The sequence below is a fragment of the Podarcis vaucheri genome, assembly GCF_965113315.1.
Source record: "Podarcis vaucheri genome assembly, chromosome: 13".
In the NCBI taxonomy this organism is placed as follows: domain Eukaryota; kingdom Metazoa; phylum Chordata; class Lepidosauria; order Squamata; family Lacertidae; genus Podarcis; species Podarcis vaucheri.
This window is the reverse complement of record NC_138751.1, coordinates 16,495,336-16,611,789: the sequence shown is the minus strand read 5'-3', so window position 1 is coordinate 16,611,789 and position 116,454 is coordinate 16,495,336. Positions and strand designations below refer to the sequence as shown.

At 44.3% G+C, this 116,454-nt stretch overlaps 5 protein-coding genes, 1 long non-coding RNA gene and 1 pseudogene across 15 annotated transcripts; 4 read left to right on the top strand and 3 right to left on the bottom strand.

Annotated features, from left to right (window-relative positions):
- Nucleotides 1-516: 516 nt before the first annotated feature.
- Nucleotides 517-34,229, top strand: LOC309516643 (integrin alpha-X-like). Of its 7 annotated transcripts, none has more exons than XM_082195406.1 (31): nt 3,646-3,811; nt 5,161-5,266; nt 6,657-6,760; nt 7,517-7,581; nt 7,777-7,891; nt 8,819-8,949; nt 11,975-12,108; nt 13,855-14,005; nt 15,077-15,227; nt 17,010-17,083; nt 17,922-18,054; nt 18,736-18,884; nt 19,174-19,308; nt 19,408-19,614; nt 21,230-21,360; nt 21,957-22,114; nt 23,093-23,241; nt 24,294-24,425; nt 25,191-25,264; nt 26,126-26,267; nt 26,396-26,509; nt 27,599-27,678; nt 27,927-28,010; nt 28,183-28,261; nt 28,973-29,080; nt 29,293-29,367; nt 29,938-30,051; nt 30,213-30,305; nt 30,990-31,100; nt 32,262-32,439; nt 34,008-34,229. In XM_082195406.1, exons 1-30 carry the CDS (start codon nt 3,775-3,777, stop codon nt 32,394-32,396), a joined length of 3,471 nt encoding a protein of 1,156 aa, XP_082051532.1. In that variant the 5' UTR covers nt 3,646-3,774; the 3' UTR covers nt 32,397-32,439; nt 34,008-34,229. The 7 variants fall into 7 exon arrangements, 2 of the variants coding, with proteins under 2 accessions (XP_082051532.1, XP_082051531.1); XR_014212950.1 differs by having other exon boundaries at nt 3,647-3,811; nt 32,262-33,144; nt 33,641-34,229; XM_082195405.1 differs by having other exon boundaries at nt 3,647-3,811; nt 33,985-34,229.
- LOC309516649 lies at nt 33,580-35,358 on the bottom strand. Its single transcript, XR_014212954.1, has 2 exons — nt 34,566-35,358; nt 33,580-34,366 (listed from the first exon to the last, which is right to left on the bottom strand). It is a non-coding gene; the product is annotated as an uncharacterized lncRNA (long non-coding RNA).
- A 139-nt stretch (nt 35,359-35,497) lies between these two features.
- Nucleotides 35,498-37,007, top strand: COX6A2 (cytochrome c oxidase subunit 6A2). Its single transcript, XM_082195411.1, has 3 exons — nt 35,498-35,717; nt 36,324-36,466; nt 36,799-37,007. The coding sequence occupies exons 1-3, from the start codon at nt 35,624-35,626 to the stop codon at nt 36,889-36,891; spliced, it is 330 nt and encodes a 109-aa protein (XP_082051537.1). The 5' UTR covers nt 35,498-35,623; the 3' UTR covers nt 36,892-37,007.
- A 319-nt stretch (nt 37,008-37,326) lies between these two features.
- LOC309516642 (integrin alpha-X-like) lies at nt 37,327-77,101 on the bottom strand. Of its 2 annotated transcripts, XM_082195403.1 has the most exons (30): nt 76,929-77,101; nt 71,096-71,210; nt 70,868-70,980; nt 68,160-68,224; nt 66,314-66,428; nt 65,475-65,605; nt 62,302-62,447; nt 61,250-61,403; nt 59,838-59,988; nt 58,217-58,299; nt 57,527-57,656; nt 54,670-54,812; nt 52,832-52,975; nt 51,236-51,442; nt 50,616-50,746; nt 49,743-49,900; nt 48,851-49,011; nt 48,158-48,289; nt 46,907-46,980; nt 46,121-46,262; nt 45,899-46,012; nt 45,675-45,754; nt 44,569-44,652; nt 42,842-42,920; nt 41,661-41,768; nt 40,363-40,449; nt 40,107-40,220; nt 39,671-39,763; nt 39,370-39,480; nt 37,327-39,111 (listed from the first exon to the last, which is right to left on the bottom strand). In XM_082195403.1, exons 1-30 carry the CDS (start codon nt 76,966-76,968, stop codon nt 38,995-38,997), a joined length of 3,522 nt encoding a protein of 1,173 aa, XP_082051529.1. In that variant the 5' UTR covers nt 76,969-77,101; the 3' UTR covers nt 37,327-38,994. The 2 variants fall into 2 exon arrangements, with proteins under 2 accessions (XP_082051529.1, XP_082051530.1); XM_082195404.1 differs by lacking the exons at nt 70,868-70,980; nt 71,096-71,210; nt 76,929-77,101 and adding an exon at nt 68,613-68,766.
- On the top strand, nt 41,990-56,138 carry LOC309516647 (high mobility group protein B2 pseudogene; annotated as a pseudogene). The gene is made up of 3 exons (XR_014224606.1): nt 41,990-42,527; nt 47,409-47,621; nt 55,075-56,138. The product of XR_014224606.1 is annotated as a high mobility group protein B2 pseudogene (transcript).
- A 6,231-nt stretch (nt 77,102-83,332) lies between the features above and the next one.
- On the bottom strand, nt 83,333-92,391 carry TRIM72 (tripartite motif containing 72). Its single transcript, XM_082195274.1, has 5 exons — nt 92,233-92,391; nt 88,562-88,989; nt 87,258-87,299; nt 85,351-85,469; nt 83,333-84,492 (listed from the first exon to the last, which is right to left on the bottom strand). The coding sequence occupies exons 2-5, from the start codon at nt 88,966-88,968 to the stop codon at nt 83,921-83,923; spliced, it is 1,140 nt and encodes a 379-aa protein (XP_082051400.1). The 5' UTR covers nt 88,969-88,989; nt 92,233-92,391; the 3' UTR covers nt 83,333-83,920.
- Nucleotides 92,392-103,421: 11,030 nt separating this feature from the next.
- LOC309516646 (apoptosis-associated speck-like protein containing a CARD) lies at nt 103,422-107,378 on the top strand. 2 transcript variants are annotated; one of them, XM_082195409.1, is made up of 3 exons: nt 103,446-104,099; nt 105,317-105,376; nt 106,891-107,271. In XM_082195409.1, exons 1-3 carry the CDS (start codon nt 103,823-103,825, stop codon nt 107,169-107,171), a joined length of 618 nt encoding a protein of 205 aa, XP_082051535.1. In that variant the 5' UTR covers nt 103,446-103,822; the 3' UTR covers nt 107,172-107,271. The 2 variants fall into 2 exon arrangements, with proteins under 2 accessions (XP_082051536.1, XP_082051535.1); XM_082195410.1 differs by lacking the exon at nt 105,317-105,376 and having other exon boundaries at nt 103,422-104,099; nt 106,891-107,378.
- Nucleotides 107,379-116,454: the final 9,076 nt, after the last annotated feature.

The following is a 116,454-nucleotide window of genomic DNA, read 5'->3' as shown; positions in this document are numbered from 1 at the left end:
ATCAGCCCCAGCTTGCATGGCCAATAACCAGGGATGATGGGAGTTGCTGTTGAGCAACATCTGGAGGGCCATAGGTTTCCCTGACTTGCTACTTAGTGATGCAACTCAGCTATGGTTTGTTTGATTGATGTGAACCATTATATGAAATGGCTGACCTGGGAAGAAATGTACGCAGGAAGTCACTTATATTGGTAGAAGCCAATGGAGAATAAAGCCAGGTTGCTGGGACAGCACTTTGCCCTTCACAGAGGTACAATTCCCAGAGTTCCCTGGGAAGAGGGATTGACTGTTAAACCATTCTGGGAATTGCAGCTGTACAAGAGCAACAGAGGTCTGTGAGGTTCTAGTATATAATATTGTGTGTAACAGTAGTGTAACTGGGGTAAATGTAAAGGGAAGCCTGTTGGAAGAATTAAGGTGAAGCAAGGTGGGGGGGGGAGTGAGTTTGGAATGTTGGTGGTGCATGCTGATTGGATGGGAGTTTTGAAAAGGAATTTGAATGCTGGCAGTTGAGAGTCAGTTGAGCAGAATGAGGGTGGGAGGAGAGTTGGCAGTGGGTGTGAAGCAGAGCTGGTTAGTTAGTAGAGGAACCAGACATGGCCCACCCCTGAGGTGGGGTGAAGCAATGCCAGAGGCGACAGGGCAGGCTGTGTGGCATGGCGGCAGGGCAGGGCGGCACTTCCCATTTCGCCTCAAGTGGCAAAATGGGATGCGCCGGCCCTGACAGGAACAGTAATATAGAAGCCAGTGCTGCATACGAAACAAAGCAACGAAAAAGAGAAAGAGGAATTGAAACCATATGCTTATGTACACCAAGTGATTATATAAGCATTGTTTATCATTTATGTTTAAGAAATTAATTGCATGACACTGCCTACTTCTCATTTGGCTAGGCTAGAGGTGGAGTATTCAGATATATGTTATGCGTGGTGGCAGCAGGAATAAAGGGGGATTCGTGAACTGCCAGCTCATAGGTGTACATCTTATTAAGAGAGGGAAGGTGGTGCAGAGGGTTGCAGGGACTGCCAGAGCATCTCATCGCACAGATGGGGGCTGGTGGCACAACAGGGTCTTCTAGCTACTCTTAGCAACTTTAACAAACGACAGTTCCCCAGATTCTTTGGAGGAAGCTGTTAATGTAGAATGCTGCTTTACTACTTTAAATGTGTGAGGCAAATGTGGCCTAAGGACAGGTCAATGTTCCATTCTGGGTAGGGGGTCGTGGGCTGAGGAGTTCCAGCCCCAGTGGTGTGTGGCTGTGAAAAAGATAATGAGTATACAAAATAATATCCTGGAAGTCCAATTTCAGTCTAGGAAGTAAGACTGGGCCAACTGGGGGTCAGGTACTAGGAGTGCAAAGTCAATAAGCAGAGAGGTCCAGTGGAACAAGGTCAGGCTGAGCTCCAATGAGACTATTCAGTGAGTCAGAGCGCAGAGTTCACAGAAAATTCAGGGAAAGAATGCATCAAATTTAGAGAAGGCAAAAGAAGCAAAGAAGGTAACATCTTGGACAGCTCAGAATGTAAGTGAAGCCTATGTTTAGAAGAACCCAGCCAGTTTCAGGAGCTATTGACTCCAGTGGCATTGGGGGCATAGGCGCCGACTCCATGGGGCCTGAGGGGGCCCGAGCCCCCTCAAAAATTCGTTTGGGGGGCTCCACCCCCCAATAATCTCGGGCGCCCCTCCAGCAGAGCGCCACCGCCGCCCCTCCCCCAGCCCAAAATGCACAGGGTCGGGCTGCATGCCTCCTGCCCTCCCTCCCGAGCAAAAGCTCCACCCAATTTCCTTCGGAGCTGATTAATAGGCGCAGCACGCTCTCCCCTATTCGCTCACGAGGAGACGGTGCCACTTTATCTGCATATTCATGAGCTTATTTATTATTCATGAGCTTTCGCGGGCTCCCCCAATGTTTTTTATAAGTCGGCGCCCCTGATTGGGGGTGAAAGGGGTGCCTACTGGAGGGCCCAAGTAAGCCCCCCCAGTCAATTACATGACGCAGTGCATGCGACTATTTGAATGGCAATGCCCACCAACTCTTGGGGGGGGGGCAGCCCTCTCAAGTATTTTATTGCGGGGGGAAGGGACCTTGTCTTCTAGAATTTGGCTCCCATGGCCGGGGCGGGGGTTCTGTACTTTTGCTGAGGGCTTTGAGTCAGTGAGACCTCAGCCACACCCACACCTTAAAACCTATTCAGTGCACAATTAAAGCAAATAGCTTTCTCCAAAGGCTCCTGGGAACTGTAGTTTACTCACCACAGAACTACAACTCCCACCACATTTCACAAACAACAGTTCTCAGGGTTCTTTAGCAAAAAAAGCCATGTGCTTTAAAAGTATGGCGTGGATGTGGCCCCCTGAGCTGAAGATGCACTGACAACACAGATTCTACTAGTGCTGGAGATTCGAAGAAGGTTTTTGAAGGCAACTCCTCTTCCCAGTCACCTCTTGCACATGCACATGCCTCCAACTTCTCCTCTTGACCTTTCTCTTACACAGCCACTTGTCCAGATGCTGGCTGCTTGCAGAGGCACACACCTCCAACTTCTCCTCTTGACCTTTTTCTTCATATGGAGTGAAGAAATCTATCAGCAGCAACTCTCACCTCTCACCTCAAGCCTGTAGTTCAGCCTTCTCTGAGACACTTTTTCCCTCCTCAAGCTCTCCCATGTCTCCTCCGCTGGCTGGCTTCTGAACAATCAAAGGCTCTTTCTACTGCACTGCTGACTGCAATTTTTACAAGTTCTCCAGCTGCCCATCTGCTCATGCAGTGTCCCCTGGAAAGAGGGGTTGATTGTTAAACCACTCTTTTTGGGGGGGGGACAAGGGTCTCCTAACAATTCTCAGCACCCTTAAAAAGCTACTGTTCCCAGGATTCCTTGGGGAAAGATATAAAGTGTTTAAAGTGGTATGCTATCTAGGGCTTACTGATCAGAAGGTTGGTGGTTTGAATCCCCATGATGAGGTGAGCTCCCGTTGCTCGGTCCCTGCACCTGCCAACCTAGCAGTTTGAAAGTATGCAGTGCAAGTAGATAAATAGGTACCGCTCCGGCGAAAAGGTAAACGGCATTTCCGTGCACTGCTCTGATTCGCCAGAAGCGGCTTAGTCATGCTAGCTATATGACCCAGAAGCTGTACACCGGCACCCTCAGCCAGAAAAGCGAGATGAGCTCCACAACCCCAGAGTCGTCCACGACTGGACCTAACGGTCAGGGGTCCCTTTACCTTTACCTTACTGCTTTAAATGTACAGTGCAAATGGGGCTTAGTATGTTTAAACTGAGATGGATGTCATTATATTTTTAATGTGAGCTTTTGATGTTTTCTTTTTCTTTCAATTTTTTTGTTAAACTTCCTGTATAAAACACAACAACTAGTTGCATGTGTGTGAGAGAATTCAACAAGCAGGTCCAATTTTTCTCATCCCAGTGTAAGCTGCCGGTGGTTTTAAAAAGCCTCCTTTTATTAACACGGCAGTTCAGGGCCCTCTCTTCTTTGGCCTCTGATCTTGCTGGCTTTCCATTTCGCTCATTTTCCCACCCCCTTCCAGTAGCCACACTTTCTGACTCACACAATCTGTTCTAGTCCGCCCCCCTCCCCTTGAGGGCTGGGCTTTCTTCTCAGACTCTGTATCAGATAAAGTTACACTTCTGTACTTTATGTATTCAGCTGTTTAGCTGCCAGTTACCTTCAAAGCAGCTCCATCGCCTGCTGGGCTCCCTGCTTTTCTACTCTTTTCTCCACTGGTCATTTCATCCCAGTCTAAATAACACTAGGCATGGATCTCCCAGCACTTCTTTTTTACCTGGGCACAGGTAAGTGATAACAGCAAGGGAGTCTGAGGGTGTGAACTGGGGTGGGTGGGTGCTCATCCAAATCTTTTAAAAAGCAACCTGCTCGGTCCAAATTGAGATAAGAAAAAAACAAAGTGTATCTATTTCTTGTGAAACCTAGTTGCAAAACAATAATCCTGTATGGTAGTCAAAGTTATTGTCTCTTTGCATTCTACGGAAGCAGCATTAAAAAAAAGAAGCAGCTTCCTGCTACTTCTTTTCACCTGCTTGAAACGTCTTCATTGTTTGAAATAAATTTGCTCTAGCCTCACTTGCTCCACAAACACACAATTCACGCAATGACCGTGCTGCAGAGTAGGGGCAACTCTGACCTTAACTCTGTCCTTGTGTGTTCTCTCCATCCAAGAGAGAAGCTATGCACAATCAAATGAATAGAATGTGAGAAAAACTGGGCAATTTTGATGAGAACTGGAAAGTTTTTTAAAAAAATAAATAAAAAAATGGCCCTGTTTGTAGCAACCTTTTGAGATTCCTGTAGGAATGTAAATTTGAATTACTGTAAATAATTTCCTTCAGCATGCATTCCCCAGACCAATTGCTTTCAGCTCCATGAGGACTTGCCTTTGACTTTAGTATTTCATTACATGCTCCAGGGATAACCAATGTGGTGCCCTCCATAGGTTGTTGGGCTCCAACTCCCATCAGTCCCAGGTAGCATCATCCCATGGATGATGGGAGTTGTTGTCCAGCAAAATCTGGAGGGCCAACCATGCTGTTAACTGCCCTGCCTTAACACATTGTCTTCAGACTAGATTGAAGTCTGGATCTGAGCCTTGACTCAATTCCAATGCTGAGCAACAATAGTAATTGTTCTGGGTTAATTAACCTGGAGGGGTTGATTCAGATGCCTCAGACTTTTCCATAAGGACTTTATTATTCGTCTCATGACTGTTGCACCACAGCATACTATAACCAACTACTGGTATTCCTTGGATACAGATTTGAGGCTTGGCTGGAAAAACTTTGGGACTTGATTTTCATGGGCAAATTGACAAATGTTCGTTTGTTACAGATGCCTTTTATCCAACTTGATTTATCTTTATTTCTTACATATCTCAAAATGAGCATGAATAGAGGCCTCCAGCATCTCATGGAGATCTATAGAAATAAACCTTCAACTAGTATGTGTAATGATGACCTATCTAAACACCTTACAGCAGTAACTTTGATGTACCCTCTTGTGCGGTATGGGTCCTCACTTTTCTTGTTGTATCTGGAAAAGACAAAATATTTTTTTACAAAAATCAATCTGGAATGGGTTGTGTGTGTGTGTGTAAGTGGTGTACTGAGAGTCCCTTTAACTCTTGCAGTGCTGGTGTCGTGGTGTTGCGGATTTAGCGTGGATGTGGCTACACCAACCATCTTTCAGATAAGAACTCAGAGTTTTGGGAGCAGCGTGGCACAGACCAGGAATGAGTAAGAGGAAGCTGATTTAGTGTCAGGAACAGGGTTACTGGGAACATAGGAGGAGGGCTCGGAAGGAAGATGAAAAAATGGCAAATGGCACTGGGGAACAAAAACAGCAAGGCAACACTTTTTGTATGCATTGTGACATTTTCAGTGGCCTGACCTGACCCCTAACTTTCTAGGCTTTCCTTCCCTACTTGCAACCTATATTTCTTCAGCTCCACCACCCACAGTTGCTTCATGTTTTTCCTTTTCTCCTGAATGACTGTTAAGATTCTTTCGTGCTATTCTGTCTATAGGGATGGATGAATCTGTTCATTTCAATTTCTGTTTCTCATTTCTCCAATCTTAAATTCTGTAGCAGTCTACATCTCTCTCTCTCTCTCTCTCTCTCTCTCTCTCTCTCTCTCTCTCTCTCTCTTTCTTCAACACTATGGTGCAAAGTTCTAATAATCACATTTCCCCATGCAGCTTTGACTAATACTAGGAAACATGAAGTGCATTTGAACTGCATTTTCATGAATGTGTGGCTTTTTATGCACACTTCCCCCTTTTATATGCATTATTTTGCATGATGGGATAGATTCAACTAAATAGTTGCACTGGTGGGAGTCAGTGCAACAAGTCCTGATAGTGTGATGGTTCTTTCCCCTCTCTTCCTCCATACCCCCCCCCCCACATTGGCTCAGAGATGGGGTTGGAAAACCCCCAGAACAGTGTGTGGAGTGAGGCGGGGGGAGATTGTTCCATCAGGCAAGCAAAAATGCTCGCACTGATGGAGTTATTTCCTTAGTGCTACTTTGAATTCTACCCATTACTTTAATGGAGGACTGCATTGTGAAATTTTGAGACATGTGAATTGTGAAGGATAGCTGCATTTCAGTCCATGTATTGGTTCAAGAAATGTGAATTAGGTCATTTCTTATTAAAATGCAAATTGAATGTAATTTCGCTCGCACCCCTACCTGTATGCATGGAATCCCCCCCCACCCATACTTCCCTCTCCCTCCCAAGCCCACCTTGTCTGAGCAGCTTTTGGCCTGATGCCTTAGTGCTGTTTCTCAGCTGAAGCAAAGTAACTGGTTTGGCTCAAGTTCATTCTTTGTTTTCTTGGCTGGCCACTCCCTTCTCTCCCTTCTCTCTTTGTTGTCTCGTGAGCTCCTTTTGGCAGAGCACTGTCTTTTCTTTCTTTGCTTAGGGCAGGACTGGGGAGCCCATGGCCTTCCAGATGCTGCTGAACTACAACTCTCAACAGCCTCCAGCAAACATGACCAATGATCAGTGGTGATGGGAGTTGTGGAAACATCTGAAGGGCCAAAGGTTCCCCACACCTGGCTCAGGTTACATCATAGTCACTGTGTAGATACTAATCACCTGCCTATTGCCCCCCTCACCTCAGGGTGCTTGTCGGTGCCCCACTTCAGCATGGACGAGTGAACGAAATTGGTAAACTTTACCGGTGCACCTACAGTTCAAGTGCCTGTACGGAGATTAGCATCCAACGTAGGTAACTTCTAAGTTTCAAATGAAGCTGGTCCTATCTGGGAAAAGCCAAATGGTGGTCCAGGTTCTCTCAGAGAGAGGGGAGAGGGAGGTATGGGGTCAGGGTAGCCTGGGCTTGTGGTCGCTGTTGCAGGAGTGAGTAAGTTTTTTTTTTTTTTTTACAGAATTTGGGACTGTATTGTCTGAGAGAGGTAGGATGTCTGAGTTTCAGTTCAAGAAAAGTGAGTGGGAAGCGACAAAGAGGAGGAAGTGAGAATAGTTTCTAAATTGTAAGGCTATAGTAGCCTGAGGTCAGAGCGAGGCTTCCCTACAGATCTGAGATTGCTATAAAGCTGCCTTTGCCAACCTGATGACCACCAGATGTTGTTGGACTCCAATGCCCATCAGTCCCAATCAGAATGGTCAGTGGCCAGGGATGACAGGACTTGCTGCCCAACAGCATCCGGAAGGTACCAGGTTGTCTCCCCCTGTTTATCTCTGTTTCCATTTCCTCATGCCCTCTGTTGTTTCCCTGCACCTGTTTTTAGATTGTAAGCCCCTTAGGGCAAGGACCTATCAATCTACCTCAGTACTGTCTGGTAGCTGCTGTACAGGGTTTCAGAGAAGGTTCTTTCCTAGCCCTACCTGGAGATGCTGGGGATTGAACCTGATACCTTCTGAGTGCAAAGCAAATGCTCTGCCACTGAGTTAATATGGTTGTTCTTCTCCCTTCTTAATGATTAATAATCTCAGCATGATTACTATTATTTCTTTCAGGGCCTATAGATGCTGTCAATATGTCCCTTGGTCTGTCCTTGGCTGCCAGGGATTCTCAAATCTTGGTAAATTCTTCTCTCTCTCTCTCTCTCTCTCTCTCTCTCTCTCTCTCTCTTGGCACTCTGGTGGGAAATCGGCATTGTTGGAGGGAAATAATTGAGTTTGAATGGGCCCAGATTAAAATCTTCTCCTCCTAGTCAAATAGCATACTCAGCAAATTTGAACATATCATGAAAACTCCCTCTTTGTTCACTTGGAAGGTGTGCGGCCCCACAGTACACAGGGCCTGTGGAACAAACATGTATCTGAACGGCTACTGTTTCCTTCTGGATCAAAAGCTCCAAAAGTTCCAGCAATTTCCAGAGATCTTACCAGGTGAGACCTTGGGATGAGTGAATCTGTCAATTGCTCTTGGACTCTCAATTTGCAAATTTCAAGTTGAGTTCTCCTTATTGCCATAGTGCGCTCTCTCTCTCTCTCTCTCTCTCTCTCTGTGTGTGTGTGTGTTTGTGTGTTTCAAAGTCCTAATTTCAGCATTTTAGCGTGGATTTCTCCTAATATACAGTGGTACCTCGGGTTAAGTACTTAATTCATTCTGGAGGTCCGTACTTAATCTGAAACTGTTCTTAACCTGAAGCACCACTTTAGCTAATGGGGCCTCCTGCTGCCGCTGCGCCGCCGGAGCCCGATTTCTGTTCTTAACCTGAAGCAAAGTTCTTAACCTGAAGCACTATTTCTAGGTTAGTGGAGTGTGTAACCTGAAGCGTATGTAACCTGAAGCGTATGTAACCCGAGGTACCACTGTACACATTTTTGCAAGCAATTTTACCTATTTAATGCATTTTACATGCTATTTTCATTCATATATGTATTTTTATGCACACTTTCCCCTAATATACACATTTATGTACACATTGCTTGGTTGGAGAACTGCACTGCAAAATTTGGAGAAGTGCAAGTTTAGAAGGATGGCATGTTTTGGTTTGCAATTGTTTCAGGAAGTGAAAATTAAGTTGGTTTGCTTAATAGTGATCACTCCTAGGAAACTGTGCATAGGATTGAAGTTGTGCTGATCCTAATGAATTGGGTATTAAGCTATGTATTGTTGAACTTTGGTGTGCGCATGTGTGTGTGTAAGAATGGATCAACTCAGCTGCCTGCATTTTTGGACTCTCCTTTGGGGAGTTCATAAACTCTCTTTGGTGGTGTGGCTGTGGGGGGCTGTCATGATGAGCTTTCAGAATTTACCACCACACCACTGCATATAAGGTAGATTGAAATGTTCCTTTATGTATCCCCCAGAATGCACTACCCACCCAACAGATATTGTGTTCTTGATTGATGGCTCAGGCAGCGTGAGTAACCAGGACTTCGAAAGAATGAAGTGGTTTGTCTCTGAGGTCATCAAGAGGTTGTCTGGCAGGAACACACGGGTAATGGACACAAGGGGGGTGCTGGAGGGCACCATTATGTAATCTTATTGTGTTTTGGGAGGCCATTCCTTTCCTGGGGGGAGGAAGACCAGCACTGGCCCCATGCAGGCACCTTCTGTTAGCTGTGGGTATTGGCAACACTTCAGTTCCTCATATAAAACCTACATTCCTGGCTCCACCAACTAGTAGGAGGGCTTTTGCAAGTGTACTAAATGCATTATTTTAAGCATGAGAGTTTTTTTGTGAGTGCAAAGCACTCACCCACAGATAACGCTGCCTGCTGCATCTTTGCATAAATCTTCATTTTATTCTTGCCTCCTTCCAAAGGTTTTTCCATTGCACCATTGGCTGGCTGTAGTTACATCCACCAGTCAGTCCCAGTGCAGAGGCACAGCAAATCTCTCTCCTTGGAGAAGGCTATCTCTTGCATACCTGCATGAGTTGCTAGTTTGAGTTTGTGGTTTTTAGGTGGGTTGAGGAGTTGTTAGCCAGAATAGTGACATGTAGAAACATATTGGCGGTGGGCTCTTTTGAGAGCAGACAGTTTGTTTCCTTACTCTAAATGTAATCCTTTTGGGGTGTTAGAGTGAAACTGTGTCTCCAATTTTATACAGAAAACAAACTAGGTTTGGGACGTGCCTGCTGTGTGCAGACACATAACTTAAAAAGTGGTTTAGAGAATTCAGAATGTGCTTTGAACTCTGGGTGAGATCCAGTTAATCATGCTCAGAGTAGACTCATTAAAATCAAAGGATCTAAGTAGCATGCATGGCATTGCATTGCATTCTCTTTTTAATGTTCATGTGGCTGTCATATGTTATCAGTGAATTGAAAGCTAGAGCTGCATGCCAGATGATCTGTCACTGCCTCATCTTTACCCCCGCAATTCTCATGTTTGGGTTTCTTCCATCTTGATAGATTGAATGGGACCAGCATACAGAATTACTGGCTTCCTGATGTGACACTGAAATGTGTCTGCAGTGGCAAAACATCCCAGAGTTTCCTTGGCAAAGTTCATGTACATTCAAGTTAGGGTTCTTCCAGATAGGGACATAATATTGCAAACAGATTGTTAATATATTGCAGATGGATTGATAGCAACAAGTTTGTTTTTAATTTAATTTATTTTCTATGGAAAGAGTAAATCCTGATTAAATGGCGGTGGGGATATGGACTTCATGTTGCACAGATATTATGAAAAACTTGCATGCATGAAGAGCACCCTCTGTGATACAGCAGAAGCCACAGGTGGGATTTTTCCTAAGCCTAGCTCCCTCTGTATGTTATTGGACAAAACTGCAAGGAGCCTTTAAAGCCATAGTGAGGAAATCCATGATTGCAACTTTCATCATCCCATGCTAGCTAGGACTGATGGCCATGTGAGTCCAACAACACCTACTTAAAAATTAAACTCCCTCCCTGCAATCAGAAAGCCAGCATAGCATTCAAAGGGCTAGGCTAGAATCTTTCTTCCAGCTGTGCTCATATTTTGTTTGCTGGGTGCTCTGTGTTTGTGTTCACAATCAAAAGTGGAATCCCCAAATTTGTAGCCTGAAAGTGGTACAATCCATTTTGCCACCTCATTCCACTTCCAAGTATAGAAGCAGCTCAACATTACCTTTTTCTCTGTGCAATGCAGTGGCGGAGGAAGCCGTTCGGGCGCCGTTCGGGCGCCTGGGGCGGCTCGCCCAGGGGCAGGGTGCGCCGCCCATAGGGGTGGGGTGCACCGTGGGGCCTCCAGAGTCTGCCTGCCTCCTCCTACTCAGCTGCCCACAGCTGGGGGGGGAAGGCAGTGGGCGGACTGTTTGGACAGTGCAGAGCCTGCATGCGCGCAAGCCACCACATCTCTCCTAGGAGAGATGCATGGTTTGGGCGCACTGCAGGCCCCGCAGTGAGTGCCACCCAGCATTTTGTCACCCCCCTCAGTGGTGGCACCTAGGGCAGCCTGCACCCATCTCACCCCCCTTCCTCCACCCCTGGTGCAATGCCACCACAGAAAATCACTTTTTGGGTAGGCTACAATGTCAATTAGCAGGACACTCTGTTAACCAGCCCTCTGTCACTTGTGAATGCAAGAGGGAAAGGGGTGTTTTTGCTGTTGATGAAAGTAACTGGTTTCCCGCCCAGCTGTGAACCCTGTGCAGGAAACTGCACTAATACCACATGTTAATTGTAAAGTTTGACAATCCTGCAAGTGTTGCTTGTGGCGCATGCAAGGCCCTCTGTCAGTGGTGGGGCAGCAGGCTTTGCATGCAGAAATTTCCAGCTTCTATTCTCTGGTTAAAAGGACTGGTTATGAGGTCATGTGACGGAGCGCTGCCCGAGGACCTGGAGGTGTGGGGACCTTTAGTCCTCCAGATGTTGCTGAACTATAACTCCCACCACCCCCAGGCATTGGTTATGCTTGCTGGTGCTGTTCGGAGTTGTAGTTTAGCAACATCTGAGGTGCCAAAGGTTTCCCATACCTCCCCTGAAGAGTCAACCTCAGAGCTTATCCACACTTACCTTTGCTCTGTGCTTTCTAGGCACAGGTTCAGGCTTTCCAGATCTGTGTCCAAGCACTTTTTTGTGTGTCCCTGCACCTTCCCTGGGGAAACCCATGTTTTACTGCTGAATCAGAGCAAATGTTTAAAAGCCAAACACTTCCTTAGATTCAGTGGCAAACAGCGGGTTTTCTGGTGGGAAACTGGTGGGACAAAACAAAAACCCACACAAAAAAACCCACTCATACCTGTGCCTACAAATCACGGACCTGTGCCTAGAACCTGTGGCACAAATGGAAGTGTGGACAAGACCTTAACCTATCACACTCCGAGGGGCTTGGCCTGCTACTTCAGCCAGCTCCCAGGTTTCACTCACTAAGGGTCTCTTACAATGCAATCTACTATGTTCTAATCAGAAGTAATTGTCTTGTTGAGTTCAGTGGGGCTTCTTCCCAGGTAAGAGGGTATAGGCTTGCTTCTTGGACCTCTGGAGAATAGGTAGCCCTATTCATTAACTCCCTTTTTTGTCTTTCTCTTGTTAGTTTGCCCTGGCACAGTATTCCACTGGCTTCACAGAACACTTTGATTTCAATGCTCCAGATCCTTCTAATAATGTCTTGGGTATCACACAAAATCGCGGCATGACCTATACAGCCACTGCCATCAGAAGAGTTGTGTATGTTCAAGAACCTTATTTCTCTGCAGAAACAGCTTGCTCCATCTCTTCCCCTTTTAGGCACAAACTAGGCATGAGTAATGGTTCAGTTCTGTTATCAGAATGAATTGCTAGGTTAGAGACCTGTGAAGAGTTTTTAAGATGTTCCAACATCATTGTGGTCCAATATCAAACAAAAAAAAATAAATAAATTCAAAAGGTGTCCCAACAGTTCATTAATATTACAGGCTGGGAGAAGAACTAGAAGCTTGCTGTTTAGGGCTCATCCTCTTCACTCTCAGCTTCATCACTATCTCCCACTCCCTCTCTATCTCTTTCCAAACTTTAGCTCTCAGCTCAGTTCAGTTAGCTTAGATCCACAGAAAAACTTTGCTCCCTAGACACAGCAAGCAAAACAAATTCATGCTCAGTCGATGCAAGCAACAATGACTATGCCTGGCTTCCATGGTGAGAGACAGTATGCTTCTGAATGCCAGTTGCTGGGAATCACAAGTGGAGAGTGTACTGTTGCATTCAGGCCCTGTATGCAGGCTTCCCATAGGCATCTGGCTGGCCACTGTGAGAACAGGATGCTGGACTAGATGGGCCACTGGCCTGATCCAGCAGGCTGTTCTTATGTTCTTAAGATTGTGCAGTTGGTTGCTAAGTCCTAGTAAACCGGCTGTACATCTCCCATTACCAATCAGCTTTTACCTGATCATCCCTGGGATGGTGGCTCAGGCCCCCAACCAATATTGGGAGGGGCTCTTTTGTGGTCCCTCTAGCAGCCACAATCCCTTCTGGGCAGTCTTTCAGGGGCCACATGCTAGTGATGGACAGGGCCAGAGGCAAAAGTGCTTTTTGCTTGCCTGGGTAGAGGACAGAGAGGGGTGTGTGGGTGTACATAGAAAGTAGCCTACTGTACTGTACTGTACTGTGATGTTTACATTATCACCCCCACTTTTGTTCCTGGCTCTATCCACCACTAGCATGTGGATGTTGGAAGGTTTCTCAGAAAACAATTTGGCCCTCAGTCTGCAAAAGGTTTCACACTTCTGATGTAATGAACGTGTGCTGAGCTCTCATAGGATCTTCTTCGCACTATGTCGCTGCCCATGTCTAAACTCTGCCTTTTTAGAGAGGATAAGAATAGCACTAAAGGCATTTACACTTGTGGAAATTCTGCTATTTTTCCCTTCTGGGAAAGCTACTTTTAGGAAAAGTCAGACTTTCTGTTGTCTACAGAAAACTGGAAGAACTGCGGGGAAAATACTAGATGGCAATGACTGGATTAGGCAATGTGTGGATGCACCACAAAAAGTGAGTGGATGAAGAATGGCAATTCCACACTATATGTCTGCTGGGAAAGCACTTTAAGTTAATGCCTGATCAGTGTGCACATGGGAGAGAAAACTCAGGAAACATTTGAACATCATCAATTAGGCTTTCACATTTGTATTAGGAAGCAATTTTTGATACAGTAAGACCCCCCCCCCCTTTAAGTTCAATGCATGAAGCCTGTTTTTAAAGAGGTTGCCCTCAGAGATGGGCACTCTGTGGTCCTCCGTATGTTGCTGGACATTAGCCCCAGCCAACATGGCCAATGGTGATGAATGAGGAGAGCTATAAGCTAGCAACATCTGGAGGGAAACAGGTTCTCTTCCCCGGCGTTACATCTTTATTCTATCCCCTCTTGTTTTCTCCTCTAGGCTGCTTTAGGGAAATGCAAACAATGAAGTCCTTATCCAGTTCTCTTCTCTTTCCAAGGAAGGAGATTTTTATCCCAAGGAAAGGCTGCAGAAATGGATCTACCAAGATTCTTGTGGTGATAACAGATGGTCAAAAGAATGATCAACTTCAGTATTGGAATGTGGTGCCAGAGGCTGAACAAGCAGGGATTATCCGTTATGCTATTGGGGTGAGGATTTTGCAAGGAGTCTTCTAGGTTTACTAAACAGTAAATGGACCAAAGGTCTGAACACACTTTGTGTTTGTGAATTTCCACAAAATCAGTTTATTTTTTGCTTATTTAATTGCTTTTATTTGGATGTTTATAGCCTTTCTTGTTGGCAGTGCTACCCAGCAAAATGGGTAGAGAGAGAATTTCACATTTCCCGAGCTTTTAGCTCATTATGCTTTATAGTTGGGGCTGTGCCCCTGCGCACATTGCTTACCAACCCCCCCTTCCCCCCCTGTTGAAGGAAGAGCAGTGAAATTGCAGCTAAGAAGCTCAAATCATATTAATGACTGACTAATACCCTTCTTTGGAAATTAAGCCAATGAGTGACTAATACCCTTCTTTGGAAATTAAGCCAATGAGTGACTAATACCCTTCTTTGGAAATTAAGCCAATGTCCAGACTTTCACTGAAAATTTCGGGGGTGCTCTGGCCCCCCGCCCCTCCCTACTTGGCATTGGTGCTCCACCCACTTGTTCAGACTTCTAGGACTTCCTCGTGAAATTGGTCTAAGGGCAGATCCACACCATATGTTTATAGCACATTCAACATCTATTTAATGCTCATGACCTCTGCCAAAGAATTCTGGGAACTATGGTTATCTTCTCACAGAGCTACAGCTTCCAGCACCCATAACAAACTACATTTACCAGAATTCATTGGTGGAAGCCATGGTGTTTGAATGTACTTTAAATGTACCGTATTTTTCGCTCTATAACACGCACCCGACCATAACACGCACGTAGTTTTTAGAGGAGGAAAATCCGTAGGCATGCCACCCGTAGGCATTTCCTCCATAACACGCACAGACATTTCCCCTTACATTCTAGGAGGAAAAAAGTGAGTGTTATGGTGCAAAAAATACGGTATGTTGTAGATCTACCCTAAGTCTGAAGTACAGCTATACCCTTAGAACATAAAATTCATAGAGATGGAGGGTGCTAGTTCAGTTACCTGCCCTCCTGCCAAGTGGATTGCTCACCTGCATAGGGACCAAATGCTCACATCTTTTCTCTCTTCTGTCTGATGAAGGTTGGCAATGCTTTCTCAACTCAACGTGCCAGGGAAGAGCTGAATGCCATTGCTTCTGAACCTGACAACGAGCATGTATTTGCAGTGCACAATTTTGATGCCCTGAAAGGCATCCAGGATCAGCTACAGGATAAGATCTTTGCCATAGAAGGTAATAATAACAGGAACCTTAGCATGCAGAGGAGGCATTGAAGTCCCTTTCGCCAGTCCTTGTCTGGAACTGTGTATCACTGAGAATGGTTTATTCCATGATCATATGACATTTCTAATTTGCAAAGGGGTTTGTGGTCTTTACTTTGTTTGGCCTCGCAACCACTTTATACAGCAAGTCAGTATTATTCCCATTTTACAGATGAAGACGTGTGACTGAGATAAATGAGCTATTTGTTGTAGAGGTGTAACTTGAACATAGATCTCCTAGGGTTAAAAGCCTGCACCTGGAATGCTACCTCTCAATATGTGATACAAAAGGAAAGTCCTCTAAGCTTCAGATGGGAAACCTGGGTTCTCCAGATGTTGTTGGACGCTTGGCCTTATGGGAGTTAAGAACATAAGAAGAGCCCTGCTGGATCATACCATAGTCCCATATTCTGTTCTCATAGTGCCTAACCATTTGCCTAGAGCTGCGGTTCTCAACCTGTGGGTCCCCAGATGTTGTTGGACTACAACTCCCATCATCCCTGAGCTCTGGCCTTGCTAGCTAGGGGTGATGGGAGTTGTAGTTCAACAACATCTGGGGACCCACAGGTTGAGAAAGGCTGGCCTAGAGGAAGCCCACAAGCAGGACCTGGAATACAACAGCATATATGGAGGTCCACGTGTTCCTGTTGCTTGCTATAGCGCCATCTGGTGTGTCTGCTGCTAAAACAGGGAACAGCTTTGGCCTCTAACTGTGTGGGATGCTATATATTGTTATAGGATTGGGGGATTAGTCTAAAAGTCATCCTTCCAAGACTGGTGTTTGTATATATTTTAATGTAGGAAAAGTGACTTCCAACAAGGTCAAGCCAGTCTCTTTATTAACTTAATGATTCTAGCCAGGTTTCTTAGGTATCACTTTGCTTAACTAAGGAATCCAAGAGACTGGTTGATACAGAAACTACTAGCTGGAGATGCTTTCAGAAAGTGGGCTGAAGAGGGCAGTTCCCCTCACCCTGTCTGGAGGTGGTGCTGTCATTAGGTGTAGGAAAACAATAAACCTGGGGGGCAATCTCATATTCAAGTGGCTGAGAAAGAGCCACAGAGGCTTGAATTCTCTTTGTGTTGAATCCAAAGCCATGGCTTTGCCCTGCCCAAAAATCTAATAGGGGAGCAAGATCAACTGGAGTGTTAATGCCATTAGCTTGTTTACCTTATACTTAGCCTGTAGTGTAAATAAAACCATGTCACCAAGACATCACCACTTCCACAGTGAAAACTGTGGTTTCTTTATGATATGTGGTTTATTTACACATATATGCAACCTGAGCCTACACTAGAGGGGCTTACAGCGTTACTCTTGACAGGCGCAGATTTACAGAAGATCTCTGCATTGCAGGGGGTTGGACTAGATGACTCTCGTGGTCCCTTCCAAATTTACAATTCTATGATTCCAGTGAGTTTCATTCTAGGGAAACCAAACCTGAGTTGTGCATTGGCACCCCTGAAACCTCCCACAGTTTGGAGATTGTGGACTGTACTATACAGCTACAAATAAAATGTTTTAAATGTGTTGTAAAGTGCAATATGCAAATGTGACACTAGATGGTGACAGTGAGCTATGCCAAATTCAATGTATTTTTCAAAAAAACCCACACATTTTCACAGCGTTTTTTTTATATCTGTGTAGATTCCACCTGGGTGGAATTTGGCAATACAAATACAGGGGTTTCTTATAACCTCTCCTATGTGCTCTTCCTGTTTTTCTGTGTCCTGTTCCCACCCTTCCTTGCAGGTACCCAATTCCAGAGCAGCAGTTCCTTCCAGATGGAAATGTCCCAGGAAGGATTCAGTGCCTTACTGACTCGGGTGAGTCTGGCCCCCAGAGTAGGGTGTGTGGAATCTTTGTTCTTCCAGATCTTGCTGAACTACAGATTCCATCTGCCCCAGTCAGCATGGCCAATGGCCAGGGATGGTGGCAGTTATACTTCAGCAACCTCAGGAGGAAGAAAATTGCCTGCAGGAAGAATCCAGGAGTGTCCTAAATGGCTGCAAGCAGAATGATTTTTGTTAATGAAGAATTTATTCATAGATTAACTGCACGATCCCGTTTCTATTACTGTATTCAGTTGTTCCATCAGCATGGACCTATTTTCCTCAATGAAGGGAAATACAAAGTTGGAGATGGTATGCTGGTATTCAGAGAGTGCTCTGGTGCTCAGGTCTTGCTTACATGCTTTCCATAGACATGTGGCTGGCTACTGTGAGAACAGAATGCTGGATTAGATGGGCCAGCAGCGCTCATCTTATAGCCTGATGTTCTTGTCTTAAAGAATAATGGAGGGAGGACATGGCCGCAAGAGATATTTCTGTACTCTTACTTGCAACCTTGAGAGTCAGAAACTTGCTTATAAAATTGAAAGTGAATATTCACAGGATGCTGAATTCAATCCCAGTTAGCAACAAGCTTAAAAATGATTGAAATTTGCATTACTGCTTTAGGCTCACACAACCATGCTGGTGAGCCAAAGGGAGAAAAGATGGCTGGCTCAGCAGTGGTAGTGCTACTTACTGTAATGTTCAATTGCAGCTGTAGGGATTTTTTTTCAGTTTTTCATCTTTCCCTAATCCTCCTTTTTACTTTTTACCTCCTGTTGATGTTGATTTGTGGACAACTCTTCCTGCTGTGCTGCCTGCTGTGATTTAGGATGGTCCTGTCTTGGGAGCAGTAGGAGCATTTGACTGGTCTGGAGGCCTATTTCTGTATCAGAACAGTAACAGAGACTCAAGCTTTCTTAATGCCTCCAGCACCACTGAGGAGATGAAGAATGCTTATCTTGGTAAGTATTAAAACAAAACTCTCCAGCTAGTGGTGGTTGGTGCCCATGGGGGGGGGGCTGTTGGGGCAGAACGCAGGGAGAGCAGCAGTAGGTGGGGCCAGACCCAATGACAGAGTCACCCCCTGACTGGTTGGAAATAAGAAAGCAGGCAGATTGGGGGCTGGCTGAGGTTAGACTGAGGTTGGTGGGGCAGTGCCCCATTCACCCTAATGGACCAGCTTCTGCTGCCTTCCCCCCCACCCCAAGTTTACCATGTTTTACTGTGGTACATTTCCACCCCAGAGGCAGCTGCATCTTGGCAGATGCTACCCTTTCTCCATTCAGGAGCACAGATAGAAATTACCATCTAGATACTCTTAGCACCACACATTTCCCCCCTGTCTCCACTCTTCAGATTCCTACATCAAATAATTCATTATAAGAATTCTATGTAAACAACTGCACTAGCTGTATGCTATACTGAGAGACAGTGTGGTATAGTGGTTAAAGCATCACGCTAGGGCTGGGGAAATTGCGGCTGAGATCCCAGTCAGCCATGAAGTGACCTTGGGCCCCTTGCTATCTAGGTGGGGAAAAGTTGTTTTGATCTGCTACTGGGTAGTTGAGAGGGAGAGACCCTTGCAAAGCAGCCAGAGATGTTCCAGGAGATCCCAATCAACCTTTTGCACACCCCTGCTCTAGGCTATTCTTCCCAAGCTGTCCTGCTTAATGGGAGAAGTGGCCTTGTAGTGGGAGCCCCCCGCTATGACTACGTGGGCAAAGTGGTTCTCTTTGAGAAAGCCGCCAGGAGTGGGAAGTGGCAACTAACAGCTGAGGCTGTTGGAGAACAGGTATGAACTGAGCTGGGCTAGGGCAAAGGAGACTGGTGGTGGAATGGAGAGACTGTTGAGAAAGCTTCTGAACCTGGAATGGAGGTGAGGAAGCTATGGTGTCAACAATGAGATATGATGAAAATGGCTCCAAAATAGAAGCCAGAAGTGGAGACCTTTTTTTGTTGCTGTTAAGGGCTGGATTACACAGCTGAGGGCCATGTGCTGGCTGTGTAGTCATAAGCGGCAGACAGGTCTGGGAATGGAAAGTAGAAGCGAAACTCAAGGGGACATTTGTCTGATGCCACAGGTTGGTTCCTATTTTGGAGCGGCGCTGTGCTCTGTGGACCTTGATCAAGACACTGATACGGACTTGGTGCTGGTTGGAGCCCCCATGTACTATGATGCTATTACAGGTGGAAGGGTTTATGTCTGTCATTTTAAGGTAAGGGAGAAGATGGGGAGAGTACATTAGATTGAGACCTTGAGGTGGGGTTGCTTGCTTGGAAATGTTTCAAGTGTTTTATTTGACTACTCTGTATAGCAAGGAAGACTTCACTGCACCATGACTTTGAAAGGAGAAGCAGGGCACATTTTCAGTCGCTTTGGTGCCAGCATGGCAGAAACAGGTGACATCACCGGGGATAGATGGATGGATGTGGCGATTGGGGCACCCATGGAGAATGAGAATGTAGGAGCCTTATATATATTTGGGGGGAAACGAACATCTATCAACCCCAAGTACCTCCAGGTGAGCTCAATACCAGTTCCAGCCTACAAAGGACCTCCCTTGCTTGTGCTGCCTCCCAAGAGGCCCTTGCTCAATGCAACTGCCTCCTTTTTCCTATTCTTTGTGCACTTAGAGGTACATCTAGAGTTGCTATACTGGTCCTTTTCTCTGAAATTTCTCTGAAATCATTTTTATAGAGATTCCAGTCAGTGTTGTTTATTTGATGCAATCCAGTGTTTAACACTGGGTGGATTGGTTGGGGGGGGAATAAAATACTTTTGCAGCACGAACCTTTCCAGTGTTGGCAAAGTGCTATGGAGGCTTTTCATGGTTCCTCTGACTTTAATTTAAATTTTTCATCTTGGAAGGTCTGTTTATTTTATTTCTTCATGCTGATTGCACTTAAAGGATAACCTCTTAAATTTGTAACTTGAATGGCTTCTCTTAGGGTGATTCCAGATGGTAACTGTTTTGCAGGTCAGGTTCAATCACATATTGACATTTGACATTATTACAAAGCAAGCCCACTTCTTGTGATGTCATGTAACCTACCCTCAAACAAATTAGGATAAATTCTCAATAAACATGTGATCTAAAAGCAACTTTGGTTGGTCCTAGGTCAGTTTCTGTTCCCACGGGAGGTAGGCTTTAATTTCTCTATGGGTTAGATCTAGGCTTATTCAGACTTAGAACTGATCCAATGAAGTTTCGTTAATTTCAGTACTTTTAGAATGACTGCATCTGGAGCAAGCCTATTATCTAACTCTCTATCTATATCTATCTATCATCTATCATCTATCTATCTATCTATCTATCTATCTATCTATCTATCTATCTATCTATCTATCTATCTCTATCATTGCATTAATTAATTAATTTAACTGCTTTTTTATATTTTTGAGTTTTTATGTCTTTCTAATTATGTAATTGCATTTTATTATAAATTCTTACTGTGAAGCATCCTGGGTATGGAGGGTAATATGCAAATATTTTCAACAAATAATTTTATTGTGAAAAATAACATGAAAGAAACTAGTAATTCTACATCCCTTTTAGGAATGGAAAAAGACATAGGGGCAATTCAGAGGCTATTAATTACTAGCCCTCCACCTGCTTTCATTAGAAATAAATTAACTGGACTGAACTGGAAAAATGTTTTGATTAATGTGACTTTGATTATTGTGAATTTAAGAGAATGAGAACTACTCCAAAGTAAACACTGTAGAAGATTCTTGAGCAGGGGGAAAGGCATTGCTGAATAATATAGTACTGTGTGGAGGACCTCTTGAATTCCACACTTTCAGCTAAGTGTGGAAAAACAATGCCTCAGTATCACTCAAGGGCTCTAATGTGAAAGCAACCTAAGAGAGAAATTCTCAAGACGATTTGTACTCACTTGAAATGTTTGTGTCTGTTTTTACACCATTCCATACTAGAACGCTGCTAGGTTTTGATATTCTTTAAAAAGAAAAGCATAGTATAATATTTTGATGGGCTGTCTTTCAGTTGGGAATATGTACAGATCTTTTGATGCCTCATTTGTTGTTAACCTTGTTTTGTGAGGATCACAGAGTCTTTCTGTCTGGCCTTGAGGCCACCCTCCTTCCATTTTGCATTCTTCATTTTTTGTTTGCAGCGCATTGAAGGGCTGAAGTTTTCTGGAGGGTTTTTGTACTTTGGTCAAGCTGTCAGTGGAGGAACAGACCTTACAGGGGATGGCCTGAAGGATATTGCTGTTGGACAAAAAGGAAGGGTCCTGTTATTGAGGTGAGAATGAGGAGCGGGGAAAGCCTTTCTCTCCCCTCCCTGTTCTTATTCTGTTTCCTCTGAACAGGAGAAAAGTCATTTCCATGGATGCCCCAGTAAAGAGGTAAATGTTATACACAGAAGTACATATTCTCCTTTATTTCCTTGTTTAAATTTAGTCCCTATCTTAATAAAGAGGCTCAGCACAGCTTACAGTTTTCAGTACACACAAAAGCTATCAAATGGCAGTGCAAAAACTGTGCAAATGGCTGTAGGAATAATAATTTTAAAAATATTCTTAAATACAGCTAGATGAATGCTGTGATTGCAGTGGGTACCAAATTCAACACCTGCAAAATTCAAATGGTTGTTGCCAGTGCTAGTCCTACTTAGAGTAGACCCATTGAGGTTAATGGGCATGTCTAACACTTTCCCCCAATGTTACAGTTTTCCCCAACATTATTTGGTTGGAGAACCGCATCACAAAATTCAGAGAAGTGCTGCATTTTGAAGGATAGCTATGTTTTTCTTCCTGTACTGTTTTGGAAGGCATGAATTAAGTAAGTTGGTATTAAAATCCTAACCAAACTGATCTTTTCCCCTATCCCTACTGACAGGACACGTCCTGTTCTGCATGTGTCGGTCTCCATTGAGTTCTTCCCACCTTTAATCCCCACCTCAAACTTCCAGTGTCAGGAACAGGAATCTCTCAAGGCTGAAGCCAGCATGGCAAAAGTGTGCTTTACCATTGCTAAAGCTATTCAGGATAAACTAGGTGAGGCCACATGCTTGCTCTGGCATAAGCCTATGTGGGACATGGAGTGGGGTTGGGAAGTGGTATAGCTCTCTTTGCATAACCTGAACCATCTTGGGTAAAGTCCTCTCCCTCGTGTACTTATGTGTGATGGGAGTTTTTGTCATGAGATGAATTCAAGCATCCCACCACATTCATCCAGAGGACTGTGCCACATGCCTCTCTACACATTGAAAAGGTTAAGAGATGCCCATCTCAGATGTGCCTTTTCTCTGTCTCGGCATAGCGTAGAATTCTGGGTCTCATCTTCCCCTGCTGGAAAGATTCAAGAAAGAGTCTGACACCAACTCTAGGTATTCCTCACCAGCCCCACTTTCAAGGTAGCTGCTCCTTGGCCTTCACAGTCAAGTCAGTTGGTGCTGAGTCCATCCTTACCTGGATGTCCTTATCTGTATGAAGATCTAGGGTTGCCAGTGGCAGGATGGGAATTCTTGTCCTCTCCTCCCAATGGGCAGAATCTGTGCCTTTAAGACAGAAATCAATGTGAAGCTTTTCCCAGCATGGAATTTTAGTGCTGGGGAAAATTTTAATGCTGACTTCTACTTGCTTTTTAAATATACAAAACCTCTGTCCAAAAAAAAAAAAGGGGGGGGGAGCTGCATTCCTCTGTAATCTGCCCTTCCCCAGATTCCTTGACATGGGAAGAGACTTGTATCCCGTACCTTGAGTGGGCGGCTGAGTGGGAGGAGGCAGGCAGACTCTAGAGGCACTGTGGTGCGCCGCGCCCCTGGGCACGCCGCCCCAGACGCCCAAGCGGCTTCCTCCGCCACTGCTAGTGAGAGGTTGTAGCTTGTGATATTCCAAGGGCCAGATACAGAGGTGTGGAGGGCCACATTCTGCCCTCAGATCTGAGCTTCACTGTTCCTGCCCTCCCAACTTCTCCCTTGTTTCTTTTCTCATGCCAACCACAATCCCTACCCTCTTATTTCTCTTTCTCAGGTGAAATCTCTAGTGACCTGTACTACACTTTGGCCCTAGACCACGAGAGAACAAAGATTCGAGCCACCTTCAGCTCTAAATCAGTCCTGACTACAAACATTCAGATAGGCCTTGAGAATAAATGCCAGAACCACCCAATTGAGTTGCCTGTAAGTTTGGCCTTATGCGCAGCGTTAATTCCCTTAAATATCTGAGGTGCAATATTGGGGGGGGGGGTTCAGACCATCTGCTATTTTGCAGGTGGGATTCAGGTGCACCCTGGCAAATTCAAGTTGCGCAGTTAAAGTGGATTTGGCACCCTTACACAACAGACCCGCTTGTTAAAAAAGGGGTAGTAATGGGAAAATGTGATGGAAAGTGTGGAATAACACTTGTTTGATGTGACTTCATACAATCTCCCTGCAAACAAGTTGGAATGGATTATCCATAAACAGCCAACGTCATATAATCTTACCACAGACTTTGTGCAAACCAATGAGGATGAATGCTCAATAAACAGGTTGTCTGGAGAAAGTGTCTTAAATTTGAGAGGCTCTGTCTTTCATCTCCAATCTATGTGGGAATTGTGAGTAGGGAGAGCACTGTTGTACATGGGTCCTGCTTGTGAGCTTCCCATAGTCATTTGATTGGCCCCTGTGAGAAGTTGGACTAGATGAACCTGATACAGCAGTTCTTCTGATTTGTTTCACCACTAGATGGTGAACAGAGCATAGCATTGTAAATGTGGCCAAGAGCATCCTATACAGTCATTCCTTATTTCTTGGCAGACTCTGATGGCTTGTATCCATTACTATATAAGCACATATCAGTGCAGTACTGGAATTGCATGTTTACTTTCTGCTAGGGAGGCACACACTTTATAAGTGCATTGCTGGTGCAGTGTTCTGCTGGCTTGCAGGAAAGCCACACAGAAAAGTAAAAATTTGAGAAATCCAAAGCCACCAAGTTATTTTCAGTTCTGTTTCTTTTTCAGAGGGGAAAAGGGCTGGTGGGGAAATTGAAATATTTGTAGCATCCCTTTGACTATCTCAGATACATCTTTTTGGTTCAGAAGCAATATGTAAAGTAGACCTTCCCTGATATTATCATGCAATGAAAAGAGAAACTTAATTTTTGGCATGCAGAAACTCTATTTTTGTGCAGAGTGTATACATTCAGTATGCATTCTAAGGAAGTCTCTTTCTGTGCTCCAATCTTTTAGATCTGCATTGAGGATACTCTGACGCCTGTCACCTTGCGGCTCAATTTCAGTCTCGTAGGGAAGCCCATTGCTAAAGCCCCCACACTACAGCCCATCCTGAGCAAAGACTCAGAAAAGAACCACACAGCACTGGTGAGTAATTCAGTCCCAAGTCTTTTTATTACAATATGAGAGTCAGCAACATTATAGCAGGATTCCTAGTTAAGGATGGGGAAGAAATTCAGTTCTGTTTGCATTGAAAGGCAAATCTGCCTAATTCACACTTTCTGAAACAATTCATGAATGGAAACATAGTCATCCTTCAAAACTCCACACTTCTCCAGATTTTCCATGTAGTTCTCCAGCCATATTCCCCCCCCCCCGAAAAATGCAAATACTTGGGTAAAGGAATAATAAAAATTCATACATTTGTGAAAATAACATACAAACCTGTGTTATATTAGGCAAAATTGTTTGCATTAATTTGTATATTAGGATAAATTCACACTAACTGCTGATGAGGCAGGCAAACTGAAGTGGAAATATGAAGAACTGAACTTTTGACTGGAAAAATGAGAAACTGAAAGACCAATTTGCATATCCCTGCTCCTTGTTGAGTGAGCCCACTGAATTATGGTCCTCATGGCGCCTTCCCCCAGCTTACTGCTCCTAGGTGCCACTGACACCTAGGAGACAACCTTGTGGCCTTGAGCTATTGTGTAAGCACAGGGGGGGGGGTGGATATGGTTTGTCATGTGTAAATGAACAATGTAAAAGAGGTGGTGATTGTGGGAGTGAAACACAGGAATCCACCAAGGAACTGGGTTCCATCATTGGTTTTTGGTGCTTAATTCTTCTCTCCACTAAAAATTTCTGTGCCTACAAAAGTAAAATGTTGTGACCTGCATGCTTTTACAGCTCCACTTTGAGAAAAATTGTGGCACGGATGGGAAATGTGAAGACCGTTTAGAAGCTTCATTTAATTTCTCAAGGTAGGAAAATATTTGCTCTCTCTATTTCTGTTTTGCCTCTCCATTATCTTCAATATATCTACTGTAGTTTTCTGGGCATCAGGACTCAAAAAAATTAATTTCTCTGTCTCATGGTTTTGTTACTGTGATAGGGATATTCCCCCCCCCCAATAGTTCCAGGATACACAGACCTGCCATTTCTCACCTACGAGTGAGTTATTTCTCCAGTCAGTCACTAGATTTATATTCTGCCTTACCATTACCAGGTTGATTTTAACACAACTTTCACACCCACCTGTCACATTGGTAACTGGCGGCCTTGTACCCAGTATTGCTCAGAAATTCTAAGAAAATAAATCAGTGCCCATGAAGTGGGATGAGATGAAACATTTAGTATGTTTGCTCAATATTCGGTGTTTGCAAACATTAATGCATGCCCTCTTATTGTATTGGTTTTATTTTTGTTTTTCAAATCAAGTGGACTACATAGGGGAATTGCCTCCAGACTGTCAGTATTTTGTGGGAGGAGTTCAAGCACATACTGCATAGAAATTGAGATTGGTGCAATTAATGTCAATTAAAATGCTCTGGTGCAACAAATCTACTTAACATCTCCCCCCCCCAAAAAAAACCCCCCACAACCTTATGCAGTCAGGAAGGAAATGGGGAAATGCATTATTAAAGTGTGGGTAAAACGAATTATTAGTGGGAAGACAAATAAGTCAGGGATGAATTCAGAATCAGTGCTCATTATTGTATAACCTCCCTACAAACACTGGGTTTTCAGGGTCGTTAGGAGGAGTCTAAATCTCTTGGATATTTGAAAATCTCTATGTATCTGAGACCTCTAATCCTGCACACATCCCTCTTTTCTACACACAGCTTGGACATTGTAGTTGTAGGTCTGACTGGTGAATTCAATGTAACAGCTTCCATCCAGAATCATGGAGAGGACTCTTACAGCACCACACTGGGCTTTTTCTACCCTGCAGGGTTATCCTACCGCAAGGTCACTTTACCACAGGTGAGCAAAGCAGTAGGGATGCAGGCATGGGGAAGAGCAGGGACAGTGAGCAGGTGGAGGGATGGGGGCTGCTTGGGAATTATTGTCTGGATCCATTCATAAATGATGAATGCCCCACCCTCTCTCAGCTCAGTAGGAGGGTCGTGAGTGTTAAGTGCCATTCAGTTACTGCGTCTGAAGAAGATGTCAGCAGGAACACCACCTGCAATGTCAATCACCCAATTTTCTACAGTAAAGCAAAGGTATATTATATTCTTTGAATTCAATGCCACAAGATGTGTTCATAAGCGCTACCTTAAGGCTAACTGTCACATTGAGAGAAACAAACAAAAACAAAACAGCTGTCCTTCTGGAATTGTAGCATGTCAGAGGACATTGCATGATTAAATGCTCCCTCTAAGTCTAAGCTCAACTGCCTGTGGAAAGTTAGCATGTTAAGGGAAAGGGTTGTTGCCTAACCACCTGTCAGTGGACAAATGCTGACTCCCTCAGCCTGAAAGCGGAGTTAAGCGCCACACCTCATAGTCGAATTTGACTGGGCTTAACCACCCTGGGGTCCTTTACCGTTACCTGATGCACTAGTCTATGTGCAGGGAGTTGTTGTTTTTTGTTCAGTGTGGAAATAACGGCCTGATTCTCTTAAAAGAGAGATTGAAATGTCATTGAAGATGATTTTAATAATTGCCCCCCAAAAAAGGAAAAAAGAAGTATTTTTAACTCAATATTGCTACCCCTCCGACAAACCCTCCAACCTGAAAATCAGATCCAATAAATAAAACTTACTGCTGCTTTGCAAAAAAGTAGAGGCAAACGAAGGTCATAGAACAGCATGAGTGGTACACTGAGTCATAGGTTCAATCTTCAGGATATATATTTATTATTGTTGTTGTGGTGATGGTTGTTATCAGTATATTCCACCTTTTGTCTCCAAAGAGGTCATGGTGCCATGTACACTTCTCCCCTTCTCGATTTTATCTTTACAACAATCCTGTGAAATACCGTAGTTTAGGCTGGAAGAGCAGTGATTGGCCAGTGGGTTTCATGGCTGAGTGGGGATTTGACCCCTGGTCTGACAGGTCCTAGTCCAGCACTTTAACCACTACACCATGCTGGCAGCAGGATAGGGTGAATAAATCTCCCCCTCAGAAGCTGCTGCCAGCTAGAGTAGGCAAGATTAGCCTAGATGTGTCGGTGGTCTCACTCAAAGTATTGCAGGTTCATGTGTTAAGGGCAGTCCAGGTATAGACTACCTTCTCTAAGGAAAGCCCTCCATACATATAAACCTTCACATGTAGAAATAAGAAATCATAACATATGTTGGTGTATTGCAGGTTATCTTCATTGCCACATTTGACGTCTCCCCAGATGCTGATCTAGGGGACACTCTGCGGATCATGGCCAGTGCCAACAGGTGATGCTCACAGTTTTGCAGCTTTATGTGGCCTAATGTGGACCCCATGTTTCTTACAATGTAAGGGGCACGTTGGGTTTGGAGGGGAGAGAGTGTGAAACAGATCTGGCTGCATTGTGACAGGGCAGTGGTGCTCGATGTAGTACATGATGGAAACACTAATATGAAGCAGAGCATGATGAAATAGTGCATGATGTTCAAGTCCTTAAACAAAAAACTAACATATCTGTTGTCTTCCACTTGCCCAGTGACAACGGTGGCAACATCACCAAGGATATGGTTCACGAAGCGGAGTTGCCTGTCAAATATGCTGTGTATATCATTGTCACAGTGTAAGTAACTATGGATGTTTCGGGGGTAAAGCGGTGCTTGTAGAGTGCCCTCTAATAGAGCTAACCCTGATTCCTACTCACAAGGATATTACCTCTGAGATATCCCTTTCCCATCACCATCCTAGCCTGGTCCCTTTTCTCATGGATGTTCATTTCTCTTTCATCTTCACAGCATTGAGGAGTCAACCAAGTACATTAACTTCACAGCTGGCCAAGAGGATGCAAGCAAGAACGTGGAACATCGATATGAGGTGAAGGGCAAAGGGGATGGCAAAGGGTGGCTGGTGGTTGGTAGGAAGAGGAAAATGGTACAGGCAAGGAGAGAATTATAAGGGAATGATGGGCAGGAATGAGGTGTCAACAAAAGCTTTAAAAGTGAGGTTACTTGAAACCAGGATTTCTGTAGACTTATATTAGTTTTATATTCGTTTAGCTTGCCATAATAATCCAGGGCATTGTAGTTTGAGGTGCTTCTGGTCTGTCACTATTTTTGAGTGAGATTCAGTCATATACTGGCAAATTCAAGTTGCTTAATGAAAGTTGATTTGGGGTTCTTGTGCAACAAACCTGCTTCTTCCCCAAATCAGACTTGGTGCAAACCAGTCAGGACGAATGCTAAATAAACAGACTACCTGGAAATGACTTTGGTTGGGGTACTGAGAATTCCCTGCAGAAGAAGCTGCTTGGAAAAGGGCACTGGGTCCTCTCCCCTGTCGGCCATATGCTTAATTAGTCTTCTGACCACTAATTAAGCTTTAACTCTGCCCCCAAACTAATTTGGGACTAGATCTGGTGTGGTCCATGGGTTGACCCAGGGTGGCTGTGCCTGATGGGGACACAGGGAGAATGGGAGGGAGCTGGGCACTGCCCGGGTTTCAAATGGTACTGAGTGGGGTGGAAGAAGACATCCAGGACCCATGGTGTGTTCTGTCTGCCTTGAACAGTGTCTATTTCACTTTCAGGTGAAAAATCTCCGTCAACGAAATGTCCCCATCTCTGTGACATTTCAGATCCCTGTAAAACTGAAAGGGATCCAGGTGTGGAATGTGTCTCAGGTTGTCTCTTCCCAGGTATAATTATCTGCTCATTCTCTAACCACCCCAATGTATAATACCCCTAATCTCTAATGAAGTGCCTCTGCTCACCTATTTATCTTGTTGGGGAAATAGGTAAAGCATGCCATGTCCTACTCCCAGCCTGCCAGATGTGGGGCTGGCTTGAACCTAGGACCTCCAAGAAGGAAGGTTGATTATTTAAACTGTCTCTTTTCCCACATTCTCAGTTTGCCAAGTGTGTCTTGGAGAAAGAAAGTGCTGGCACCAAAGATTTCCCAGTGACAAAGGACCTCCCCCTTCTGGTGAGTTTAGCATACTGCAGCCTCTCCCCAGGATCACCTACATCCGTTGTATATAAAAGAACACAAGAAGAGCCCTGCCAGATCAGATCACTGGCCCCTTCCATCCAGCTAATGCCTGTTCTCAAAGTAGCCAGCTAATGCCTGTGGGAAGCCCAAAAGCAGGACTTGAAGCTCCTAGCTATCTAGAGCTAGTGTGATGTTGTGTTTAGATGGGTTTAACTAGGGCTAGGGAAGTCTGGATTCAGATCCTCACTCAGCCATGAAACTTTCTGAATGATCTTGGGCCAGCTACTCTCTTTCAGTCTAACCTGCCTCACAGAACTGTTGGGATGATAACAGGAGTGGAGAGACAACTCCTTGGAGGAAGAATGGGATTAAAGCAGCATATTATAATAACAGCAGAGACCATCCTCGGAACTATGGTGGCTAGAAACTTCTTTAATAAAAAGAAAGTAGATGTTTTCAGGATGTTGAATTGCCATGCTGCATACTGGCTGAAGATATATCTGCTCAGCAGTGAGTTTTCCCTTTGGCCTTGCTCACCCCAGTTTATCTTTCCACCTCTCTCAGGACTGCTCTGTAGCCTCCTGCAAGATAATCCGTTGTGACATTTTGTCACTGAAGACACGGGAGCCGCTGGAATTCAGGATCAAGGGGGATGTCAGTTTCCAGTGGGCATCTCAGGTATAGAGGTTGCCATTGATGGTTTTTTTTAAAAAACAACAACAACAACGCAATTTTTTTTTGTGACCTGCAAAATGTTAATTTGCTCTGCTGGTCAGCAGCTTGTCAGTGCCTGACAAGGGATTTGCCTCTCTCAGAAGGAATTGCTCTCTCTTCCCCAGATCCAGCAGAAGAAAGTTGTCTTGGTGAGCATGGCACAGATTTCCTATGATGAGAAAAAATACACACAGAAGGAAGGCTTTGCACAGGCCCAGGTAATGGGGGGGGGAGGGGCAGTGGTGCACTTAGTTAATTTTAGGACTTCCTCAGATAACCTGCTTATTCATCCTTCATTCTGATTTGCTTGCACAAAGCTTATGCAGTGGTTAGGCACTGAACATTCGAGAGTTAAACAGTGGTTTTACTGAACATTTGTGATATGGCAAGTATTCATTCTGCATTAATCTTGATTTGCTTTTGTAGTGTTTATGCATCTTCCCAGTAATCAGTTGTTTGCCCAACACTTTCCAATGCAGTTCCCCATCAGTTTCCAAACCACAAAAAGTCCAGTATTTTTTGGAAGTGGATTTGTTGCGCTAGGGCAACAAAACCCTTTAATCCACTTCAGTTGTGCAAACCTTACATTTTGGTATGTGTTTTAATCCCTCCTGCAAAATACTGGCCGTCTTTAGACATCTTTAGACTCTGAACTATAAGGATATGATGCTGCTTTCAGGGCAGGGGGAGCACAGCATCACCCAGTGCTTATAGCTGGGGTCTAAACTCCTGGGTTTTTCTGCTAGAGATGTCTACCATTGGACTAAGGGAGGGAGGGAGGGAATAAGAGCAGAAAACAGGCAGCTGGACCTCTGGCCTCCCACTCGCCCCAGCACTTGGGTTAGAGGATGACATCAGGATGTCTTGGTTAGTCTGGTTCTGTTCACTTTCTTCCCACCCAGGTGCAGACCATGGTGGAACGAATAGAGCTCTACAACTACCTGCCTGCGATCATTGGCAGTGCCATTGCGGGGCTTGTCCTTCTTGCTGTCATTGCTGCAGTCCTCTACAAGGTGAGGCAGAGTTGCAGGGGGAATCTAATGAGAAGCGAAGGAGGTCTTAATCCAGATGTGGGGAAGGTTTGTAAGGCTTCTGAATTTGGTCTGTGAGGCCATTTTCGGCAAACCACACCCACCTGACATAAGATGTCAGGTTCACATATGTGTCATATTTATTTGTTTATACTGCGATTTCATTTAAAAAAAATTGAGGTGGTTTACAATGTGCGTGTGTGTGTACACACACTTTAAAAAAAGGAAAACCACAGGTCATCAACTAACTTTTACAGAATATAAAAATTCCTTCCAGTAGCACCTTAAAGACCAACTAAGTTAGTTCTTGGTATGAGCTTTCGTGTGCATGCACACTTCTTCAGATACACACGTGTGTATCTGAAGAAGTGTGTATCTGAAGAAGTGTGCATCTGAAGATGTATCTGAAGAAGTGTGCATGCACACGAAAGCTCATACCAAGAACTAACTTAGTTGGTCTTTAAGGTGCTACTGGAAGGAATTTTTTTATTTTGACTATGGCAGACCAACACGGCTACCTATCTGTAACTTTTACAGAATATGTTTTTCTTAATTGTCTGCATAAGCCTGGTGGCAAAGAAAAGTATTCAGCAAAACTTTAAAGGTTAATATAGAAGGTGCATTCCACAGGGCTGGGCTGTTGACACTACTCAATTTAACACTGAATCAAGTGAGCCTCACCAGCTTGGGGGACAACCAACAATGTGGCAACCAGCAATGTGGTGCCCACAGGCATCTACAAAAGCCTTCCCTAACTCCAAAATGGTCTGCTATGCCTGCCCCCCTCACTGAAATTAGGCTTAAAAGCAGCAGTTTAGTATAGCCAATAGAGTAAATTGTGGTGTGTGTGTGCAGCCCATGACAGTTTCTTTCATTTGTAAAGGTCCCAAAAGGCTGGTAATGCCTGCATTTCTGTTTATGAAGTGACAACAGAAAGCATGTGCTTCTTGAGCATGTTCAGAGTGCTTTCCTCTCCTCAGTGGGGTAATCCCAGGTGGGTGGGAGGCAAATGGCTTCTGCTGCAATCAAAGGGTATGATTTCTATGCCACAATCTCAGAAATAAAGCACTATATTTCTACAAGAGTGAAATGTAACATTATTCTTCTCTTTCACTTGCTCCCTGCTCCTTTCTTTCCTTCTAGGTTGGGTTCTTCAAGCGCCAATATAAGCAGATGCTTACTGAGGCTGGGGCTGGTGACGAAGCTGCAGATCCCGCCTCACAACCCACCCCTCAAGACCTAGACACCTCTTCTCCCAGCAAAGACACTGTCTACTAATAAACCTCCTGTTCCTCTGCGGCTTTTTGATACTCTGGGGAAGGTAACCCTCAAAAGCCCATTTTAAGGACATAAGAAGAGCCTTCCAGGACCTGACCAAATGTCTAGTTTCCCATAGTGGTCATCCAGATGCTTCTGAGACAAACAGGTCTTGGAGGCAATAGATTTCCCCCCATTGTTGCTCCCTAGTGACTGGGATTCAGAGGATCCATTGCAGCTCTTTGATAGCCTTATTTCCTGTGAATCCTCCCCCTCCTTTAAAAGACATCTAAGCTCTTGACAATCATCATGTCTTGTGACATTTCTCCTTAACCAAAGAGATTCTTCTTTTACCCCTTCAGCAGACTGGATACAAAAAAGGACCACAGTATTACAGTTTATCCCCAGCATAATGTGCCACATTTCTAGCACAAATTTACACCTAATCCTGTGGGCTGATAGAATTGGAAGGCGACTTCAATTGTGCTGCAAAAATGTTATTGAGGATGTCAAACTAGGATTCTCTTGAACAATTTTTCATCCAAAGGCTATTGAAAGGGGAGTAATGGAGTCTTCAGTGTCCTTGATAGCATGTTTTCATTTAGGCAGTACAATGATTAAGGGAATTGAAAGCAGTGGTTGTATTTGAAGCTGAGAAATATTATGCTGGTACTGTGGGTTTTTGAGGGGAAAAGTAAGAGATAGTGGTGTGGACAATTAGAGTTGAGGGAGAAACTTGGTTTGGTTTGCTGTTTCATGTGAACCTACCGTATTTTTCGCCCTATAGGACGCACCTTTTCCCCTCCAAAAATGAAGGGGAAATGTGTGTGCGTCCTATGGGGTGAATGCAGGCTTTCGCTGAAGGCTGGAGAGCGACTTCGCGCAGCTCTCCCACGGCTTGGGGAGGGGTGCCTGCACCCGAAGCCTGGGGGCGCACTGAGCTAAGCGCCCCCAGGCTTCGGGCTTAGCGCAGCTCTCTACAAGCCATGGGAGGGCTGCACGACTTCGCGCAGCTCTTCCAGGGCTAGCGGAGAGCTTGCCTGCACCCAGAAGCTTGGGGCGCACTGAGCTCAGCACGCCCCAAGCTTTGGGCTTCGCGCAGCTCTCCCACGGCTAGCAGATAGCAGCCTGTTCTGGGGGCTGGGGTTAGGGGAAGCTCGGGCTTCCCCCGCCCCAGCCCCGCACCTGGAGGGGAAATAATTCCCCCCCCAAAAAAACTAGGTGCATCCTATGGGCCGGTGCGCCCTATGGGGCGAAAAATTCAGTAATTCAGTTTCTGAAACAATGCATGAATCACAGCACAGCTAGCCTTCAAAATTTGCCCTTCCCCGAATTTTGTGATATAGTCTTCTGACTAAAAAAAGTGTGTATTATTGGAAAGCATGTAGCAAATGCATATACTAATGAAATAATATGTAAAATATATGGGGAAACTGCTTGCAAAAATATATAGTAGGGGAAATTTGGATTAAAATGCTGATGAATTTCCATGAGGACTGTCTTTTAAAAAATTACTGCAAAGTGATGTGGAAGTGTGGCAAATTTAACAACTTGAATTGTATTGTTTTTGTGTACAATTGTTGTAAACAACTCTATTTTTTATAAATAGCAGTATCAAATTATTTTTATAAGTAAAAAAGAAGAAACTGAAGAGAAATCAAAATTGACAGATTTGTCAACCCCTAGAGACAACCTTACACAAAACGGAAGCATTCAGCAGTGTGAAAAAGAGAAATACATCTCAAAATGCTAAAATAAGGTAATTAAAAACTGATTTGAAAAAAACAACAAACAAACTTGGAAAATCACCCCCTCCCCATTGTTTCCAGTTTTATTAAACTCTAGCCCACAGAAGTTTACGTTGTTATGTGTTAGTCTTTAAGATGCCACACACTGTTTCTGTTGCAACAGAATATTGCAACAGGGATATTGCCATGGGACTATGCTACAGGGTTGTAGAGAAATATATTTCAAAGATGATAGAAAGGATGCTTTTTTTTATTGCCCCATGTGTTTTGGCTCAAATACCTTTCTTTCTTCCTTCTTTCCTTTTTTTAAAGGTTACATTTGAAGCAAAAGGTTGGTTACTTTAAAATGTTCATTTATTTAGAAGAATTATCCAGTGGTTTTATGGTGGAATCTAGATTTACGGTAGTTGTGTTCTTGTGACCATTACCAGAAGAGTGTCACTTGTTAAAGAGTGAGGATGGCATCAGAGCTTGGGTGGTAGAGTACGGTGGGGTGGGTGAGCTGGTACCTTGGTAACAGGAGGGCATTCTTTGGAACTGGGTGGGTTGTGGATGAGTTGCCATCATGCAGGGATGTCACTGCATGTTTGTCATATACTGGCTAGATGCAGAGGAGTGGTGGGAGGCCATTTGGAAGAGTTCCTGTGATCCCTGGGTCTGAGCTGTTTTGGTTTCTTTGAATAAAGTTGCACCTTTTCATTTCATGGTGTCACATAGCTGTGTAATATGCACTGAATCCGACTGCCAATACTTGATGCTCTTTACTGATGTAGAAGTCACATAGTTGGCAGTGAAGAGAGATCTGAAGGCAGGAATGGGATAAGTCTGGGTTCTTAAAGGTTTAGAAAAAGGGAGAGCTAGGCTCTGGTGGACAACTAAAAGCAAAGCATGGTAGGGAAATAAATCTGTCAAAGTGAGGAAGCCCATGCTCAGCCAGCCTAGATGGAAGTAACAGTGTTTAGGGAAACATGTCAGAATTCTGCAAAAAATGTCATACTATCTCAAACACCAAATTTCAATTTGATATAAGACTTAAGTTAAATTTCAGCACATACTTTGTCATATGTTACTTATAGTAGCCCCATTCTTATCTTATTAACACAACTAGAGTATTCCCTGCTAGACACCCTCTGAAGACTGGGCAGTCTGCATTTGCATTGAGTATAGCTATAAATAGACGCCAGGAATCCAAGGGTGGGGAGAAGAGGTTGGTTGGTTCCTGGGCCTCAAGCCAAGGGTATTGAGACCTCGGTCTTTAAACATGTGTTAGTCGATGGCCTTCCTGGATAATATTCAAGCTGGGCTATGTTTGTCTCTCAGATTGATTGGCCAAGCATGGTCAGATGGGCATAACTGTCAGGTCTGGAAAAGGGGAGGAGAGGGCTGTGGTGTAGGGAGTGTGCAGGAAGGCCTTAAACACAGGAGAGTGAAGAGAGACCAACCAGCCCGACGAGGAGAGACCTTTATTGTTGACAACCTCAGACGTCCTTGGCTTCACACATGATTCCCTGGTGGAGGGCCACACGACTGCTGGCCCAGGGACGAAATCTTGCCACAGCAGCTGCTAGTGGGCACCACGGTGATGGGTCAGGTGGTAAGTGAATTCAGTAAAAGACAAGGCCAATAGCATAAATTGTTGAGCAGCACCATGTTCTTAGGTCACGATTGCTACCTATTTATTCTTTCTTTTATCTTAATGGTTATGTATTAGCATATGCCTTTTGGATTGGGGTCCCTATGAGGTTTGGTGAAGTTTCTGTCCTAGGAAGCTAAGTACATATTAAAGTGATGGCATCTTCCACTATCTAGTTCTATAAGTGCCCCTTTCTCTACACCCCCCCGGCCAATTAACTGAAATGTACTACCCCATTGTTTTCCCTCTGGGTTTGTGCTCTTGGAAAGATGCCGGTGTTTTGGTATCTGATCTGTTTTCCACAAAAAAGGACAGCAAAGAAAGGGACCTTGAGAATGACCTTATTTGTCTGTTAGAGGGCACTGTGCAACAGCAGATCATAGAGTAGGTACTGGGCAGAGGGTACTTGCCCCCTGAGAATCAAAATGTGCCAGTGGCTCAGGATAACACAAGGAGGCATTGTGTTGCTCCAAGGAAGTGGATGCCACAACACCACACCAATGCCATCTGCTGCAGTTTATGCTTTGCATTTGGGATTATCCTTTCTTTTTCCTATTTGTGATGCAGTGCGAACATGGAAAATCTTGTCCTTTGTGGTGGCACTTCCTGGAGTGGGTGTCTGCATGTTGAATGTCTATCTGCAACAAGCAAATCACCCGCATGAACCACCTGAGTTCATCCCATATCATCACCTGCGCCTCCGATCAAAGGTAAGAATTAAGCAGGAGAGTTCTGATAATGGATTAGGGGGAATCATTTTCCAAAACAGATAGGTCAAGCTATGTGGCTTGGGATATTGATACTCAAAGGACACCATGTGAATTATTGTTTAGTCTTTTAAAATGTCAGCTGACTTTGGTTTTTATTCTATGGTTTTAGTTGTCTGCTATTTTACATCATACTGTGCTAGCTGCTTTAAAAAATATCATTGTAATGATTGTCTTCATTATATTAAGGGGTATGCAATTTAAAAAATAAATAGATGGAAGGGGGGTACTGGCAATCTAGCCCTCAGTTCTCTTTCTCTCTCCTTCTTTTTCAGCCTTTCCCCTGGGGTGATGGAAATCACACCTTCTTTCATAACCCTCACACCAACCCACTGCCCACAGGTTATGAAGGAGGCAGCCACCACTGAACCACTGCCATTCTCTCTTACGGGGGGACAAGGAGGCATATACCCCTGTATAACTTTATTACTGCTTTGAGACAGGTTTCCAGGGATAATAAAATCTCATTTTGATGGGTGGAGCACTTTCTTGGTATTTCAAATTGTATTGTATTGGAGGCAGTTTGGGGAAATGTGTGTGTGTGGGGGGGGAGTGTTGTTCTTCTGCCAAATTTTCAGGGAAAAGAGGTCAGCTGGGAAACAGTTGATGCCTAGTGCTTTAGATGATAGCTTTCAGCCAGGGCTGCTGAGGTTAGTTAGCCTTGAGATGTTCAACCCCACCCCTGAAGAAGTCCTGATAGCCAATTAACAGTGAAAAATCTGTCAGGATTGCAGCTGATCTTGCTTGCATTGCTGTGCTTCCTTTGTTTACAGTTCCTAAAGACCTGGATTAATTCATGTGTATTTTGCTCAAATTTGCATCATGTAATTCTTTTTTTAATGTTGATAGTTATAAATTTATATCCACATACCAAGTCCAAGATGCAGCATAACTGTGAATGAAAGAAACAACCAACCACGAGACTTCTTCAGGCAGCAACTGTTTGCACAGCAGATTAAGCTGCAGGAGGAACAATCTGATACATCTATCTCCAGTAAGGGAACATGGTCCCCAGGCAGAAAAATCCCAGCATTTCACCTAAAAGCATTTCATCTAAATGCTGTGCCTGAGATCTTAAAACCCAGGGCCAGGATTAATTTATGGGTAATAAGTGCATTTGCAGATATTTGCCCTTTTTTTTCTTCCATGATCCATTTATTCAAAACCTCTCCCCTTTCTTTTTGCAAACGCTGGGAGAATTTGGGGGTAGAGATAGTTATATCTGGAGTACAAGGGCAGGGACCAATGAATAATTGCTATGGAAGATTGAGAAGGAACTGTGCAAGACACTTATGCCTCACCCCTTGACCACATAAATTTGGTTCAGTCTCCCTTCCAGCAGCTAAGATGCTGCTGTTCACATTCTTTTCAGTCTGCTACGTTTATAAGGACAATAACATTTTACCACAGGTGTATTGCTGGATGTGCTACAAACATAAGGCACTCTTTCTCACACGGCTGCAACGTATGACTGAACTTAACCAGCCCATAGACATAGGGATTAGAAGCAAGGTCCCTAGCTTTCAAAGCCATGATAGGCATATTTTCCTGCATAAAAAGGACTTTTTTGTAGGACACTGTGTACGTCAGGAGTGGGGAACCTGTGGTCCTCCACCTGGCGTTACACTCCAACTCCCATCAGGGAGCTATTCAGCAACAGCTAGAGGACCACAAGTTGTCCATTCCTGGTACAGGCATTTCTCCACTGATGCATGTTTGACTTGTGCATGAACATGTGAAGTTTCGGGAAACAATTAAATTAATTAATCTAAACTGCAAAAATGTGTGAACAGAGCAAAAATGGCCTGAAAAGAACAGAAAAACTGCAAAAATGGCACGAAAATAGTGGGAAAATAGCTAGTAATTCCATAAGCCCTTGCACTGATCTTTGAGGCCTTGGAGAATTGGAGTTTGAGAAAGGAGGTTTGGAGGGAGTAATTTTCATGGCTTTTTAGTGGAGTTCCGCTTTTTAGATGCTGTTTCCCACTACACATGATTTCACGTACAGTGGACGCTCGGGTTGCGAACGTGATCCATGAAGAATGTACATTCGCAACCTGCAGTGTTCACAACCCGCGTCTGCCTGTCTGCAGTACTTCCAGGTTTCAGCGGTCTGCAACCTGAAAAAACGCAACCTGAAGCGGCTGTAACCCGAGGTATGACTGTATATACATGCACGGTACCTGGGAATGTAACCCCCATGTAAGTGGGGAGACGCCTGCATAGGTCACATGTACATATTTATCTGTGTGCACACATACATACCCCCCAACATAACTCAGCATGTGAGCAACTGTGATACATGCGACGGTCATTTTCTACCATCAAACTTCTTTCTATTTAAGGAAACTGCAATCTATGAAGCAGACCTCAGTTATGTTCCGGAGCAATTATCTCATCTTGTTCAGTCCATTTGATTATTGTGGGCATACTATAAAATAACCTATAGAAGGCATGGGTTGTGGGATTGGCTATCCTTTAGTAGCAGCAGAACTGGGGCCAGCACCACTGTCTTGTTGTGGGGATCCCGCCACCTCACCATCTCCTGCCTCCATCATTTGTTTGTACTGTCGTTTGAAGAAGCCAACCTGGAAAGAAGGGAAGAAACACACACAGAGAGAAAATTCAGATGAAGGGTTTGCTCATCCTGGGGGTAATGGGTAAATGGCATCAGAAGAATCAATGAAACAAGTATAGACCACGTTTGTACACTAGGCACCCCCACTTAGGTGTGGCAGCTTTCTGCCCCAGCCATCTCCCTACTTGTGTGTGTTTGATGTGGGCCAAAGTTACTCCCAAAGGCCCTCCCCTCACTTATAAGCATACTTCTAAATGTCAGTCCTCACCTTGTAAAGAACAACAGCAATCAGGGCAAGAAGAATGAGTCCCCCCACACTGCTGCCAATGATAACAGGAAGGTAGTTGTAAGGCTCCAGGAATTCCACCACAGTATTCGCCTACAGGGTAAGAGGGGAAAAACTGAGAGGGAGAACCTGGTGACGTCATTTGAACCGTGCCTTATCCAGAGCTACAAAAGGTAGCCTGGAATGCTAACTCCTTCCCAGCTCCTTCTAGACAACATCTGGAGATGTCCTGGCTCCTAGCTATGGCCTTTGGACAGTGTGTCTCCTTTTGACCCATCATTACCTGATTCTGTGGAAGGCCCTCTTTCTGGGTATATATTTTCTCATCATAAGAAATCTTTGCTGAGCTCACCAGGGTCACTTTCTTCTGCTGGGTCTGAAAGACAGAGACAAACCCTCTCAGAGGTGGGAAAGGTATTCTCCTGAAAGATTTCACCAAGAAGGGATCCAAAACTGACTGTGAGAATATCTACTATACAGCAACTTAAATTATTTGTATAACGTATTGTCATGGGGTCCCCCAAAGAATCCTAGGAAATGTCATTTGGTGAGGGTTCTGTTGAGAAGTCTCGTCACCACTGAAGAAGAGTTCCTGGGGTTCATAGAATGGCTGCACCCAAAGATGCAGCTGGTTTGGGTGTGCTGCACAGAAGCATGTTAACATCTTACATGACCTTCCCACCCCTGCACCAATAAAGCCCCAGCAGTGGCCTTCATACCTGGGAGACCCATTGGAATCCCATCTTCCCCTTGATGCTGAACTCCAGTGGTTGCTTCTGCCCCAGGGATGGAATGTTGCACCGGATCGTTTTACAGACGGCCACAGAGCAGTCCTGGAAGGAGGTGCAAGTATATCCTCAGATAAAGTGTTGATGCTGAGTATAGCTACCCCTTAACCTAAAGGGGTCCCCAGAGTCACCCAGTCCAGGTGCTTCTGAAATAAGGGGATGTACTTTACAATGGGGATGTACTCACCAGAATGGAATTCTTTCTTAGTTCTGCCACAAAATCCTTGGCCCCTTGGGTGTCTGCTTCAGGGGCACACTGAGCTAGGTGGTTCATCTAGGGAAAGGGAAAGCAAATTTCATATGTGTAAGGGGCTAAAAATAGCCATCACAGAAGCCTTTCACTTGTAATTCATGTATTTCCACACTGTTTGTCTAAACAAGTATCCTAGTTCAAGGCTCAGGGCACATGCAGAATATCTCTTAACACAGGTTAGGTAGCATGGTTCAACTGTACTGAGAATGACAGTGGGAAGAGGCGTGTTAAGCAGCAATGGAAGTCTGACACTGTTCATGCTTATGAGTAGAGAGCAGATTTTAATTCTTTGGTTGTGACCATGGAACCAGCAGGTAGGGAAGAAGATAAAACTTGCTCTCACGAATCAGATAAAAGGAACAGCAGGTCCAGCAATGGCCAGTCAGGTACTTTTAGGAAACTCACAAGTAGACCGTGATGGAAACAGCCATCCACTGTTGTTTGTCCCAGCACCTGTTAGTCAGCAACACTGCCTCTGAACCTGGAGGATCCATTCTCCATTCATGGCCAGCAGCCATTGACAGGGCTATCCTCCATAATTTTGTCTAATTTGCCTCTATTTACTTGTAGAATAGCCTGGAAAGGCTCTCAAAATGGCTTTAAAAAGATTCTCCAATTAAATCTCACTCAAATCTAGCACAGGAACTGAATAGGCAGGATTGAAACTGGGAGGGGCTTCATTCATACAAAAGGAGCTTGCTGAATGAGCCCTGCCGCTAGAACATGGAGAAGGAGATGGCCCACTCTGGATATACACTCCTCTATTGAAAGAGAGACATAAATTGATGTGGTATGTGGAGGGGTATTTTCTTTGAGAGCCAGTGTGGTGTAGTGGTTAAGAGTGGTAGTCTCGTAATCTGGGAAACCGGGTTCGCGTCTCCGCTCCTCCACATGCAGCTGCTGGGTGACCTTGGGCCAGTCACACTTCTTTGAAGTCTCTCAGCCCCACTCACCTCACAGAGTGTTTGTTGTGGGGGAGGAAGGGAAAGGAGAATGTTAGCCGCTTTGAGACTCCTTAAAGGGAGTGAAAGGCGGGATATCAAATCCAAACTCTTCTTCTTCTTCTTCTTCTTTGTCCCCCTTGAATTTCCAGCCAATTAATTTTATTGCGTAACCCAAGTTCTAGTATTATGAAGGCTGAAAAATTTCTGGTTGTATACTATTGCTACACCAGTACTTAATTCAGTCCTATTAACAAAAAAGAAATCATATTTGGTCTCAGAAGGATATACCTCAGGAAGGATGTCCGCGGATGCATTCCACACCCATGTCCCATTCAGTTGCACAGGGAACTTAAACGTGATTGAGACAGGAACCTTTCGTGTATATGTGTTCTTCACCTAAACAAGAAGAAGATCCTGTATAAATGTGACAGGAGCCCATTGCTATCACTAACCAAGATATATTTCCCCCATTCCACAATAAGGATGGAAGAGAAATTCAATTCAATATGCATTTAAAGTCAAATCTACCTAAGATAATAATAATAATAATAATAATAATAATAATAATAATAATAATAATAGTAATAATTTTATTATTTATACCCTGCCCATCTGGCTGGGGAAACTCTGGGCAGCTTGTAGTACATTTAAAAACATACAGTAGTAAAACCTCAAACATGAAAAAACATTTGTACTTTCTGAAGCAATGTGCAAAATGAAACAGTCATCCTTTGAAATGCACACTTCTCCAAATTTTGAGATGCAGTTCTCCAGCCAAATGCATATATAAATACTAGGGTAATGCGCGCACGCACGCGCACGCACACACAGAATAATGTACCAAAATGCATTTTATTCAGGAAGATTGCTTTGCAAAAATGTGTAAATTAGGTAAAATTGTATACAGCATGTATATTGGGAGAAATTTGCACTAAAATGCTGATGAATTTTCATGAGAACTTTTCTTTTTTTTAAGCAAACTGATGTGGAAATGTGGAGAACTGAAGACTGGAAATTTGAGAAACTGATAGAAACCAAATGTGACATATTTTCCCATCCCCATCCTACAAATGATTGTTGTACTGCCAAGCCCTTCTCGCCTACTATATGGCTCAAGCAGTGGCAGCCTTGGGGCCAGGATAGCAGATGTACAAGGTGGGTGAGGGCTATTTCCCTCTTTTTAAACTTTTAAACCAAGGAGCTTGTTCTGTGCTGCTTGCACACATCCACCATGCCTCTTCTTTCTGCCTACATTTCCCAGAACAGCTTCAGAGCAACATAATACAAGATGATGTCCTGCAAGAGGGATGCAGCCAACCACACTCCCCAGAGTGGCTCCAGTATGACATATTGTGTTGTGCTGCTATGAAGCCCTTAGCTGAAGGTCTGGATTTATTCCTTAAACCTGATCCACATAAATTTTGCCTTTTTCAAATTCTTAATTCCACAATGCTCCACAAACCCCTCACCTCATAGCGATGTTCCACAGTCTGATTTCCGTCTTCCTGACCAGCAGAAAAATTGACATACTTGGTTGACACATCAACACTGGAAGAAAAGAGGTGGGGGTCTGAGAAAAATCACTATGTAATAAAGCAATCAATATAGGTTTGACCAATGTATTCCAATGGCTTTTTGGAAGATCAAAGCATAGCATTGCTATGGCAATTTAGATGGGGTCAATATTTTCTAGCAGCCAATGCCATTCATTTTAGCATGTCCTCCTGAAATGAGTATATTCTAATTGAACCAAGAAAAGTGAGTAAGTGATTGATATCAGCTATGCTGATATCACCTTGAAGGTGACTCGGAAACTACAACTAATCCAGAATGCAGCAGCTAGATTGGTGACCCTCTGCCTGGTTCCCTGTAACTTCACTTCTCACAGTGAGAGAACCAGCAGAAGACCCTTGGAGGAGGACCTTAGTGTCCGGGCTGAATGATGGGGGTGGAGACGCTCCTTCAGGTATACTGGGCTGAGACCATTTAGGGCTTTAAAGGTCAGCACCGACACCTTGAACTGTACTCTGAAATGCACTGGGAGACAATGAAAATCCTTTAGGACTGGTGTTATACTGTATGATCCCAGCAGTCACTCACCAGTCACCAATCTAGCTGCTGCATTCTGGATTAGTTGTAGTTTCTGAGTCACGGAGATAGAGAACTACAGCCCTGTATTGGGAAGTTTTTAATGTTTGATGTTTTATTATGTTTCAATATATGCTGTAAGCTGATCAGAGTGGCTGGGGAAACCCAGCCATATGGGTGGGGTATAAATAATAAAAATATTTAAATTATTATTATGATGCACATCTACCTGAAAGGAAGCCCTGTTAAATTCAGTGGGACTTGCAAGTAGACATGCTTAGTATCACACTGCAGGGCAATAGCCAGCAAATAGAAATTGGCCAGTTATGTGCAAAATGGGGGTTATCCAATAAATCAGAAGTGGCAAATTCCAAAAGATTCAAATTCATTACGCTTGAATTCATCCAAAATAATTCATTAAACAGAAGAAAATGAGGAATCTGAAAATTCAATATACATTGGAATAGAAATTGATTTCTAAATATATGTGGAAATATCACCAGATGGATCCTAACTACTTTGTTAGGGATTAATACAAAAGGATTGCAAGAAGACCACTATTTTACCCTCCACCAAAGTATCTAAACCAGTATAGAAAATGTGCAGCTTCTTGGGGAGGCAGAAGGAGTAGGCGTGTATGAGGTCAGTGTTGCTATCAGACTGAGTAATAGTAGTAGTAGTAGTAGTAGTAGTAGTAGTATAGTAGTAGTAATAATAGTAATAGTAATAGTAATAGGTTCCCTATCTCTGCTTTATAGGCTTATAAGGTAAGCTATCTGCTGAAGTCGAAATCTTTTGAAAGCCAGTCAAGTCCTGGAAAACCAGCAAATGCTGTTTCATCTAGGTCTTTCAACACCTGAAACGAAAAGGGGGTGGGTTCCATTTAGTGGCTGAAATTATAGCGCCACCGTGAAACACAGACCCATGATAATTAGGAAAGGATATATGGCTGGAATTTCTTGTTTGTACAGAAGGATCATTATTCTAAGACACCAGCCCTAAGAAAAACAGTGGGTGTGCAAACAAGCCTTCTGACAGTCAATAGTGAGCTGAGAAGGGCAGCTGTGTGATGGGCTGGGATGCTCTCAGAATACTTGCAGTCACGTACGCATTAACAAAGACATATACTGCATATTTGACAAGCAGCTTCGCTTGGTGAATCATGTCCGGAGTGACAGGGCCATTGTTGTCACTAGAAAAAAGAGAGAGAGGCAGAGTTAAGACTGGAACATTTATCACATATGCCACTACCCCATCATACACTGCTACATGCACTGTGGTTCTACAACATTAGGCGAATCTGTTCATTTTGCTTTCATTTTATCTCTTTTTCATTCTGAAGTTCAGTTCTCCACATCAGTCTGTGTTTTTTTAAAGAGTCCCCATGAAAATCCACCAGTATCTGGGTCCAAACTTTTCAGAAAAGTACAGATTTTAAAGGGTGCCTGTGTTTTGGTTTCCATACTGTTTGGGGAATATGGTGGTGAATCTGGCAGATTTGCTTGCAAATGTGAAGTGGGTCAAATTTCTCCCCCATCCCACTGCCTGTTAGAATGTATTAGGGATACTCATGACCTGATTTGTATTTCTTAGACTTATATGCAAATTGGAATGCAGTTACCCTCTAGTTTTCATGCTTCTCAGAATGTTACAATGTAATTCTTAGCTCAAAAGTGTGGCATATAAATATGCATTTCTAAATGCATACAATATGTGCATCTGCGAAAAAAATACATATACAAGTAATGCAAGTTGCTGTATGGTTATTTTTTATCACATGGAAATGAAAAAGAATCAGGTGTCAAAGAAATAAACAAGTATATGACATTCAGAAGACATCTGAAGGCAGCCGTGTTTAGGGAAGTTTTTAATGACTGATGTTTCAATGCATTTTTAACCTTCTCTTGGAAGATGCCCAGAGTGGCTGAGGAAACCCAGCCAGATGGGTGGGGTAGAAACAATAAATTATTATTTATGAATGAACACTCTCTGAGTCCCAGAACACACCATCATTATACATTTAAGGCTGCAAATCTTATGTGACTGTAAGCTTCATTTACCCGTAACTCAATGGGACTTACTTTTGATTAGAAATTATTGGGATTGCATTACAAACCAGTTTGAATGTGGCCTAGCCATCATGACAACTGAAGTGAAACTGATTCAAGCTGGTCAAATAGGAACATCTCCCAAGTCAGGCACATCAAACCTTACCTGCCAGCTGTGGCATTGATCTGTATCTCTCTCCCTAGATCTGCATTCTGGGAGACGGAAAAGGTGGCAATGAAAATAGCCTGCAACAGATGATGACACAATAAATGAGTGAGAGGGCAGCCAGGTGTTATTTGGGGAGAGAGGAGGAGTCTACTCTGTTAGAGTAGAGCTCTTAACCAGATGACCACAGTTCCCTGGTTCACTTGCTTACAGAAGGACTTTACCTCAGCCCCAGCCCGAAAGATGGGGTGGTTGATGTTACAGGTGGTGTTCCTCATGGGGTCATCCTCTGCCGAAGGGGTAGAAGCACATTTAATAGCCACATTTCTCCTGTTGGACTGCAGTGGGAGGGATCAGATTGGGGAATTGGTTAAGATAGTGAGCAACAAACTTTTAGGCCAGCCCCGATCCCCTGTTGCCGAACTGCCACCTTTTGCCTCTTATACCTTCAATAGTGAGAGCCTGCGGTAGGACAGTGCAGAAGGGTAGAAGAAGGTTATAGTGGTGCCATAGGAATCCTCCCCATCATTCCGAATGAAGACTGTAGCATTGAGCTCAGGGGTCAGGCCCACCACCAGTGTGTCCAGGCTGAAGGAAAAAAAGAAGAGGGTCTCTTCTAAGCTTAAGAAAGTAAGAAGACCCTGATAAATCAGGCCAAGGGCTCATCCAGACCAGAATCCAATTTTCACAGTGGCAAACCAGATGCCTATAGGAAGTCCACAAGCAGGACCTGAGTGCAATAGTGACTCTTCCCACCTGTGATTCTCTGCAACTGGTATTGAGAAGCATATGACCTTTGACAGTGGAAGCAGATCATAGCCTTCTGGGGTAGTAGCTGCTAATAGCCTTATCCTAAGACAATATGTCTTAGGGCTCAATCCTGCCTGGAAGTCATTCCCTCCATTGTGGACACCCTGACCCGGCCCACGGAAGCTCAGGGGGGTGGGGAGGGAACACTCTCTACATGCCCATCCTCCTTTGTTACTACATTATTGTTACTACATTTATTATTATGTGTTTCAGAGATGAGCCTTGGAAATCAAAGTGTATTCTGCATCTTGGCTCTAATTAAGCCACGAAGAGAGGAAATTATGGGGGGAGGCTAAGAGATGAAACCTAGCATTCCAGCCTGCAATGCTCTAACACTGAAGTCACGAGCACCTGAAATGCACCAGGTTCAGTGATTCTGGGCAGCAGAGTAGTGTGACATGAAGAAGAAAAACATACATTACCCTGAGAAATTGAAGGAGGTTTTTAGCTGGTCTTTACAGACTCCATCTGCACCACAATTTTTTTGAAAATGTAGCTGTGAAGAGAAGAAGGGTGGGGTACAGACATGGACATAGTCAAGGGAGGGTGAGGGGCAGCTGCCCCCTAGGTCAAGTAAAGCAATAGAAATGCTTAACTTAACTGACCAATCACATCGGTTCTGTCCCCCTAACAAAAGTCCTGTCCCCCCAACAAAAGTCCTGCCCCTCACAACAAAAATCCTGGCTATGCCCATGGGTACAAACATTGTCAGAGTTTGAGGATGGGTGAAGCTAGTAACATTTTGTTGTCTAGAGCTGAAATGTGAAAATGTTTTCACATTTCCCACTTTCCTAGCCTTCTGGAAGCTGCCTGCCAGCTGTGGGCAGGGCCAAAACAAAAATGGACTGGGCCACCCCACACACTCTCATACAACAACCTCATGTACTATCTCTCTTCCCTGTGGTTTCCACTCCTACTGTTCAGGTGACTGAGAAAAGGGAAGACTGAAGAGGAATTCCCCACCACCAATTAACATATAGAATGGGGGAGCAGATGGGTGGTGGAAGATAGCAACGGGAGCGGCTACCTCAAGGTGCATGGGACTTCTTAAAGCAACAATGTCTGAAGCAGAAAAGGGGCAATGGAAACCTTTGGGAATCTCCACTTGAAGGCACTCTAGGTGACAACCCTGTCAAGGTAGGTTAGGCTGAGAGAGAGACCAGCCAAAGGTCGCAGTGAGTTTCATGACTGAGTGGAAATCTGAACCTAAGTCTTCCTAGGAGTACAAGTCTTCCCTGCACCCTAGTGACAGCCAGCTGCATTTAATAACAGACTATGAAACTTAGGGTTCATCCAAACTTCCACCTAGAAGTTTTTCAAGCAATTTCCCCCTTGCCCTGCTCTGATTGAATTTGCTCTGAATGAATGCTAAAGAGCAGTTTTCTCTAGGGAAAAGCAGTTGGAGAAGAGCAAGTACATTTAGTCAGCTGAACTGCTGAGATTTTTTTAGCTAGAATGTGCAACCAATGGCCCTTCTATATTGGAGGTTCTTCTTGCTGCTAAAGGAGAGTTTCAGGGAAGACACTTACAGTGTGAAACGGTGAAAAATGGGAAGTGGTAAGAAAGGAAAATGATCAAAGACCATTTCCCTATATAAATTAAGCCCTTCGTCTCTGCCACTTCCATTTACAGACTGATCAACCAGACAGGAAACAGAGAGTGTGTGGACTCACCGGTGCTGTAAATATAGGGGAGCTATCTTTGCTTAGGATGGCTTGCAGGTTGTCAGCACCAGGAATGGGATCTCCAATGAGAGTATAATTCAACCGGAGGTTTATGGGTGTGAAGCTGTCTTCTACGCAGGTCTTGCGTAATGGAGGGGGAGAAGAAATAAAAATAAGTGAGGATCTGCTTTATTTTGTGATTAGAGATGGGAAAGAAATTTGATCCAGGTTTCATTTGAAGCTGAATCTACCAAATTTGCACTTTCCAAAACAACATGCAAACAGAAATACAGCTATCCCTTGAAATTTGCACTTATCCAAATTTTGCTATGCAGTTTGCCAACTAACCAATGTTTACAAAAATGCATATGTTAGGGGAAGTGTACATCACATTGGTGAAAATAGCACACAAAATGTATTACATCAGGGAAAACTTTTTGTAAAATTGTGTATGTTAGTCAGAACTGCATATAAAAATGTGTTTATTAAGAAAAAATGCATTAAAATATGGATTAATTTTCATAACTTTTTTTAAAAATCAGAAATTGCTGCAAAGTGAATTTAAGTGAATTTAAGATTGGAAAAATGAGAAACTGAGATTGACAGATCCTTCTATCCCTAGTGGTGACAACACTTGTTTCATGGGCCCAAATGCCAACATTTGTCTTTGCTTTTAAACATCCACTGGATCTCTGAACTCACCGGCAACTTTATGCGATACTCCTCACAGTGTCTCTTCAGTCCCGTTTTTATCTCCTTGGTGATGGTGGAAGAGTCTGGGTTTCCGTTAAAAATGGCCCGAACCCTCATTCGACCAGGATCCAAGTTCAACTTGTACTGAATGGTGTTCAAAATGCTGCTGCCTGAGGGAGAGGAATTGAAAAGACAACACAGAGAATAGGATTCTGAGGGATACAGTGTGCTGTGCAGATTCTCTGCAAAGGCCCTTTAGCACAAAATCTTTGTGAATTCGCAGTCAAAGCAATGCATCCAGTATTGAGGACTGAAATGCCTACCAAGTTAAGAGGAAGCTCACAATACCAGGTCTTATAACTGGGGGCCATCTCCTTGCTAACACCCTCCCTTCTGGGCTCTCTAGGGGCACTGGACTCAATGAAGAGCTCACATCAGAATCTGGCAGTAGCTTTCAAACAAGGCATTAGAGTTGTGCTCCAGGGTGAAACATTCAGTGCATGTGGGTGTGGAGTAAGCCTCTGGGACTTCACTGTTACCTCACACAAAGCAGAAGCTCACCCGGAGTGTGTCCAATTGTACCAGTATTCCTTTTCAGATGTACATTGCATGGGAAAGTCAGTAGCAGTAAGCAAGCTATTTTGATGGGAAGCTGTCCATCATTAGTAATTGCAACATGGAAGAACTTCTGATAAGTTTCTCAGGGACCCAGAGGATTCTAGGAACACAGTTTGAAAAGCCACAGGAATATGGCAATGATGGGTAATCAAACTGTGTGGCAAGCCAGCTTCTCTGTTGCCCCACTTCTTGTACTGAGGGGTCCTCCTGTCCTCAGCATGTTATGTGCACTGTCAGCTAGGACCCAAGCCCAGCTTACTCCCTCAAAGTGCTTTGGGCCTACCTTGTGTAAACCGAGGATCCATCATAACAGTGAGGCAGACAGTTGCCTTACTGACTTCCTTGTTCAGAACATCCTGGTCCTGGCATTCAAAGGCAGCGATGGGGATCTCATTTGGGGTGAAGGTGATAGTGGGTACTACTCGTACCACGGGCCGAGCCCTGTTGCAGACAGAATGGGGTAGGAATTTGGGTTGGAGGGAGACAAAGGTTCATTATGTAGCCCACTGGGGAGCACAGGGCTAGTGCCATCCGGACATTCCAACCATGGGTTATATTTGCAAAGTGTTTAAAAGAAGTGCATTCCAAACAATTGTCACATGTCCAGTCTGCACATCATCTTGTGCTGTGTGGGACATTTCTGTTGCTGGGATATTGCATGTTCTCACCATTCAAATGACAGGGGAAATGCCATCACCGCCCTGGCTTACTGAGCAGGAAGGACTAAGCTGTACAAGAGTTGTGGTTTTGGATGAGGTCTTCAAAGGTGTCCCTACTTGAAGCAACAGCTCGCAACAGACTGTGGATGCCAACTCTGCCATTAAAGGAAGCAGAATGGAAGACACAACTCTGAGGTTCTCCTACATAGGCTTCTTTGTTATAAGTGTGAGCTATGTTCCATGATAATTACGGTAATTAGGGGAGGAGTTCTATTTGCATCTCCCACCTCAGCCACCAAAATACATTGGATCAGTCCAGAGAGCTGTGACTGACACTACTACTTGCTCAACCATTTAAAAGGGTTATTTTAATTGATTAGAATTCCTTTTGAAAAATATTAATGAGAGACTGATTACTCTCTAATGTACTACAAAGGAAGTGGGCATGCAGACTTTTTTAAAAAAAAGTTGGCTCCAAGAGTCCTGAAGCTCCTTACCTCAGCAGCAGCACTCTTCCTTGAGCCCCCACTGCTACGTCTGGGAGTCCATCTCCAGTGAGATCTCTCCCGGCACCAATAGCCTGGCCAAAGTAATGGAGCCTATTGGGAAGCAGAGAGCCTTGGATGCGCTAGGAGCAGGAGAAAGAAGGAGAGGTTGGTGCCTGAGGTCTCCTTAGAGGAGGACCCTCCAGCAGATCTTCATATCACCAGTGACCCTGAAGAGCCTTTGGATCTAGATGACCTTGTCCCAAGACTGGGGGCCACCCATCCCAGATGTTTTGTTCCTGGCTGGCTCTTGGACTACCCCCACCACCCCAATCTACCCCAGGGGCACAGGAGCTAAAGTGACAGTGAGCCAGGCAGGAACTTCAGTGTTGTTGGAAGTGCCCAGTTAGCTGCACATGAGGCTACTCAGGAGGAGGGGAACATGCATGGAAGTACCTGCCTGGATCATTAGACAGGAAGGGGTGGAGCCTCAAGCTCCTATATAAACTTCCAGTCTGAGCTCCTTCATTGATAAAGTAACTTCTTCAAGCTTCAGCCTTCTTGGACTACCAGACAGTGAAATGACAGTTGCCTGTGCTTCCTGCTATGGAGTAGAGGGGCTGAGGGCTCACCTGGCTATATGCTGGGTTGATGGATCTTCTGCTCCCATGGAATATGTACACAGCTCCTCTGTTCTCATCCTCCATTGGAGCCCCAATGGCCACATCCGTCCATCGGTCCCCAGTTATTTCGCCTATTTCTGCTATGCTGGCTCCAAAGCGTCCCAAGGGCTGTTTGGCTGCCCCCCGCAATTTCTGGCTGCAGAAAAACCCATCCTCCTGGCAAATGATGAAAGGGGACACTTGAGGGGTTGAAACCAAAATAGTTCTGATGAAGTTGTTCCTTCTATTTTCAATCTCCTGCACTATTTGTTCCATGGCACCCCCTTGTGCCAGAAGGGGGACAGACACAAAGGAATCAAACTAGTAAGTCAGTGAATGCCCTGTAATTTATAGAAATTATAGAAGTAGTCCCTTCTTACTTTCATTCTGCACTTCCCATTTTTCCATTTGGCAAGAAGAAGAAGAAGAGTTTGGATTTGATATCCCGCCTTTCACTCCCCTTCAGGAGTCTCAAAGCGGCTAATATTCTCCTTTCCCTTCCTCCCCCACAACAAACACTCTGTGAGGTGAGTGGAGCTGAGAGACTTCAAAGAAGTGTGACTAGCCCAAGACAATTTGGAGCCCTTGATGAAAAAAGACCAGCTTACATTGGGCTCTGTCCGTCCCCATTGGTGGGTGCCAATTACTTTTCCCATCTCTTCATTTCTATAAGTAAAGCAGCTATCTATCTATCTGGTTTTTTGCTGGATGTCCCAGTTCTCCTCTCCCCTGCTATCGGGGCTGGAAAAATCCATGAATGTCATTGAAAAACATGACATTCAAACACCATCTCCCCGCTTCCTCCACCCTGCAACTTGGAAGAGCTGCAAGTTGTGCTGTGTGACACCACAACATTCCAGGTGTCCTTCCCTGACCTCACTCTACATCTTTAGCTGCCAGCTGTCAGCAGCCAGGAGTACAGAAATACAGAACAATGTGATGCTTTATAAAGGGGTCTGTTCCGCTGTTTAATTAGCACTGCTCAGCCTTCCTTCAAACCTCTTGTGCTTTCGCAAAAGAAACCAAAGCACAAAACGTGCTCTAGGAAAGGAAAATACTTTTAATGTCCCACTGCTACAAAAACAGCTGTGCTCAAATAGGGATGATAGAGAATTCTGATGAAAAGAAAAATGGGAGAAGAAATTGCTGATGTTCATGTATTCATCCCATTTCTGGAATGGAAACAAATCTAGTGAATACAATCAGTATTCACTGTTGTTGTTGTTTTCAGTCCACAAATGATATGTCACTATGTTCCCCTCTCCCCTGCAATGAAATGCATAGGCTGGAATAACTTCATGGTAATGTAACTTATGCTGTTTATGTGTTTAATTACATATGTACACTATGAAAGTTATGGAATTTTGCCACATTGGACAGTGAGACAAATAGCATAGTTTTGGGTGGGAGCTAAACTGCAGCGGAACAGAACAGTGCTGCATTCGATAAATACAGGGTGGAGTGGGAAAGGATGCCTTCTTACATCCCTGCCCTCAAATAACTGCTCTTGGTAGTTGCCTTGTGCCACCAAGTACAAAGGGCAGGCCTGCATTCCCCTTCACCTACCTGCCTCTCGCAGATGTAGACCATTCCTCCTGCCATGCCGTCATAGTACATGGGAGCACCAATAAGAACCAGATCTGTGTTTTTGTCTCTATCAAGGTCCACGGAGCAAAGCGTAGCACCAAAGTAAGAGCCAATCTGGGGGGACTAAAAATCACCATTGTTAAACTTTTTCCATTTCTTGATCTCCCTGACCCCAGGCATTTACACATCCTTCTATTCTTCTTTCCCCCATCCAGTGGACTCTCCCATCCATTCATTCATTGCCTGGGACTAAAAGAGAGGGAAATCTATACTGTAGGCAAACATGGTGCAGCAGCACATTTCAACCATTTTGAGACAGATGTAGCTGTCATGGCTTCCCAAAAAGAACACTGGAGACTAAAGTTTTATAAAGATGCTAAAGATTTCATATGCTAGCAGTGCCCAGAATTCCCTAGGTGAGAGTAATGACAGTTAAAATGGTTTGAAATGGCAACCAGTTCATTGTTTGCAACTACAACACTTCCAGGATCAAACACCTTGCCCAAGTCTCTAGATACTTCAAAAGTTACTTTTGTTGTTGTGGTACTTATAAATCAGGAAGAGGGAATCTTCTTCTGCCTGAGGGCCACATTTCTTTCTGAGAAACCTTCTGAGGCCACCTGCCAGTAATAGGTGGGACCAGAGGCAAAAGTGGGTGGAGAAATAAATGTGACTGCTACATTTGTACAGTAGGCTAGTTTCTTCACACCCACACATTCCTCTCTAGCCTCCATCAAGGAATGCAAGAAGCCTTATCATAGCTCAATGGCACATTCAAGTCAGGCACAAATACTGTGGGTTTATGACTTCCCCTAAATTTATGGGACCAAAGGGTGCTGGAATTTAATCAATGCTTGGGGTGGTAACCTGAGTGCCAGACATAGGATTTAGCAAGAGTTAAAATATAAAGCCAGTCAGCTTCCCAAGTTCAGGAAATTGTCTGGGAGAAGAGCTACTAAGGAGAACAAAAGGAAAGTGATGGGCCATTTTAAAAATGTCAATAAAAGGGGATTCTGTGCCAGACAGCTCTTGTGTTTGAATCCAAAGCTGCAGTTATGGGAAAAGCAAGAACCTCATGGGGCTTTGATGCTGTGAGTCCCTTCATCGTAGGCTCAGGTTGTATACAGTGGTACCTCCGGTTGTGGATGGGATCCATTCCGGAGCTCCAGTTGGATTCCAAGATTTTCACAACCGGAGTTGCCTATTTTGCACATGTGTGCAGTGTGGTAGAGAGCTTCTGCACATGCGTGCATGGCAAAACCCAGAAAAATACTTCCGGGTTTGCCGCGTGCATATCCTGAAAGATACATAACCAGAGGTGCTCATAAGTAGAGGTACCACTGTATGTGTAAATAAACCTTATAACATAAAGGCACCAAAGTCTCCACTGTGCCTCATTGCTGAAAGGAAGCATGAACTCTGGGTAAGCGTGCCTGGAACTCCTTGGAATCTCACACCACTCAGAGATTGGGGATGGCATGCAACATTACTTAAGCAGGGGCCAAAGCAGAGGAAGTGAGGGGTGAGGCTAATGAGGGTGTATGGCCTGGGGAGAGTCTTGAGGGCCAGATAGTGAGGTCTGGAGGAACACATGTGGATCCCTGCCTGGGGTTCCATAAAATATAAAGACTGAAGCTCTGTTCTGTTCTTCAAATGTACAGTGAGAATTAAAAACAGTTTGTCAGAATTAAGGGCAGTCATTTCAATGGGAGATCCTGCTTTGTGGGCTGCATGGTTAACTTTAATTGCCACAGGCAAAGGAAACACACTCAGATATGCACTGACACAACCCACAGTTCATCCTGAAGCCTTCTTACCTCCTTTGGAGACAACTCTGATGTCTTCTGCCACTTAAAATTTTGTCGGCTGAACAAAAAGACTTTGCCGGCATGTTGGTAGCGAGGGGCTCCTACCACAAAGCTGATCTGGCCATTCACTTGAACCATCTGCATCACATAACCTTGTAGGGACACAAAGGCAGTGAGACAGGTACAAGGAGAAAACATAGCTGCATCTGGCAATGAAAGAATCTCCTCTATAGTTCTATATTTATTTATTTAATTTCTATACTGCTTTATATTTTTAAGAAATATCTCAAAGCAGTTTACAGCACATTAAAACATCAATAAAACATGATTCGATTGCGGCGAAGGAAGGTGATCCGTGCGCTTTACTTGACACCCCCCCTGACGTCGCTAATGGCCACTGTTTCTCTTCCTCAGCTCTGCCAGGCAAGGTGCTAAGTACCACAGACATCTTTCCCCACTGATCAGGGACCGTTGCCCCAGCCATGGGCAAAGGCAACCCGAACAAGCCCAGGGGCAAGACATCCTTGTACATTTATTCCGTGCAAACATGCCGCAAGGAGCATAAAAAGAAGCACCTGGACACTTCAATCAACTTTTTTGACTTCTCCAATAAATGCTCCGAGAGATGGTAGACAATGTCAGCAAAAGAAAAGGACAAGTTTGAAGACATGGCAAACTTCGTTATGACATGGAGATGAAAATATTGTATTCCTTCTAAAGGGGAGAAGAAGAAGAAAAAGGACACCAATGCCCCCAAAGACCACCACCTGCTTTCTTCCTCTTTTGTTCTGAGCATCACCCAAAGATAAAGTGACCACCCAGGTTTGTCTATTGGCAAAGAAACTAGGAGAAATGTGGTCTGAGCAAACAGCAAAAGACAAACAGCCCTTTGAGCAGAAGGCAGCAAAACTAAAGGAGAAGCGTGAGAAGGATGTGCCAAGGGGAAGGGTGAGGTAGGAAAGAAAGGTCCAGGTAGGCCAGCAGGCTCCAAGAAGAAAGTAGAACCTGAAGAGGAGGAGGAGGAGGAAGAAGATGAAGAAGAGGGGGAAGGGGAAGGGGAAGGGGAGGAGGAGGAAGAGGAAGAGTGAAGTTATAAAGCTGCTGTAAAGATTTTGTGCTCAAAAAGTCAATGATTTTGCTAAGAATGTGAAGTCGAGTGCAGCTCATTGTTAGATTCAGTATAAAAACTGTATAGAATTGTGTATAGGTAATGTGATTGTAGGGAGACCTGTCCTCTAATGTAAGTAGTAGCTAAATGCCACTACTGTTAGAATTTTAAAAGTTGATATTGTCAAAAGTTCAGGCATATTTAATGGTCCTTTGGATTCAGTGACAGCTTGATTTTGAGCAGTTATTAAAAAATCGTAGTAAAATTGGTAGTCAACCTTGTCTTGCATACTATTGCATTGTATTACATTTTTAACAATTTTGTAATAAAATTATGTACATTATTCTTGTTACTATGCTGTAGTGTTAATTTGCTTAAACAGCTGGAGAGTCTAGTACAGTGGCACCTCGGGTTACAGACGCTTCAGGTTACAGACTCCGCTAACCCAGAAATAGTACCTCAGGTTAAGAACTTTGCTTCAGGATGAGAACAGAAATCGGATAGCGGCGGCACGGCGGCAGCGGGAGGCCCCATTAGCTAAAGTGGTGCTTCAGGTTAAGAACAGTTTGAGGTTAAGAACGGACCTCCAGAACAAATTAAGTTCTTAACCAAAGGGACCACTGTATAGGCCTGTGGTAATGTCATGAAGGGTAAGATAACCTTAAAGCAGCATTCTCTAAATTGGTATGCTCAAAACATTTTGATCTGCATCTCATTTTCCTTGACTGCTTACTGGATTTAATGACATTTGTCCATAACATTAATAAGGCATGAAATTGGAGAAGGCTGACTAAAAGGAGAAGCTATATTAGACTTAGTTCATGTTGCTACTTTTGAGACTGGAATAATTACAAGCAACTTTCTCCTAATTTTCACATAAAGCAGAAGTGGGCAACCTGTGGCCCTTCAAATGCTGGACAACAATTCCCTTCCCTGACTATGCTGATGGTAGTTATTCAGGAACAAGTGGAGGGCCAGAGGTTCCCCACTCCCAATTGTACAGCATTGCAAATGTTCCTCTTTATAACTAGGACTGTGTATCACATGCCTCTTAAAGTGGTACTCTAAAGTGGGGCTTGTAGTATGAAAAATATTGTGTAAGTTCAGACCTAAAAAGTATGTAGGAGAAAATTAAAATGTCAAAGGTGCCCAATTCTATAAACAGGTATAGCTAACCTGTGGTCCTCCAGATGGTGTTGGATTTCAACTCCTATCAGCCCCAGCCAGCACTGTCAATGGTCAGGGATGATTTGAACTATAGTCCAGGTGGCACTGTGGGTTAAACCACAGAGCCTAGGACTTGCTGATCAGAAGGTCGGCGGTTCGAATCCCTGCCACGGGGTGAGCTCCCGTTGCTTGGTCCCAGCTCCTGCCAACCTAGCAGTTTGAAAGCACGTCAAAGTGCAAGTAGATAAATAGGTACCTCTCCAGCGGGAAGGTGCACTGCTCTGGTTCGCCAGAAGCAGCTTAGTCATGCTGGCCACATGACCCGGAAGCTGTACGCCGGCTCCCTCAGCCAATAAAGCGAGATGAGCGCCGCAACCCCAGAGTCAGCCATGACTGGACCTAATGGTCAGGGGTCCCTTTACCTTTACCTTTTACCAGTAATATCTGGAGGGTCACAGATTAATCACCTCTACTATAAAGGGGTGACTTCTCTGAACTTCCTACTAGATACCATACTAGACAAACACATCCAACACTTCATGCAGAGCCTTAAAGCACAAAAAAGAAATATTATTTGTTTTTGACACTTACCAAGATAAGCATCTTTCATATCCTTAGTGGAGCTGGGCACATCAATAAAGGCTGGTTTATCAGGGTCCCCATATAGGAAGAGTCCTCCAGACCAGTCATTGGCTCCTACTGCCCCCAAAATGGGTCCAACCTAATTCATCACAAGGAGTGGAAGAGATAATAATACCAAATCAGCAAAGAAGAGATGGTGTTAACCAGCAGGAGGGGATAATCATAAAATGTAGACTGCATGAGCACTCTCATTATTACACTAGAGTATTATTTTTTAAAAAAATATGTTTACTTTTTGAGGAGCCAGTTCTACAGTTCAACTTGCACTGACCTTGCTTGGTCAAATCAGGTCTCCATTAGTCATCCCAACACTGGATTGGCCAGACCAATTCATGTCCCAATCAGGTCAGGCTTCCAAGAGGACTTAACTCCACAAACTTACCTACCTCTTCAAAAGTTGGAACCGTATATATTCCATATTGTGTTAGCAGGAGTTCATTCTGTCAGTGATTTGCCATATCTTCATAACCAAGTGGGCATTTGAATCTGGAGTCCTGTACCACCTAAATCTAAATTTCAGTGTATCAGGCTGGTCCTCTATGTGCCCAAATTTAGCTTGTTTTGGAGGATTGGGATGAGAAAGCTGAGATTTATCAACCTACAAAAAAGAAGAATTGGTAGGGGATTAAAGTGACTCACCGGAGTTAGCAAGGAACTGAATCCCTCCTGGGACATCTCATACTGGAAGGAGCTTTGGGATGTACCACCTTGGGAATGTGTACCTGTAGACGAAAGATGGGAAGAAAGAGATGCAGGGTGGTAGAACTTGAGAGCTAAGGGGTAATATCTAGCTAACTGAGGATGGAGTCTTGTAGACAGAGGTGAAACCTCATCCTATTGGTGTGGCAGAAGATAGCCTCTGGTTGATCAGAACAAGACCCTAAATGGGGAGGGAAAGTGCAGAGGGAATGTTAAACCCTCTCAAACCAAGCAGGAAAATGTCTGCTCCCTCACATAGATATTCTACTATACAGGTGAGAAACTAACCAGTAGGCCAAATCCTAATCCTCTCACAGACCTGCAAGCCTAGTTTGCACATACCAGTCACTTTATGCTGGGTGACAACATCACCTTCAAAGTCCATTTGCTTTGATACAAACTGCTTAGAAATTGACTTCAAAGTGAAAGCAGTCATGCTTTTTCCTGCTTCCCACCTCACATTAGGGTTTGAGGTAGATGGTTGTGGTTTGTGGGGAAACAGCATTGTTTTGGGTCAAGTTAGGACCCTGCTGGGCCTAATTCTCTCCTAATGTTATCCCTTAGAGTTTCGTAATAGACAATTCTCAAAAGTTGCCCAAAAATATCTGGATTTTTCAATATCAATATAATTATATATTACTCCACATTATGGCAATGGCAGAACATGTAAATCAATAGATCAGATTAGATTCAAGCAGAAAGATTTACGTCTCCTCTTCTCCTCATACACCTTGATTCCTGATTGCCAGCCTTGTGTCTTTCAAATGTTTTGGTCTACAATTCCCACCAGTCTGCACCAAAACATCTGAAAGGCACCATGTTGGTGAAGGCTGGAGTAGACAATGGAATGATACTATGTGACATGGTATTCAAGAGAGGTCCCTAGATAGCCAGCTTTATGTAGTGGTTAGTGTTAGACTAGGACCTAAAGGCCAAGGTTCAAATATCCACTCAGCCATGAAGCTCACTGGATGACCTTGGGTTAGTCACAGTCTTTTGCTACCTCACAGGGTTGTTGTGAGGGTTAATTGAGGAGGAACTTTGAGTTCTTTGGAGAAAAAGGTGGGATATAAAAGGTAGTTGAAGTGCTGGCATCCAGAGCCTGTAACAGTATGCTAATCTGAACTGTTTCCATGCTTTATTCCTGCAGATCATGGCATCAGTGCAGTTCGCATAGCTTAACGTAAAAAGAAACCTCCATTAGGAGCTATTTTAACTCTGTTACTAGCTCTTCTCTTGAACATGACCTGGAAGCTACAAGTAAATATCCTCACCTCCTAATATTTAATATAAAGATCGGCACACTAATCTTGTGTTACCAACCATGTTTAATTATTACCTCTTGTAAGAAAGAACTAGACATATACCTCATAACAAGCCTATTTGTCGTCATGTGAATGTGAGCTGTCTCCATTTCATTTAGGCAGGGTAATGGTCAATAAAATATGGACTAGATTCATGTCCAGATTTGGACTGAGTTAGAGTCTCCCAACCACAAGTCAAAAGCTACAGATGTCAGCATTATCTCTAGATCCCTAGAACCACCTGCTGCATTTGGTACCTTCAATGGCAAAAATTTTATCCTCAAGCTTGTTCTGGATGTCCTTGAGAGCATTAAAGTTGTTCACAGAGAAAACATGGTCCGAGGGCGGGTAAGAGGCAATTGTGTTGAGCTCTTGCCTTGGTCTGCCTTGAGAAAAAGCTGCGCCAACCTTTAACAGCATGCCAGAGAGGAGGGGGAGGGGGCAAAGTAGAGAATGAAATGTACTGAATGTAATGATGCCACCAAACTTTGTAACTGCCTTGCTTAGAATACAAATCTGGCATATAGTAATACATATCTCAACATTGAACTGTGTCTATTTCATCCATGGTTCTTCTCTACTGTTGATTGCAATCCAAGCTAAGAAGAACTCTCAACTTCCACTCTCAAATATATGTCTGGCCCCTATGGAGAGGGAGGTCTCTCTCTTGCCCTTATCCTTCTGCAACTCCCTCCTCCACCTCTGTTTTACTCCAGCCTCTTGTTGGTGGCTGAAATAAAGCCATTCATTCATTCATTCATTCATTCATTTATATGCCGCTTTTTATTTTTATTATGGTGTCATCACAGCCAGGGATGGCCAATCCCATTTCATCATTGGGGGCAAAAGAGGAATCCATAGAAATGTAGAGTTGGAAGGGACCACAAGGATCATCTAGTCCAAACCCTGCAATACAGGGATCTTTTGCCCAATGTGGGGCTTGAACCCATGAGATTAAGCGTCTCATGCTCTACCAACTGAGCTATCCCAGTTGCCACCTTCTGTCCCTCCACTTGCCCCATGCTTCTGCTGCCACCACACCCTGGCTCTATCTGAACTCAGTGGGAGCTGAAGCGCTCCTCAAAGTATTGCCACTCTGCTTCTGCCATTGGGGAGGGGGAGCCAAACGTGGTGTGCAGGAACGCCCCAGCTCTTACCAAACTTGTCAGGAGCCAGGGCACTCCTCATAGCATTGCTGCTCACTTGACTTCTCCACTTAGGGCAGGGAAGACAAGCAGCAATGCCACATGCTGGAACACCTCCCTCTTGTTGGTGCTTCTTGCATTTCTGCCACCTGAGGTGGGCATTTCACCTTCCCTCATGGGCAGGCAGGCTCTGATCACAGGCATTTAGAAGAAATACCTTTTTTTTGGAATTTTTGAGAGAGAGAAAATAAATTTCTTTCTATTTGCTCTGTCCATACTGTTTCAATTCATTGCCAACTGACCAGAAGAAAATAGAGCAGCCTGCTTTTAACTGCAGCTTTATTCGCCAAAATGAAGAGGTGAAGCTTTTTTCAGAATTAAAATAGTCCATCTTGCTAATAACTGTACACCATGCTGGCATAACAGGTACAGGAGGCAGGGAGGGGGAGTTGGTTTTACTTATTCCACTCTTCTAACCTGACTTCCTTGTAATGTCTTGTGGATTTGCTTCTTAGTTTTCTTACCCCAATGGCAAAACGGATGATGCCAGCATTGTCAGCCTCTGGTATCACGTCACTATATTCCAGCTTGTCTTCAAATTTCTCTCCATCTGTTATCACAATGAGAATCTTAGAGGCACCACTGCGGGATCCTTTTGCTGGGACAAAGAGCTCACGCCTGGTGGTGGGGAAGGAGTATGAAGACGAAACAATAAACAAAACTCTCAGATACTTCATTGAGTTCTAAAAACGTGACATACAAATCAAAGCTGAGTAAGCAATAAAGTGAAATGTTATAAATAAGCAGCAAACCAAGTAGCAAACAAAATAAGTGCTTAAAACTTAAGGATTTTAAGTGTGGGGGGTGTGTGGGTGTGTGGAATCAACACCAATCAGGTCTAAAAAAAGATCAGAGAATAACACAGGAAAAAACTCTGGAATACCAGTGTTTCAGAAATTACATGGTGCGGATCCTTTTTAAAAAGTGACTGAATGAAAGATGATGTAAGGGACTGGACTGAAGAGCAATGGTGGAGCCCCCCCCCCCCGCCCCTGAACCTTCCCAAGAAGAGGAGGACAGTATAGATTTACAATGCAGAAGGTCATGACCCTGAGACATGACAGCGCTGGGAAATAATGGAAGGGGAGAAGGGGGAAGCAGCAGATCCAGAACAGCTGGCTGACACGTTATCATTAGAAAGCATTTCCAACCCCACTTCTCCTAGAACCAGGAGGGCTGTGAAAGTGGAAGAGCAGAATGCAAACAGACAAAGGGCCTCATGCAGCCACCGTAGAAGGGGTGATGCTGCAAATGACATAAAAGGAGGGAGGAGATTACTCAGAGCTATGCTATTGATTAATTAGGGAGTACCTTTCTCTCTCTGTGTAAATCCTGAATAAATTACGTGGTAAGCACTCTTCTTGTTACCTGTTTGGTTTTTTTGGTTTTGGGGTTTTTTTTGCCGCCAGTGGGGGAGGGAAAGGATTCCCTGAACCCTGACAGATGATAATTCCAAACTGAATGGAAGCACACAGTATCTTATGCAGAAACAGATGAACACAAAGGAGATACTTACACCACTTTCTGTATAAATGTAGCTGTGTGAGTAGCCCCGAACAGTTGTCTAACTGGTATAAGAAGTGTATTAGGATCTTGAGTGTTCTTGAACTGAAGAAAGTTGAAGTGTTCTTGATATAGGTTTGAATACTGGGCCAAGGCAAACTAAAATGGGAGTGAAAGATGTTAGATACAGCAGCTGAGTGGAAACTGAGGAAAGGATTTGGATACATGATGCGGGAAATAATGTACATGAAGTGTATCCATTTGGCTCTGTTTTGAGGAATGATCAGAAAGCTACAACCAAAGCTGTATAAACTCTCATCTGACACAGTATCCAATGGAACCCAAATTTTGTGGGAAGAAAATCTGAAGCCTGCAACCTATGTAAGTTCTGCACATTAAGCAAAGTTGCCTCCATTTGCAATACTAAATTGAGTTTCTAGTAAACCTAGGAAGGATTTAAAAAGTTGTTCAAGTCACAAAAAATCTGCTCAGTCAGCGAGCCACTAGAAACCCTAACAAGAATATGGTCATGTTATTGCTTACTCTACATCCAGTGCATTCACATTGCATGTTTTCTAAGCCACATTCACAATATATTAGCTATAACCTATGCTGATCCTGTAGTTTCCTGACAAATACAGCAGTTTGATGCATGTCTTTCCTCAAACCAGCTTCAATTTGACTAGAAAACTGGGTGCGGAGTAAGCAGTAGTGTGAATATTTTGGACACCCTTCACGGATGCACAGAGGAGCGCATATGCACAGATGACAGCTTTGTGAATATGAGTTCTCTCTGTGTGTGCGTGTGCGTGTGTGTGTGTGTGTGGAAGGGGTGGAGAAATCAGAAAGGCCATGTGTGTTGGATGAAGACATACTTGCCTCTTCTCCGATATGAGCAAAACTGTGCAAATGTGGTTTGAAATGCAGTAGGGGAAAATGACATTGCCTAAGACTCTGTTTGACTGCTCAGATTTCAACAGGACTTTCCCACATATATTTAAGTGCAGTCATAACGCATAGAAACCAGCTTTAAATAAATAGAAGAGAGAAAAGAAAACAGAACTCTAAAATTCCCAGGATATGTAAACTATGTATGTGCTTCTTTGGCAGAATTGCTGAATCATGGAATACAGCCTGGTAATGTTGTTGTTGTTTAGTTGTTTAGTCGTGTCCGACTCATCATGACCCCATGGACCAGAGCACACCAGGCACTCCTGTCTTCCACTGCCTCCCACAGTTTGGTCAAACTCATGCTGGTAGCTTCGAGAACACTGTCCAACCATCTCATCCTCTGTCGTCCCCTTCTCCTTGTGCCCTCAATCTTTCCCAACTTCAGGCTCTTTTCCAGGAAGTCTTCTCTTCTCATGATGTGGCCAAAGTATTGGAGTCTCAGCTTCAGGATCTGTCCTTCCAGTGAGCACTCAGGGCTGAAGCCTGGTAATGGATTTCTGGATATGAGAATTTGCCCAACTCACAGTGGACCTTTGAATTGACATACAGTGGTACCTCAGGTTAAGTACTTAATTCGTTCTGGAGGTCCACTCTTAACCTGAAACTGTTCTTAACCCGAAGCACCACTTTAGCTAATGGGGCCTCCTGCTGCTGCCGCACTGCCAGAGCATGATTTCTGTTCTCATCCTGAAGCAAAGTTCTTAACCTGAAGCACTATTTCTGGGTTAGTGGAGTCTGTAACCTGAAGCGTATGTAACCTGAAACGTATGTAATCCGAGGTACCACTGTATACTGATATGGCATGATTTTCCCTGTTACTGATATGCATTCAAGTGATGGGCACAATTAGATGAAACCTTATCCAATAATAACCAGTAGTTCTGTCCTATTATTGCTCAGTTTTGAAGGGGAGTTGTGAGTTGAGAATTAAACCAGTTTTAAAAATACATAATTCATAGTGTCTACTCTGACATAATTGGCATTTTTTGAATGTTGCCATGATTGACTGTGTGATGTTGGCAGGGTAGAAATTGGAATTTGAGACTGACCAGATGGATGGACAATATTTTTAAGTGAGCTATAGGAAGCCCCTGCTGATGAAGTGTCTCAGTTCCAGCTGACAAAGCACTAAGGCAAGTTAAGCAGACATATGAGTCCAGAAACACATTTGTTCTGTTGAGGCCAAGGTAGCAGACCTGGAAAAGCTAAAAGAGGCATGAAACCTTCAGTAGCTGTGCCCCACTCCCTTAATGATAGTTCCCCTGCTGTCAGAGAGAATGAGGGTCTTGGGGAAAGGAGAGCATCATTTTGAGGAAGAGGGAAACATTCCCTTAGAAGGGACCCATTCCTTGTGGGACAAACAGCTATCCTCTCATCCTAAGATACAGTATTTTTCACGCCATAAGACGCACTTTTCCCCTCCTAAAAAGTGAGGGAAAATGTGTGTGCATCTTATGGAGCGAATGCAGGTGGGAGGCAGGCGGGAAAGGCCCCCAAGAGCGGCACACAGGCTCCACGCAGCTCTTGTGGGATTTTCTATGAGGTGGGAGAAGGGCACTTTAAAGAGCGCTTTAAAGAGCGTGTGGCTCTTGCTGGCTTTTGTGGGAGGTGGGGGAAGGGACAGAGGGCAGCCCCTCAGTCCCTTCCCCCACCTCCTGGAAAAGCCCCCAAGAGCCACGCTCCCTTTCATGAGCTGTATGGAGCGTGTGTGTGGCTCAGCGCTCCCTTTAAAAATATTTTTTCACCTGCATTCCCCCTCTAAAAACTAGGTGCGTCTTATGGAGCAAAAAATACGGTATTTCTCTGGGGGTGGAAGGATCCTGTAGTGGGTGACTAAATTATTAGAAAGTGTGTGATGGGCATAGCAACAAAAGGTGAATTGCCTGCCTGGCACAAAAGAGAGATGTTGTCCTTTACCTAGATAGCCTGGTAGATAGGGAGGAATCAGTGGTCATGGTGCACATTGGCACCAATGACATAGGGGAAATGTGGTTGTGAGTGAAAGAACAGTTAAATGGCAAATGCAATTCAATGTAAACAAGTGTACAGTGATGCCTGTTTGGGCAAAAACACATACACACTCATGGGGTCTGAACTGGCACTGACTGACCAGGAATGATACCTTGGGGTTGTAGTAGATAGCTCAATGAAAATGTTCACTCCATGTGAAGATGTGAAAAAGGCAAAATCCATGCCAGAAACTGAAAAGAAAACTACCCCACACCCCAATGTTACCTGGGTGTCAGTATTTTCAAAACGCTTTATGACCTCCGATATAAATGTCTTCATTTGTGGAAACTCGTGGCGCTTGATGCTTCCTGAACCATCTATCAGAAACACTATGTCAGAGAGCTGTTTTGGACATTCTAGGAGAGGAAACACCAGTTAAATGGCAGGGAGGTGAGATTGAGGCATGTAAAAGAGGGGCACAAAATCAAGAAACTCACATAACACTTGTGTCATCGTGCTATACAATCACATTTTTTTTTTGAGGTGGGGGTACCTCTGGCTACTAGTGGTTGTAGTGGGAAGGCCTACTGATATTTCCAAGCTAGTTAACCTGTTCAGCTGACCCAATCTTTTTTTTTAAAGGTTGTATTTAATGCTAGTTCTACTCGGAGTGGACCCATTGAAGTTAATGGACATGACTAACTTACGTTCATTAAGTTCATTGAGTTCAGGATTTATTTGAATACCATCCAAAGTCTGACCAAAGTGTTGCCACCTTTTTTACCAAAGAGGTGGTCCTGTGTGGTGATAAGTAGTAATGTAACAGGCAAATCTTCCCTGTCACTGCACTCCCATGCTTGAAAAAGCATATCTAGCTGAGTTTCTACATGTTAAAAGTAGAAAACCACTGCCAGAAAACCTGTGATCAACATTCACCAATGCACATAACTACTACAACTGATACCTGGGACTTCCATATATCCTGTTCCCAATCTCTGTTTCCTCCCCCAACCTCTAGACATTCAGGCCAGTGAGTTGTTTAACCACTAGTCCTTCTCTTGCCATTCCATCAGTGGTATCTAACTTTGATATTTGCTCATTCCTTCCTTGCTTCTCAATCTCACCTGGTTGGTTCTTAGGAAAGTGTTGTATCTCCCTCAGATTTTCATCCAGGTGAAAGCAATAGCCCTTGAGGTATATGTTTTTCCCACAGGTCTGATGGACTGTGGGACCACACACCTGCAGAACCAAGAAAGTCGTCAGTAATGGTGAGGAGATGGTAATGATAAGTTAGTTAGTTAGCTAGTTTATGGAGATGGAGTTCAAACCTGTGCATATACCATACTACTAGACTTGAAAATCTTGTACAGTTATGCTCAGATGTGTGGAGACCAAGCTGGCAACTGGTTAACTCAGACATGCTCAAAGGCAAGCCCTTCTTAAATGAAACCCTGGCATTAGATGAGGTTCTGAGGGGGGAGCTGAACCCAAGCCCTGGCATAGTGAGATAGCAAGGCATGATGGTAAAGTGTCAGTTGTGGGGGAGGGGGTTGTGCCATGGGGCAGACAAGGCAGACCTTTGAAAGAAAATTCCAAACCCAATTATCTTGATGTAGTGATCTGTTGAGCATGTTCCACACAGCAGCATTTCACTGTCACTATAGTCAAAGGTTTTTCACCCTGCTGCTACCTTCCTTTCCACAGGTCAGCAGGTTGCCATGACTACAGTAGGTCTTAAGTGATATTGGTTGGTTTTTTTTGCAATTTCCTAAGGAACTTAAGGAATTATTTAGGGAACTTAAGGTTGGATGTAGGGTTGTGAAATAACTGAGAGGGTTCCTTCGCTCACTTAAAAAATATAAGAAGAGCCTTTCTGGATCCGGCCAATGGCCCATCTCGTCCAGCATTTTGTTCTCACATTGACCAACTAGATTCCTGTGGGAAGCCTGAAAGCACCTGAATGAAACAGCAATTCTCCCCACTTGTGATATCCAGCAACTGGTATTCACGTTATGAGTCCATGATATACCTACAAGTAGGGTGGTACAGAATTAAGAAGCAGTGCTTCAGAAAGAAAGAGAGAAAGAGAAAGAGAAAGAGAAAGAGAAAGGGAAAGGGAAAGGGAAAGGGAAAGGAAGAAAGGAAGAAAGGAAGGAAGAAAGGAAGAAAGAAAGAAAGAAAGAAAGAAAGAAAGAAAGAAAGAAAGAAAGAATATTCTGAGGCAAATCTTGACAGCTTGTAGTGTTATGAAGTTGCAGGCCTTTTATTAGCAGCAGCTGCTTTTTGACATTATTATTATTATTATTATTATTATTATTATTATTATTATTACTACTACTACTACTACTACTACTTAGTGGCATATCTGAGAGTTAGTTAGGGAGTTGAAGGGAAGACAGACCAGAGAAAAGCTATGGGGAATACTGAAGCCTGGAGGTATCCACCCAGTGTATTATCAATACTTTCCTAGGGAAGATCAGGGGAAGGGAGGTGATGACTGAGTTGGTCTTAAGAAGCTGCCCTGCATAAAAGTCTTATCAGAGGAAGGTGACACAAGTGGCTTTTTAAAAAGTTGGCTAAACTGTCCAAACAGCCCGGAGTACAACCAGAGGAGCTTTGGGGTACAGATTGTCCCCAGTGGCTGCACTGGGTTGTGGGAGTCTTTGTCTGTGGTGTTTTTTGGAAATTGACCTGAGGTAAAAGAGTCTTCGGAAAATGTCAACAAGCACCTTTAAGTCCCTAATGTGTCACTATCACTTTATGCATATAGTATCCCTTCAATAAACCAATAATATTTGTTAAAAGATCATCCTGTCTCCAGTGTTAGTCTCCATCTCATGCCTAAGCTTACCATCCTGGTTACTAGGAGGCTATTGAAAGGAAAATTAAAGAAGCACAGATACCTAAACTTGTGTTTATACAGGTACTTCTGAGGGAACCTGTATCCCTGACATGGACTTTGCTGCTTACCAGCAACTGGGAGTCTTGGACAGAGACAGACATACCGAGAGACATGTTCACAGCATCAATGGGCCCTGAAAGGAGAAATGTGTACTAAGGTGATAAGGCTAACAGAATATTACCATTATCAATGCAAGAACACTTGTTTGTTATTAATAGAGCATTTATATTACACCATAGGCTGAAACTCTATGCAAATTTACTTGCATTGTTTTAGTTTTAAACAAATAAATATTTGACTGACTACTTGGGAGTAAACCAATTTGAGTACTGTAAATAAAGATGCATAGGCTTGGCTTGTTTTCTCTCCAAAGGACTTGGCAAACTTATTTCAATAACCTTTATGCCACAGCGCAAGAGTGTTAAGAAGAAATATATTTCAGACTCATGGAGAAAGCAGACAATTGTTGTCTAAGAAACCTGCCAATAGCTTTTTCTAAGAAGAAAAAGGAAAGCACCAACAGATGTTATTTCATTAGCCAGCAATCCCTATGAAGTAGTTATAGCAAACTGTTAATCCCTGAATTTCTAAATCTTTATTTTCTTTCTCCCTCCACTCTGGCTTCTCTTCCCTCACAAACTCTAACTAGCCTTACAGCCTCTAATCTCCCCTCCCCGCTTCAAATTCTAACTGACACTTAACAGATTTTAACTGCCTTGGAATGCTCCTGTCAATCAAAAGTAGCTCCACATGCCAACGTTCTCACAGGGCTAAGGCAGGCATAGGTTGGAACCTCAAGCCCTGAGGCTGAATGCAGCCCTATAAACCTCTCTGTCTCAACTTTGGGACTGTTCCCAAGCCACACCCCTCATCAGTCCTGCTCAGGGCCTTGCCTGGGTGGTTTTGCCTTGTACCATATTTTTTGCTCTATAAGACTCACTTTTTCACTCCTAAAAAGTAAGGGGAAATGTGTGTGCATCTTATGGAGTGAAAACAGGCTGTGCAGCTATCACAGAAGCCAGAACAGCAAGAGGGATTGCTGCTTTCACTGCACAGCGATCCCTCTTGCTGTTCTGGCTTCTGAGATTCAGAATATTTTTTTCTTGTTTTCCTCCTCCAAAAACTAGGTGCGTCTTGTGGTCTGGTGCGTCTTATAGAGCGAAAAATACGGTACATTGTAGACTATCGTTAGTGCATCTCTAAAAGCATACCTCAGCATCTCTCTGACACACAAAAATGGCGACGAAATAGGGGCACTGTTTTACTATGGGGAGGTACCACAAAACCTAAGTTCCTGGACAACTGGGGATGTTGAAAAGTATGCATCTTAGGAATTCTGACTTCTCCTGACATCCTGACTTTAAACAGTGGTCAAATTAGACAATACAGCAATGCCCGAAAACATTTCCATTACTTCTTAAAAATTGCTTTTAAAAATAACAGCTGTGCGGGACCTCAAACCAGATACAAAGGGAGGTTTTAACCTCTTCAATGCCATTGCCTGAATGCAAAAGGTAAAGGGACCCCTGACCATTAGGTCCAGTCGTGGCCGACTCTGGGGTTGCGGCACTCATCTCGCTTTACTGGCTGAGGGAGTTGGCGTACAGCTTCTGGGTCATGACTAAGCCGCTTCTGGCGAACCAGAGCAGCGCACAGAAATGCCGTTTACCTTCCCACCGGAGCAGTACCTATTTATCTACTTGCACTTTGATGTGCTTTCGAACTGATAGGTTGGCAGGAGCAGGGACCAAGCAATGGGAGCTCACCCAGTCACGGGGATTCGAACCGCCAACCTGCTGATCAGCAAATCCTAGGCTCTGCGGTTTAACCCACAGCACCACCCGTATCCCCTGAATGCAAAGCTTTACTCCAAATTTTCTTCAGTTTGTTTCTTGCACCTGGTAGTGCCATTAGATATAAGTAGAGGCTGCAGATGTACCCTACATTTTAAAGCACTTGCCACGAGGAATCCTGGGAGCTGTTGTTACTCCTCACAGAGCCACAATTCCCAGCACATTTAACAAACTACAGTTCCAAGGATTCTTGGGGGGGTGCTTTTAAATATGTGGTGTGTACATAGCCTTAGACTCTGGACTTGGTAGTCTTGTTGGAAAGACTCCAGAATCACTTCCAAATGTGGTAAGCTAAGGTTACCAGATTTTTTCCAATGAATCTGGGGACACTTTTCAACTTCAATGGATTTTGTATGGGGACTGATTTGTAAATCCAAGGACTGTCCCAAGGAAACAGGGACGTCTGGCAACCTTATGGTAAGCTAGCCTTGCAATGTTTCAGGGCCCTCCTGCTCATTCTCCATAGTGGGATTCTGCTCCATATTCCTCCCCTGATATCATCAATCATTTGCTCTTATATCAGGGACAAATAGCAGCTTCTGGGGGGTGGGGTGGGGGTGCAGCTGGAGATTTTTGTGTGGGGGGGGGGAGCACAGAAGGAAAGGATTGACCACCCATGCACCTTGATCTAGATCCAGGTCAGGCATTCTCTGGCTGCTGTTTTATTAACAAAAATTGTGAAAGGTACAGAAATGTGATCACACACTGAATGCATTGTTTAAGTCTGGCCCCTTTGGATTTAACACAATTCTCAGAGCCAATTTCTGTTCTTGCTCAATGGGCAGTGCGATTGCCGAATCACAGAAGAGAGGCACGCAGCCTTGGGTGTTTGCTCCAGACTTAAGCCACAAGTCTTGGCTCCCAATTCTCTTCTTCTTTTGCAACTCCACAGGAACACAGACTCCACCCAGTGACATACTCACTTTGCACAAGGACCTCCTGGCAACTGCCTGATTTTCTTGGCCCCGGCTGACATTTGTAGAGTTTACCCGTTTCATTCACTCCCCCCTTCTGGAGTGGGGCACCAACCAACAGCCTGCGGGAGCAAAAACACATGGAGACAATTCAGGGCTGTCTCTTCTGCCACTCCTGGGGACTGAATGATGAGACAGAAAGCTCTCCAATGACCCAGAGAACCAGCAGTTGCATACCCTCCATTTCTTCCGCTTCCGAACTGCGCTACACTCTGCCCAAAGCCCAGTGCTGCTTCCTGGAAGACGGTTGGCTGTTCGGTATCCAAACTGAATCCACGGCATGGCGTCAGCACTGCAGGGGATGATCAAAGAACTTCCTCAAGCTTTTTTTTTATACAGAAAGAGGGAATTTATTTGTTTTATTTATTTATTAAATCGGTATACTGCCCTTCATCTGAAGATCACAGGGCAGTTGACAACATTAAAATACAAAAGAAAAACACAAAATGTACAATAAAAGTGAAAGCCGAAGGAAACCAGTTTAAAAGGACATCCCACAAACCCATTTAAAAGGACATCAAATTTTAATCACTCAAAGGCCTAGCGTCACATTCTGAGCATTTGTAAAGTCTCTCTTCAGTGTGCATTCTTTTATGTTTAATACGATTGAATGGAGAAGTAAAGCCCTTGTTGCACTCTGAGCATTTTTACCTCCTCTCCACTTCATAGGCTCTCTGGTGTGCGATAAGACCTGGCAGGGAAGGACACCTCCTATCACAGTCTGAGCCTCTCCCCTGGTGTGCTTGAAGGCTGGTGCTGTAATTGAAGTTCTGCCCACGTTGTGAGCATTTATAAGGCCTCTCTCCAGGGTGGAGGAGACCCTAAAGAGGCCAAAATAGTTTGGCAAATGCTGGGCTAGATTAACCAGCTAAATCTTAGAGCAGGAGTAGCCAACATATTGCTCTCCAGCTGTTGTTGGACTCCTACTCCTCACCAGCCCCCCAACCAATAGTCAGAAGTGACAGGAGTGGTAGTTCAACACCTGGAAGGCACCGCATTGGCTACCCCTGTCCTTGATGATTATCAAACTTTGGGTCTGGCAACCCATAGTTGAGGGTGATCAAGAGACACCTGTAAGGAGGTGTCTTGAATTCTAGTGGGCTGGCCATGATCTGCTGCTGCTAGATGGCAAATGGCATCTGAGGGTCTCCCCTGAACTGGGATTTTGTTAGGAGCAGTTGTAAGGAGAAACCAATTGCTCACTCTACTTCCATCAATAAATCTCTATATGTGGCCCACTTTCCTTTCATATTTAATTTTTTGCTCACTCTAGGTCTTTGGGTCAGTGCCTAGAGCAGCAGGCAATGCATATTGTCAGGCAAGAGGGGGTGAGCATAAGATTGGAAAAATGAGAAATGGAGAAAGAGCAACAATGACACATTTGCTCATTCCAAGCATAACATCCCCACTTTTTCTCTGATAGTGGATCCTGATCTTGAAGAAGATACTGTGCCTTTAACAATGCATGACAGGTAAATCCAACAGGTGTTCCTTTACCTAAACACAATAGAGTTATGGTGATGAGAAGGGAAAAGCTAGGCCTGTTGAACTTCTGCCCATTAGTACACTGTCCAAATCACAGAGGCTCTAATTAGAAAAAGGGTGATGCCCCATGAGGTTTACATCACAATTTCTGGGGAATGGGTGTATGTGAAGGAGGGCATGAGACAGCAATGAATGGCTGATGTAGGGGGGGGGAAATTAGGATGCTGAAAGCATAATTCTTCAGAATGCAGTTCAGGAAGTAACCGCCTGGTTATCTCTGCCAGACTAACTGGCTTTGTGACCTTTGAATTTGTTTATGCTGGGTCACACTGCAAACCCACGCAGATAGTACTTGCAACACATTTTCTTCATGCTATGGCCTCGGACATAGGCCCTCATGTGAAAAAAAAAGAGAAGAGAGACCCTTGGTGACAGGAAGTTGGGGGAGGGAGGAAATGACTAAGTTGCATGGTTCTGGTCGAAGAAGAGTCTGATGACCAAAGGATATATGGATCCTCTGCTCGCGACTGCAGCGGGATCCCGCCGCCATCCGTAGACATTCACTCCATAAGACGCACAGACTTTTTAGGAGGAAAAAAGTGTTTCTTTTGGAGCAAAAAATACGGTATATATTCCCAGGATTCTTTAGGGGAAGCCATGCTGCCTTGAGGCAACTGCCTCAGCCTAGCTCACAGGCAGGCCAGCTCTGATCGGTGAGGTCAAATGCACTTGTGTAATATTTTAGTTTATTGTACCAAGCTCCTGTTAGGGATGGACCAATCTGTGAAGTTTGGTTCTCTCAGTTGCTAACTTTTCCATTTCAAATTCAGTCCTCCAAATTTCTGCAGCAGTTCTTCTTGTTCTTGTTCTTTTTCTTCTTCTCAACCATTCATTGCATAATCCAAAACACACAGTACAAATAAAAACCTACTATACCTTAGGGTTACCATATTTCAAAAAGTGAACATCCAGACACAAAAGTTGTTGAGCTTTTTGGGGGAGTGGCAGAAATTCCAGACATATGCCAGCCCTACATACATACTTTGACTAAGTATTGAGTATAAAATACACCCTCTATCATACACTATTTTTCTATCCTTCCTGCTTGCTTGTAAAATATTTCTGATATTAGATTTTGTTGACTATTCTTCCATTGGCCTGTTACATCTTTCCTGCGAGCTATACCATTGCACCTCATTTATGGGATGCTCTCCTCAGGGAAGTTCACCTGTCACCTTCTTTACATATCTTTAAACATCAGGCAAAAATAGTCCTCTTCTCCCAGGTCTTTTAAACTGTGTGTGAGTATATTGCTTCTGTTTGCTGCTATGCTGTGTATTTTTATATTATAAACTGCCCTGTGATATTCAGATGAAGGGTGGTATAGAAATTTAATTATAAATAAATAATAAAAATCAACTTTGTCAATCCTGCAGAGTCCTAATAAAAACTTATCTCAGGAATTCTCAGCTTACCTTAGTTCTTATTCGCATTAGCAACTTTCCTAGATACTCTTGGTTTCTTATTTTGTAGCTAGAGTAGAATTCTTGGAAATATATTCATTTTTATTATATCCTTACCAATGAGGAATGGTTTACCTCATCCCAATTCATTAGATCTTTTTGTTCTTGTTTCTGCAGAGGATGGCGATTCATCTCATAAAGATCTTGCCATTTTGAAGCGATATTTACTTTCACAAATGTTCTAACTGTTGATCCATTTATCTTCTTGACCAACCCAATATCAACATTTAAGGAGAATAATTCACTTTTGGCTAAATTAACTTTATACCTGAAATGTTATTTAATTTTATTGCAATAATTCTTCTCTATTTGTCGGAAATATTACCATATTACCTGTGTATAGGGTTGCCATACGTCCAGAGCTGAAGTAGCACCCAGAATTTTTGGATATCATCAAAAAGCACAACAACTTTCCCCCCAAAACCATTGTGTCTGGAGTTTTACTTCTTGAAATATGGCCACCTTACCTGCATATAAACTTATTTTATATTTGGTGTGCCTTGTCGTGTATCTTTTTGTTTTTGCCTGATAGCCCCAGCTAACATTTCTAAAGTCATTATAAACAGCACATCTGTTATAATGAGGAGCTTTGACCATTGATCATTAGTTCTGATATTGGAGCATTATAGATAATTCATATCCATTTACATAATTCAGATTCAAAATCATATTTGATCATACATTCTTTCAGAAAAGGTCTTACTAGCCTGTCAAACTCTAGCCAGTCAAACGCTTTTTCTGAATCTAAAAATACACATTTTGTCAGTATATTCCCTAGTACAATGCATTTTTGAACATCATTTTCACTAATATATTCATTTTGTATATATATATATATTCCCCTAATGCATGCATTTTTGTAAACAATGGTTGCAGAACTGTATCACACAATTGTATTTCAAAGGATAGCTGCATTTTGAGAAGTGCAAATTAGAAAGTTTCTCATTAAAATGCAAACAAAATTAAACCTGCTTCCCGATCCCTAGCTTCCCCAAGCCCACCACTGTACCAGCTGAAAGGCTGGTGAGGACAATTTCATGATATATGGATATAAGAGCTAAATGGAACCTCCATTTTCAAAGGCATTTCACATGCAACCATTTTCATGGACATGATTGCATGGCATGGAACTGACTGGTTCCATCTCTGACTTCCATGTTTCCATTGGAAGGTCGGAACAGCTTCTACATGTATAAGGGTCTCATAGGATTGATAAAGCCACTTCCACCCTTCGAAGGAGGTGGAGTTGTGGGCTTCACGGCCCCACCACGCGTGGTGGCTGGAGCCCAGCTCCGTGCGATTGGGGGGATTCCTGGCCTCATCATCCCCTGGCCAGCCAATCGGCTGGCTCTGGGGGCATGGCCTGCCCTATTTAAGGCAGGACACAGCCCTCTTTCCCTGCCTGCCTGCCAGCTGTTCCTGTTCAGTTTCTCATTTTTCCATCCTTCCAACTTCACATCACTTCAATTGTTTATTTTTCTAAAGCCCCCACAAAAATTAACCAGCATTTTAAAGTGGATTTCTCTCAATATAAATATTTTTGTTTGCAGTTTTTGCCTAATAGAGACATTTTTGCAAGTCATTTCCTCCACTGTGTTTCAATTTGCAAATTGTTTGGGGAAGTGTGAATTAGGCAAGTCCACTTTTAAATATGATCTATACAGAATTACCCCTCACATTTCTAGGATATCAGCACATAATAAGAACCCCTAAATTCTGGCGGGTTCCCTTCCCAGCCACACAAATGAAGTTTACCTGCATACATGTCCTAATGGGTGGGACCAGTAAAACAAGCCTGTTTTCCTCTTCACAGATTAACAGTAACGGATATGTTTGTGAGAACCCAATTAATATATCTCTAGGAAGGTTTGGTACAAGAAAATTAGGGATGTCAAGCTATTAAATTTTTTTATTGATTAATTATCTGCATATTAGAGAACTGTTTGAATTTCAATACTTGAATGTTATCAAACTTCATTACATGGGTCTTTTCAGATACTAGAGGAAATGTGAGAACGCTTACAATTTAATAAATAAAAGGTACCACATTGCTCTGGTTATCTCCCGCTTGGACTACTGCAATGCACTCTATGTGGGGCTACCTTTGAAGGTGACCCGGAAACTACAACTAATCCAGAATGCGGCAGCCAGACTGGTGACTGGGGGCGGCCGCCGAGACCACATAACACCAGTTTTGAAAGACCTACATTGGCTCCCAGTACGTTTCCGGGCACAATTCAAAGTGCTGGTGTTGACCTTTAAAGCCCTAAACAACCTTGGCCCAGTATACCTGAAGGAGCGTCTCCACTCCCATCGTTCTGCCCGGACGCTGAGGTCCAGCGCCAAGGGCCTTCTGGCGGTTCCCTCATTGCGAGAAGCAAAGCTACAGGGAACCAGGCAGAGGGCCTTCTCGGTAGTGGCGCCCTCCCTGTGGAACGCCCTCCCATCAGATGTCAAAGCGATAAACAACTACCTGACATTCAGAAGGCAGCCCTGTTCAGGGAAGTTTTTAACGTGTGATATTTTAGTGTACTTTTGGTTTCTATGGAAGCCGCCCAGAGTGGCTGGGGAAACCCAGCCAGATGGGCGGGGTACAAATAATAAATTATTATTATTATTATTATTATTATTATTATTATTATTATTATTATTATTATATAGAAGTAGCAGGAAAGCCCCCTTTATACAACCTTTGTTATTTCCTACAGCAGTAACAACAGTAACCATAGTAACAAACATCCCCAATGATTAATCAACCCAGCTTTAGCTGATTAATCTGCTGGCTGAAGCTAGCAGATCCAATTCTGTAGTTTTAAAAAAGTGTCCACTGCTATGCATTCTGTTCTTTTTCAAGGGTGAGTGATTTGCCCTCTGTCATGTACTTCTGCTTTGCTCTGCCCTAGTGGGTTTTTGTTTACAAGAAAATCAACTGGTCTTGCCCCAGCACTTCTGTTCTAGCTCAGAGACTCCGCTTTTCCAAATAACAATAAGGAGGCACTTACCTGTAGCACACAAATAGATGAGCAGCGGCAGAGAGTCCATCCTTGGCTAAGTGTTGGCTGTGCAGAAGCCTTGGGGAGGCTGGGTGGTGATTAGAAAGATTAGGCATCACCACACCCTCCAGAAGTGGGTGTTAAAGTTATGACCCTGTATGAAAAAAAGCGGTCGGATGAAGCAAACTTCTGTGCCCTTTGCAAAACAGAGGGAACAGAGGGATCGAAGGGGAAGCTGTGTCAAGAGCAGTGGTAGATGAAAGCATGTGGGATGTGAGGTTTCACCCACAAGGGGCCAAATATAGTACTCCATCAATACATTTCCTCTTCTATTATATTCTCCATTTCTACATTCACTTTGTGAGATGATTTTGATAGTTATGACAGCCATTCTTTATCCATATAAAAGTCACAGGAGTTAAACCAGAGGCATCTCACTGACATATTAGATACACCTGCCTGGCAGACCTGTGTGCCGAGAGAAAAGTCTGTGTTTTTATTCTGGCCAAAATGTCCTGCAGTCAGCATAAGGAGAAATCTGCTGGAGCCAGAACAAGAATGACCTTCAGTATGTTGACTTACGGCAAATGCCTTTCACTCTGGACAATGGGACCATTCAACAGATTTGTAACTAGTGGCCCAAACCCTCACACCTTGTTAATCCACAGCTGTGAACTGAGAACAATATCTTTCAGCCACCAAATGCCTGGGCAAACAGGATTTTTTAAAAATTCTTCCCGTACTTCCCGTACTATTACTACCACTGTAGTAATACATCGGTGTGTATGGCATTTGACAGTATGAAGTTAAAATTATGGTACAGCAGAGACAAGTGAGGAAGCATAGAATAAAGGCATTCAATTCAGTGGCACCTACAGTATTTTAGCTTTGTTCCAGTAGGGGATGAAAGGCAGCTCCTGAGGAAGGATTTGAAGAAAATGAGGAAATTATAGCAGGTATGCAAAAGAAAAGAGGTGGATTCAAAGTCTGCAATCAAATGTGCTTTTTGTTGTCCCCAGGATATGTAGCACTCTATCATCTCTTCTGTTGTAAACCAACTTTATTAACAGATGTAGCTATTTGTTTGATATTTGTTAATAGTAAAGTCAGGTCCTTTGGTTCAGTAAAGGATGTGCTTGGTTCAGCTGGCACTCCACCTACGCCCAAGAACAACTGGCTCCTTTTATTTCATTCTATAGGTCACAGCGAAATGAGTGCATCCTGTAGGCAGGCACAGCAGAGGAACTGATCCTTAGTGAGACTGGATATCCTCATTGACAAGAGATTGCTTATGCTCATGGGATTGAGAGAAGGGACACCTCCGGCAATCAAGTCCCAATATGATATGGACTTACGACACCTTGTCCTGACTGGCTCGTCCCCTTCAACTCTGTTCCCTAAGAGCACTCATTATGTGGCAGGAAACTTGTGTGTTGTATCTGTATCTGTTTCAGAGTCTTTGGTCTGTCTGGCCTCTGTCTCAACATCTCCAGTGGTTTCTGGTGCCCATTGGGGCTGGTAGGGCAGAAGGCCAGTAGAAGTTGGAGCCAGAGCCAATGGCAGGCAGAGACAGCTAACTCTAGCTTGGCCCTTGTCCTCCTCCCTGCTGAGATCTACAAGGAAGAAGCTGAAAGGCAGGTAGGTATACCCTGAACTGGATATACAGGCAGATAGGGGACAGACAAAGGCTGGTGGGGAAGGGACCTCATTTACCTTAATGGACCAGCGTCCACTGACTCATCTCAGTGGGTTAGAGGGGGGTGGCTGATACCGCCAAGGTTGCAGGTTCAATCCCCGTATGGGAAAGCTGCACATTCCTGCATTGGATTAGATGATCCTGATGGTCCCTTCTAAATCTGTAGTTCTATGATTCTATGATTGTCTCAGGATGAGGTCCCCACCATGGTACCTGTGGCTACCATGGTGCCCTCAGGCACTCCCCTTGGTACTTGCCAAAGCTCATACTTTTCCTGTTTTTTAAAAAAATATTATTCAATTGTTGTTGCCTGAGTGTGGGTGCTTCCTGCCTTTTCCCCTCTGTGCTTCACTCGCTTATAAGTGAGGTATGAGGCACTTCCTGCCTGCGAACTTGCAGCAAGGCTCAAACTAGGTGATACTGTCACTACAAGGCTAGCAACCATACCAGGACCCTGAGGACAGAGGCAGATTTAAGGGAGTGAGGAGACATGGGGTACCACAGGGGCACACAACTATGAGGTAGAGTGGAAGGCAAGAGGCAGGGGGTAAATTTCGAGCGTTGCACAGGGCATCGCTGAAATTTGAGACCCCAATGTCTGAGGAACAGCACCCCTGTTGAAAGGCCACTGAATTTTGTTATTTTTATTTTTTGTATGTGCTCTGTAGCTGTCCCCTGCCCCAAGCTGTTTATTTTGTGCATCACCTTGGGATATATGTGGAAGGTAATTAAACAGTAATAGTAATAATAGTAACAGTAATAAGTCAGTTTCCACATATATCCCAAGGTGATGTGCAAAATATATTGCCTTGGGACATATGCGGATGGTGAATAATAATAATAATCCTGGAAAGTATTAAAGGTGCTGGGAATTGTAGCTCTGTAGGGGGTAAACCACAGCCCCCTTGGATTCTTTGAGGGAACCCATATACTTTAAATGTGCTTCAAATGTACTTGAATGTACTGTATTGGCCCGAATATAAGCCACACTTTTTTCCCAAATTCCGACCGTGAAAAGTTAAAGTGCGGCTTAAATTTGTGACCTTAAAAAATTTGGCTTTTATGAAACAGACATATGGTAAAACAGAACATAAAAACATTTTATTGCCGATTTGCAAGCTTGAGACTGTTGTGCAGTTAATTCTAATGTCATTCATCACTTTACATTGCAGTATTGATTTTTTATTTGCATTTAATTTCCATTTACGGTGCTACGAACAGGTGTTTAACCCATTTGTGGGTCTTCTCTAGTACGCATAAGATTTTCTTCTACATTTGCCATTTAAGGGTGTGAGTGCCTGCAGAACTTTAAGGGAGCAGCTTATATTCGGATATTGTCTTTTTTTCTTTCCTCCCGTTGAATTTTAAAGGTGCGCCTTATATTCGGGTGAGGCTTATATTCGGGCCAATACAGTATGGTGAGGATGTGAATAACATGGGCTCAACCAATTCGATCCTTCTGACTTTTGATTCAAGATGAAATATTTTGAGAGATGTCCTGATGCCTAATGGGGGGGGTGTGTGTGGAAACCAGACTCTGCCTTTTTGTTTTGCAACTTCTTGCTCCGTTGCAGGAGATGGTCTCAAAGAGGGAGTAAGATCTAGAGTGTTGCAAGGAGGCAGATCAGGAAGATAAATTATTACACCTCAACCACTTCCCCTTTTCCTGTGCTGAGCAAGCTTTGCATCCGGGCTCTCTTGGTGCTGGTCTGACTCTCTGGTGAGCTGCAGCAGGCGTTTCATCTGCAGCATCTTATCTTGCGCTGATGTCCACAGCAGGAGTGATATAATCAGTAGATGGATTATAGCAGCTTAAGAGTGTTATATTGATTAAATACTTATACCTGAAGGAGCGTCTCCACCACCATCGTCCAGCCCCACTGAGGTCCAGCTCTGAGGGCCTTCTGGCGGTTCCTCGCTGTGAGAAGTGAGGTTACAGGGAACCAGGCGGAGGGCCTTCTCTGTAGTGGCACCTGCCCTGTGGAACACCCTCTCAGCAGATGTCAAGGCAACAAGCAACTACCGTATTTTACTTTTAAAAGACAACTGTTTAGGGAAGTTTTTAATGTTTGATGCTGTATTGTTTTTAATTTTCGGTTGGAAGCTGCCCAGAGTGGCTGGGGAAACCCAGCCAGATGGTGGGGGTTAATAATAATAATAATAATAATAATAATAATAATAGAATATTGAATCTTCTAATGGATTTGGTATTATGGCAGCTGCGTACAAAACATTTAAAGCCCCTCTCCAGGAATCTTGGGAACTTTGTTTTAATCCTTCACAGAGCTACAATTCATGGAATCATAGAATCATAAGAGTTGGAAGGGACCCCGAGGGACATCTAGTCCAACTCCCCTGCAATGCAGGAACCTCAAATAAGGCATCCATGACAGATGGCCATCCAACCTCCTTAAGTAAATAATTCAAAGGTACTATAGGATAGTTATATTTCAAAACACATCTTACAACATCCAACCTCCAGTCATGATCACAAACCGATGCCTTTCTTAGAATCACAGAATTGGAAAGTTGGAAGGGAACCCAAAGGTTTCTAGTCCAACCCCCTGCAATGCGGGAATCACAGGTAAGAATTCCTAATAGGTGGCCACCCAATCTCTGTTTAAAAACCTCCAGTGAAGGTGAGTCCACCATCTTCTGAGGGAGTTCCTCCCACTGTTGAACAACTCTTACCATAATTCTTCATTCAGAACACTCCAGATGACTCTCCAGCTGTTTCCTAAGTCATTTGGGGATATTTGTCTACAATTTTCCCAAGCAAAAGTTGGGGTCAAAGTAGCTTGGCTGTGGGCCATTATGGGAGATGAGCTGGTCATTTGCTATCCAAACTGGACCTTACCCAGTCACTGTGTATCAATTGGTGTGTGAAATTTACGTGTATGTAAATTAGGGGTGGGGGTGGAAGAAAATTGATTCAGTTGACACTTAAACGTGAAATCACCTAATTTCCAAAGCAATAAATGAAAACACAGCCATCTTTTGAAATTTGTGTTTCTCTGAAGTTTGCAGTTCAGTTCTCGTCACGCAATGTGCACAAAAATGCATATAACCTGGGTAAAATGTGCATATTGATGCATAAAGCAGAGAAAAGAACATGCAAAAATACATGTTTATTAGGGGAAAATGCTTTGCAGAAATCTGTATCTTTAGAGAAATTTGCACAGAAATGCTGGTGAGTTTTCATGAGGCTCAGGATTCAAATTCTGAGCAATTTGCAATCCCATGTACGTCTATTTGGAAATAAGTTTCTACTAGTTGCCTAGAGAAGCAGGTGGTGCTGTGTGGTCTAAACCACAGAGTCTAGAGCTTGCTGATCAGAAGGTCGGCGGTTCGAACCCTCGCGACGGGGTGAGCTCCCTTTGCTTGGTCCCTGCTCCTGCCAACCTAGCAGTTCGAAAGCACGTCAAAGTGCTAGTAAATAGGTACTGCTCCAGCGGGAAGGTAAACGGCATTTCCGTGCGCTGCTCTGGTTTGCCAGAAGCGGCTTAGTCATGCTGGCCACATGACCTGGAAGCTGTACGCTGGTTCCCTCGGCCAATAAAGTGAGATGAGTGCCACAACCCCAGAGTCATCCATGACTGGACCTAATGGTCAGGGGTCCCTTTACCTTTAGTCAGTGCCTCCTGAGCATGATGGCTATGTTCTCCTTCCACTGTTGGAGGCAGTGTGCCTTTGAACACCTGTTTCTGGGGCTCCCAAGTGGGGAGAGTTGCTCTTGTGCTCAAGTCCCACTTGTGGGCTTCCCATAAATATCTGGTCAGCCACTGTGAGGAAATCACTCTGCCCTCCCATTGAAATTGTAATTGCTAGGGATTTTTAACTGCATGCTCATTATTCAAACTACGACTCCCAGGAAACTTTGTGGGAAGCCATAGCAGTTAAAAGGGTATACAGAACAACATCATTTTGCAATGCGTATCTGCTGAGTAGAGAGAGAAAGGGTATTGTGGGTGACTTCATTCGGCAAACATTTTGGAGTTCCTGTTTGTACATATTAGGAACAGAAAGTATAGTTGTTTTGAAACAAGTAGACAGATCATGAACTACTCATTGTCTGAGGAGTTCCTCTCTTTTAGAAAGAAAATGCCCCTTTCTTCACCTTCCAAAGACAAGATAGCTGTTTTTAAAGACACTTGAAGGCTGTCACCCACGTTCATGTTCAGTAAGCTGGTTTTTTGACAGTGGGATAAAAGGAATGTGTTTAAATCACGTGTGTTTGTGTGCATGCTTATAGAAATGCAAAGCGATTCTTCTCTCAAAACACCTTAGTTAGTAAGAGAGGACCTGACCTGGTAGAAGTGTATAAAATAATGGAGGAAAAGGATAGAGAAAAGCTCTTCTCCCTCTCTCATAACACTAGAACTTGTGGACGTCCAATAAAGAATGTTTGGAAGATTCACGACAGGCAAATTGAAGTGTTTCTTAACACAGCGTGTAGTGAAATTACAGAACTTGCTCCTACAAGATATGCTCTTGGATGGCTTTAGAGGAGGATTTGAAGAGAAGGCTACTAGCCATGATTACTGTATACTATCTCTACTGTATGTTTCTGAATGCCTTGGCCTGATGCAGCAGAACTCATCTTATGTTCTTGAGTGTATCAATCAAGGTCCAAGCTTGAGACCCTTAAAAATGACATTGAGCGCTCAGAAGAAGTAGAAAAAGAAGAAGCATGTAAGGTAAATTGGCACAGACCTCCTTGTTTCTTTACACCAATTTATTGTGCCTCCAAGACTCAGGCTTTCAAAAAGAAAAAAGAAAAGAAGGGACTCTTCTGTATTGTGATGGCAGATATAAATGGGTGGATGGAACGGAGGACATGGAGCTTGACTTAAGATGGCTGGTGTTGGGAGAGAGGAAGGGGCACAGCAGGCACTGGACTGGGGTACAGAGCTCTCTAGGGCCACCAGACCCCCAGACCCCAGCCACTGGGAGGCATGCCCAGGCTCTCACTCATTTCTGAGCGTGCAGATGCGGCCCACATTTTCCCCCGTTTTACTTGGTGAACTAAAAGGGCAGAGAAGTTGCATTTGGAAACCAATCAGGCGGCAACCAATCAGGCGGCTAGGATTCCAGACTTGGTGCCAGATCCCATGTTTATGCTGGAGTTATGACACTTCCGTTCCAGCAAGCTTATACCCGGAGGCAATGTGGGTGTCTTTTCGAATGGGCTAGGGATGTGGCTCACACACTTTGGGGACATTTAAAGAGAGGCCATGGCTTGGTGTGTCTATAAAGTAAGAGCTGACTAGGTTTGGTGGTGCCGATAACTTCTTCCCAGGGTTGACTACGGCCCTTCTGGTTCTGGAGTGTAGATGACCAAGGGTTGGCTGTTCCTGCCCTTATCGTGCCAGCAGACATCAAAGAAGGGGTAGACAGTGCCCGTGAAGCGCTCGTGGAAGGCAAACATGGGAACCAAGTTGTCTTCATCACTGGCGTCGTAGAAGGCAAGGATGCCGTCATCAAAGCTCAGGTAGATGCCGATACGGCTGGGCTTCCCCTCCAGCTTCAGCGACTGTGGGTCCTTGTGTTCCACATGGGCCTCATACGTCTTGCCTTCCTTGCAGCCCACCAGCCAAAAGCCATTGGAGGGGGTGGCATGGAGCCGGCCCTTGCGCCCTGCCTCGGCTGAGATGAGGCCCAGAGCCCAGCGGGGCTTGTCGCTCACTATCACCTCCCAGTAATGCTCGCCTTGTGAGAAGCTCTGGTGCGACACCAGGCAGTTGGACTTATCGAAGCGCTGCGGGTCATCGGTGCTCACGGCTTGCTTGTGCTCCACGCACTCCACTCGCTTGCCGTTCTCGTTCACCACCAGGTTAGCTTGGGCCGTGTCTGGGTCAAAGGTGAGGTTCTCCAAGGCTGGGGAGGAGGAAGAAGGTGAGGTCAGGGGACAAGTGCAACTATGGACATCTGAAGCTGACTAGCAGGTGCTCTCTGGGGAGATGCTACCAGAGATTGAACCTGGACCTTCTACATGCCAAGCAGATGGGCTACCACTGAGCCATGACTTTTCCCTTCATTTACTTTTCTTAAGGCAAGGAGTAAATCCACAGATGGGATTTCCATGCTTTATTTTTGGAACAAAAATACTTGGAATCATATTGCTCATTTTAATGTGCTAAGTTGCACAATGAACCACAAAGGGATGTTGGTTTTTCGGTTGTGAGGGGAATTTGACTGGTCTTACAGATGCTGCAAGATATGTCATTTCCTTTGCATAGTTTTCCTGATCAAGATCACCCCTCTCAAAGGTGCTATTAGTGCAGTTTGATGGAGTGGGGGGGGGGGAGATGAGCACAATAAATACCTGTTCCCCTTCTAGTAGCATCTAGGAGGGGAGGCAATGTAGGACAGGGAAACAGCAGGGAATGGGACACCACTGCTGTAGGCAGAACTTCAGGCTCCCACAGCTGCTTTTAGTATTAAAAAGTCAAAGGACGTCCAGTCATGGCACTCTTGATTCACTCCTAAGATTTCTGGTGCTTCAAGGGTAAAGCTGCAGTATCCTGCTGAGTCCCTTTCTCCTTTCACTGATTGGCTAATGTAGAAACCAATGAATGTATGCAGATTTCCTGCATTTGCATAATTTATCTGAGCTGCAGGTATCAGCTTCCCCAGGTGTGGAATATGGGTTACCTGGATGAATTTTTTTAAAAACCTTGTTCAGAAAAGTACACATAGCCTTGTCCAATAGCTCCTCCCTCCTTGGATCTCTACCTGGCATGAGTGCACGGAACATCTTCCTCCAGACTTGGAACTTGAACTCATCTGAAATGATGGGGAGTTGGATGTCCATGCGAGCAATTGGAGGGGACTCTCCAAGAATCTTCTGCAATCTACAGAAAGGAAAAGAAGGTGTGCATTGGGGGGTGGGGGGGAATAGAAACCCAAATTGCCACTCCCCCACCTCCAGAAATTCAAGGGCATCGTTCCTCCTCTAAACTTTCACACTGCTATCTTAAAGCTCTGCACCAGTGGTTCCCAAATCCCTCCCCGCCATGGACCACTTGAAACTTGCTGAGAGTCTTGGCAGATGACTAAGTTATTTGTCTGCCTGCTGGAGCAACTGTAAAGTGCTGTGCTCAGTGCTGTATGGTTTTTAATTGTATCTTAACTGCTTATTTTATTTCTTGTATTGTACAGTGGTACCTTGGGTTACATACACTTCAGGTTACATACGCTTCAGGTTACACACTCCGCTAACCCAGAAATAGTGCTTCAGGTTAAGAACTTTGCTTCAGGATAACTACAGAAATCGGGCTACGGCGGCGCGGCGGCAGCAGGAGGCCCCATTAGCTAAAGTGGTGCTTCAGATTAAGAACAGTTTCAGGTTAAGAACGGACCTCCAGAACGAATTAAGTACATAACCCGAGGTACCACCATATTGCCATTTGAATTCCATAGAATTCAAATTGTAAGTGAACTTCACACACACATTGAGGACCACCTGAATGAAGCTTGCGGACCATTGATGGTCCATGGACCACAGTTTGGGAACCCTGCTCTGCTCTGCACAGTTCAAGTTCTGAAGATTTTCAGCAGTGGAAAGAGCATCCCAAAATGCTGGTCAGACAAAGGTTTGCAGAAGTACAAATAAATATAAGTAAAGAAATAGCCAAGAGAGGAAAGCCTTGCAAACAACCAAACGAGGACTGAGCATTCTCACTGGGCACAGAATGCAGTCTCTCTCTCTCTCTCTCTCTCTCTCTCTCTCTCTCTCTGTGTGTGTGTTTTAAACAGAGAGTAAGGAGAATGAAACATTTTTGAAGATAGCAGAGCTGGGGGACTGGCTGGCATCCTGAACAAGCACATTCCACACTGCATTCCACTATAATGCAGGTTTCAACACAGTATTCAAGTAAAACAAGTGTAATGCAAAAGGAAACCTGTCATATTGAGGATCAAATTGAACTAGAATGGTGTTCAGATTATTGGAAAGCACCTGAATGTGCTTCCTGCAGCACCTCTCAGGTGGGCACCATTGCCATTCTCAGAGAACAAGGGAAGTTTTCATGGTGAGTTCTGGCACCTCTTTTTCTAGAAGAAAAAAGGTGAGTTTTTGTTGCTGTTGTAAAGAGTGGTATGGTGAAAGGTGACTGACTTAATACAAAGCTAGGTTGTCTCACTGTGTTACAGTGGTACCTTGGTTTAAGTACTTAATTTGTTCCCGAGGTCCATTCTTAACCTGAAACTGTTCTTAACCTGAAGCACCACTTCCTGCTGCCGCTGCGTGCCCAATTTTTGTTCTTATCCTGAAGCAAAGTTCTTAACCCGAAGCACTATTTCTGGGTTAGTGGAGTGTGTAACCTCAAACGTATGCAACATGAAGCGTATGTAACCCGAGGTACCACTGTATTTATCTACCATTTATTAACAAAGATTAATAAGCCACTTAATGAAAACTGTGTCTTATCTGCACAAGAGCAGTCATTGGCATTTCATGGATGGCATATTTCTGAATGGTTTGATCCTAACATAGGAACAGAGGGTCCCAGGAGGTCTGGAGGAATGTTATATATGTGGAGAGAAGGTCTTGTTCTGCTCATGAGGAGGTGGGTGAGGGCAGGACAGGGTCATGCCAAGCTTAGGCAGAGCTCAGGGTTTAGAAAGGGACAGCTGCTCACCTGCTGGCCACCATACAGTATTTCTGCAGAGAAAAGAAAGAGCTTAGATTAGAATAATAAGAAGCAGCTGCTATGCCCTATTCCAGTAGGTATCAAATTTCTTTCCCCCAGGGACCACTTGAAAATTGCTTGAAAAGTCTTGGCAGAGCATTAAATGATTTTTCTGCCTTCTGTAGCAATCACAATGTGCTGTGCTGGGCACTGTATGGTTTTTAACTGTATTTTTCTATTGCTGCTTCATTTCTTACGTTGTTCACTATTGTATTAAGGAAATACAATAAAAGAAAAGAAAAGAAAAGAAAAGAAAGCAGCAATAAAAGCACAATGAAAAATCAGCAATGTTTTAATTTCATTTGTTTATGTAATACAATTTTTATACACCATATAAAACAAAACATTAAAATCCTTGATCATGTGAGGATGGGTGTATTTCAGGGAGAAGTCATAGGGGGAAAAGATAAAATTGGTACCTGGGGGGTTCTAGGATGGGGGTGGGAAGTTCAGTATTTTGGAACTATGAATTATGTAACCCAATTATGTACAAAAAATATGCTTTGCATATCTAGCTCCAATCTCTGGCATCTCCAATAGGGCTGGGGAAGATTTCTGTCCAGTTGGGTAGCCAATATGGTGCTCTCCAGATGGCGCTGGACTACAACTCCCATCATCCCTGACCATGCAGGCTGAGCCTGATGTGAGTTGGAGTCCAGCAACATCTAGAGGGCACCATATTGGCTAGTTCAGGGGCTTTCAACCGTAGGTCTACAGGTGTTGGTCTACAACGCCCATAATCCTCAGACAGCTTAACCAATGCACAAAGATGATGGGTGTTGTAGTCCAACGTCTGCAGACCATAGGAGAGTTTTACCACATGATACAGACTCTCCAATTGTCCCTAGTTTCCAGGAACGTCCCTGAGTCAGAGAAGCTATCCTGGTTCCTGATTTGATCCTGGAATGTCCCACTTTTCCTTAGGATGTCCCTATTTTCATTGGAGAAATGTTGGAGGGTCCGGAGTTATCCGACCCCCCCCCCAAGCCGTCTGAAGGCAATCCTGTATAGGGAAGGGTTTAATGTTTTGTTCTGTTTTTTATATGTTGGAAGCTGCCCAGAGTGGCTGGGGCATCCCAGTAAGATGTGTCAGGTATAAATAGTAGAATTATCATTATGGAATGGGATGTCCCTATTTTCATCAGAGAAATGTTGGAGGGTATGCATGATAAACTGCTCAGTTTAAACCGGCTTGTCCACTGGAGTGATTTACAAGACCAGGTAAGTCTGGTGCCAGATAGGAAGGCCTTCAAAAACTGATACCTACCTTCATCCTCTGGTGGGCCTCAGCTGCAGTGATGATGTTGTGTCCTTTGTGTTTGCCCAGGGAAGCGCACACCCCACAGATGACCTGCCGGTCCTGCTCGCAGTACACGCTCAGTGGGTCCAGGTGCTCCTCGCAGTGGTCTCGGGGCACCTGCCGGAAGCTCTCCACCAGGTGCTCCATCTGTTGGTTGATGCACAGCTGTTCCACCTTGGTGATGGCCTGGCAGGTGGGGCACCCTGTGCTCTTGCCATCCTCTTCCTTAGGCACCTTGGACAAGCAATCCTGGCAGAAGGTGTGGCCACATTCTGCCGTCACGGGAGATTGGAAGAGCTTGAGGCAGATGGGGCAGCTGAGGTCCTGGTGCATGCCCTGAATGAGAGGCTTCTTCGACATGGTGGCGGAAAGAGCAGGAACCTGGGGCCAAAAGAGCTTGCACCTGAGATTTTGAACCCATGTTCTATTTTTATTTCGCTTAACCACACACATATCAGACCGCCAGTGCCTACTTATTCTCTTCACTGGGGCAGGCACCCACCAGAAATTGGAAATACGCTATTATTACTACCACCAACACTATTTATTATTTATTTGTTGCATTTATATCTCAGCTTTGTGCTCGAGGTGGCATATATGGTTCTCTCTTTCCTCATCGAATCCCCATGACAACTTTGTGAGGTAGTTTAGGCTGAGACGCAGTGACTCTCTGGCCCAAGGTCACCCTGTCAGCTTCATGGCAGAGTGCGGAATTTGAACCTTGGTCTTTCCCAGGTCCTAGTCCAACGCTCTAACCACTGTACCGCACTGACTCGTTTAGAATTGTTACTGTAACATCACAGTTCTTTTAGGCTGGAGAAGCTTCCGTACAGATTCTTAGGGGAGTTGGAGACTGAGGGAGAGACAGGAGATTCTGGTGAGAGAGACCAGAGAGACTGCGGAGATTATAGTGGATCATAAAAGATCAGCCAGAGAAGAGAGCAGTGCATCTTCCTCAACCAGACTATGAGACCTCTACTTCCCAGAGGCTTCTCAGAGTTCCCTGGGAAGAGGGATTTGATTGTTAAACCGCTCGGAGCGTTGTAGCTCTGTGAGGGGAAGAGGGACCTCCTAACAACTCTCAGCACCCTTAACAAACCACAGCTCCCAGGATCCTTTGGAGGAACTCCTTAAAGTGGTATCATGATGCTTTAAATGCGTGGTGTGGATGTGACCTTAGTCAATGTTTCTCAAGCCTGGGTCCTCAGCTGCTGTTGGACTACAACTCCCATCATTCCCGGCATGCTAGCGAGGGATGATGGGAGTTGTAGTCCAACAGCCGCTTGGGACCCAACTTTGAGAAGCCGTGTGTGAATTTGTGGGAGAAACCCATTTCAACCCAGGCTCTCCCTGATTCACGGCTCAGTCTCTTAGCAACTGTCCTGCATGATAAAAGCACCAAAAGCTGGTGCCTTTCTCAAAGTGGGAATCCCAGGCTTGTTGCTCAATTGCAGAAGACTAGTGCAGTTCTTCTGAGCAAGCAACCCGTGATTTCCTTGCTTTCGCCACCTCTTCCTCCCAGGTCCCGTCCTACTCAGGGCTGACTCAGGCTGAGCTATTGCAAGCTGGAGAGGAATGTGATGCCTGCAAAGCAGCTGCTGGATAATCTACAGGCCAAGCTGACAAATGCCCTATAAATAGTTCAGAAGGGGAAACTGCCATGGTAACAGGAGCCCTGCTCTGCCTTGTGGTATATTCTTGCATTTCCCGATAAACTGCTTAGCGTTCATGATGCTGGTTGTTGCGGTGTTCTGGGCTGCATGGCACGGTAAATTCGGATCTAGACAATGTAGTTTACATCTGCAGTCTTCAATTTCATCGCCTCTGTGACCGGCTTTTATTTTTATCCTGCCTTTCGTCTAAGGAGCATGGGCAGCATACACTGTTCTCTCTCTCTCTCTCTCTTTGCCCCTTCTCAAGTTTATCAGAACAAGCTGTGTTGTGGGTTAGGCTGAGAGATTGACATTGATTAAGCCAAAGTCACCCAGTGATGACCTTGGGCATTAAGCAGGGATATGAACTGAAGGCTTCCTGGATCTCTGCTCAATTCTCCACACAGCCTCTCAATGAGGGACGCAGGAGAAATGCAGTTTGGTTGGCATTTTAATGTGTGGCTGCCTAATCCACATTTCCTGAAACAATGCATGAACACAGCTAAGCATTGAATGCTGCACTTCTCCAACTTTTCCAACACAGGTCTCCAACCATTGCATTGCATTGCAGGTGCATAGGTAAAGGTAAAGGTAAAGGGACCCCTGACCATTAGGTCCAGTCGTGACCGACTCTGGGGTTGCGGCGCTCATCTCGCTTTATTGGCCGAGGGAGCCGGCGTTTGTCCACAGACAGCTTCTGGGTCATGTGGCCAGCATGACTAAGCTGCTTCTGGCGAACCAGAGCAGCACACAGAAACGCCATTTACCTTCCCACTGGAGCGGTACCTATTTATCTACTTGCACTTTGACGTGCTTTTGAACTGCTAGGTTGGCAGGAGCAGGGACCGAGCAGCGGGAGCTCACCCCGTCACGGGGATTCGAACCGCCGACCTTCTGATCGACAAGTCCTAGGCTCCGTGGTTTAACCCATAGCAGGTGTACTATTAGGGGAAGGTGTACATAAACATGCATATATTAGGTAAAATAACACCTATAAATGCATTATATGAGGGGGAAATGCATTTTAGTAAAAACATCCTGATGAACTTTCATGATAAGCTAATTCTAGATGGCAATAGAGAAAACATGTGTTTCCTTTTTCAAAGGAATTTGGGCCAAGTTGGATTCAGTGGATTAACCTAAGCCTTGAAAAGCAGAGTGGTCTGAAAGGGGAAGTGGAGAAGAGTGACATTCTTCCTGCTGCAGCTCTGTGTACTTTCTGGGGGAGGAAAAAGGAACTGCCCTCACCACCTCATGACAAAGGGGCCAGTGAGTGGGTTATGTGACCAGAGGCTTTGTGGGCACCAGGGGGAGAATTCAATGGCATCGCTGTGCCCATGGGACCATGTTGGCAACCCCTGCTCCATCACATCCCTGAAAGTGGCACCTTTGGGATGTTATCTTAGCCTTTCAAGGGATACAAGAAGCCCTCTGAAAGCCTTACCTAGATTTCCCAAGGATCAAGCATCAGATCCAGCTTTAAGGTATAGACGTCCCAGCTTCAGAGTCCTTCCAACATTATATTATAACTCTCCATATCGTGCCTTTCTGCCTAGGACCACCTGGCTCATCTAATCTCCTTTTACAGAACAACCTGCAGCATCCACCTCACCTTTAATTTATGCTTGCAGTGGAGGCCCAGCAATAAATTCAAAAATGGGTGCAAATGCCAGATAGGTACTTGCTGGCTGCAAAGAACAGGGGCTGTGCGGCCCAAGACTTTCGTCTTATCTGCTGCACTCAACTGGGCAGCGTTTGGACTTTTCTCCCCTCCGTCACTCCCTCCCACATTTGAAGAACCTGCAATACCCACCAGGTATTTTTTTTAATTAAAAATTATCTGTTTAACCAACCCTTAAATAAAATGCCAGCCCAATCCTCTAGCTTTTGGGGATGTATCTGGAACATGGTTAAAGGCATGAAGTAAGAAGCGGAAGAGAAAGAAAGAAAAAGAAAGAAAGGAAGATCTTACTAGGACAGACAAGCGTTGAAGAGAGGCAGCAGCGTCCAGAGAGGGAACAGCCAGAGATCAGAAAGGCAGCAAGGAGACACCAACCATCCCAGGACGGGCACAGAAGCCAAGTGAATGACCCTTGGTCCCACCCAGTTCTAACTATATATAGCTCTATAGGGCACCGTACTTCTGGGAAGGCTGGGGTGCGGGGGGTGCCCTGGAGGAAAAGGCGGCTGGTGTGTGGGAGGATTCCTCCCCCTCACCAAAGATGCCACTCAAATGACTTGGCCCAAGAATATTCATTCCTTGATGCAGCCTTCTCTGCAGATTCAAGGGCGCCTCCTAGAGGCAAAGGCCCGACATTGTTGCATAAAATACATAACTCCCTGCTTGTTCCCATGCGGGGAGGGCAAGGGACAGCCCCTTAGTTGCATTCTTGAGTGCATGGAGCAGTTGAGGGCTGGGGAAAGTGGAAGCTCTAGAGTTTCCTAGCAAAGGATATTGCAGACTGACAGGCAACTTGACCATTACATTTGGCATTTGGGGATTTTCAGGAACAGGCAGAGGGAACTGAGCTGGGTGGAATAAGACATGGGTGGGGGATGAAGCTCGATCTTCTGGGTGAGTCATGGACTGGGTGGTATTTGGGGTGAACACTGGGTACAGGAGGTGATTAGATGGTGAACCTGCACCACGACTGTGTATCAGGATGGGGTTTTTTTCTGGCCCTGTGGGCAGTGCCAGATTTACATATAAGCTAAACAAGCTAAAGCCTAGGACCCCACTCTCTAGGGCGCCTGAAAAAATTTAAGGGGGAAAAAACTGGATACTTCTTCTTAATTGTATTTCAGTTCAACAATTGCTTTGATATAATACATATTTTGTTATGTGCAAATGGCTATAGATACCTAATAGGTCCATAAATTACCATATAGCATATATTCAACACGAAAAACAGCGACAATTTGTTGTTGACAAAGGACAGCTGGACATATAAAGGGCCCCATTACCTTCAGTAGCTTAGGGCCTCATCAAACCTAAATACGGCCTTGCCTGTGAGCCAACTTTGTGTTGTCCCACCCACCTGTCAAAATCTCAGATGTGGAGTTCCCATGCTTGGGAACGGCAGCACAAGAGGCCTTGACAACCTGACGGTTTGCAAGCCAGTTTGTGTTGCTCCTTTCAACCTCTGATTCTGGTGGCTTCAAAAAAAGAAGCTCCGTAAGGGAGAAATTGCTTCCACTGCATGGAAACTGCTCCCTGCCGACTTGAGAATGGTGCCCTCCTACCAACCATCCGCTGACAGGCAGTTGGGGTGGCCCTGCTCCAGAAAAGGGTCAGTTGGGAAGCCACTTTGTCTGGATGGTTCCCTTGAAGCCCTGCCCTTACCTGCCCCACACCTGACATAACATAGGACATCAGGTGTAGTGTGGGGGAAGTGGCTTCCCAAAAGCAGCCTGGTGGGCCATGTTTGGAGATTCCCTGCCCTGCTGTATCACTTCAGACTGAAAATGGAAGCCCAGGTGTGCTCTGGTCCAGGTTTGCCAGGGAGAAAAGGTTCCAGCCCAGGCATCATCCTGGCACCTCTGTTTTCCAGAAGCACTGCCTGCAATCTGAAGTGGCACAGCACTGACACAATTTTACATGATCCCCTCCTCCTCCAAGGACCTTACAACAACCCTGCGAGAAAAGTTAGGAAGATTGGTGTCTTATTAGTTGCGGTCCAAGCTTCAGGTCTAGTGAGGAATCTTTGAAGGAATGGGGGCTGTGACCCTGAGCCTTAAATCTGAAAGCCTGTCTCCCTCTCAACTGGTCCAGTGCAGAGTGATTAACTACCCAGCATTGTTTGGTACCATAGGCCAGGGTCAGCAAGGTTTATCTTGCCTGGGCCGGATTGGTCCTGCAGAGATCCCTTCGTGGGCTGGATCGCGTAATTTCTGGTGCTGCGGAAGCGAGTCCCCACGCCACGCCAGTTTAGCGCAGTGCGCGAGCGGGCAACTCAGTTTGGGGGCGGTTCATGGGGTGGTCAAACGAACTCCGTGTGCCACTTCTGGCCCGTGGGCCTTAGGTTGCTGACTCCTGCCATAGGCTATGCAGCCATCCATGCTGCCACCCAACTGCAAACTTTGTCAAGCTCTTCCCTTGAAGCAGCCCTACAGAGGCACCTAGTGGCTGACTTGCGGCGCCTCCTCACTTCCTGGCTGGGTTTGTTTCTAGATGGCCTGTTCTGGATGAATGCGTAATGATTTGTTTGCTGGGAGATTGGACAGTGCTGGCTGTTGAATGAGCATTGAATAGGCTAAGCAAATCAGTCTCTTAAGCTTAAGCCAAGAAAGAGTATTCTCTATAAGATTGAGTATCAATATACATATCAAGACTTTGAGATTAGGCCACTGAAGAAGCCTGGAAAACTATCTTGGGGGTGTGCTACCTGAAAGCCCCAGTAAAAGGGCTCCATTGGGGGCGGACAGCGGCCTCTTGATTATTTGGACTGCCAGGGCGAAACAGGTGCAAAACGCCGGCACCCTGTCGTCTACAACTTTATTGTCTACAACTCCACTAGCATCTCTTGGTATTGTGAATAACACCGAACTTACCTTTGGTTGGTATCTTCATGAACTTATCTAAAAGACTGAGTTAAGCATTTGAAAAATCTATTGAAACCAGACATTATAAGTTCATCTTAGGTTGGGTAGTTCGCAAGTCTCTGTGGCTTTGTTTAATGTTTTGTATTTTTCCTCATAAGGTTGATAAAGTATGTATAATTATGTATAATTATTGTTCTGTGTTGCATGAGTGTTGCATGAGTCACACTACTGCTATTGAAAGAGCATTGGCTTCTGATTTGTTTGTGGGGAGGTGAGATGACTTTGCATCCAAGTAAGTCCTATCCTACACTTTCCAACACATTTCCCCTTCACTTTCCTTATCACAAAAGTCTGGTCTTTGGGAGAAGCGGATTGATTGCACAGGACCTCCCAGTCAACTGTCATTGCACAACCTGAAATTGCTGATATGTGATTGCATCCCACCCGAAAATAGCAACAGTCTGGAAGCACCCTGAGTCGGCAGCATTCCCCTATTAGCCTGGTTTCCAGGAAACGTTTGCACAAAGATGACTCCAGAGCAGAGCCTAGAGGTGTGTCAGTGAAATATTAGGTTTGAAGAAACAAAACATCTGCTCAAAGGGGCAAAAACCATGAGACCATTGGATGGAAGAATGGTTTTAACTGCAACTGCTTTTAGAATGTTGTTGTTTTTAAAACTTTTATCTGTTTTTTTATTTTTTTTAATTGTAATTGCTTTTAGAATGCTTTAACTGTTTTAGAATGTTTGGTTTTGGTTTTTAAATTGTGTACCTGCTGTCCTGGGCTCCTTGGGAAGGAAGGGCAGGATATAAATTCAATAAATAATAATAAATATTAGTATCAGACAGTCAAATGTTCTGCTCGAATGGGTGATATACTTGGTTCAGATAAACAAAAGATCTGTTCAAATGGGCCTGACCAATCACTCACCTAGTTCAGCAATTTCTACAAGGAAAGCCATTACAGGAATAGCAACAAGGATCTGGAGTCGCCTTAAAGAGCAACATATTCATTATGGCATAAGCTTTCATGGGTCCACTTCATCAGATGAATGAAGCATGAACCTCAGTTTGCAGGAGTACATGTGCAATGTGCATGCAGGTGGGAAAGTGGAGTGAAGTGCCAATGAAATGCAAAAAGGACAGCCTGTAGCAAGTCAGCCAGAGGTGGGTTCTCCATCCCTGAATCAGTGCTATGAAGAATAAGAAGAATAAGACCAGTGGCCATAATTCCTCTCTTGGAGAAAGGCAGCTTTCAAGTCACCAGTAATCTGAAATGTTCTTCTACTGGTTTGCGAATATTTCTGATTTTTTCTACTGTCAGATGTGTGTTCATTTAGTCCAGCAAGGTAGGACTTTGAGGCAGATGCCCAGGAACCCACTGCAGTGGAATGACCAGGAGGGACCCCAAAAGCGGGAGGCCTGGCTTGCCACATTTTAAAGTCCGTGCAATGATACCCTTTGCCATCTCAAGGGAGCTCCTGTCCCCCCTCCCCCCGTGAGAATATTAGGCCCTATCTGCACCATGGTTTGTACAGGCGGAGAGGCTGCCTGAGCAACCTCACATTATGCGGGAGGTTCCAGCTCCTTCCAGCTAGGAAACTAGCCAGGATTCGGCCCTGGTAGCACTGGGAAAGGAGGCTAAAGGCAGCGTGCTAGGACTGCGCTACCTCCATCTGGCCACTCGAGGGCACTCCTGTACAGTATAAGTAATCGCTCTTGCACCTGCTGATAAGCACCAAAAACCCAGAATGCCAAAGGTTGTTTTGCGTGAAAAAGGAAAGCGTTTTCCTTATTGTATGCATGAAAAAATCAGAAAGTCAGCTTGACCTTCAGGTTCCCGTTTAAGCAAAGAGATCGTGGTTAGAGATTTTGCAATCTTGCTGACAGGTTGGAGGAGCTCCCTCCAGCTATGCGATCGAATGAATGAATGATTTTATTACGGTCATAGACCAGAAGAAGGGGGGGGGGGAAGGCAGCAATAATTTACAAGGGAATGGTGGTGTCAGTTAAAAGTTATAAAATTGTACATAAAAAACAATGCGCATATACACCCACACCCACCCACCCACACATATACATACTCGTATATGCACTACAGTATATGTATGGGCTTAAAAAAAAAGAAAAGAAAAGGGGGGGGCTTATCCAGGAGTCAGATCATTTACTTTTTTACAGCTAATGCCCTCCGCTTGATCGCGGCCGCAGAAAACTTGGCCACTTTCAATGTTACTTCTGGGTTTTTGTCTCCTAGTAGGATTTTCAGCCGCTGAGATTCAGATCGACCTGGAAATTTCTGGACGATGGGGGAGATAAACAGTAACCTGATATCCCTGTAAAGGTCGCAGTGTAACAGCACATGTGAAGCCGTTTCCACCTCCTTCAGACCACATGGGCAAACTCGTTCAGCATAGGGTGTACCCTCGTATCTGCCCTTTAATAAGGCAGATGGCAATACATCAAATCTAGTAAGGGTAAACGCCCGCCTATATTTTGCGATTTGTAGGTCCATCAAATATGGGGTTAGGTTAAACCCTTTTCCATAGTCTTGGATAACTGGATATTTATCTATCTTGCTCATATGGTCCTGAAGCTCTACATCTCCTATTCGCTGGCTCACCATCATTTTAGCCTTTTCAAAGCCTGAGGCTATAAGTTCTTGTGAGGAAAGCCCCAGGCCCCTCAGTTTTTCATAGAGCGACAATCTCCATTTGGACTGGAACGGGTCTAGTAGAGTCAATGGAGCCACTCCCACTGGGAAAAATATGAGTTTTAGCCAGAAGTGAATCTTCAAGATCCATGTCCTGGCATTAATAGGGAGTTGGCCAACCTCCAGCCTAACGGCAGTGTTAGAGACACAGGTAGGTAACCCTAGTAGGGAACGATAAAATTTAGTTTGTACAGATTCCAGGGACTTGAGTTTTTGACAATTAAATATCTGAGTGCCATAGGTCAATTGTGGAAGTATTTTTGCAACAAAGACCTGGGAGGCAGCGGGAACATATTGACCTCCATTTCTGTAAAAGAATCTTATGATAGCTCTAGAAGATCTTTGCGCATTTACAATGGAATTCTTAATCTGATGGCACCAAGATCCCTTCTCATCGAAAATTATTCCAAGATATCTAAAAGATGTTACTTGCTCAATAGGTTGGTTATTAATTTTCCATCTATGTCGGAGTTTTCTCTTGGAGAACACCATAATTTTTGATTTGGTGTAGTTTATTATTAGGTGTTCAACTTCGCAATACTCTGTAAGAGCTCGTAAAAGTTTTCTTAGACCCACACAAGAGAAGGAAATAAGTGCCGCATCATCCGCGTACAAAAGGACCGGAATTGGTGTATTATTTAGATTTGGGGAATGAGTACTTGCTTCCTCCATCTTTCCGACTAAGGAGTTTATATAGAAGTTAAAAAGAATAGGGGCAAGAACACAGCCTTGCTTGACACCATGGGAACTTTGGATTTCCTTTGATAAGTTCCCATAGCGGTCGCATCTAACACGGATCCGAGTATTTTCATGTAGTCTACGGATAAGAAGCAAAAGACGTCTATCGATGTTTGTGACATTTAGTTTTTCCCAAAGTCTGTGCCGGGGTATCGAGTCGAAGGCTGATTTAAAATCTATAAAGGCTACATAGAGAGAGCCTCCTTTCTTTGAGGTGTATTTCTCCACTAGATGTTGCAATACCAGTCCTTGGTCTAGAGTTGATCTATGTGCCCTGAAGCCAGCCTGGGCTTCCTTTAGGATGTGCTCCTGTTCCAGCCAGTCCGCAAACTTTTCACGTAAGTGAGTTGCATAAAGTTTGCTGATGATGCTTAAGAGACTGATTGGTCTGTAATTGGCTGGATCAAGTTTACAGCCTTTCTTGAATATGGGAACAATGATTGCCAATCCCCAGTCCTCTGGTATTATTGCTGTTTGATCTATGCTGGTGAAAAGGGTGGCAAGGACTGGGGCCCACCAGTCAATATTGGCTTTGAGAAGTTCAGGAGAGATGTTATCTGCTCCCGGGGCTTTTCTGTATTTGAGTGCCTGAATAAGCCTCCTAGTCTCCGCAACCGACACCGGAGGCCACTCATCACCTGCCGCACACTGTATTAGTGGTTGTGCCAAAGGCAGAGCTGAATATAAAGATTGGAAAAATGCCTCCCAAGTCCCTGCAGGTATAGTATACTCCACTTCTGAGGAAATAGGTCGCACTCCATTTGCTACCAGTCTCCAGAAGGTAGCCGAATCTCTCTCTCTGGATGCATCTATTAGGCAATTCCATTCTCTTTTCTGTGCCAGGAGTTTTTTGTTTTTGATCAAAATTTTGTAGTTCCGTTTATCTTCAAACCAGCCTGTGGGGAGTTGGGGTAAATTGGCAGATCTATAATTCTTGTATTTTTTCAGTAAATTTAACTTCATATCCTGACATTCTTGATCGAACCAGGGTTTGGAGTTTTTATATACTGGGGATTGCCTACTTGGCCTGTTCCTTTTTTCCTTCAGGGGATCTTGAAGGAGTAAAATTAGCTCCTGAAATAAATTTATCTTTAGTTCATGGCTTGAGGAAGTTATGAGGTTTTCTCTCTTAATGAGGAATTCCTTTGAGCATAGCCTACTTGAAATTTCCTTATGCAGTTCATCTGTCCATCTAATGCGCGAATATCTGAGCTCCAAAGCTGTAGGGCTCGAGTGCTCGATTTTTTCAGCGCAGGATAAATCCTTTCCCGCAGCTACAAGTGCACTTAATGGCAGATGATCGCTGTCTAAGCGCTCCTCCACTTTGCATTCCAGAACTTTGCTTTGAAGATCATACGACACAATTATATAATCAATTGTGGAGGCGCCATTGTTAGATATAAATGTGAATTCTCCGACCTTCTCCCCCTCTGTGCGGCCATTTAATATAACCAGGTCCAACTTATTGACCAAGTATAATAGGCATAAGCCGGCATAATTGCAGCCTTTATCCTTTGAGATTCTAGCTGGTATTGGGTGGGTTTCCTCTATAATGGGGGCTGTTTCGTGGAAATGGGCACACAAAGCCTCATCAGATTGTCCAATTCTGGCATTTAGGTCACCTGCCACCACTACAGAGGCATCAGGAAATTGATTTAATAGTTTGTCAAGATACTGTTCTAATTGAGCCCAGGTATTTCTTATCAGTCTTTTCTCTCTTTGTGGAGGTAGGTATACATTAATCAACAGCCAGCTGTGGGTTCTCCACTGTACCTGCACAGCTGTGGCCAGATGGTCTAGTGGGTCTAGTTTTTTAAATGTGGCCCTTAGCCTTGTTGAGATTAAGGTAACTAACCCACCTTTAACTCGCCCCCCTCTAGTACTTGAAAGACCTGGGAGGGAGAACGCAGAAAAACCGTTTAACTCCGCTTCACTTGTGCTCCAGGTCTCCTGGAGGAAAGCAATGTCATGTCTCTGGATATATTTAGCAAAGGATTGGTCAGAACACCTCTTTTGCCAGCCTGCAATATTCCAAGTTAGCAAGGCAAGGTTGCACGTTGTCTTACCAACAGTTGATCTTAGTCAACTTGCCTTTGAAAGATTTTTTGGGCCTATCTTTTTATCTGTTAGTTGGGTTTCATTCATTTTGGCAATGTCCATAGATGTATTATCGCCCAGGTACTCAATAGAATCAGTTGAGGGGTGCAGCGTGCTAACATTAGTGATCAGTACTCCTTTTTTTGGCGAATCTACCTTGAGGTGTTCTATTTGACTGGTGCCAAGTTCATCCTCATCCAGGTATCTCATGCTGGTCCAGGAGCGCGTTGTGGTTGCCATAGGGGTGGTTTCCTTCTTAGATGGTAGGTTGTTGCTGTCCCTTACGCACTGTGTTAGATCTGTTGTTGTCAGGTTTATCTCTGCAGCTGCAGAGGTAATATAAGGGTAGTCTTTCGTGGTTGCCATAGGGATGGTTTCCTTCTTAGGTGGTAGATTGTTGCTGTCCCTTACGCACTGTGTTGGATCTGTTGTTAACAGGTTTATCTCCGCAATTGTAGAGGTATTATAAAAGTAATCTTTCATGAGGTCTGTTTTAGCTTTTTCAGAGAGGTTCTCTTTCTTCAATTGGTCCGTTGCCGGTTCTTTCTCTCTTGCTTTTTCCTGAGCATTCATCTCTGTTAACTTATTTCTAAGGGTCTCCAATCTTCTCAAAATCTCAGATTGGGCAAAGAAAGGCAACAATCCAAACTGGTTTATTAATGCCTTTTCTTCCGGATAGAAGTTGTCCATCCCCTCATTAGGCAGTCTCATCTCCTGTCTTAGTTTCAAGGGCCCTTGCTCAGTATGTTCCAGTTTGTCTTTTGAGTGTCCTCTCTCCTCCTTTGGTTTACAAGTAAATCTTATCTCAGCTGTCGTAAACTCATCAGGGAACAATTTCAAACATGTGCTGTTTTCGAAAAATCTTGTTACCGTTATCCTTTTCTTTGACAGCAGGTATCTTGATCTATATATATATTTAGCCAATTTTTGATCTTTGAAGGAGGTAATCACTCGCAGAGAATATCCATTGTAGAATATGAAATCTACTGAGGTAATGTCATTTAGTTTTATTTTCCCTGGCAGCATATCATCTAAAGTATTCACAAAATGCACCAAGCGTTCTTCCTGTGTAAGGAAGCCCTTTGGCTTCGGGTAGTTAAGAAAAGCTAACTTCCTATCTGCCAACATCAGTTTCCATCCTTTATCCTGGGGCAGATCTTGCCCTGCTACTGGCTCATCTTGAAATCTGCCATAATCAATAGTGTGAGGTGGGTCTTCTTTAATATTTATGGATCCTTGGGGTTTCAGCATAGAGCACCCGGGTAGTGATTCCGTTTCCTCACTTGTTTTATTAGGCAGCAATGATGTTTCTTTCAGAGATTTCAGCTGGATCTTTTTTCCTGGATCCACATTGTTGTTCTCTCTGCTGCCATGTGTAGCAGGTTTGTTAGAGTTTGTTTTTGATTTTGTTGGAATCAGCTTATATAGTCTTTTCCAGCATACTTTGCATGCACGTCGGTTTGTAACAGATTTCCTTGCAGTTTTTATGTTCTTACTTTTCTTTTTAGTTTCAGCTTTCTTCTTATGGGATCTCTTACTAATGCCTCGCTTCTTTTTATTTACTTCAATAGGGAATTCAGTTTTAGGGGCAGATACATGCAGTCCTATGTCCTTTCCTTGGTATAAATGATTTTCCGCTGCTGATCCTTGTGTGCACTTGCTGGTTGCTGGTTGCTTTGTATATTCTGGCCCTTGAGGGGTGGTTTGTGGATCAACACCATAAGGTTCTGAGCCTTTAGCCTGGAGGGGATAATTTTCCACTAATGTCAGGAGCAGCCCATTTGTTATTGTTAAATATTTTTTCATAGCTGCCAGATCCAGATTTATAGAGAGCAGCCAGTCCTGAGGATAGCAGTCATTGTTTTCCGTCTGGGAGCCCATAGATGAAGTCTGGGGTTTCTGGGAGTTTCGGGTTTCTTCCTGTAACTCTGAAGATAATATCTCAGCCAAGACTATTTCATGGGCCAGGCTCATTGTATTTCTATTTTGGTTGTTATTCTCTGTGTCCTGTATTCCTCTAGAGAAGGTTGAGTGATCTTGAGCAGCAGAGGGAAAAGGAAGAGCCTCATCCTGCTTCAACTCAGCCATCTCAGCCATCTTTTGCTCATTTCCATTTCCATTTCCATTTTCGTTGTCCCTTGTGTGTAAAAAGTATTGCGTGATTTTACTCTGTTCCTCATAACACTCCTGGAACAATGGACTTGTCACTATCCCCAGGTCCCTACATTTCTTTCTGGTAAGTACCATTTGTAAATCTTTGTCCGCCCAGCTATGGGCTAAGGCCCAAAATGAGGCAAGGTTTGGGATAGCTGTTTGTGATTTGTAATTTGATAGCTTATAGTCCAGAGCGTAACACGGAGTTGGCAATAAATCAGCTGTCAACCGTTTTCCTTATTGTTGGTCAGACTTGTAAGGTGCGGCGTCGCGGGGAGCAAAACCCTCCAGACATCAAGATAACAAGGTAACAAAGTAGCAAAGGAGCTCTTTTTCTTTAGAAACAGCAGGCTAAAAGGACTATTAAACTACTTAAAAAAACTCTGGAGGAGTTAAAATATATTATAAAGGGAGTTTTAAAAGTTGGCTCGGTGTCGAGCCTGTTTAAAAAGCAGATTTAGAATTTGCCTCAGATAACCTCCAGAACTCTGCAGCTAGTTCGGCGGCCATCTTCCTCCCTTCCCCCAGCTATGCGATCTTTTGTGAGATCTGCCCCATCTAAAAACCTCTGAAAGAAGCCCAATAATTATAGCCTCTGACGCCTCCTTTCTCCTACACAAGCATTCAAAATGCTTTACTTAATTAAGCTGGAACAGATTTTAAATGGTTTACCTGCTTGAATGGTTTACCGAAGCAGGCTGCAGGGAGGCAAATGAACCCCATAATTCCGAAGTCAAGTACAGTGGTACCTCGGGTTAAGTACTTAATTCGTTCCGGAGGTCCGTACTTAACCTGAAACTGTTCTTAACCTGAAGCACCACTTTAGCTAATGGGGCCTCCTGCTGCTGCTGCCGCGCCGCCAGAGCCCAATTTCTGTTCTTATCCTGAAGCAAAGTTCTAGTTCTGGGTTAGTGGAGTCTGTAACCTGAAGCGTATGTAACCCAAGGTACGACTGTACACAAAAGTTTCTTAGGTCTTTTTAAAGGGGGGGGGTGTGGTTCGGCCCGCCTCCTCCTGCGGCTATTGAAAAACAAGCTCGCCCTATCAAACAGCTCATCTCAATTTAGCCAGCAGGAGTCACGTGTTGCAAACAAAAAACAGGATCGCGAAAGGCAGAAGCGAAAGCGCCGGGTGAGCAAACGGACAGGGATGCATTTTCTTGCATTTGCTCAGTGCTCGCCTCTTTCTCAGCGCGGAAAGGAAGCGGCGGCAGCTCCTCGTCCGGCTCCTCCCTCTTCCTCGGAGGACGGAAACGGGTCCTGGGCGATCCTGGGCCTCCTTCCTTGGGTCTCCCCGGCGCGCGCTCGGGCTGAAGGGGCGCGATGGCCAAGAGCGCCCGGCAGCGCCTGATGGACGCCCTGGAGAACTTGCACGACGGCGAGCTCCGCAAGTTCAAGGCCAAGCTGGCCGAGATCCCGCTCGAGGAAAGCCACGAGCCCATCCCCCGAGGGCGGCTGGAGAAGGCGGACGCGGTGGATCTGTCCAGCCTGCTGATCAGCTACTACAAGCAGGATTACGCCCTGCGCCTCACCGCGCAGGTCTTGGAAGAGATCCACTGCAAGGACCAGGCGCAGAAGCTCCGCGGAGGCGGCGAGAAGAGTAAGGGAGGAGGGGGAGGCCTGGCCGGGAGACAAGCGTGGATCCGGATCATCTCATTGGACGAGGGGAAGGGAGGCGGGGGGGGGGACACTTTCCCAGCTTCTCTTTCAGGTCCGTCCCGATCAACTCATCAGGAGTTGGTCCGAGGAGCTCTTTCTTCAAGGTCTAGTGAGGCGCCTCTGAAATATTAGGTACACTTTTGCAAGGAAAGCCACATAAAGAGGGGGAGGAGTGATTTTGAAATCAGCAGATCCTCACCACGTACCTTCTTCCTCATAATAATAATAATAATAATAATAATTTTATTATTTCTACCCCGCCCATCTGGCAGGGTTTCCCCAGCCACTCTGGGTGGCTTCCAGCACATATAAAATGTAAGAAAACATCAAACATTAAAAACTTCCTGATATAGGGCTGCCTTCAGATGCGTTCTAAAAATTGTGTAGTTCTTTATTTCCTTGACCTCATTTGGTAGGGCATTCCACAGGGAGGGTTCCACTGTGGAGCAGGCAGTACCACCCCAATATGGAAATTAAATCCTATTTGGAAATCGTACCTAATATATTTCTCAATCACTAAATTCTGTCCACAGAGGGCTTTTCTTTTCAGTAATGTTACAAATTAAAACTTAAAACCACAGGACTGTCAAAACACATCCACCCATGCCACGTGTCTTGGCATACTTGTCCTGCAGACTGGAAGCTATGATCTTCTTTCCACTTTTATCCATTTGGAAGTATTTCAAAATTCCCACAGAATAAATGCATATAGCAGGTATTAAATATCTTACTATTTTCCGTTGCATCCTCTGTGCATCTTTACATCACCTTCATTTTAGATGGCTGCCTCTCAGCTGTTGTATTTTTCTCCTTTCTACATTTCCAAAAATTAGTTTCCTGATATTTAGTGGCCTTATAATCATGAAAGGGTTGCTCGTTTCATGTATCTAAAAATCACATCCGTTGAAATGCAGAGATGGTGTTATGCTTCTGTTAAATGGGTGGAAATGTTTCCAGTTCCATCCATTCCTGATTATTGTTGGAGCTCGTTTGGGGGGCCCAGAGGTACCTTTGGTGGAACTGCCCTGCCATCAAGAGTTTTGGGGTAAAAATCTAATGAGGTATCAGAAAGAAAACATTTTTAATTTTGTCTATAATAATGAATGATGTTTGTGTGGAACGGAAAATTCAGAACATCAACTCTCTTTTCTGTTCCAGCTGCTTGCTGTAACCCTCAGATCCCTGTGCCTTCCACCAGTACCACCTCTGGAAGAAATGGTGAGCTCCAGCCTCTATCTTCTTAAATATTGTCCGTCCCCCATCAACATCCATAAGCTAACCTCCAGGTCTCTGCTAGTTGTTGGCCTTTGCTCCAGCCTGCAATAATCCTCTCACTTAAGCCAGATCCACACTACAGTGGTACCTCAGGTTACATATGCTTCAGGTTACAGACTCTGCTAGCCCAGAAATATTACATCAGGTTAAGAACTTTGCTTCAGGATGAGAACAGAAATCGTGCAGCAGCGGTGCTGCGGCAGCAGGAGGCCCCGTTAGCTAAAGTGGTGCTTCAGGCTAAGAACAGTTTCAGGTTAAGAACAGACCTCCAGAACGAATTAAGTTCTTAACCCGAGGTACCACTGTACTGCAAATGCCTGTCAATTTCATGCTGCTTTAATTGTCCAGGCTTCCCCCCCCCCACACAAAATGGGAATAGTCGTTTGCAGTAAGCCATACTTAGCCATGGAAAAAGCACAGGCAGCTGTGTCTGTATTCTTTACTTAGCCAATGGCAAGAGCTTTCCTTAGGAAAATGAGGAGAGCTCACCAGGATATTGCAGAGAGGAGCAAGGCAGACGCACATAAAATACAAAGAGGAATGTACTCTGCTGCTAACTCACTAGCATGAGTGAGGAAGGGTAATATTTCATCAATATATCCTCTTCTGCTAGCCACAACATTCCCACAGATTCCACATACAGTGGTACCTCAGGTTAAGTACTTAATTTGTTCTGGAGGTCTGTTCTTAACCTGAAGCACCACTTTAGCTAATGGGGTCTCCCGCTGCTGCTGCTGCACTGCCGGAGCACGATTTCTGTTCTCATCCTGAAGCAAAGTTCTTAACCTGAGGTAATATTTCTGGGTTAGCGGAGTCTGTAACCTGAAGCGTATGTAACCTGAAGCGTATGTAACCCGAGGTACCACTGTACACAGGAACACCACAAGAATCTGCCTCGTGTAGAGTCAACCCTTAGGCCCATCTAGCTTAGTACGGTCTACCCTGACTAGCTTTCCCACTGCTACTTGGATATGCTAGAGATTGAATCTGGGACCTTCTGCATCCCCTGCAGACGCTCCGCCGCTGAGCTGTGGCCCTTCCCCCGCCTGTGCACACCCTTAAGGATCCCATAGTCTTCCCTCACAGAGAGGACAAGTTACAGATAGGTAGCCGTGTTGGTCTGCCATAGTCAAAATAAAAAAAATCCTTCCAGTAGCACCTTAAAGACCAACTAAGTTAGTTCTTGGTATGAGCTTTCGTGTGCATGCACACTTCTTCAGATACACTGAAACAGAAGTTGCCAGATCCTTCTATATAGTGAGAAGGTGGGGAGGGGTATTACTCAGAAGGGTGGTGGGAATGGGAGATGGGCACATAGCTGAGATGAGCCTGTTGACCACTCTTAACGACTGCAATAGGTCTTACAGGAAAAGGCAAGGGGTGAAAAGGTGAGAGAGGACAAGTGTAAATGTCTGGTGTGTGGCTGGATCCCTTGATTCTTGTTCTTCCCTTGGCAGAGACACAGCCTCCAGCCCCACCGGAGCAGCATTTCGTTGAGCGGCACCGGGAGGCCCTGATCCAGAGGACGGCCACCGTGGAGGGGATCCTGGACGTGCTGCTGCAGGACAATGTCCTGGATGATGAGCAGTACCAAAAGATCTCCGCCAAAAGCACCAGCCAGGAAAAAATGCGGGAGCTCTTCAGGTTGCTGCCCAGCTGGAACCCAGCTTGCAAGGATAAGCTGTACGAGGCCCTGAAGATCAAAAACAAGTTCCTCGTTGCCGACCTGGAAGGATAAAGAGGCAGCCAAGGCACAACCCCGTTCTGGGGCACAGGAATTCCACCTCGGCATGTCAGGGGACTACCTTGAAGCCATGTACAGTGGTGCCTCGCAAGACGAAATTAATTCGTTCCGCAAGTTTTTTCTTCTTGCGAGTTTTTCGTCTTGCGAAGCACGGTTTCCCATAGGAATGCATTGAAAATCAATCAATGCGTTCCTATGGAAACCGCCTTCAGACCAGACCTTGTATGGATGGCGCCTCCCTTACAAGCCTGGAGACGCCTCACAGGAGGTGGGAAAGAAGAGAATGGCCAGGTGTTATTAGTGGATCGATGAATTCTTCTTGTGGGGAACCTTTGGCCCTCCAGATGTGGCTGAATTACAAGTCCTATAACCCAGGCAGCCACTCTCTCTCTGCCTTTTTTCCTTCAATGAGGAAACATCTAAAGATGCCCTCTTGGCTCCCAGCCAAGAGAGGAGATAAGGACTATCTTGCTACAAGATAGATTCTGAATGTATGTAACCTTTTTAAGCTGTCTGCCTTCTGGGATCATATTGTGAACAGAACATGAGTAAACTCTTTTATACTTTTATAAAGACTGTGTCGTGTCTTGTATTTTAAGAGGGAACAAAGGGGAAATTACCATAGTAATTAGTATAGAGGTTCTAGCGAGCCTGTGCACACGTTACCGTTGCGAACTTAAAGGGGAATGTTTATAAACTCTGCTGATATTTTGGGAACTTGTTAGCACAAGTTGGATAAGGATATGATTAGTCAATATATCCTCTCCTGCACCCCAGAACATTCCCACAATCTTGTGATCGATGGGGCAAGGCTTACCTGGGCCGCCCCCATATTTCATTCAAGTTGGCTCCCATGAAATGCAAGCGGCGCCCTCGGGAAAGCAGCACCGAAGGGCGGAGTCCACGGGCGCTTGGGGCTCCTGCAGCAGGTGGTGCCAACGCTGGAGGGGGCTTGCAGGAAAGCCTGCCTGTTCGCTCTTTCTTTCTTTCTTTCTTTCTTTCTTTCTTTCTTTCCCTCCCTCTCTTTCTGCAGGCGATTGGGGGCTGGGGGCATTTTGGGCTGCACTAAGAAAGATTTCACCACCCCAGCACAGAAGGAGCGTTTTTTCCTGTTTTCCTCCTCTGCTTTGTCTTTTGGCAGGGGAGGGGAAACTCAACGCTTTCTCAAACGCTCCGGGTTCCATCAGTGCCTTACTTCTCTAACAATGGTTAAGGAAACATGATGCATCTCAAGGGTTTTCCCATCTGTCGGCAGCTGCTTCCTACTGCTACCCAAGCATTGCTCTTCTGCTGTAAACTACGAGTAAAATTTGAAATTGACCTTCCACGTGTGTGTTTTCTTTTCTGTGTGTAGTTTCTTCCATTCACACCACAGTGAGCAAGAAACGGATGCTGTGGGAAGGGTCATTTGAAGTGTGGGGGAAATCTGCAGCCAAAATGACCATTTCTGTTTACTGTACATGTGTATAAAGGGATTAATAGACTTCATAAATTCCTCTGTGAACACCTCTATGAATTGTTTTTCACTGAACTTCTATGGAAGGAAATTTAGACAAAGGGTTTCGCATTTCCTCCTTGCCTCAGATCATACTCTTTTTTGTTTGCCTGCTGATGGAAATGTGTTGTTTGCTCTCTCTATCTCTCTCCCTCTCCCAGGGAATCATTGCAGAAGAGCTAATAAAGTGGAACAATGGCTGAATTGGGAATAAATGACTGAGATAATTCCAAACAAATCCCCCCTGATAGGTCACTCCAGCCCACTTTTTCACCAAATGAAGACACCTCAAGCCTGTATAATAAACATAAATCTGCCCTTATTCCCTTATGGGGGACACAAGAGCCCTTATAGAGTCCTTTGCAGGTTCTCCATCGGTCGGGGAAAATAAGAGGCCAACCAGAGAATATTGAGAAGCAAAGCAGCTGGTAAGCCTGATCTTTATTGATCTGTTGCAACAGGGTGCCCCCCTTCACATGCAGCAGGAGGAGGAGGACCCAGAACCAAGGTGTGTCTGCCCTTATATAGACATTTTAAATTGCCCGCCTTGGAGTCCAAGACCTCACCCAGAAACATCATACCTACATCACAGAAGAGGCCGTCTACAACAGAAATCTGAGTGTGTTGTTTACTTCCTGTCTGGCAGGTTACCTGTTAATGCTTACTTGATTGGATACCCTGGGGAGCCTGGCCAGTCTTTTATAATGATAAATACTTAGTTCCTGAGCCAGGTCACAGGCTCAGCCTATTCATACACAGACATACCCTTAAGACAGGATTCGTGAAGGAAAAGACAATGGGGAGGCTTTTCCATTTCCTTGACCTTGCAGAGAAATCATTTGGTCAGTTTGGGAGCAAAAAATGGTTTCAAGGCTGTTTTCCTGTGCTGCTTCAGGAATGCGGTTTATTTATGTACGTGTTTGCTTGCTACATTTATGAACATTTATTATATATTTCTTTAGTCCTGTCTGACTCTTCGTGACCCCATAGACCAGAGCACGCCAGGCACTCCTGTCTTCCACTGCCTCCTGCAGTTTGGTCAAACTCATGGTCGTAGCTTCAAGAACACTGTCCTTTTTTAAAAAAAGATATTTATTGAGAATTTTCCATTTTAATACATTAAAAAGCCAAAAAGAAAAAAACAAAAAAAATTTAAAAACATATACAGTTTACAATCCTTATTTTTCTATAACATATTTCCCAGACTTCCCCACACCTCCCCTTCTTATATTCCGATTCAAATTGTTAGTTCAACAAGTTCTTATCCCTAATTTTTAACCTTTTAATATTTAGTTCATTTTAAAAAACCAATTTTACCTTATAAACATCAAAATTTATACATCAGTGCTCATTCTTAAATCCTTTTTCTAAAGTCGACCCAAATTCCCTTCCACGAATTCCCCACTTTTCATACTAATAACAAAACAGAATAAAAAGAAAAAGACAGATTATAATTATGCACCCTTTGGATCCCCAAACCCCACCCCGTCCCCTTTCCCGGTTTCAATCCCCAACAAATGTCTATCAGTCTTAATCTGCTATCAGCCTGGAGATCTCACGTCCGAGGCTCTTAATTCTCTTTCAGTTCCTCTCTGCCGGTGTTTTTGATAGTCCTTAGTATTAAACACCAGATCTTGGAGACGCTTTGGCCCGATGGGGTCAATGTTTCTTCCAGCCAGACCTCCATACTTAAAAGTGGAGCCCAAATCTTGTTTCTTACTCCTTTCAAGTCCAAATGTCCCCAAAGCTCCAACTTCCACCTTAATCAAATTTGTAATCCTTGGGTCTTCAGATCTCCACATAAGGCGATCTCTCCATTCTTCAATCTCCAATTCGGTCCAGATTTCCATCATCAAGTTCTTATTTTCTTTTATAGCCATCATGTCAGGCCTCTGGCTCTCCTTTGTCATCTGCAACATTACATCTCCTCCTTCCTTTTCCTCAGAAACAACATGTATCTCTTTCTTCACACTCTCAAAGTTCTCAAATTTCTCCTCTTGTCCAGCTGCATGAATTTCCTGGATCAAGTCCTTATCCAATTCAATGAATTTGTTTACTGTTAAGTCCAGAGTTGCAACGTTGGTAGCCAAAACATCAATTTGGCCTTGTAACTTTCCCAAGAGAAAAAAAACTCTGTTCAATTTAGCTTGAGTTTTCCCTCCTTCAGCCATTCTTGTAATGTCCCAAAAACCCCTCTAGTGGGATTTTGGTTACTTAGTATTCCTTCCAGTTCAAATCCAAAAATCAAGTTAGTTTGTATCAGTTCTTCCTTGTTTTCAACAAAATATAGCCAAATTGTAACGAATATGACCAGCAGAGACAATAGAAAACAAAGTTCTCTTTTTCCGTCTTGACAGCTAATTTGACAGCTGTCAAACGCTTCAATATCTCTTCAACAGGCTCTCTCGCGGATCACTCCCGGGTCCGGGGGGGGCACTTCAGCTCCCAAAATTAGCTCTTATCCTCCAGTAAGATTACTTAAACTGCCAAATCGTTAAATTAATGTATTTTACCCAATAAAAAAGAAAAAATCCTCTCGACCTTAGTTAGCTGGTCCTTGCTTTAGATTATTTACAAAACGGGGAGACGGACTTCCTGTTTGCGCCTTCCCCGATAGTGCCTAATTAAAAAAAATAAAATTCCTTTACAAATCCAATTTCCGTACTACTCACGGGTTGCTGCTTTAAAATCCAATTGTTCACAAGAAGAAGTCAGCGCTCTCCGACCATGGCTTGCGGCTTCACTCCGCAGGAGAAGCAGTCGACTCTCAGCACCGCGCCACTCACCCCGTCCCCCGTTCCGAAGCCTTTAAATATATATATATATATATATATATATATATATATATATTTGCTTTCGTAGATTTTCACGGGTATAGGAATGCAGGTTTTGGTGTCTTCGGGTGTCTTCCCGTGTAAGAGTCGGGGTGTCTGTGCGACGTTTCGACGAGGTCTCACTCGTCATCTTCAGGCTGGTGCTTTCGGCTTCTTGTTACTGGAACAGAGCAGAGTCTGGTGTTTGAGTTCCTATAAATACTGTTGAGGGGTGTGGTGTATAGCCTCCAACGTTCTGGGTAGAGAGGAAGTTCCTAGATTAGTGTGCCTTTTCTTCTTTTGTTCCTTAATTACTTGAGGGATATCTTGGGTGATTTCATGAGTGATATTCTGAATATCACTGGGTGGGTCATTAATTACTTGAGGGATATCTTGGGTGATTTCATGAGTGATATTCTGAATATCACTGGGTGGGTCATTAAGTGTAGATTAGATTGCTAAAGCTCTCGTGTCTTGACCTCTTGAGCTTGTGAAGAGTTTTTCTGAGAAGATGGCTGTGCTGCATTTAGTTGTGCTCTGGCTTGGCTTCGTGTATAGGGGCGAGCTATGGTTTTGTGCCTTGTGCCAGCCAGATCTGTGTAGGGATTGCAGGGGGGTGCAGCATCCGGAGGTGCCACTATAGTTTGGTTGCTGGATGGAGTCTGTAATATGTCTGTGGAGAGGGTCTGGGTTTGGGTCTGGTGTGGTTGATTGGTGACGGCGTTCTGTGTGCCTCTGGTTCTGGTGTCGGTTTTTGTGGGGAGGGCTAATTTCCAGATGTCTGGCAGGCGGGACGTGTCGTCACGCTTGTTCATGTTGTGAGGGTGTTTCTCTATCTCGATGGCTTCCATGATTATTCTCTTGTGGTGATGTTCCATGTTAAAGAGCAATTTGGAATCTGCAAAAAAAACAGGACACGAAATTAATTTTGCAGATTCCAAATTGCTCTTTAACATGGAACATCACCACAAGAGAATAATCATGGAAGCCATCGAGATAGAGAAACACCCTCACAACATGAACAAGCGTGACGACACGTCCCGCCTGCCAGACATCTGGAAATTAGCCCTCCCCACAAAAACCGACACCAGAACCAGAGGCACACAGAACGCCGTCACCAATCAACCACACCAGACCCAAACCCAGACCCTCTCCACAGACATATTACAGACTCCATCCAGCAACCAAACTATAGTGGCACCTCCGGATGCTGCACCCCCCTGCAATCCCTACACAGATCTGGCTGGCACAAGGCACAAAACCATAGCTCGCCCCTATACACGAAGCCAAGCCAGAGCACAACTAAATGCAGCACAGCCATCTTCTCAGAAAAACTCTTCACAAGCTCAAGAGGTCAAGACACGAGAGCTTTAGCAATCTAATCTACACTTAATGACCCACCCAGTGATATTCAGAATATCACTCATGAAATCACCCAAGATATCCCTCAAGTAATTAATGACCCACCCAGTGATATTCAGAATATCACTCATGAAATCACCCAAGATATCCCTCAAGTAATTAAGGAACAAAAGAAGAAAAGGCACACTAATCTAGGAACTTCCTCTCTACCCAGAACGTTGGAGGCTATACACCACACCCCTCAACAGTATTTATAGGAACTCAAACACCAGACTCTGCTCTGTTCCAGTAACAAGAAGCCGAAAGCACCAGCCTGAAGATGACGAGTGAGACCTCGTCGAAACGTCGCACAGACACCCCGACTCTTACACGGGAAGACACCCGAAGACACCAAAACCTGCATATATATATATATATATATATATGCAGGTTTTGGTGTCTTCGGGTGTCTTCCCGTGTAAGAGTCGGGGTGTCTGGGCGACGTTTCGACGAGGTCTCACTCGTCATCTTCAGGCTGGTGCTTTCGGCTTCTTGTTACTGGAACAGAGCAGAATCTGGTGTTTGAGTTCCTATAAATACTGTTGAGGGGTGTGGTGTATAGCCTCCAACGTTCTGGGCAGAGAGGAAGTTCCTAGATTAGTGTGCCTTTTCTTCTTTTGTTCCTTAATTACTTGAGGGATATCTTGAGTGATTTCATGAGTGATATTCTGAATACCATTGGGTGGGTCATTAAGTGTAGATTAGTTCTAATCTACACTTAATGACCCACCCAATGGTATTCAGAATATCACTCATGAAATCACTCAAGATATCCCTCAAGTAATTAAGGAACAAAAGAAGAAAAGGCACACTAATCTAGGAACTTCCTCTCTGCCCAGAACGTTGGAGGCTATACACCACACCCCTCAACAGTATTTATAGGAACTCAAACACCAGATTCTGCTCTGTTCCAGTAACAAGAAGCCGAAAGCACCAGCCTGAAGATGACGAGTGAGACCTCGTCGAAACGTCGCCCAGACACCCCGACTCTTACACGGGAAGACACCCGAAGACACCAAAACCTGCATTCCTGTACCCGTGAAAATCTACGAAAGCATATATATATATATATATATATATATATATATATATATATATATATGAGACCTTACATTTTTTGTTTCACCTGGAACTGAAAACATAATCTGTGTTTATTTTATTTTAAAAAAAAACACCCAGAAGGCACAAATATACTTATTCAACAGACACTCTTATCTCATTTACAAAACAATGTACGGAGTTGCTAAACTGTTTCCCCAACCCATCCACAAATACACAAACATATACACATTTTGCCTGCCAATTTGGGGGAATTTGGACAAGGCAGTCTGATTATAAAATGGGAAACCAAGTATGGGAATTTTGTGATATTGGACTAGGGACAAAGGAGGTCCACCATTGCTGGATTGTCCTGCAACATAGGAAGTTGTCTTATACAGTGGTGCCTTGGTTCTCAAATGCCTTGGTTCCCAAACACTGAAAACCCAGAAGTGTTCTGGTTTTCGAATGTTTTTTTGGAAACCAAATGTCCAATGCGACTGTTGGCTATTGTTTCAGGGGTGCCTGCACAATCAGAAGCTGTGGCTTAGTTTTCAAACATTTCAGAAGTCAAACGGACTTCCAACTTTGCTTCATGATGAGAACAGAAATCGTGTGGCGGCGGCAGAAGGCCCCATTAGCTAAAGTGGTGCTTCAGGTTAAGAACAGTTTCAGGTTGGGGGCCCCGCTAGGGGCGCATTGGAAGATAGCAGACAATACCATCTCTCCGTCTCACACGAGGCAATTAAGAGGCTAATATGGGAGTATGTAGCCTCCCTTGTTTCCCCAGGGAATGGGGAAAACACTGCCTTCGCCTGAGGTTGCCAATAAATCACCCCTGAGTTTGAAAGAAGAAGGGGGTGAGGGCACTGGGCGCACAGCACTCGTGTGGGATGGCTCTCCCGATGCCGTCTCTGATTGCGCGACCTGATTGCAGGAGCTCAAAATAACAATTAGAGAAAGCAAATGCACATGTTTCGAGTGAAGAACGGGAGTTTAGACTGCTAATTGAACTGACCTCTGAAGTTGAGCGACGGGCTGGATTCAACAGGAAAATATATTAAGAAGAAGATACATCAAAGGGTTGGTATGTCGGAACAGGACGGAAAGGGGGGGGACTTTTCTTTTTTTCTCTATGTGATTACCTAACAATCCCTCCCCAAGAAGAACCGTTGGACAATTGACTATAAGCGGGATGATTAAGAAACTGTGTGGAAATGAATTACTAACCAAAGGCTTGGCTTATGGAGATCTGGAAAAGAATGAAAGGTTTTTGGAATGACACAGTTATAAAAAGAGAGTCGCCATGTTGGCAGGCTTTGTTGTAGGATTGACGATCAAGGGGGGAGGAGGCCATGGCTTTGTTATTATATCGGACTCTTGGCAGAAACCCCTGAGAAGATCGAGAAGGGAGTGACAGGCCTGCGAAGATTAATGAGCAGATGTTAAGATTGTTCTTATGGAAGTGATGAAATGCGTCTGCTGTCTGAATATGACTCTTGGATGAATGGAAAAATCCACACAGGATTATAAAAATGCTTGTTTTCAACTCGCTTGTGGAGACTATCAGAGGTCACAAAGTAAAGAAAGGAAAAATATACGAAAACAACAAGAAGAGATGAGGAAAACAACAAAGAAGGAATGGATAGAATTGTGAACATTATTTGGACAGAATTGTGAACATCAAAGCAGCAGCAATAAGATGACCAGATCCCTTTCGGAGCTTGAAACATGGGTACCCTCAACAAAAATTTGGCTCTGTAATTTGGAATTAATGTGATTTAATTGATTTGTTAATATTTTTTTTAAAAGAAGAGTTTCAGGTTAAGAACGGACCTCCGGAACAAATTAAGTACATAACGCGAGGTTCCACTGTATACAGAAGCAGCTCTAGCTGGGGATCTGGCAGCGGCAGCGATCTGCGTTTGCTCCAGCTCCTGCTTGCAATGTGTTCAGTGGCGTAGGAAGGTGGGGCAGGCTGCCCTGGGTGTCACTCTGAAGGGGGCGACATTCGCTCCCCCCCCCCCCCGGCGGCCGCGCTGGCGGGCTGGGCTCTGCTCGGTTCTCTGCAGTATATAGAAGAAGCTCTGGCTGGGGATCTTGCAGCTGCGGCGATCTGGCGTTTGCTCCAGCTCCTGCTTATTTTGCTGCGGGATCAACTCCCCCCTGCCAGTTACGCGAGGGAACCGCTGCTCTTGCAAACTGTCCTGTCGGGCAACCATCGTGTCTCCATCCTTGGCGCCCTTTCGCCAGCCCTCACTGCCCGGCTGCAGCGGCTCTGGCGGGCAAGACCAAACTTACTTGAGAGATCCCCTTTATTTTGTTTAGTGCGTGTGCGCTTCCCCTCCTGAAAGTGTGGGTGGGTGGGTGGTGAGTTTCCCCCTGCGTTGCTGGTTTGAGTTCTGTGTGTTTCCTGCTTTGCTGCCGGCCTCCCAGTCCCTGTTTTGCGTTATTGGAGTGTGTGTTCTTTGCCACTTGCCTCCCAGTCTCAGCTGATGGGGGGGGGGGTCTGTTTTCTGGGCATGGCGTA

Bases quoted from the DNA above. Each gene is read 5' to 3' on its own strand.
- COX6A2 (XM_082195411.1), top strand. From the start codon at position 35,624: ATGATTCCCTGGTGGAGGGCCACACGACTGCTGGCCCAGGGACGAAAT. The intron at 35,718-36,323 runs GTAAGTGAATTC...TTTGTGATGCAG, and splicing joins CCACGGTGATGGGTCAGGTG to TGCGAACATGGAAAATCTTG. The intron at 36,467-36,798 runs GTAAGAATTAAG...CTTCTTTTTCAG, and splicing joins ACCTGCGCCTCCGATCAAAG to CCTTTCCCCTGGGGTGATGG.
- LOC309516646 (XM_082195409.1), top strand. From the start codon at position 103,823: ATGGCCAAGAGCGCCCGGCAGCGCCTGATGGACGCCCTGGAGAACTTG. The intron at 104,100-105,316 runs GTAAGGGAGGAG...TTTCTGTTCCAG, and splicing joins CCGCGGAGGCGGCGAGAAGA to CTGCTTGCTGTAACCCTCAG. The intron at 105,377-106,890 runs GTGAGCTCCAGC...TTCCCTTGGCAG, and splicing joins TACCACCTCTGGAAGAAATG to AGACACAGCCTCCAGCCCCA.
- LOC309516643 (XM_082195406.1), top strand. From the start codon at position 3,775: ATGGATCTCCCAGCACTTCTTTTTTACCTGGGCACAG. The intron at 28,262-28,972 runs GTGAAGGGCAAA...TTTCACTTTCAG, and splicing joins ACGTGGAACATCGATATGAG to GTGAAAAATCTCCGTCAACG. The intron at 29,368-29,937 runs GTGAGTTTAGCA...CACCTCTCTCAG, and splicing joins CAAAGGACCTCCCCCTTCTG to GACTGCTCTGTAGCCTCCTG.
- LOC309516642 (XM_082195403.1), bottom strand. From the start codon at position 76,968: ATGGACTCTCTGCCGCTGCTCATCTATTTGTGTGCTACAG. The intron at 70,981-71,095 runs GTATGCAACTGC...TTGCTCCCGCAG, and splicing joins GGAAGCGGAAGAAATGGAGG to GCTGTTGGTTGGTGCCCCAC. The intron at 59,989-61,249 runs GTAAGAAAACTA...ATGCTGTTAAAG, and splicing joins TCATCCGTTTTGCCATTGGG to GTTGGCGCAGCTTTTTCTCA.
- TRIM72 (XM_082195274.1), bottom strand. From the start codon at position 88,968: ATGTCGAAGAAGCCTCTCATTCAGGGCATGCACCAGGACCTCAGCTGC. The intron at 87,300-88,561 runs TTGAAGGCCTTC...TTCTAATCTAAG, and splicing joins ATGAAGGTAGGTATCAGTTT to CTCTTTCTTTTCTCTGCAGA. The intron at 84,493-85,350 runs GTAGAGATCCAA...CCTCCTCCCCAG, and splicing joins GTTCCGTGCACTCATGCCAG to CCTTGGAGAACCTCACCTTT.